At 44.5% G+C, this 144,179-nt stretch overlaps 2 protein-coding genes across 6 annotated transcripts; both read right to left on the bottom strand.

Moving 5' to 3' along the window:
* Nucleotides 1–42,065: 42,065 nt before the first annotated feature.
* Nucleotides 42,066–78,972, bottom strand: Tmem268 (transmembrane protein 268). Of its 5 annotated transcripts, none has more exons than XM_045142091.1 (10): nt 78,953–78,972; nt 77,142–77,245; nt 74,372–74,545; nt 69,319–69,428; nt 66,130–66,237; nt 65,046–65,195; nt 56,944–57,054; nt 55,091–55,171; nt 54,004–54,183; nt 42,066–43,178 (listed from the first exon to the last, which is right to left on the bottom strand). In XM_045142091.1, exons 3-10 carry the CDS (start codon nt 74,478–74,480, stop codon nt 42,999–43,001), a joined length of 1,029 nt encoding a protein of 342 aa, XP_044998026.1. In that variant the 5' UTR covers nt 74,481–74,545; nt 77,142–77,245; nt 78,953–78,972; the 3' UTR covers nt 42,066–42,998. The 5 variants fall into 5 exon arrangements, with proteins under 5 accessions (XP_044998026.1, XP_044998024.1, XP_044998025.1 ...); XM_045142089.1 differs by lacking the exon at nt 78,953–78,972 and adding an exon at nt 78,616–78,660; XM_045142090.1 differs by lacking the exon at nt 78,953–78,972 and adding an exon at nt 78,095–78,440.
* A 7,179-nt stretch (nt 78,973–86,151) lies between these two features.
* Nucleotides 86,152–91,955, bottom strand: Atp6v1g1 (ATPase H+ transporting V1 subunit G1). The gene is made up of 3 exons (XM_004662735.2): nt 91,799–91,955; nt 87,528–87,628; nt 86,152–86,919 (listed from the first exon to the last, which is right to left on the bottom strand). The coding sequence occupies exons 1-3, from the start codon at nt 91,878–91,880 to the stop codon at nt 86,746–86,748; spliced, it is 357 nt and encodes a 118-aa protein (XP_004662792.1). The 5' UTR covers nt 91,881–91,955; the 3' UTR covers nt 86,152–86,745.
* Between the last annotated feature and the right edge of the window lie 52,224 nt (nt 91,956–144,179).

Raw genomic sequence — 144,179 nt, forward strand, 5'->3', positions numbered from 1 at the left:
ATGGGTCCTGCCTAATTAATCTAACTAACTACTCTGGCACCGCCTCCCTCCCCCCACAGAAGTAGAGGAGTAAGAGCTGATCTGTGACCCTGAAGAGGATGAGAATACCCCCCCACCACCCTGTGCAGCAGGGAGGGACAGAGTAGACTGCATGGAGACAAAGTCTCCAAACCTTGCAACAGTGCCTGCAGCTGGTACTATAAGTTTTGGGAGTGACCAAGACCATGCAAACCACTCTGAGGCAAAGATGAAAGCTGTTATTCAAGAAAAGCAGGAGCTGCCAGGGCTGACTCAAGAGAGATGCACAGCCAACCTGAGTTTTCAGGTAGTGGGCTTTACAGGGCTTTTTTAGTTGGGGGGAAAGTGAGGAAGGAAAAATAACTCATTTGTTAAGTCGAATAGAAAAGTTTCTTTCTCATTACATTAGCCATTTAAAATAGCTAGGGTGTAACACAAGAACAGGGACCAGGTGACTTATGAGATAAAAGAGGGCAAGAAACTATGACCTGGGGGCATTGTTAAGCAAGGAAGGGATAATGACTGTGTGGTTTCATGAGGAATGTGGGTAATCCACTTCCTTATGCCTCTGTCACCATCCTGCTGACCATGGTGACTCCATCTTAGGAGCCCGTCCAGACCTAACAGGTACAATATTGGTTTTATGTCCCATAGAACAACCACACACTTCCAGTGAGTACAGAAGTAAGGTATGGGATGGGGATAGGAAGAAGGATGCTCTGGAAATGCCTAGAGGAGGTAGAAAAATCATGTATGATAAAGCAAAGAGAACAATCTTTCCCCCTGAGAGGCAACATCTAAAGCTGATTCCAAAAGAAAGCTCTACTATCAGGAGGTTAATAGGCTTTGCCCTCAGTAGAGCCTTTGAAATTGTCAAAGAATTGGGAGAGAGAGGCATTGGTTATGGAAATAGAGGCAGTCCCCTGGGCAGATAATGTCTGTTTTCATTCCAATGTGCTGTTAGGAGCTCAACTCATGAGCAGTGGGGAGACACAGATTCAGATTAAAAGTCGCTTTTCCAAAGCTCAACCTGTCTTCCTCACTTCTATGTGGTGGAGTAGAATAGAAATTATACTTGTGCGTGGGTCACATTATAATTATAAAGAATGTTCTCATCTAATCTCAGAAACTAAGCAGAGTCAGACCTGATTAGTACTTGGATGGGAGAAAGCATGCCCTTCTCCCAAAACAAGACTGGAGAAATGTGGGATTTTTGTTTGGGGTTCACCCACTGGCTGACACCACTTTAACTACTAACTCTCTTCAACTTTCCAAGAGTCCTGCCAAAGAGGCACTTAGGATCTCTGCAGCTTTCCAAATGGAGAAACTAGGACCTAGAGATCTTAGCACTTTGCTCAGACTCACTCATTTGGTTAGACACAGAAGCAGGGTTTGATCCCAGCTCTGTCCCGCCTCTGTACTCTCTCCCTCAGTGCTTTCTGTCATAGGTAAGCCAGAGGAGTTTACATGAGAGCAGGAAAGATGGAGGGCACTGTGATTCCAAAGTCCACTGGGATCAGGCTTAATCCTTCCATTAATTTTAATCCTCCTCCAGGAAAGGAAACCTCTTTTCTATGGCAGAACTGAGGTTGAGTTTATATAAAACCAGATGTAAGGAACTCATTTAAGCAGGAAGAAATAAAGAGAAGCCCCATAAATCCTCCTCTAACCTCTAGCAAAGGGGAAACAAGGGCAGGCTCAAGGATATTCCTGTTCTTACTTTGGGGGAGGACATTACCCCTAAACTACCTCAAGGGGAGAGACCATGCCACATGACCTGCAACACTAGCCTAAGTGACTGGAAAAAAAGGAGAGGAGTGGGGTGGTCTAATCATGGATGTGTAGAGGGAGTGAGCAGAAAACAACATCGCAGACCCATTGGGCACTAGATTCATACTTACATGTCCATGAGTGATACAATCTGCACTCCTGTCCCCACCCCTTCTAGTAAAGTAATCTATGTGAGGATTTTATTTTTGCCTGACTTTTGTTAAATTTTGAGGAACTGAAAGAAAAGGTCACTTGGGAGACAGGATGAGTAGCTTAGTGCACACAGGCAAGGTCTAATGGAACAAACTGAGCTCAAGGAGTTCAGGGCAGAGGGAGTGGGTACACAGGAGTCTCACCCTACTGCAGTCATCTTCCAGGTACCAACCACTTCTCACCAGCTGAACTCCTATTTGGAGCCTTAAACTGTCTAGCCTTGTTCAAGATACTGTGTTAAAGACACTTCTCTTATAACTTAGAACTGAAGAAGGAATAGGAGAAAGCTAGCTTCTTTCAGGAAGTTAATTAGAAGGAGAAGCCCAAAGAGGGAATAAGGAGATACCTTCTGTCCATCTTGACAAAACTGAAACTTGGGTCTGATCCTGTCTCAGCAAGATCCCCAAGTCCACCAGGAATTTCTTGCTGCTGCTTCAGCTCAGCCTCCCTGAATCAGCCCTCTTGAGTCCATAAACCAATCGGATCTTGTCTTCTCCCCTTGAGTCCAAACCAATCAGGTCTCTGCCTACATGCCTGAGCCCAAGGACAAGGCTCATCCTGATGGGATGTCTGAACCCTATAAAGAGGTTACCCACATAGCCCAGACATCTCTTCTCCCCTAGCTCACCAGCTCTCTTCTCTTCTTTTTGCCCTGTGACTTGGCCTGAATATCATGTGGGTCTGTTCCTCCTTCCCAGCCTAGCTGGAACCAGAATGGCCAGTACCATCCTGGCTGGGAAGGAGGGAATATTTACCTTGGCCTGAGTATTTTTCTTTTTGCCTTCTATCCATGTCATGCTTAGAGGCTCCCTTTCACCTTCATCATATGTAAGATTTATCTTTGATCTCAGAGTACTTCACTATTGCTTAACCTCTCTAGTCTGTTATTTGAAGGGACTTCTATGCTCAGTCTCCCATATGTTTGTGGAACTGCCCCAGCTTTTTCCTAGATACCAATTTCCCCTAAATAAACTTCACAAATTATGATTTCTCCCTAAATAATCTCAATAATTCATAGTTTAGACTTCTTGAGTGTTAATAATAGGACAAGAACTCAATATTGGGGTTCACAAGATTAGGGACCCCTCCTGAACCCCAAAATCCTGCATCAGAACCACAGTTCATATTGACAAGAATCTTCAAGATATTCTGAAATTTTCCTTCTCAATAAAAATCAACAGGGGCTGGACAGAAGGGTCAGTGGTTAAAGGAACTTGTTTGCAAAGCCTGACACCTTGAATTTGATTCCTCAGTTCCCACATAAAGCCAGATGCACAAAGTGGTTCATGTATCTGGAGGTTCAGATGCAGTGGCAGAAGACCCTGGTGTGCCCATAGTTTCTCCCTCTCTCTGCCACCCCCTCAAATAAATAAATAAAAACATTTAATTTTTTTAAAATAGCGCTAGAGAGATTGCTTTAACAGTTAAGGTGCTTGCCTGCAAAGCCTAGTGACCCAAGTTCAATTCTCACTACCCATAAAAAGCCAGATGCACAAAGTGGCACATACATCTGGAGTCCATTTGCAGCCACTGGAGACCCTCATGCACCCATTCTCTCTGTTTTTATCTCTGCTTGCAAATAAATGAATAAAAATATTGAAAAAAAATAAATATGACTGGTTCTATCACCTTCTCTCTTTGAATATATATTTCACCTTCAACTAGTAGACTACTAGAACCTTCTACCATGATGGAAATGTCTTCTTCTGCACTGACTCAATACAGAGCCACAAGTCACTTGAAATGCAGCCAGCCTGCCTGCACACTGAATTCTTTTCCATTTTCCTTTATTTTCAGTTCATCTAAATTTATATAGCTGCCTATGGCTAGAGGATATTGTTGCAGTCAGGTCCACATTAGAAAACACCCAAACAAGAACAGCTTGTGGGGGAAAATGGGCGGGGGAGTTATTTTGGCTTATAGACTCAAGGGTAAGCTCCAAATGGCAGGGGGAAATGATGGCATGAGCAGAGAGTAGACATCACATCCTGGCCAACATCAAATGGACAACAGCAACAGGAGAGTGTGCCAAGTACTAGCAAGAGGAAGCTGGTTATAACATCCATAAGTCTGCTGCCAACAATACACCACCTCCAGGAGGCTTTAATTTCCAAATTGCCATCAGCTGTGGACCTAGCATTCAGAACATCTAAGTTTATGGGGAAAACCTGAGTCAAGCCACCACAGACACCTTACTGGACAACCAGAGCTCAAGAATCATAGAATCTACAATGCTAGGATTGAACCATCTATCTCCAGACTCTGTTATAGGAGAAATCTCTAAATTTTTAAATCATCAGAAATCAAGTTTTCTGGTACCACAGCTAAATGTACAGCAACTGACACTATCAGTAAGTGAGACTGGGAGGTCGAGGTGAAAGAAAGGTGAGAATGGAGGCTTCCTTCTCCTCACATCCCCTCACACCAACTTCTTATATAGCCAAGGAATGTGATGTTTAATCTTGGCTGTCAATTTGACATGGAAAACAATCTTTGGGCATATCTGTAAGGGATTTTCTGGATTATGTTAATTGGAGTGGGAAATCCCACCCAAGATTTGGGCAGCTGAATTACATTGCCTGAGGTCCAAGACTGCTTCAAAGGCAGAAAGCAAACTGAATGGGAGCACTCATCACTCTGCTTCCTGACTGCAGATGCAGTGTGAACAGCCAAACACTTCTTGCTCCTGCTGCTTTGCCTTTCTCCGTGAGAGACTGTGTCTCCTGGAACTGTGAGCCAAAATAAACCCTTCCTCCTTAAATTGTTTGTGTTAGGTATTTTGCTGCAGAAACAAGAGAGATGAACTAATACAATGGGGAGGCTACAACCTAGAACCAAAGGGTGAAGTTCGAAGTGTCAGGCACTGCAGTGCCCTAACTGAGTCCTTTCCCTGCCTCACCACTATGGCTCCTTTCTAACTCAAATTCTCTTCATCTGCAAACAGCTCTGATTTCAGGACCTAGACCATTGGGACCCTAAAATCTCAGGCTACCACCACCTTCTCCAGCCAATAGTGGGAGGTAGTCATCACCACCTTGCCCAGATGAATACAAGATAAAGGATGTCAGGGCATTCCCACCCCTGGCCATTTGCAGCAGGTGGGACTGATACTGTTGCTTCTTTTTTTTTTTTCAATTATTTATTTATTTATTTATTTGAGAGCAACAGACACAGAGAGAAAGACAGAGGGAGAGAGAGAGAATGGGCGCGCCAGGGCTTCCAGCCTCTGCAAACGAACTCCAGATGCGTGCGCCCCCTTGTGCATCTGGCTAACGTGGGACCTGGGGAACCGAGCCTCGAACCGGGATCCTTAGGCTTCACAGGCAAGCGCTTAACCGCTAAGCCATCTCTCCAGCCCCTGTTGCTTCTTTTTAAAGAAGGCTGGGGGCTGGAGAAATGGCTTAGTAGGTAAAGTGCTTGCCACCTAAACATGAGGACCTAAATTTGGATCCCCAGAACCTGCATAAAAGCTGAGCACCATGGTACAAGCCTAAATTCCAAGCACTTAGGGAGGCAGTGACAGAAGGACAGGGACTTGTTGGCTAGCCAGTTTAGTGAATTGATGAATCTGACAGGTTCAGTGAGAGACCAATGGTTTATATTGATTGTCAACTTGAATTAGATATAAGGTATTATGCAGACTAGGTTAGCCTCTGAGTATATTTATGAGGGATTACTTTGATTAGGTTAATTGACATGAGAAGACTCACCTTAACTGTGGGCAGCATTATTCCATGGGCCAGGGTCCTAGACTATATAAAAAGAAGAGATAGCTGGAGAGAAGGCTTAGCAGTTAAGAAGCTTGCCATGTTCAACTCTCCTGATCCCCTGTAAGCAAGAATGAGGCAAGCACAATGTTGCACATGCCCAATAGGTAGTCCAAGCCTCTGGAGTTCGATTTCAGTGGCTGAGGCCCTGATGTGCCAATTCTCTCTGTCTCTCTCTAAAATAAAAAAAAGAAAAAGAAAAAGACAGATGGCTGAGCAGTAGCATTTAATACTCTGTTTCCTCACTGTGTACTGAATGTGAACAGCTACCTAAACTCCTGCCCCCATGCCTTCCCCGCCATGGTGGACTGCGATATGGAACGGTAAGATGAAATAAACCCTTCCTCCTCCCTTGAACTGATTTTGTCAGGTATTGTCCTAGCAATAAGTCAGTTATATATCCTGCTTCAAAAACTAATGTGGTAAGCAATTGTGGAAGACACCCATGTCAACCTCTGGCCTAGACACACATGTTCACCCACAGGAACATGCATACAAGTGTGCACACATCACACACAAAAGAAGGGCGGTAAGAATAAGAAGATGAGAAGGAAGAGAGGCTTCCCCTGCAATGGTTTCACCACAAAGCCAGAATCTCAAGCTTGGAATCCATCAACCCAACCACAGGCACTGTGTCTTCGGCAATGCAAACTGACAGGTCCAGAATCCCCTAAGCTGCTGCTTCCAAGATCCATCTAGATTCTGATGGAAAGAGATCCAATGTGCTCCCAGGAAGCCTTTCCATCTTAGAGCTGCCAGTACTTGGAGATGAGGCCTTCACGCCTCACCTACCTTGAATTCATCAAAGCATAAAATCATGGAGCATGCACAGGGAAAAGAGGACATTTCATTGATAAACCTCAGCATAAGCCATCAAGGAAGAGGGTCAAAGGATGGAGACACAATGAGATGGATCTGAATCTAGTTAGAAAACTTCTGGAAGTTAGGCTGGGTGTACTCAAGTGATAAGGAAATTAAATATCTAAGCCCTCTGGGCAGTATTTGAGATCATCTTTCTCCCTTATAAAAGAAGATATAGTAAGATGCTTTGAAGTAGTGCATCTAGGAAATGGCAGGTCATCATTGAAGGGAACATGATGTATGTATGATATATGGGGTGCAAGGAGGGGATCCTAATGCAGAAAGTGAGGACCCAGGGTTCGTAGTGGCCCCCTATAAGTAAGAATCTTGTAGGTAAGTCTCTTGTTTCTTCCAGAGCTTCAGCATTCTACAAATTTGTTGGAAGAGGTTGTTGAATAAAATTTTGTCTTCAAAAAAAAAAATTTTGTCTTCAAATACTCATGCTTTTACATATGGGGATTTAGTGAGATATATATATATATATATATATATATCTGGCTTGCTCTAAAACAGGAACAGAGACCCAGTTTAGCCCTCAGAAATGGGCCACTTTAGCCTTTTTCTGTGGTCCTGCAGATGTCCAGGAGTTAGATATAATTTGTGCTTGAATGCAAGCCAAATAAGTACAAAAAGCATAACTTGCTGCTAAGATTATGGAAAATTGCCAGTCACTTCCATTCTATCACACAAGGAAAGTGACTGAGTGAGTTGTGGAACCTAACACCACCAAAACAAATTGAGGTTGGATGAAAACTGGGTTACCTTTATTAGTCATCCTGTTACATTAAGTAGTATACAATTCTAAAACATCAGTTTTCACATGAACAATACTTTACTTTGATTTTTCACACGAGCCATTGTTTTGTGACTCATTTTCATGATGCCCATCATTGTGTGGCTTGTGTGACTATTTAAGCATTATTTTGAGGGTATTTGAACAACTAATGTTAAAACATCTTCAAAGCGTATAGCATAAAACTGAATTCTTAAATGTATTATCATGAGAAAAATCTTTATCTTCTTTAAAATATATATTATCAGGGCCAGGTATAGTGGTACACGCCTTCAATCCCAGCACTCGGGAGGCAGTGGTAGGAGGATTGCCATGAGTTCAAGGCCACCCTGAGACTACACAGTGAATTATAGGTCAGCCTGAGCTGAAGTAGACCCTACCTCAAAAAAACATTTCATAGATAGATAGATAGATAGATAGACAGACAGACAGACAGACAGACAGACAGACAGGGGCTGGAACTATAGCTCAATGGTATAGTGCTTACTCAGATGAGTGTGGCTCTGAGTTCAATCTTCAACATCACAAAGAAAGAATATTTCTTATATATATATAGCCACAAACAAGGTTCAATTACTAAGAAAGAAATCGAAGGTGGAGCCTGGGAAATAATTTTGAAGTTTCTACTGCAGGTGCAGGATCTATGTCACCACTGAACCCAGAATGAAACCCATGACTTTGGACAAATGCTTTCTTTGGGTTTCAGTGTTCCTATATGTACAATGGGAACACAGAGCGCATTGGTCTTCACTGTCTTCTAAGCCCCTTCTGGCTTTTTCTGGAAGTCACTGAGTAGAGACTTTGAAGGGATTGGCCTTCTGTCAGATGTCAGCAAAGTACCTATCTACACATGCAGGTGATAGTCCTTTCATCTGAACGCAAGTGTAAGGCTCCTAAGATGTCTGGCCACAAGGCCGAGGACCTTGTGATGATTGAAGAGCAAAGATTTACAGACTGCTTAGCTCCTGCATGGGACCCAATATAAAGAAGCTTTAAAACTTGGAAAATTTTGTGAAGGGAGTGTTCAGCTCTTCAAAGTCCAGCCAGGTGTTTAGGTGGCCCTATTTGAAGTGAGAACAGCCAAAATATACACCTTAATTTACCACCATCAAATTATACAGCCCATATGAGCACTTTATGGAGAAGGAAGAAACCTTTGCTCAGAGTCTAATTGCAGCCTTCAAAAGTGCTTTAAAACCTTCCAGCTCTGATGAAAGACATTGCCCACTCCCTTGTGAGCTGGAGTAGCATCCTACGGTTTCTCAGCCTAGCAGTGAAAGGCTCTGCCACCTAATATACATGAAAGCTTGAGTGCATCTTCCAGAGCATGCCCATGGCTCTCTCCTCACCCACTTAGCAACTGTAACTATTGACTATTTGTCATCATACTGGGAAGAGCTATGCAGCCTGTTGGGAGAGAAGAGTCATCAACAGTCTTAACCAGCAATGGACCATGCAAGCTTTACAGCTGGCCATCCAGGCCAAATGTGCCAACTGGTGCAATGAGGTGGCATGTTTGTCACAGGGGAAACCAACTGCTCTCTGGAATGTAGGCCCACTCCATGGGAAGGAATCTCTGCCTGGTCCTGAAAACCTAATCAAAAGCCTGGGGAGGTCATAGGCCCAAGAGCAAAAAAAGTACTATTTCCTGGCTAAATGGATATACAATGTCCACCAAACTACCCTGTAAATACTTTTCTTTATGCCCATATGTTAATACTACTCTCACTTTTGGTGAGAGAAGCTTCTCTTTTCAGATGGTGGTGACCATTGAGGAGACTCAAAACTCATTAAAGTTCAGAGAAGAAATGACAGTGGAGTGTTCAGCACTAAGGCATCTCTATCACACCCTCCAGGGCTCAGGGACCATTGCAGAAGAGGTGGTGGAAAGAATGTAAGAGACAAAGAATGGCAAAGAGTGCTTACAATACTGTCTTCCAGACACAAAGGTGTTGTAGCATTCATGACATTACAGTTGCTACGGCTACTTATACAAAACCTGCATAACAGAAGGGAATAAAAACAATTACAAAAGGGCTGGAGAGATGGTCCCATGATTAAGGCATTTGCCTTCAAGGCCTAATGACCCAGGTTTGATTCCTCAGTATCCATGTAAAACCAAATGCACAAAGTTGTGTATGCATCTGGAGTTCACTTGCAGTGGCTATAGGCCCTGGCATGCTCATTCTCCTCCTCCTCCTCCTCCTCCTCCTCCTCCTCCTCCTCCTTCTCTCTTTCTCTCTCTCTCTCTCTCTCCTCTCTTTGCTTGCAAATAAATAAATAATATTTTTAAAATAAATAAATAAACAATGGCATCAAAATAGAAAGAGCTGGAGAGTTGACTCAGCAGTTAAAGGCACTTCCTTGCAAAGCCTACAGGCCTGGGTTCTATTCCCTAGTACCAACATAAAGCCAGATGCACAAAGTGGCTCATATGTCTGGAGTTATTGTAGCCACAGGAGACCCTGGCATGTGCACATGCTCTCTCTCTCTCTCTCTCCTTCCCTCTCTCTCTCTCAAATAACTAAGCAAATATTAAAAAATAAATAAATAGAAGAGACTAGTTGAAAAGAAAAAGGAATTCACTGTAGTGGGTGCAGGTGGGAAGAGAAAAGGAAGGGAGCAGGAGGGGATTATGCTCATAGTATATTGTCTATATGCACAGAGGTTGTTAATAGAAGTTTAAAACAGAAATTGTAAATGTTGGGCTGAAGAGATGACTTAGCAGTTAAGGCACTTCCCTGTGTAGCCTAAGGACCCAGATTTAATTTCCCAGAACCCATGTAAGCCAAGTGCACATGGTGGCACATGCATCTGTAGTTTGGTTGCAATGGCTAAAGGCCCTGGTGTGCCCATTCTCTCACTCCTCTTACTCTCTCTCACTCTGTATATGTGTCCAAATAAATGAAAATTAAAACAAGAAACATTTACAAAAAGAAATTGAGGGCTGGAGAGATGGTTTAGTGGTTAAGCACTTGCCTGTGTAGCCTAAGGATCCCGTTTTGAGGATCAATTCCCCAGTACCCACATTAGCCAGATGCACAAGGGGGCACACGCATCTGGAGTTCGTTTGCAGTGGCTGGAGGACCTGGAGCGCCCATTCTCCCTCCCTCTCTCTCTCTTTCTCACTCTCTTTGTCTCTTTCTTTCTCTGTCTGTCACTCTCAAATAAATAAATAAAAATGAACAAAAATAATTTTAAAAAAGAAATTGAAACTGTTGAATTTGTGGTCAAAATTGCATTTTAATTTACCACTATCAATTATACAGCTTGTAGGTGCATCTCACAATGGGAGCAAACCTTGCTCAAAAACCAGTTAGGGTCTTTGAAATGTCTTATAAAGCCTTGCAATGTTATGTAGAAAATAACACCCACTTTATAAATTAGACTCATTTAATTTACATCATGGAAATCCAGCCTTTCAAATTCAAGTATGTATCTCTCCCCTTGAAAAATAAATCAAAGTGAAACTGAAACCCAAAACCAACAGGATGCTCCTTTACCCACAAATGTCATGATCCTAAGATTTTCATGAAATGCATGAATTATGAGAACAGAACAGCAACATTAAGTATTAGTATTTGTACCTATAACAAGGACTCCACAGTGCTGTTTTAAAAAAAATCAGTGGTGTTATGGGCTATGGTTCCATGGACAGACATGTACACTGAAGCTCAGAGAAGCTACGTGACTTGTCCACAGCCTCAGAGCCAACACATGACTCACCTAGATGTCATCCCAGGCAGATGTTTCCAGGACAAAGCATTTAGGACTATTACAATTGATGCTATATGTTATACTCTCCAGAAGATGATTCTTGTTCATATTTAGGCAAAGTCCAACACCATAACCCTCAGTGTCTAGCTGCCTTCCGCTGGAACAGCCCATAAGCTCACCTGTGACACACCCACCAAGCCAGAACTTTGTCTTATTTCATTACTGTTGCAGTCAGGTTCGCATTGCTTGCAGAAATCACCTGTCCAAGAGCAGCTTGTGTGCAGAAAAGGTTTACTTTGGCTTACAGTCTTGAGGAGAAGCTACATGATGGCAGGGGAACACAATGGCATGAACAGAGGGTGGACATCACCTCCTGGCCAACATCAGATGGACAACAGCAACAGGAGAGTGTGTCCAGCACTGGCAACGGAAGCTGGAGGTAATATCCATAAGCCTTCCCCCAACAATACACTTCTCCAGGAGGCTTTAATTCCCAAATTGCCATCTGCTGGATACTGAGCATTCGGGACACCTGAAGGTTTCACTGTAGTAAAGAAATGATGCAATCAGTGCTCAGAGAAACCAGCAAGTCTTGCAGACGTTCACAGCCACGTATGGATGGTGCCTGAACATCTTCCTGCTGCAGCCTTTGCTTTCAGTGTCAGATCTGAGTAATAAGTGACATTAAATGACTATTGACAGTATTCATCCTTCCTTCCTCTTGGCCCCATAACACTCAGAAGTCAGCCCATGTGAAAAAAGTTTCAGGACCAAAACCTTCAACCCAAACAGTGGCAGTTTTCTTCTTTCCATTTTCCCATAAGTCTCAGATTAATACTGGAAATGTCTTCAGTATAATCAAAAAAATATTTTTATTAATCAAAAACCCAGAAGTCAAGCCTCATTTTAGAATGGAGATTAAAGAAGTGTTTTTTTAAGAAAAAAATTTTTTAAAGGTTCTTAAGGGCTGGAGGGATGGCTTAGTGGTTAAGGTGTTTGCCTGCAAACCCACAGGATCGTGGTTCAACTTTCCTGAACCCACGTAAACCAGATACACAAGGGGGTGCAAGCTTCTGGAGTTCATTTGCAGTGGCTGGAGGCCCTGGCATGCCCCTTCTCTCTCTCTCTTTCTCTCTCTCTCAAATAAATAAATTGATTAATTATATTTTTTACAAGGTTCTTAAGTATCAATTAGTAATAGCCATGTCAGCAAAACTTACATTACTTTCCTGTGTGCTACATGTGTCCGCATCAGAATCAAGCATGCTATCTTAATGGAGGAGCAGAAAATCACTGTGAAGGTGTTCAGGACACAATCCCAAGCAGAAGCTAAATAAATATGAAGCTTTCTAAAATAAACTTTCAACAAAACAAAAACGTTGGGCCCAACCTCATACCATACAAAAAATTAATTCAAGGTTATCTATTGACCTATATGTCAGAGTTAAAACTACAAAACTCTTGGAAGAAAAGATGAGAGAAAATGTTTGCTGTACAGTTAGTAGGCAGTGCATCACACACTCGTGTGGACTCTGAAGCTGTGTATTAAGAAGAGAAGACCAGAAAGACCTGGTATCCACTGCACAGGAAGCAGTGTTCACACTTGCAAGTTTCCATTTCAGTACACAGCCTTTCACACTCGTGTGAACACACACAGCTTACCTGACCTACTCTGTCTGAGTCATGCAGTTGAAAAAGAAGATTAAAGACACCTTGACACCCACAAAATAAACATTTTCATCAAAACCTTTCAGTTTCAATCTGGATATTTACAAACACTGGTAGACGCTTCTGTAAGCATAGTTCCACTAAGATTTTTCACCTGCCTTACCAAGACTATTCTCAGTCAACTTTTTTAAGCTGCCGTATCTTAAATTATTAAAGATTTATTAATTGCTGAATAATAATTACTTTGGCTTGTATGTAACCAAAAATGGTTTAAGAGCCAACATTAGAGTATGACAATGGAGCTGAACAGTTTTGATGCGCAAGCGTTTTGTTCTTGTGTATGACTTGTAGCCTTAATTTACTGTGTAAAGATAGTTACATTATTTCCTCAGCTTTGTTTGTAGAATGCTTGTTAAGTACGTCAAAACATAATCTTATGTTATGAATTTTTATTAATGTATTATATGAGCTCTATTTTCCACTTGCCCAGAAAGACAGCTTGTGTAATGCCCTTGGAAGTTTCTGCTCTGTAACGTCTCTAGAGCTGGCAGTCTTAGGTTAGTTTTCTCTTCATGCTAAAGTGTCAGCTGGTGGTTTTGTGAACTGGTCAGAAATGCACAGGTCTTAAATGTTTGGGGGAGGTTTATACTGGACACTGCTTTGTCTAGCAAATAAAAGATGTTAATATATTCCTGAGATGTTATTAAAGGACACTATCATTTCCTGCTTTAAATAGAAATGTCTATTTATGAATTCTACTTGTAGTTTTTGCATAAGTAAAATAGTAATTTTTTAAAAAAGAAAATGCTCATGGTCTAGGTTAGGTAATTTTCTCATTATGCATGATATCATAGCACAAACAACAATAAAAATAGAAAATGTTTCAAATTAAAAGCTTTTGTACTTCAAGGAAAATGAAACTATAACCCATAGAATGTGAAAATATTTGCAGACCATATATATCATAAATCTCTAGTAATCTAATACTTAGAATGTAAAAGAACTCAACATTAGCTGGGGAGATAGCTCAGTTGGAAAAGTGCTTACCCCACAAACATGAGGACCTGAGTTTGATCCCCAGAACCCATGTAAAAACGTCAGACATTCGGTGTACACCTGTAAATGCCAGCTCTGGAGAAGCAGTGACAAGCAGATCCTGGAGCCAGCCTAGCCTAACCACTGAGCTCCAGACAAAGGAGAGACTGCATCTCAATAAAACAAAATGGTGTACAGTGTTACTAAGGAACAACACCCAAGGTAGTCCTGGCCTCTATATGCATGTGCACACATGAACACAAACCTGCACACACATGAATTTAAACACATGCCCACATAATAAAAAAACAACTCAGCATTAAGACAAATAACTTTAAAATCCGTGAAGGAGGGGCTGGAGAGATGGCTTAGCAGTTAAGTCGCTTGCCTGAGAAGCCTAAGGACCCATGTTTCATTCTCCAGATCCCACTTAAGCCATATACAAAAAAGGTGAGGCAAGTGCAAGGTCACATATGCCCACCAGGTGGCGCAAGAATCTGTAGTTCAATTACAGTGGCTGAGGCCTTGGTGCATCAATTCTCTCTCTCTCTCTTGCTCTCTCTCTCTCTCTCTCTCTCTCTAAAATAAGAAAATTTAATTTTTTAAATGAGGAAGTATTTAAATAAATATTTCTCTGAACATATGCAAATGGCCAACAAATTCAGAAAAAAAAGCTGCATAACATCTTACTCTTTAGGAAAATGAAAATCAAAGCAGTGAGTGAGGCCAGACATGCTGGTGCACACCTATATTCCCAGCACATGGGAGCTGAAGGCAAGAGGATGAGGAATTCAAAGCCATCCTCAGCTACATAGCAAGTGTGAGGAGCCAGTCAGTGTCTTTAAAAAACTAATGAGATTTCTCAGTGGTTAAAGGTGCTTGCTTGTAAATCCTGATAGTCCTCATTTGATTCCCCAGACCTACATAATGCAAGATACACAAAATGGCTCATGTGTCTGGTGTTTATTTGAAATGGCAGGAAACTCTGGCATTCCCATATTCAGTGTGTGTGTGTGTGTGTGTGTGTGTGTGTGTGTGTGTGTGTGTGTAAAATAAACCATTAAATAACAGGTGCCACTTCAAACATACAAAGATGGTGGGATGGGCTATATTGATTGTCAACTTGACAGGACCTAGAGTTACATGTGAGGGATTATATTGATTTGGTTAGCTGTTGTACCGGTCTGTGACAGATTCTTTTTTTAATGAATTTTTTAAACTTTTTATTGACAATTTTTATGTATATACACAGTGCATTTTAATCACAGTCCTTCCCTCTATCTGTCTTTTTCCCACCTGTCCCCATACTCCTTCTTCCATCCAACTAGTTCCTCTACTATTATTTTTGTTTGTTTGTTTGTTGATTTTTCGAGGTAAAGTTTCGCTCTAGTCCAGGCTAACTTGGAATTCACTTTGTATGTCTCAGGCTGGCCTCAAACTCACAGCGATCCTTCTACCTCTGCCTCCTGAGTGCTGGGATCAAAGGCATGTGCCACCATACCCAGCTTCTACATTATTTTTATTATGAATTTTATTATATGAACTTATCAAATGTTGGTCATATTCCCATGGGTTATACTCTTATATGGTCTCCCCCCACCAATCCACTGAGGGCCCTCCCTCCCTAATGGTTACTTGTGTTTCCTGTAGGTTCATGAATGCATCAATCAAGGGGTCTTTGTGGGGGAGGGGGGCAGTGCTTCAGGATACTCCTTTCCAACCCTGTACCTCTTACAATCTTTGTACCCCTCTTCCATAATGTACCCTGAGGCTTGGTGGGTGTGTTATAAGACTTACTTTAGTGTTAAGTTCTCTGAATTTCTTTTTTTGGTACTTTTATTTGAGAGCGACAGAGAAAGAGGTAGAGAGAGAGAGAGAATGGGCGCACCAGGGCCTCCAGCCACTGCAAACAAACTCCAGACACATGCGCCCCCTTGTGCATCTGGCTAACATGGGTCCTGGGGAATCGAGCCTCGAACCAGAGTCCTTAGGCTTCACACGCAAGTGATTAACTGCTAAGCCATCTCTCCAGCTCAAGTTCTCTGAATTTCTGATTTGAAGCATTCTAAATATCCTCAGGGTCTATTGTCATCTCCCTGGAGCTGGTTGTCAGGCTAACCATAAGAGTAGCATTCATGGTGACATCACCACAACCCTCTGTAATATCTCATGGACCCTGGCAGATGTGAAGGAGGTGGGTTGTCTCATGCTAGGCAGTTGGATATCTTTTCTTGTTATATTGATGGATCTTTGTTCTATTTTTTTGCTGTCATCAGGAAAAGAAAAATAAAAATGAATGTAGATTCTCTAACCAAGAGTGAAAGCAGCATGGGTTAAAGGGGATAAAGTTATTTAAGAGACTTTTAGGTGGTTTTGTGCATCTTTTTAGCCAAAGACCAGTGGGAGCTTCTTCCTGGAGTCTATGACTTTTCCACCCATAGGAGTCTGATTTGGTTCTCAGTGCCAAGTATGTGTTCTCTCCCACTGAGAAGGCCTCAAATCCAATCAGAAGTTACCCACATAGGCTGTGTGCATCTCAATTAGGTTAATTAAGGCAGGAAGAATCATCTGGACTGTAAGCCCCACCCTTCTATGAGCTAGGATTCCCGACTATACACAAAGGAGAGCCAGATAAGCAGCAGCATTCATCCCTGTCTGCTTCCTCTCTGGTACACTGAATGCGACCACCTCCTGCCTGCATGCCTTCCCTGCCATGAGGGAATGGCACCTGGAGCTGTGAACTGAACCCCAGGCTTGAATCCGTCTGCCTGACATTGCTGGCCAGCCGCGTAAGTAGAGAGACCCTGGTCCTGGCCTTCAACGCTTAGTGACGCACTCCCCTTTCTAGCCTGCTTCCTCAGCTAGCATTCCGGAGCCCAGATGGAGCAAAAATGGTGCCGATCCAGGCATTGTGGACAAACGAACGGACCATTTGAGAGAGGGTCAATATATGGCTTCCCCCTCCATGCCCTGTGGTGGTTTAGTCCAGAACTCCTATCGCAGAATTCCCTAGGACCCCGCTCTGTGACATCAGCCTGGCTCTGGTCCACTCTGCCAGCAAGCAGCAGGTGAGTGAAGCTCGCGGGGGAGGAGGGGAGACCGGATAATGTTCTTTGAGCAGTGAAAGGATGACAGTCTCCACACTCCTGGAGCCTACTCACTTGTAATGAGCAGCGAGCACCACCCCCTCCCTAGCCACCACCCACCGTTTCTCTCTAGGTCTCCATATCCCCACTTGGGCTGGATGACCCCAAAGGGTGTCCCAGTTCCGGAAACTACCTGCTTGACCTCATTGGCTTTGCTTAATCTGTGTACTGTGGGGGTGACTGTAGACCTGAAGCCAAGGGACCCTTCTTGGGCCCCTGTCTCCCTCTAGAGGAGGGCGCTGGGAGTGCATGAAACTCCCCACTCTCGGCATCTTCAACATCAGCATCATTGTACACTTACTAAGGCTTAAGGGTGTGCCCAAAAGCCAACCTAAGCACTTTCCATCATGAGTTCATCTTCCCAAGACCCTCTACTCTAGATTCTATTTTTCTCCCATTCTTCAGATCAGGAAACCGAAGCTCAAGGCGGTTATAGAGTCTTTCAGATTATTTTAAGTAGATCTTCAATTACATCCAAAGACGGGCAGGTACCACTGCTCTCCCTAAGAGAATTTCTGCTTCTGAGGAGGACTCAAACACCAGCCCTGAGAGAGGAAAGCAGCTCTGCTCCCCTCTCTCCCCTATGGAATTGCCTGATAACGATGCAGAGGGTACAGCAGCCTGGATTCAGACTTGCCTCCGTTTTAACTCTCTGCCCCTTAGCCAAATCACCATGGTCTTCAAGGTTACTTATAACTGGAAACATCTGGCAAAGTGCTTGCCTTGCAAGCATGAGGACCTGAGTTTGATCCTAAGACGCCATGTGACAAAGCACTAGGTAGGAGTGGTGATGGTACCTTGAAGCTCACTGGCAAGCTTGGTTAGGGACAGACCCAATCTCAAAGAAAGGACAGTGCTCCCGAAAACGACATCTGGGTTTCTCCTCGGACCACACACCACACACACATAGGTACGTACACATGCAGGTATACATATAGTGTGTGTGGTAACCTACATTTAAAAAAAAATTGTTTATTTCTTTGAAAGAGACAGACAGAGAGAGAAAGAGGCAGAGAGAGAGAATGGGCGCGCCAGGGCTTCCAGCCACTGCAAACAAACTCCAGACACGTGCACCCCCTTGTGCATCTGGCTAACGTGGGTGCTGGGGAATCGAGCCTCGAACTGGGGTCCTTAGGCTTCACAGGGAAGCGCTTAACCACTAAGCCATCTCTCCAGCCTGGTAACCTATATTTGTGTTGAAGAGAGGAGGAAGCTGAGTCCTTGTGTTTTCTTAGATGTACATAAGCTACTTTGGAGGAAGCGGTATCCATTCAATATAGAAAACAAAAATGGAGTTTAGTTCTGGTTAGTTGAAGAGCCATGCTTGTGAGGTAGTCTAAACAAAGCTAAGGACCAATGTACGAGGGGCTAGGAGAGACATAGGGTCACAGACTGGAGGGATTACAGAGGCAGGAGTGCCTGGGCATCCTGGACCTTCCACTGTGAGGTCTGACACTGGCATGTACCGCCCTTGCAGAAAATTGGCTGGTTGAACGTTAATGAATAGACTATTCCATGTAAGGCAGGCTCTGGAGATCACCGGTCACCATGGCCACAAGGTGGTCTTTGCCTAGAATTAGAGGTGCTCCGCGTTCCTCTTCATCTCTACCTCTTGGCTCACTCTCCCCCATAACTGCAGGATAATCCTCCAAGTTTATACATATCTTTGCTGCTGTCACCAGTCTTCTTTGAAGGCCCAGTTCCATCTTTCCGTTCACAAGATCAGGTTTACCAGGAGAGTAGCAGGCAGCCTGCTTCCTTCTTGTACTTATCTCCAGTCATTTGTTGTAGCATGTATTGAACCAGAGGTGCCTAAACAGCAGTGTGGTAGTTTGAGCAGATGCCCCTCAATATATTCAGTGTCATATTAGGTTGTACTTTGGATCTTCAACCACCTGTATGGAAGAGGTATGGTGGTGGGTTTTAAATCCCATTCTAGAGATATGCAAAGTGCCTAGTTCCACGTGGAGTTCCTGAAGTGTGCTGTGTGGCTTGTGGCTTTTGGGCTTGTGGTTTTCTCTCCGCTTGGGCCTGTGAAGGCAGGCCAGCTTCTCCTGCCATTCTGGAACTTCCCCTGGATCTGTAAGCATCAATAAATCCCTTCCTCCATAACTGTGCCTGGTCTGGAAGTTCATCTCCATGAACCTGAAGCTGCCTGCTACAAACTTATGCTGGGTGACAGGAAACTAGCCATGATAATTTAAACACCTTTAGAAGGACCTGAGAACTGGGCATGGTGGCACACATTTGGAATCCCAGCACTCAGGAGGCTGAGGCAGGAGGATAGAGAATTGCAGACTACTCTAGGCCATGTAGTGAAATCCCACCTCAAGAAAGGAGGACTGGGGGCTGGATGGATAGCTCAGTGATTAGGTAATTGCCTGCAATGCCTAAGGACCTGGGTTCAATTCCCCAGTATCCAAGTAGGGCCAGATGCACAAAGTGGCACATGCATCTGGAGTTCATTTGTAGTGAATAGTGGCTCTGGTCTGCCCATTCTCTCCCTCTCTCTCTCCCTCTCCCTCTCTCTCTCTTTCTCTCTCTTTCTGTCAAATACGTAAATAATTTGTTTTTTAAAAAAAGGACTGGGGAGATGACTCAGTGGACAAAACACCATACAAACAGGAGAATTAGAGTTCAGATCTTCAGTACCATGAGTGCAGGACATGTGTGGAGGCTGCTGCAACCCCAGTCCCCAGGGGTGGAGACAGAGGAATCCCTCGGAAAGCTGGCTTATAGAGAGTGGCTGATTCGGTGAACTGTGGGTTCAAGTGAGAGATTCTGCCTCAGTAAAAATAAACTGAGCCAAGCATGGTGTCGCACACCTTTAATCCCAGCATTTGGGAGGCAGAGGAAGGAGGATCACTATGAGTTGGAGTCCACCCTGAGACTACATAGTGAATTCCAGGTCAGCCTGAGCTAGAGAGAGACCCTACCTCGAAAAACTATAAATAAAAATAAAAAAATAAACTGGAGAGTGGTCAAGGAAGAAACTTGATGTCAATCTCTAGTTTCCATGCACATGCATACATATGTGCATGTTCCCCTTGGGGCACACACAAGTGCAAATATCCATACACACATGCAGACAGTATATAGGCAATAAATAAATTGGCTTTGCAGAATGACCACTTGTTATTCCTCCAACACAGCTATCTACTCTCTAAGGCCAGGCTGCCTAGCCTTTGGGCCAAGAAATAGATTGACCTTACCCGGAGTACAAATGAAGACACACCGTGGAGTGTGTAAGCAATGACGCAGATGAAATGGGCACATCCAGCATGGTCACACAGGGCACATGCAAGCAATGACACATACCCTCTGACCAGCCAAATAAAATGCAAAGCAGCCTGTGACCCATCAGTGCCTGAGCTGAAGGTCCTAGGTTAGCCAGTTGTTCCCCTGGATACAGGCTGCACTCTTTTTTTTTTTTAATTTTTATTAACATTTTCCATGATTACAAAATATATCCCATGGTAATTCCCTCCCTCCCCACCCCCACACTTTCCCATTTGAAATTCCATTCTCCATCATATTACCTCCCCATTACAATCATTGTAATTACATATATACAATATCAACCTATTAAGTATCCTCCTCCCTTCCTTTCTCTTCCCTTTATGTCTCCTTTTCAACTTACTGGCCTCTGCTACTAAGTATTTTCACTCTCACACAGAAGCCCAATCATCGTAGACAGTCATTTTTAAAAATTTATTTATTTGAGTGAGAGAAAGAGAGAGAGATATAGAGAGATATAGAAAGAGATAGACAATGGGCATGCCAGGGCCTCTAGCCACTGCAAACAAACTCCTGATGCATGCACCACCATGTCCATCTGGCTTACATGGGTGCTGGGGAGTCAAACCTGAGTCTGCAGGTAAGTCAGGCTGCACTCTTGACTACACTGGCTGAGGTGAGGGAAAATGAGCTCCTTAATGGTCCAAGTTCCTATTCCTTCAGACTCAGGTAGGAAGGTGCAGCCTCTTGGAAGTGTTGGGAAGTCAGCCTCTTAGAATGGCCCAGGTATTAGTCCTATGTAACAATCAGTCCTTAGCTCCTGCTGGCATGGAAGAGACTGGTTTCCTCCTAAGAACAAACCTCATTGCAAGCAAGCATTTCTGGCATTCATGCTTCCCAACTTGGAAGCCTGAAGGACTAGGAAAGCATGGAATGACTGAGTGCCAATCTCTCCTCAGAGGAACACTACTGGGCACACATGGACAGCTGTCCTTCTGAAAGAGAGGATGGCTCTTCCCATATCCTTTTGCTCTCAGTAAATACAAGTGCCCTTGCACGCAGATTTGAAATCCCTTAAGGAACAGGGACGTCTAGTCCTGTGTTCATCTCAGGAGCCTACTGTTTTATCCAGGAGGTCGTAAGACCATCTTCATTTCCAATGAACATTTCAGGACTCTTTGAAAATGACCAGTTGTCTATGACAATGCCTCCCATCTGATTTGTTTTTCCTGAGTTCCCTACCTCACATTGGACTCCATTGCAAAAAAAAAAAAAAAGGAAAGAAAGAAAAGGCTTCCTTTACTTAAGCTCTTTGTCACCCCAGAACATTCTTTGAAAGTGTCCAGAAGACTATCAAGGATCCTATTGACTCATCTTCATTTTGTTTATGACTCTGAATCTTTGCCTCTGAGCGAAGCTTTCAAATAGTTTGCATGGAACAGATCCCATTTTTCTTACCTTCCCAACCTTGCATTTTATTTATTTATTTATTTATTTATTTGTATTTTTTATTTTTGGGGATTTTCAAGGTAGAGTCTCACTCTAGCCCAGGCTGACCTAGGATTCACTATGTAGTCTCAGGGCAGCTTCAAACTCACACAATCCACCTACCTCTGCTACACAAGTGCTGCGATTAAAGGCATGCACCGCCACGCCCAGCTTCAACCCTGCATTTTAAACAATATATTGGGTTAGTCAGATATTCTGCTGTCTCCCATCCTGTTAATTTTAAAAAAATATTTTATTTTCATTTATTTATTTCTTTGACAGAAAGAAGGGGTGGCCCAGGGCCTCTATCCACTGCACATGACTCCAGACGCATGCACCCCTTTGTGCATCTGGCGAATGTGGGGCCTGTGGAATCAAACCTAGATCCCTTGGCTTTGCAGCCAAATGCCGGAAAAACTAAGCAATCTCTGCAACCCCCATCCTTTTATTGTTAACAATCTCTCACATCATTGAAGATCATAAATTAAATGAAGTCTTTAGTATAAATGTGGTGGCACAAGACAATATGGTAGTGTGGGATAACATGGTACTGTAGGACCTGTGTGCTGTGGACAGCATGGTAGTGTGGTACAATATGATTGTGTGTGACAGTGTGGTGGTGTAAGACAATGTGTAGTGTAGGACACTGCGGTGGTGTGGACAGTATGCAGTGCAGGACAATATGATCCTGTGTGACAGTGTGGTGGTGTAAGACAGCGTGTAGTGTAGGACACTGTGGAGGTGTGGACAGGATGCAGTGCAGGACAATATGATCGTGTGTGACAGTGTGGTGGTGTAAGACAACGTGCAGTGTAGTACACTGTGGAGGTGTGGACAGGATGCAGTGCAGGACAATATGATCGTGTGTGACAGTGTGGCGGTGTAAGACAACGTGTAGTGTACGACACTGCGGTGGTGTGGACAGTATGCAGTGCAGGACAATATGATCGTGTGTGACAGTGTGGTGGTGTAAGGCAACATGTAGTGTAGGACAGTGCGGTGGTGTGGACAGTATGCAGTGCAGGACAATATTATCGTGTGTGACATAGTGGTGGTGGAAGACAACGTGTAGTGTAGGACAGTGCGGTGGTGTGGACAGTATGCAGTGCAGGACAATATGATCGTGTGTGACATGGTGGTGTAAGACAGCATGTAGTGTAGGACACTGTGGTGGTGTGGACAGTATGCAGTGCAGGACATTATGATCGTGTGACAGTGTGGTGGTGTAAGACAACGTGTAGTGTAGGACACTGCGGTGGTGTGGACAGTATGCAGTGCAGGACAATATGATCGTGTGTGACAGTGTGGTGGTGTAAGACAAGGTGTAGTGTAGGACACTGCGGTGGTGTGGACAGTATGCAGTGCAGGACAATATGATCGTGTGTCAGTGTGGTGGTGGAAGACAACGTGTAGTGTAGGACACTGCAGTGGTGTGGACAGTATGCAGTGCAGGACAATATGATCATGTGTGACAGTGTGGTGGTGTAAGACAATGTGTAGTGTAGGACACTGCGGTGGTGTGGACAGTATGCAGTGCAGGACAATATGATCGTGTGTGACAGTGTGGTGGTGTAAGACAATGTGTAGTGTAGGACAGTGCGGTGGTGTGGACAGTATGCAGTGCAGGACAATATGATCGTGTGTGACGGTGTGGTGTTGTAAGGCAATGTGCAGTGTAGGACACTGCGGTGGTGTGGACACTATGCAGTGCAGGACAATATGATCGTGTGTGACGGTGTGGTGTTGTAAGGCAATGTGCAGTGTAGGACACTGCAGTTGTGTGGACAGTATGCAGTGCAGGACAATATGATCGTGTGTCAATGTGGTGGTATAAGACAACGTGTAGTGTAGGATACTGTGGTGGTGTGTACAGGATGCAGTGCAGGACAATATGATCATGGGTGACAGTGAGGTGGTGTAAGACAACGTGCAGTGTAGGACACTGTGGTGGTGTGGACAGGATGCAGTGCAGGACAATATGATCATGTGTCAGTGTGGTGGTGTAAGACAGCGTGTAGTGTAGGACACTGTGGTGGTGTGGACAGTATGGCAGTGCAGGACAATATGATCATGGGTGACAGTGTGGTGGTGGAAGACAACGTGTAGTGTAGGACACTGCGGTGGTGTGGACAGTATGCAGTGCAGGACAATATGATCGTGTGCGACAGTGTGGTGGTGTAAGACAACGTGTAGTGTAGGACACTGTGTGCTGTCGACAGTATGGCGGTGCAGGACATTATGAACCTGTGTGACAGTGTGGTGGTGTAACACAACGTGCAGTGTAGGACACTGTGGTGGTGTGGACAGTATGGCAGTGCAGGACAATAAGCAGCCAGCCAAATTTTGAGTCATCACCTTTCTGACACTCTGAAGTTTAGAATATCCTATGTGTTGACACCCTACCTTGGGTCTAGATGCCACCTCTCTAGATCCACCTTGTATTGTAACCATTTTAAGGGACAGTGTGTGATATGATATGATTTTTCTTTTCTAGAACAAAGCCACAGAAGGAAGTATTTAGACAGCCTCAGGGAGCTATAAGAGGAGCCTTAGTGGGTGGTAGAGAAAAACTTGTGTAGAAAAAGAAAGAGGCAAGAAAGTAGGTTTCAGAAGGTGTGAGTGGGAATAAGAGCTTTCTTTCACCTCTCCTTCTCTTTCCCTCGTTTTTCTTTCTCTTTGAGGCCAGAACACGCCAATCAAAGAAGCTCTCTGTTGGGGTTTGTTTCAGGGTTTTCTCTCTCTTTTTCGTGACCCTCTCAAAACTCTTATTACTTCAAAAGGTCATTATAGTAGCCATGGTGATTCAAGGTGACCTGGTGAAATTTTTCCACGTATTACTAAGTACGCGAGAGTACATGTGGAGGAGGAGTGTTTCCAGGAAGCAGTGTCAACTTTAATGTAGGGTGGACCTTGACGAACAGGTGAGAGTATGCTGCAGTTGGTGAAGTCTGAGCCTGTGCAGTGTCCTCCTGAGTCACTTAGCCAAGCAGGACTTAAAGAAGCCATACAATCAGAACCTGTAAATCACTCAATGCAGGACACAGGCAAAGAGAGACATGAAGATTTCTGAGAACTCAAGTCAAAGTGTCAGTCATTTCTTTATATGACTAGATCACAAGCTAGCAGAACTGCCATGGTTTCTCAGGGATGACTTGCAGTCTAGGCTTCTCAGACCTGTGTCCATTCTTTTCTTAAGAAACACTTCTTGTGCAGCTCACACACACAAAGCAATCTACAACAAAGCAAGTGTTTTTGAGCAAGTGAATGAAGAAAATGGCAAGCAAAGCAACAAGCAGAGAATTAAGCAGATTAATGACAAGGACATTTGCTAAATGATGCATCCCCAAAGCAAAAGATCTAATTGCCTTTCATAAATGGCTATTTGTTTATGAATCTTGGGAAAAATAACCCATTAAAGAGAGCTCATTGAGCTACCTCAGAGCTCAGAGCATGTTGCAAAACTCCCCAGGCAGCAGATCCAAGAAAGACCATTGGAGATGGGGTGAAATGCACCACAAAGTATCCCTTCCTGGTCTAAGTATGGTGATGTCTTCCATGGTCTAAGATACCATGGAGACATCTCTGTGTGTCCATCCTGCTGGGTACATCTCTCCATCAGGAACAGCTTATGTGCAGGGAGCCAAATATTGCTTAGCAGAAGGAAGCTCTGTGAAGCAGTTAACCAATAGCCAAAGAAGACTCATGCTCTGTTCAACAAATATTTGTAAAGTTCTTACTCCATGCCCACCCCTGCATGGATGCAAGTGCTGAGGATCCAGAAGTTTTTAAAAATGCCAACCCTGCCATCCTGTGAGTAGGGCTGCCTGGCACAGAGCAGAACTATCCACATGGGAGGTGCTCAGTGAATAGAGAAAGACAGGATACTATCTAAATGGGCAACACTGAACAGTTATAATGCAATGTTTTCAGCAAGTAGTTACAGCACAGTGACTGTGAGTCAGGCAGCCTCTACAGAGTAGCAGCCTGTGGCACAGGAAACATAGGGTGAGCTGGAAAAGTATGTGAGCAAGGGGAAAGGCTCCTGACTCATCCCAGAAATAAGAGGCAGCTTCTTGTAACTCCTCAGCCAAGTCTTGAAAAAGTGTGAAATGGGCTGGAGAAATGGCTTAGTGGTTAAGGCACTTACCTGTGAAGCCAAAGAACCCAGGTTCAATTCCCCAGAACCCACGTAAGCCAGATGCACATGATGACGCATATGTCTGGAGTTTGTTTGCAGTGGCAAGAGCCCTGGTGTGCCTATATTCCCCACCCCATCCTTCATATAAATAAAAATAAAGTATAAAAGCAACATCTTCAGAGATGATGTTTATTTAAAAAGTGTGAAGTGAGACCAACTTAAGTTTGAGCAAACTGTATGAACTGAATCCCTTATAACAAAGGGTTCATTGGGGGAACTGTCCATCCAGCATCCACCATAAGGTAGTGAGCAAAACCAAGAGAAGTTTAGGCTGAGAAGACTTTAACAGTGTGATCACAAAAGGAGTTGGATCCACAGGCCCGGGGAGATCCTGAAAGATTTAGGGCAGGACTGATATGATAGGGTTTGCATTTTAGCCATGTTAACTCCAGCTTTAGGTGGAGGCCACAAGCCAACGAGAAAGTTTGGCCAGGTGACAAGTAACAGTTCCTATGGCTATGGTGAGGGAAATGACGATGGGTGGTGGTAGACAGCTTGAGAATATACTTGGAAAGGAAAGTCCAATAAGTGTGGGGAATGGTAGGAGACTGGAAGGTTTCCAGGTGAAAGAGGAACATTCTATAAAATGAGGACTATGGGAACAAGATAGATTTGGTCTACATTGAATAGGGAAAGAAGATAGTTCCCACCAGCAAACAGATAGCAGAACTAAGATAGACTCACAAAATCATGGGATTAAGGGCTGGAGGGATGGCTTAATGGTTAAGGTGCTTGCTTGCAAAGCCAAAGGACCCAGGTTCTAGTCCCCAGGACCCACATAAGCCAGATACACAAGGTGGCACATGCATCTGGAGTTTGTTTACAGCAGCTGGAGGCCCTGGCCCACCCATTCTCTCTCTCCCCCTCTTTCTCTCTGTCAAATAAAAATAAAATATTTTTTAAGGGAATGTACCACCATGCCGAGCAATTAAAAAAAAAAAATCACGGGATTGAGCTTAGCGCATGAGTGAGGGGAGCTGTCTCACAGGTCATGATGTTCATGATGCCTGAGCTTCAAGGTCTGCTTCGGGAGGAATCAAGATTCTGCTGCAATGGGTCCTCGATGGTGTGTAGACACAGAAAAAGGACTGGAATTTCTCAGCTGTGGTCTTATGTTCATCTAGGAAACAGTCCTGTCAAAAGAACTGGGCTCAAATTCAAGATCAGTAATTCCTCAAGTCATCCTTGCAGACAAAGCTGGCAGAGTGAAGCCTTCAACTTGTCTACATGGGTAAGAAAATGTTATATAAAACAAGAAGTTTAGGCAGCAGGGACTAGCCTAAACTTGCTGGCCATGGGAAGCCACAAAAAAAAAAAAAAAAACTTGATGGAAAGAAGTGTCATGCCTTGGGAGATGCTGATCCAATGCAACCCCAATATATGAAGTAAATTTCCAATGGACGTGGAATTGGAGCCCAGAACTCATGGCCCTCCCCCATCCCTTTATCTCCTACAGCAGCCCATCAAAGCCTGTTTTCAAAGATCTTCTGTTCATGCTGTCGGGGTTGTGAAACTTCTGATAATGATAAAACCCTAACAAACAAACAAATCCAACACAGTCTGTCACAGGCACCAGGTAAGTATATGACAAGAACACCCACTTTGTCTCATCCCCTTAGTTTGTTTATTTATTCCCCTCCCGCATAGAAAATCCTACATTTCCTTCACCTTTACAGTGATAATTCCAAACTGAAATGAGATGGAGGTGGGTGGCTAATTACCCAAGTGTATCAGTAGTTTGCTTATTGCTCTGAACAAACACCTGACCAGAAGCAGCTCAGGGACTTGTGCTTCAAGGGGATCTAGTCCACCGTGGCAGAGTAGACTTGGCAGAAAGCAGAGCTGGTCACACTGCAGCACAGGAAGCAGAAAATAAACAGGAAGCAAGGCCAGGTTTTAAAACCTTAAGGCTAATGTGGGTGGCCTTTCAGGTTTTATAGCCCTGATCCTGTTTGTCCAACAAGGCTGCACCTCCTAAAGGTTCTACAACCTTCCAAAATAGCACCACCAACAAGGGGCCAAATGTTCAAACACATGACAATCTACATTCAGACCATAATACCAAGCCAAATTTATAGCTTAGTCAGGGCTATGTGAACCATGGACTTGCAATACTGTCATCACCTCTGAGCTTGCTAGGATTCATTTTCAGCCCTTGCTCCAGATCTGTTAAAATTTCATTTTAGCATGATCACTAGGGGATTTGAATGTACATTATATTTTAAGGAACATAGACAAAGACTATAAAGATGGTGGTTAAGCTCCCTGCCTTTGGATTTGAATCTTAGCTCTGCCACATAATTTGGGCAAATCACTTAATCTCTCTGTGCCTCGCCTATCCTGACCTGTAAAATACAAAGATTTCATAATATATTGTCACTTCTCAGTATCATTGAGAGAATACAATGAGGCAATCGCCATAACTCCCTGGTACAAAATAGGCTATCAAGAAAGAGAAACTATGGAGTGGGGAGATGACTCAATGAGTAAAAATGCTCATCACCTAAGTATGAGAACCTGAGCTCAGAATCCAGAACCCACGTAAAATGTTGGGCATGGTGGCATACACCTGTAATTCCAGAACTAGGTAGGTCGAGACAGGCAGACCCCTAAATCCTACTGGATAGCTCTAGTTTCAGTGAGAGACAATATCTCAAAAAATAATGTGGAGGGCTGCAGAGATGTCTTGGCAGTTAAAGCACTTGCCTGTGAAGCCTAAGGACCCATGTTTGATGCTCCAGATCCCATGTAAGACAGATGCACAAGGTATTGTAAGCACAAGGTTGCATACGCCTACTAGGTGATGCACATGTCTGGAGTTCAACTGCAGTGGCTGGAGGCCCCAGTATGCCAATTCTCTCTCTCTCTCTTTCTCTCACACACTGAACTCTTCTCTCTCTCTCCCTCGTTAAATAAAAAATAAGGTGGAGGGGACATCTAACATCAACCTCTGGCCTCCACATATACATGTACATGCACACACATGCACATATATTCTTACACGCAAGAATACCCACACATATATAAAATGCAAACACACAAAAGAAAAAGAAATGGAGACTATAGAGGTTCCATGAGATTAGGATACACTGTACTGTATTATTTTGCTCATCAAGTTTGAGGACACATCAGTTGTTGCTCTTCCATCTTTAGCTATCTGGAACATGAGGCTTCCTTGATACCTTATCAGGGAAGAGAAAGACAAAAAAGGCACCAGGCCTCCAGCTTGTGTCACAACCTTCTTGGTGGCCCAGGGACAAGAGGATAGTACATAGAAGATAGCAGTCAAAGTCAGCACTTTCAGACAGGGGGGGGGGGGGGAAGTACTATCATCAGGATCAGGCAAAGCTAAGATACACAGAAACCTGATAGGACAGGATGCTGGGGAGAATATGTCACAATCTATTGAGAAATGGAACTGTACAAGGCACGGGGAAATATCCATGGTATAATTTTCTTCTGGAAATTCATTAGAGCTCTTTTAAAAACTTCTTTCAAGCCAGGCGTGGTAGCACATGCCTTTAATCCCAGCACTAGGGAGGCAGAGGTAGGAGGATCACTGTGAGTTCAAGGCCACTCTGAGACTCCATAGTGACTTTCAGGTCAGCCTGAGTGAGACCCTACCTCAAAAAAAAAAAAACAAAAAAAAAAAAACCTTCTTTCAGAAACAGTTTCACAATAAGTATCAAAAACCTTAAAAATGGGGCCAGGAAGATGGCTTAGCAGTTAAAGTACTTGCCTGCAAAGCCTGAGAACCCAGGTTCAATTCCCCAGTACCCACATAAACCAGATGCACAGGCTAACACATGCATCTGGAGTTTGTAGTTTGTTTACAGTGGCTGGAGGCTGGGGTACGCCCATTTTATATTAAAATTTTTTTTAACCTTAAAAATAGGGTCAGGGAAAATGGCTCAATGGATAAAGCACTTGCCCAGCATGAAGACCTGAGTTCAAATGTCCAATACCCATGTAAAGCCAGGCACCATAGCACAAGTGTCTATAATCCCAGGGCATACAGACAGTGAGATGGAAGGTGAGATGAGAGAATCCCCTAGTTTATAAACAAGCTAGCCAGGCAAATGCAGTGATGATGAACAATGAGAAAGACCCTGCCTTAAACAAGGTTGGATGTGAGAATTCATACTCAAGGTTTTCCTCCGACCTCCATATGTGGATATCTGTGCACCACAGTGTGCACACACATCCACACTCACACACAACCATGCACCCACGGAGAAATTTTAAAATGCCAACACCTTTTCCCAACATAATGCTAGTAGCAATTGCCACTTGTGAAGGTCTGCCTTGGCTCTAGGGACCTAGCCCCCATGGGATGATACCCCTACTGTGTCAGAGTCTACATGGCAGGTTGGAGAGATGGCTTAGCAGTTAAGCACTTGCCTGTGAAGCTTAAGGACCCCAATTCAAGGCTCGACTCCCCAGGATCTATGTTAGCCAGATGCACAAGAGGGTGCACGTGTCTGTAGTTCCTTTGCAGTGGTTAGAAGCCCTGGCATGCCCATTCTCTCTCTCTCTCTGTCTTTCTCTGCCTCTTTCTCTCTCTATCGCTCTCAAATAAATAAATAAATAAACAACAGAGTCTACATGGCACTGGGAAAAGGATATTAATCTGTGCAGTACCTCTCAGAGGTGGGCATCATTACCCAAGATGAACACATCGTTCTGCAGGTATGTTCAGAAGTAGAGATTCATTCAGGCTATGCAGCTGTAAATGGCCAGGCTGTCTCCCTGTTGCACAGTCCAATCTGTTCCCAAAATCCTTTGTTATGCATCTTAGAAATACACAAAGGCAGAGCTTAAGATAAAATTGTTCACCATAGCGATCTTAAAAGTGGAAAATTAGGGGGGAAAAGTTTAAACATACAATAAGACATGGGCTCAATACATCCTGAATTATCCACAAAGGAGAGTATTTTACAATGTTTATGATATAATGTATGTGTAAAAAAGCACATACATGAGATATACAATATGATGAACTATGTAAAAATATGTATAGGGCAGGCTGGAGAGATGGTTCAGCCATTAAGGCACTCACTCGCCTACAAAGCCTAGTGACTCAGGTTCGATTCCCTAGTACCCATGTAAAGCCAGATGCACAAAGTGACACATGCATTTGGAGTTTGTTTGCAGTGGCAGGAGGCCCCAGTGTACCTATATTCATCTCTCTCTCTCTCTCTCTATCTCTCTCTCTCTCCTTCCCTGAAAATAAATAAGAATTAAGAATATATATGCATAGGGGAAGACAATATCTCACTTGAGGTGTTCAGGCAGTTTTCCCTGCCTCATATTATTTAATGTTTCTTGTTTTAATAATGGCTATGCATTATATTTAACAAAGAAGGGGAAAGTTCATGTTTTAAAAAGAATATATATTTTGAATTCAACCCCTGCTAACAGAGGGTAATCCAGACACCCTCCACCCCATAATATCCACCACTGACCCGTGTGGCTTCAGTTAACAAACAGCTTCACCTCCGTGGTTGGCGGAGCTTGCCCGTGTGCCATGGAGTTCTTATCGGCAGGTTCACAGCCTCAAAAGAATGAAGTCCTCAAAATTACAAGCACACTCATACCCATCCCGTACTCCTTTCAAAGAAATATTCTTACAACAGCAGCAAGTTTGAGGGTGAATCCCAAACTAGAATCCTGACAATGGCTTCCAGGCAAGGGGTCCTGGTCCTGATAGGAGACCCAGTGAGTTTGTGGGCTAGCTACGGTCACATTCCAGGTGACGCTGAAGACACCATAGAACTCTGAGGCCAAATTACCTGATTATTTTTAAGCTCAGCTCACTTACTCCTCCTCAGTCTTCTGACAAGGCTGAAGTCCACAGAAAGGAAGAGACTTGCCATCAACCCCTCAAGGAATGACATCAGTGTCCAAGCCAAGTTGGGCCCACGTCTCCTACTTCCTTTGTCTTGCACTTGGCAAGACACTGCATCCTCCCCAACTCCACCATGCAGAACAATACCAGGCCCACCCACTAGGACGGGGTTAGCCGGACCTCCCAAGAGATTCAGGAGTCTAAGAATCTGTCTGGGAGGGATACAAACAACCATCTATCCAAGCCCAGCTCGAAGGCCTTCACCCAGTACCATGCTTTCTTTCCTTCTTTCAGAGCTGACTGCATACCATTTGCTGACTGGAAAATGTCCTGAGGGAAGTCTAGAACGCTTCCGCATGCAGTGGTTGATGCAGCCTTACCTCCGAGAGAGGCCCTGAACCTTCTCTGTGCTGCACAGCTGCTAGAGAGTGTCCGTGAGGAAGAAGGTAGTGGTGGCCAGGAATCATGAAGACTGATTTGGAAACTCTCTTGCAGGAGGAAAAGAGGTCTGAGCCATCTGGCTGCCTCCTGAAATAGCCAGGGTTAGGGAGCTGCCTGTAAGTAAAGTCTTTGGTTGTATCACAGGATATGTGTTCCCTTTATGTCTCTTCTCTTACTAGATACAGCATGTCTCTTACAAATGATATCTTACTTGTTCCAATACAACACCTAACTAACCTACAAAACAAATTTAACTTTTTTAAAAAAATTTTATTTTTATTTATTTGAGAGTGACAGAGAAAAAGGCAGTTAGAGAGAGAGAAAAAAAAATGGGTATGCAGGCCCCTAGCCACTACAAATGAACCCCAGATGCATGCACCCCCTCATGCATCTGGCTGACATGGGTCCTGAGGAATCAAGCCTTGAACTGGGGTCCGTAGGCCTCACAGGCAAGCACTTAACTGCTAAGCCATCTCTCCAGCCCACAAATTTAACTTTCTGAATAGCTTTTGGAATAACTACAGTGAAGTTGCCTGAATGCACAAAAAACTCCTGTTTATCTTTACCCAGATGCCATAATTGTTTATATTTTCCCCCATTTGCTTTATCATTTTTCTCTCTCCCCCCTCTTTCCTGAATGACATGTGAGTCTTCATGTCCTTTCCCCTAAATCCTTCCATGGGTATTTTCTAAAAATGTTGGTCACCTCTTACATAATGACAGTACTTATCAAAAACAATACAATCCAGGGATGGAGCGATGGCTTAGCACTTGAGGCACTTGCTGCCAAAGTCTAAGGACCTAGGTTCAACTCCCCAAAACCCACATAAGACAGATACACATGGTGGCACATGTGTCCGGAGTACATTTGCAGTGGCTAGAAGACCTGGCATGCTCATTGTCTCTCTCAAATAAATAAATAACATAAAAATTTAAAAGTTTTTTTTTTTAATTTTAGCAATGCTGGGGATCAAATTCAGGGTCCTTTACATTAGGCAAGTAATTCATCCCTGAGCTACCCACCAAACTCAACCAATCGTTGCCCATAATCGCCCTGCCTGTGTGTCATGCGCCTCCTGATCCCTTGTGCTAAGGAGGGCACAGCATCACACTCCTGGGCTATTGTTGCTCCAAATGAGATGCTTGAATCTGATCAAAAGCAAAAACATCAGATAAATTCAAATTGAGGGACAACTGTGCCTGTGTTCTTTAGAAATGTGAAGTTCACCAAAGACAAAGTGGCGAAAGAAATGTGACAACCACAATGTTGTGAGAACTCTGAAACAGATGTTCTGGGCCCACACCTTTGTTGGTATAGAAGAATGGGTTTTATTGTGGCTCAGAGGGGCACAGTTTAAGAGGGGAAGGGAAGGTCAGGGAGAGTGGAAGAGGGAGCCCCAATGCCTGTGTGGTGGGTGCTTGCATCTGACAAGATTGCTGGTGTTAGCAAAAACCTGAGGCACATTAGGGGAAGACAGGCGGGGCAGAGCTGGCTTTGAGCTGAAGAGGGGAGAGCGAGACACGTACACACACACACAGAGAGACAGAGAGAAGAGAAGGGTAAGGTGCATGTTGAGTGAAAGGTGAGAGGCCAAGACAAAGATGAGACACACACACACACCTTCAAGAAAGAGGGTCAAAGTGAGAGCAAGAATGGCATCTGGGAGTCTTTTATGCCCATGTTTTTGGGGGAGTGGTGACTGTTCAGTGAAGGGAGGAACCTTGGCTAGCCACTGCAAACGAACTCCAGACACATGTGCCACCATGTGCATCTGTCTTATGTGGGTTCTGGGGAACTGAACCTAGGTCCTCAGGCTTTTGCAGCAAGCACTTTAACAGTTAAGCTGTCTCTCCAGCCCCCCAAAACAATTTTACTTGATGTAGTGCCTGTTATCTGGTTTCTCCACTTTACTATTTTGTTAATTTTTTTCAAAAGATTTGCTAATTCCATTGGTTTGGTTTGGTTTGTTATTTTGATATTCTGATAATTTCTATGTTTAACTTGACTCATACTTTTGATTACTTTGTTCCTTTTTTTCCGGTTTTTCAAGGTAGGGTCTCACTTTAACCCAGGCTGACCTGGAATTCACTGCGTAGTCTCAGGGTGGGCTCAAGCTCATGATGATCCTCCTAGCTCTGCCTCCCAAGTGCTGGGGTTAAAGGTGTGTGCCAGCAATTACTTTGTTCATTTTCTTGATTTTTAAATTGTCTCCTAAGGTCAATGCTTAAAGTCTGGTAAGCAGAATATTGTCCCTTCACCCAAGGATGCTGTGGTCATTTGATTCAGGTGTTCCCCATAAACTTAGGTGTTCTGAATGCCACGTCCACAGCTGATGTCAATTCCGGAATAAAAGCCTCCTGGAGGCAGTGTACTGTTGGGGGTGGGTTTATGGGTGTTACAACCAGCTTCCTCTTGCCAGTGTTTGGCACACTCTCCTTGGCTATTGTCCATCTGATGTTGCCTAGGAGATGATGTACACCCTCTGCTCATGCCATTATTTTCCCCTGCCATCATGGAGCTTCCCCTCAAGTCTGTAAACCAAAATAAGCCCTTTCCACCAAAAGCTGCTCCTGGTCAGATGATTTCTGCCAGCAATGTGAACCTGACTACAATAGATGCCTTCTCTTCCCTGAAATCTGAAGGCATGTTATTTCACATTGTACAGGGAATTGTGCTTAAGGCTGCTCCTTAGTGATTTTGACCTAGATATAATCCATTATCTCTGAGGGCCCAGTCATGGGCACAATCTTCCACCCAGCTCTGAGCACTCCTGCCTCCAGAGCCAGAAGCCAAGACAGAAGAGGAAAGGCTGCAGTACCAGGTGATACCCCAACATTCACCCTGTTGGGGCAGGAACAATTGGTACAACTTCCTTGTGACATAATTTGACAGCACAAGAATCTTTAAGGTTTTGGGGATGGGGCATAGTTGTCGGTACAAAGCTCATCACGCAAGCTTGAGGACCTCCATTTGGATCCCTGGTATTCACGTAGAAGCGGGGCACAGAGGCACATGCCTGTTAGGGGGAGGAGATGGGATTCCTAAAGCTTGCTCTCTACTTAGTCTTGCAGCATTGGTAAGCTCTATGTTCCATGGGAGATCATCTCCAAAAATGAGATAGAATGCAACTGAGGAAGACAGCGGACACTGACCTCTCCTCTACGCATGCATGCATGTGCGCTCACACATCACACAAAAAAAAGCATTTAAAAAAAATGTCTTAGCCTCTTATTCTCTGTGCCAAAGTTTCCTCACGTGTAAAGTAAGTATAGCAATGGTATCTAGCTGAGCATAAGGAAATTTGGCTCCTGAATCCCATGCCCTTCTTTACCAAATCTTCTTGGGAGCAGTGTTTTTCTCCACCTTGGGTCTGTCATGACTGGCTCTGCCAATAGAAACTTGAAGGACTGATGAATGTATTTTCACAGAATCTTTCTCTGCCTTAATACCTCCTAGCTAGTCTCTAACCCAGGAAGGGCAGGGCAGGGGGACACCTGGGAGCACCCCACCAACAATCCGGTAGACATGGTGGACAGAGGAGGAGACCACTGCAGAAAGAGTCAGAAGACATGTCCCTCCTCCCCATCGTGTGGTCCAGTCCAGAGACCCTGTCCCCAACATTCCCTGGGTCCCAGTTCTATGACATCACAGGCAGCCTCTTGTCCACTGTGCCAGCAGCAGGTGTGTGAGGCCCCATGGGTGAGATTTAAGAGCAGGCAAGGGATACTGCCTTTCTAGGCTGAAAAAAAGTGACAAGGGTGCCACATTCCTAGACGGCCAGTATTCATTTGTAACAGGCAGCAGATGCCACCCTTCCTTGGCTGCCATTCATGGTTTTTCTCTGGGTCCCCATCTCCCCACTTGCACTGGATGACCTCAAAGGGTGCCATAGTTCTAGAAACCTGACTTCTTGACTTCGGGTGACTTTGTTTAATCTGGGCAGCGTGCTGTGAGATCACTAGAGACCTGAAGCTCACAGCCCACTGGTGATATCCAAGGGTGCCTTCCTGGGCTCCTGTCTCCCACTAGAGGGGATTGCTGGTAGTTCATGAAACAATTCCCATCACCCTTTGGTGATGTAAGGAAGCATTTACTAAATGAAAGACATGGTACTAAGGACTGTACACCTCTGTTACCCAGTCCTTACAACATGTGACAGCGGGTTTTACCACCCCACTGTACAAAGAGGTAAAGTGAGCTTCAAAGGTGTATCTGTTCCAAATTACACAGTGAGGTACAGTGGAAATTAGTACCTCAAATCCAAATATGTAAGAAACGTGTGCTTTTAACAGTGACAGCAGTCTGTCAATCCTTGGAGAGATCCTTGAGATATAAACTCCACAATCTCTCAGAGAACACTTCTGATCATGCCCTTCAGGAAGTGCCTGCAGAGTGAGGCCACAGCAGCAGAGGCCCTGGCTTCACGCACAGCACTAGCAGGGCTCAGGTACAGAGAGCTCTGTGCCAGTGCACTTGCCTAGCATGGGCAAGGGGCCGTGGATTCCATGTCCAGCACTGATAAAACAAAGACTGTTCTTAGCTGTGACACCTGGGAAAGTCAGACTGAGGAAAGAATACGGGGCAGAGGAAGGTGGAACCCCTCAGGCAACCCCTACACTGAAGAACGGGACTGAACCAGGAGAGGGAGTGAGGTCCACACAAGATAAACAGGCATTAGCAGGCTTGGAGCTTGGAGGCCATTGAGGCTGGACCCCTCCCTCATAATCCATTTCTCAGGAAACGGGACGATGAAGTTATCAGAGCTTTGTTGAGGGAAAACTACTTCCTCCTGGTCAAAAGAACAGAATCAGGGCTGGAGAGATGGCTTAGCGGTTAAGGTGTTTGCCTGCAAAGCCAAAGGATCCCAGTTCAATTCTCCAGAACCCACATTAGCCAGATGCACAAGGGGGTGCATGCATCTGGAGTTCCTTTGCAGTGGCTGGAGGCCGTGGCACGCCCACTCTCTCTCTCTCCCTCATTCTCTCTCAAATAAATATATTTTAAAAATAATAGAATTGGAGAGCTGGAGAGATGGCTCAGCAGTTAAGGCACTTACCTGCAAAGCCTAACAACCTGAGTTCAATCCCAGTGCCCACATAAAGCCAGATATACAAGATGGTGCATGCATCTGGAGTTCATTTACAGTGGCTAGAAGCCCTGATGTGCCCATTATTCATTCATTCATTCTCTCTCCCTCTCCCTCTTCCTCTCCCTGCCTGCCTCCCTCTCTCTCTCTCTCTCTCTCTCTCTCTCTCTCTCTCTCTCTCTCTCTCCTTTCTCTGCTTGCAAATAAATAATTTAAAGAACAAAAAAATAGAATTTGAGTTTTATCTCTGGCTGGAGGTTTTCTAATGGGGGGGGGTGGCAAGAGGACAGTAAATGACCAGAGGGAAGTTCTAGGCTGGGCCAGAGTCAGATAGGACTGTAGAAGGGCACTTAGAGAGAAATAAATAGGGTAAAGAACCCAGAAAGGTCCCAATAGATAAAGTAGCCTGTGAGCAATGACTTGAAGTGGGAGCAGAGGAGCGAGGGCCACCCCATGGACATCTAAGGAAGTGCACCCCAGACAGAAGGTGGAGCAGAAGGCCAAGTTGAGCACACAACTGGAATGGGGAGAGAGGAAAGGAAGAAGGACACAGCACTGGTAGGTGGTAGGTGGCAGAGAGTTGAAGATTAGCTTATGCACTTCTCCAGGGGAGATACAGGGAAGAAAGCAATTTTATTCTGTATGGCATGGGAGGCCACTGGTAGGTTCCAGGCAGAGGTGTTATGATCTGATTTACACACTGGCTTAGTCATGGTTCTCTAGAGGAACAAAACCAATAAAATAAGTATATTATGAAGGTGGACTTATTAGACTGGCTTATAGGACACAGGCCTGGATTCCAACAATGGCTGTATGCATGCTGGAGAGTCTGAGAACACTGTAGCTGTTCCGTCCTTGAAGCTGCATACCACTCTGGCACATAAGGCCTGGAGGATTCCGGGAGAGCTTCTGATCTTCACAGTGGAAGACTGAGAAGCTGCCTTCTCAGATCACAAAGGACGGCAGCAGCAGGGTAGATACACTCACCAGGAAGTTAGTTGCCAGGGCTCTCAGGCAATAAGGCACTGCTTTTTCCTAGAACCTCTGTATAAGCAGACTGCCACCAGAAGGGAGGCTCTCTCTGGAGGAAGGTCTTCCTCCCTCAGTTAATTCTCTCTGGAAACAACCCCAGACCAGCCCAACATTCTTGTTGCCTGAACTGATCAAGCTGACAAGAGAAATTAACCATCATACAGATAAGATCAGGTGAAAGAAACAAGAACATAGCTATGGCTGATGCAACAATCCAGGGTAGAGCAAGGGATGCTGGAGAAGACTCTGGGGAAATGGGTGGTAAACCGGAATCCAAAGACGAGGCCAGGGAGTGGACCTCATGTGCTATAACTGACACTCAACCACCATGATTAAAACTTTCCAGGGTAGAGCACAAAGGGGAAGGAGACCAACACAGAGAAAAATCAACTCCTACCAAATCAGAGAGCCAGAGCCTCAGAGGCCCCCAACACCGCAGCACTGAAGCAGACCAAAAATGAACCCAACATGGCTCAGGGAAATTTTGCGGAAGAGGGGGCAGAAAGAATGTCAGAGTCACATGTTGGGTCATGATATGCAGAGACATTTATCGTACCAACAACTGTGGGCTAACTCTACAATGCACGACCCATTTACATCAACAAGGAGGGTCCATTGGGAGGGGGTAGATCATGGATGAGCCTAAACAATTGTACCAAACTGCCTGTATTTGCTGAAAAGAAAACTAATCAATCAAATAAAAAAAAAAAAACTTTCCAGGGTAGGACTTTGGCTATAGGGAAAAAGGATCAAGAGCAATATATATGAGAGAGAAAGGAAGCTGGAAACAAGACACATTTACCTCCTTGGGTCATCAGAGCCATTGTGGAAATCAATATGGAGGTTCCTGAGACAGCTAAAAATAGATTTACCATATGCCCCAGCTATACCACTCCTAGACATATATTCTAAGGATTCTTCACACTACCTTAGAGATACTTGCACATCCATGTTCATTACCATTCTATTCACAATAGCCAGGAAATGGAACTAGCCTAGATATTCAACTGATGAGTGGAAAATGAAGATGTGGCACATTTATACAATGGAGTTCTATTCAGCAATAAAGGAAAATGAAATGTGCAGGGAAATGGATGAACCTGGAAAGGATTATGCCAGACCACTGAAGGATGAAAGAAACCTGAGGGTGGCCCATGTTGTGGCTGGGCCTGAGGTCCAAAGCCCTCTTCCTCCAGCAGTTCTCACACTGAATACCCTGGACCCATCATTGACCAATAATAGAGAGGCATTCCACACCAGCTCCCATGTCAAGGTCACTCTCTCTTCCTTCAATCCACTGATGAGGACAAAGACCCAATGGCAGAAAGGAAGCTGAATCTGAGTGGCAGAATTTGGCTTTAAATCATCGGGACTCTATAATCCAAGGGTTGAGGGCAGCCTGTGCTCTCACCTGCATGGCGTCTGTCTCTGACAGGCAGGCCTTAACACTAAGAGTGTCTGAACTTCACAGCAACCTTGTTATAGGGCTTAACAAACAAGGAAACTGAGGCACACAGGCAGAGAAAGTGCACCATTGGTTCACATCACATGCCTCACCCACCAAGTGAGACCAGAGGGAAGTTCTAGAGAGGAAAAGGTAGAAAGAACACACACCTCCAGAAGCAGACCTGAAAACTGAAGACCTGCTCACTCCTTTACTAAACATGTTTTTATTTTCTCTTATGATTACATACTCATGTTTGGGAGTGGATGACGAACATGGGCTTCCCTTCACCATATTCACATTGGTGTTTCCTGTAAGAGATGAGAAAGCACTCCCTATCGTGAATAATTCCAGGGAGGAGTGCTGCCATGGGACATACTTAGAGACACCCACCACAGACATTCCCAGCTGCTATGTACATATGTCTGTGTCTCAGGCCCAGGGAAAGCAAAGGGCAGGGTGTCTCCTACATGGCAAGTTAGTTACCTGCAGTAAGATGTTTCAATCCACCAGATCACTTCATAAAGGACTAAACTGGCATCGAGTGGGAGTGGATTTAGCCATGGTCATGTAACCTGGAAGGAGCAGATCTGGTATGAGAATCCAGGTCTCCTACTAGCCAGACCCATGATCTTTCCAAGTATATTATCACCCAGGACATCTCAGCTTAGGAGAAGGCATACTTAGCGCATGGAGGTAAAGGAATACCAGCAGAATAAACTAGAAATCACTAGAACTTTGGTCTTTAAGAATCATCCAATCTGACCATGCTGCTGGGAAGAAGTGACAGAGGAGCGCTCAGCACTGCAATATCTGTATCACACCTTCCAAGGCTCAGGGTCCATTGCAGAAGAGGTGACAGAAAGAATGTAAGAGCCAGAGGAAGGGTAGGACTCCTTACAACATGCTCCTCCAGACACAAAATGGCCTGGATATCCCTGACCTCAGAGTGCTATACTACCTACACAAGACCACCATAATAGGAGGAAACGATCATGACATCAAAATAAAAGAGAGACTGACTGAGAGGGGGAAGGGATATGACGGAGAGTGGAGTTTCAAAGAGGAAAGTGGGAAGCGGGAAGGAATTACCAAGGGAAGTTGTTTATAATCATGGAAGTTGTCAATAAAAAAATAAAAATTAGGCACTTGTTTGCAAAGCCTACCAACCCAGGTTCGATCCTTCCAGCGCCCACATAAAGCCAAGTGCATGTGCAGTGTGGCCCATGCAGCTATACTGGTGTTTGTTCGCAGCAGTAAGAGACTGCTGTGAAGAGGGTTGAGGATAAGCAGACACCTCAGGGTTGTCCTGTGACCTTCACACCTTACCATGGCATGCACATGCCTCCCCCTATATACACAAGCAATTTTTTTTTAATTTAAATGTAGGGAATCTTATGAATGATGGCTGGGCAGGGTATGTAATGCTCTTTTTAACTTGGTTGATTAAAATTGCAATTGGAAACTTTCTTACTTTGGGGTTGGAGTGGAATCATGGCAAGTGAGCCTGTGTGTGTATCTGGCTACATTCTCTTAGATACTTCATACTGCTCGCAATGACCAAAGCGATGGCAGCACCGTAGGTCTGCTTCTGACTGAGACGCACTCTGCTTCCGTTTCTGTTGTAGAAGATGGAATTCTAGTCACATGCTTCAGTTCTCTTTTTGATACTTATAAAAATGTTTAGATTTTACTGTATTGTGCTTATCAAAGCCATAACACTAAAGAAACTTGTTTTGCATATTGTTTGCTAATACTTTATTTTAATAAACCTCAAAATCTGTTAAAAAAAATAAAAATAAAAAATAAAAAAAATAAAAATTAAAAAGAATCGTCCATTCCAGCCATCATATAGATAGGCAAATGGAGGATAAGCCAGAGAAAGTAATGCGCCAAAAGTTGCATCTCTAGAAGTCCAGGACTAGAACCCAGGTCCCTCACATCCTAGGTCCCATCATTCAACCATGTCTGCAGAATAATTTCCAAAGCTGATGGAGATGGTAAACTAATTAGGTCACAGGACTTTTTTCAAAGCAAGTGTAATTCATGTATAAAAAGATTAAAAGTGGAGTCTTTGACCTTGAGGGGTTTACAGTCTAGCTAGAAAAACTGGTGTGTGCATAGGAAAATGAAATTAGAATCAGAAAGCATCAGAGTAGGTAGCAGTTGTACCCCAAGCTCCAATAAGATGGAGGCCAGCAGGGCTGGCTGTGCGGAGGACTTCCTGAAGGAGAGACAAGAGAACTGGACTTGGAAGCAGGAATGAGAGACCAGCAGACAGAAAGGAATGTCCATTCAGGAAAAGAGTTTCAACTTTTAATGTGGTGTTTTGGGGGAGATAAAACCAAAATCGCAGATGAGAGCTGGGCTGGGAGCCTCACAACACTGGGCCAGGGCTTTTGGCTGTGGCCTCTGGAGCAGTCTTCGGGGAGTGGAGCACGTGGCGTCTCTGAGCTCTTCTCTGGGTTGTAGCAGTCTTCGGGGAGTGGAGCACGTGGCGTCTCTGAGCTCTTCTCTGAGGTGCAGGAGTGGCCAGCCTCGCAGCACTGCACCACTGACCCTCCTGACCCTGTGGGCTGAGAGCACAGCCCAAGCCAGTGCTTTGAACAGAAACACCATCAAGTCAGAGCCTTGTGTCCCAAGTCCACAGCTAACGGTCAGCTGCCCTTGCCTCTATCTGTCTTCTGTAGGCCAGATGCTGCTGTCCTTCATAAAACACGGGAAGAAAAGCCTAAGAACAGAGGACATTCTGAGACTCTCTTCTCTTCTTCAGGTGGGCTTATAACTTCGGAGGTCAGAGGTAATACAGAAACAGCAGTGCCCTCCTTGAGCCTCAGTTTCCCCATCTGACATGAAGGGACTGGAGTGGAAGTACCATTTGAGTCTAAGCTTCAACAGGGATTTTCCCTGTGCAGTTGTCTGCAGTGCTGTGGGGCTCTTGGGAAAAGGAAGGAAAGAGAGATCAGTTCTTCCATCCAGGCCACAGGCCCAAGCAGCCCAGAGAGGAGTGAGCTGAGACCAGCTCAGTTACCACTGACTCAGTGAAGCTAGGAGAAACATAGCATGCCAGAAAGGTGTTTCTGTGCAGGGTACTGGCATGCACGTGAGGTTCCTGTGACCAACCCTGATGTGTCCTCAAATGGTGATCTTGTCTCAACTCACAGTGGTGGTCAAGAACTCCTCAAGCTTCTCCAACTTTCAGTATCAGAGGAAGGTGAACGCCTATGTCCCTAGGTCACCTGGCCAGGAACAGGCAGCACCCTGTGCCCAGGAAGTGGGCTTCTATAAGCTGACAGGGGCATGGAACCCTCGGAGAGTCTGTGTGTCGTGTCCCTGCTGCCTGAGGGAGCTGGGAGGTCACCAGGAGCCGGGTGTAATAGCCACCAAACACCGCCAGCAGCTGCCGAGCCATTTCCTGCAAAAGGCAGGGAAGCAGAGTGAGGAACACAGAACATACCTGGAGAGTCACAGGCCTAAGCACCAGGGGAAAATCAAGCCTTCCTGGGCCCCTAGGGCTCTTGGAAGATATAGGCTGCTCTAGAACCCCAGATGCGTAACTCACTGGCTAGGGGCTGCTGTGATCTCAGCTGCCTCATCCCCACACAGGGGCATCACTGCCATAATAGTATAAGCTATACAGGGGCTGGGGTGTAGTTCAGGAAAACCAAGAATGATATTCCCAGAAGAGATCTGCAAGCACAGAGCATTCCAGAAATCACTACCCTTAGCCCCCTCTCCCTACCCCCAATACGCACATGCACACACATTCTCTCTCTCTCCCTGTCTCGCACACACGTGCGCACTCTCTAATACACACTGTACTTTCTAAAATCCATGAGTCTGTGAAGTCTGTGAGGTCAGGCTGACTCACTTGAAGAAAATCACTGAATGGGAGCTGGATAGGGGATATTCTCCTGCTGGCAGATCCTTTAGTCCACATAAGGTACCTGGTCAACTTCTTTATACAAATATGCCTAGCACATGCAGAGTTTGCTTATAAAAGCTGGATTTACCATAAAAGAACAAATGTATGATAAGGAGAATGGTAATTCCAGAGGTCAAGGGAGAAAGACTAAGGAACGAACAGGAAGTTAGTGTTTAGTCGGCCTGAGCTTCCGCAAGGAAAGGGGCAGTGTTCTGGAGGAGGATGGTGGGGATAGTAGTGCACCGTCAATGTGCTTGATGCTACTGAAGTGTACACCTAAAAATGCTTAAGACGAGAAGTTTCATACTGTGCATATTTTACTTAAGTAAAAAAACTAGAAAGTAAAGAAAGCCCTTAAAACTTGGATTTAGGGACTAAGAGATAGCTCAATGCAGCAAAGTACGTACGTGCCTTGTAAGCATGAAGACCTGAAATTAAAGATAAAAAAAAAAGCTTAGCTGGGCATGGTGGCACATGCCTTCAATCCCAGCCCTTGGGAGGCAGAGGTAGGAGGATCACTGTGAGTTCAAGGCCACACTGAGACTACATAGTGAATTGGAAGTAGCCTGAGCTAGAGTGAGACCCTACCTCATGGGGGGGAAATAAATCTTGCCTTCAATGCTGCAGAAGCCTGAGGACCCAGGTTCGATTCCCTAGTACCCACATAAATTGGATACACAAGGTGGCACATGCATCTGGAGTTTGTTTGCAGTGGCTATAGGCCCTAGAATGCCATTTCTTTCTCTCTCTCTCTCTAATAGACAAATAAATAAATATAAAAAAAGAACAAGCTTTCACTTCAAGAAGGTCATGAGGTAACAGCATGGCTGGAAGCCAGGAGAGTCAGTCCCCAGGCAGTCAGCATGTCTAGTGCCAGAAGGTGCTACATGGGAGACTAGGGGAAAATGACCAATATCTGTCCAAGCAACTCATGGTCTAACCTAATTAACAGCAAATAACCTGTTATGATGCCCACACAAGTGCAATAGTGGCACACAGCCATGGTGGGGAACCAAGTGCTCTTGATTTGGCTAACTGATCCCCTCAGTGGTACAAGACCCATAGCTGGAGCTGGGAAACAAGTCAGAACCATATCCAAACATAAGCCCACTCTCCAATATCAAGCTACCATCAATCATGGGGTACAAGAGGGCCTACACCTATTAAACTCTCTATAAAAAAAGTAAGGGTTATCTCATTTATCCTGGTGCTAACTTACTCTCCGTTGGAGAATCTGCTTCTCTTTTTCAGACAGATGCAGATCCTAAGGAGAGAGCCACCCCATCATATCTCAAAAGGGCCCCAGCTGAAACTAAGGAAAATTGGTGAAACAAGCAAGGGTGCTGTTTTCCTGATGAACCGGATACCAGCACAAGGGGGAAGGAGACCAACACAGAGAAAAATCAACTCCTACCAAATCAGAGAGCCAGAGCCTCAGAGGCCCCCAACACCTCATCACTGAAGCAGACCAAAAATGAACCCAGCATGGCTCAGGGAAATTTTGCAGAAGAGGGGGCGGAAAGAATGTCAGAGCCACATGTTGGGTCCTGATATGCAGAGATATTGATCGTACCAATAACTGTGGGCTAACTCCACAATGCATGACCCATGTACCTCAACAAGGAGGGGCCAATGAAGAGGGGGTAGGACATGGATGAGCCTAATAATGGTACCAAACTGCCGGTATTTGCTGAATACAAAACTAATTTAAAAAAAAAAAGGTCATGAGGTAATGCCTCCTACCCATAACTGAAGGCCAATCCCACAATGCATGACCCATATAGCCCAACAAGGAAGGGCCACAGGGAGGGGGAGGACAGGGAGGAGGCTAACAATGGTACCAACTTGACTGTATTCACTGAGTACAAACTAATTTAAAAAAGAAATACTGAAAACTTTAAATCACCAGCCTGTCGCTAGCGGGCGGGTCTTCTCACCACTGTAGTCTGAGATGTGGAGCAGAAAAAGCAAGAGCCCGCCACAGAACGCTGACAACTAAGATCAGCAGTGCTCCTGGCCTGGTCTCAGCCCCCTCCCCCTGTTCTGGGAGCCGGATCAAGGTCATGGACATCTGGGCCCTCCTTTACCCATCAAGGAAGGGAAAGTCATCCAGACCTCAGAGGGCATGCTACAGAATTCTATTCAGGATTAAATTCTGTGACAATCTGAGAGGTTGTTCTAACTCCATGTCTGTCTGTCATAGGCTTGGGGATCATAGGGACACAGGATGGTCTACCCACACTGAGGCTTGAACAAAGGCTGTACTTCTTTCAAAACACATGCATGCACACATTTGATACTCATGACAGGAAACTGTATTACTATGGGGTTGAATGAATTTGAAAGCCCTTATTTAATGGACTATGGCACATCAACCCAGACAGACATGTAGATCTCAATAAAGCATGTGTCCTTCTCAGTCTCCTGTTCTTTAGGAAAAAGTCCAAGATGATGCCAGGGAAGAAAGTGATATAGTCATTTTCTCTCTCAAGTAACCATAATTGGAGGACCCCCAGTCCAACCATTGTAAAAGAGATATGCACCCACCCAGCCCCATTCCCAGTTGGCCAAGCTCAGATCCACAATTAGACCATCTGCACACACTGGCCCTGAGCAATGCAGAGTACTCAAGGCCCCAGTGAGCAGTGCCACAGGCTCACTCCTATGCCCAACTCAGATGCAACTGTACACTGCCCACCCAAGCCTAACTTAAGCATGGAGCCCAGAGGACTAAGTCAGTCAGCTCGCAGGTGAACGCTCACTATTGCCCAAACCAGTTATGCATGTAGACCACTTGCCCTCCCAGTTTTCTGCCACTGCCCACCTATACCTGTCCAGAATAGGGAAGACTAGGCCCACTCAGCCCAAGTCCCAGCCCACTGTGAGCCCAGCCCAGATCCAGGTAGACCACCTGCCCATGCCCTGTCTGAGTAAGGCAGACTAGGCTACTCAGGTCTCTTGCAAACAGCTTCATAGGCTCACCAACACATCCAGCAGACTTGCCTGCAGACCACCTGCCCTCACGCACTGGGAACAAGAAGGGCCAGACCAACCAACATGAGCCCCAGTGGAACTGCTATTGCCACAGTCCTGGCAAGACAAAGGGATTATTATCTCAAGATGGGCAAAACTCATTGCAAAACAAATGACACAAGAAGCTATGGCAAGATATCCCTGCCAAGAATGCCTAGTCCCACAGTGAAAGCCTCCAATGAGAACTACCTAAAGGAAACCCCACACAAATATTCCAAAGCACAGTTATGATGAGCATAGATAACAAAGTGAAGATATAAACAGATAAATAAAATACAAGAGGATCAACTAAAAGAACTTAATATGACAACTGAATGAATTCAAATACAACATAAACAAACACCTAAATGAATTCAACTAAATGCAATGAAAAAGTCAAACCAAGAAAGGAATACAGAACACAATAAAGAAACTGTGGTAGGGCTTATAAAAGTCCATGATGTTTAGTTATCAATAAGCATGCATCACCATGCCTGCATAAAACTCTGTAATTTTAAGATGGTTCTTGTCTTATTCATGCTGGTTTTGCTAGATGATAATCACTGAGGTTATCATCTAAGTCTTATAAAAAGTGACTTATTGTGATTTTGTTCTTAGAAAAACTATAAAAGCTCCCATGTCTTATAAAAATCCACTTTATATAAACAACAACAACAAAAAAGAAACTGTGGTAGTTTGATTCAGGTGTCCACCATAAACTTAGGTGTTCTGAGAACTAGTTTCCTCAGATGATGGCAATTGGAAATTGAAGCCTCCTGGAGGGAATGCATTGTTGGGGGCAGACTTATGGTTATTATAGCCAGCTTCCCCTTGCCAGTGCACACTCTCCTGTTGCTAAGGTCCACCTTATGTTGGCCAGGGAGTGACATCCACCCTCCACTCATGCCACCACTCTCCCCTGCCATCATGGAGCTTCCCCTCATGTCTGTAAGTCAAGATAAACCTTTTTTTTTCCCCAAAAGCTGCTCTTGGTCAGATAATTTCTGCCAGGAATACAAACCTGACTTCAACAGAGACCAACACTGAAGAAAACCCTAATGGAAACCAAAACTGAAATAACTCAATTAAAAAGCTCTCAAGAAAGTCTCACCAACAGAATAGTGGAGAAGAAATACCAGAACTTGAGAACAGGGCAGTGGAAATAGATCAGGAGGCCAAAATCAGGACAAGTTCACAAAAAAAAAAAAAAAAAACAGTATGACTAGAATAAGAAAAATGTGTGACATCTTAAAAACAGCAAACATTTGAATTATAAGCATACAAGGAGGAGAATAACATGCCAAAGGCACAGAAAAAAGTCTTCAATACAATTAAGGAAGAAAATTTTCCAAACCTTATGAAAGAGAGGCCCATAGTTGTCAAGAGGCATACAGAATGCCAAATAGATAGGGACAGAGAAGAAATTCCCCACATCACATTATAGTCAGAACACTATACACAGAAACAAGGTAAGAGTACCAAAAGCTGCAAGAGGAAAACAGCTCATCATTTACAAAGGTAAGCTCATCAGGATAATATTTTATAATATCTGAAACTCAAAAAGCTAAAAGGGCTTGGAATAGAGCATCTCAAATATTGAAAGACCACAGCTGCCAACCCAAACTACTATACCAATTAAAATCATATCTCTTAAAAGAATGTGAAAGGAAAACTTTCCACAATAAAAGCTGGCTATAAATATATGAACACCAAGCCAGCCCTTCAGAGAATACTAGAGGGAATACTTTGCACTAAAGAGAAAAATAAAATCTCAGGAGGCTTTAGGAGGAAAAAACAGTTATGAAAGCACATGAAGATCAAGAAAACACCAAATTCCAACATGGTAGGGATTAACTCCGATCTTTCAATTATAATTCTGAATATAAAAAGGCACAACTCCATAGTCCAAAAAAAAAAAATGCAGTTTAACAGGCTGGATTAGAAAATTGTATCCATCCATTTGCTGTCTTCAAGAAACCCACAATACCATTAAAGACGGATATCACCTCAGGGTAAAAGAATGGAACCAGTTATTCCAAACAAATGGACACAGCAAATAAGCATATGTGGCTATAATACCTGACAAAATAGACTTTAAATCAAAAGTAATTTAAAAAGATAAAGAAGGCTACTTTATACTCGAGGAAAATGCTCACCAAAAAGTGATTACTATCCTACACATATATGCACCAAACACAAGTACACCAAATTTTATAAAGCATAACCTACTAGATATTAAATCAGACATGAACCCCAACACAGTAACAGTGGAGGACTTTAATCCTCACTATCATCAACAGACAGGTCATCTAAACAGAAAATAGAGAAAATATGAAACATGAAATATATGAAAACATGCCTTTAATTCCAGCACTCGGGAAACAGAGGTAGGAGGATTGTTATGAGTTCAAAGCCACCCTGGGACTAAATAGTGAATTCCAGGTCAGCCTGACCTCAAGTGAAATCCTACTTTGAAAACCAAAAAAATAAAAATAAAGAAGAAATGGAGCTAAACACCACCATACATCAAATGGACTTAAAAGACATCTACAGAACATTCCAACCAAAACCTATAAAATACGCATTCCTTTCAGCAGTTCATGACACTGTCTCTAAAACAGATCACACATCAGTTCACAAATTGAATCTCCACAAATGTTTAGGAAAATTGACAGAACTCCTTGTATTATATCTTACCAAAATTCAATAAAGCAAATAAATAAATTTAAAAAATCAGTAGCCTTGGTATAGGCCAAGGACAAACATACTGAAAAAGAAATCATGGAAGCAGTCCCATTTACAGTAGTCACGAAAAAAGGAAAAAAGCTCACTATCTTAGGATGCCCCTAACCAAGGATGTGAAAGATGTCTACAATGAAAAAATTAAAATACTAAAGAAAGAAATTGAGGAAGATACAAAAGAAGACAGAAAGACCTCCCAAAGCTTATGGATTAGAAGAATTAATATCATGAAATGACCATCCTTCCAAAAGCAATATACAGATTCAATGTAATTCCAATCAAAATCCTAGAACCATTCTTCACAGAAACAGAACAAAATAACCTCAAAATTCATATGGAAGCAAAAAAGACCTTGGATACCAAAAAAAAAAAAAAAAAAAAAAAAAAAAAAAAAAAAAAGAAAGAAAGAAAATGTTCTCAGCAAAATAAATAAATAAATAAAATAACTGCTGGTGGCATCATCATACCTGATTTCAAGATATACTACAAACCCATACAGTATGTCGCTGGTACAAAAGCAGACACATATAAGGGTTAACAGAATAGAACAGAATATTTAGGTATGACTTCTAGTAACTACAGCTACCTGATTTTTGACAAAGAGGGCAAAAACACACACTGGAGAAAAGATAGCATTTTCAACAAATGGTGCTGGAGAAACTGGATAACCACATGTGAAAGACTAAATCTAGACCCTCTTCTCTCACCATGCACAAAAAAAAAAAAAAAAAAAAATCAACTTCAAATGGATCAAGGACCTCCTTATAACACCTGAAACTGTAAAATGACTAAAGGAAAAAGTAGGGAGAACACTCCAATATATAGGCATAGGGAAAGACTTTCTGAATAAGACTCCTAATAAAACTAATAAGGAATTAGTCAAGCACTCAATCATTAAAATCTCATGAAACTAAAAACTACTGGACAGATAAGCAAACCACCAATAGAATCAATAGACAATCTACAGAATGCAAGAAAATCTTCACCACCTATACACTAACAAAGGTTTAATATCTAGAATATAGAAAGAACCATAAAATAAGCAAATAGGGCTGGCAAGATGGCTCAGTAAAGGCACTTGCTTGAAAAACCTGATGACCTGGGTTTGATTCCCCAGTACCCACATAAAGCTACATGCAAAAAGTGGTGCTTGTGTCTGGAGTTAAGTTTGCAATGGCAAGAGACCCTGGTGCACCCATACTTTCTCTGACTCTCTCTCTCTATGTATTTGACAAGTAAATAAATAAATAAAAATATTTTTTTAATAATTTTATTTATTTATTTATTTGAGAGTGACAGACACAGAGAGAAAGACAGATAGAGGGAGAGAGAGAGAATGGGCGCGCCAGGGCTTCCAGCCTCTGCAAACGAACTCCAGACGCGTGCGCCCCCTTGTGCATCTGGCTAACGTGGGACCTGGGGAACCGAGCCTCGAACCGGGCTCCTTAGGCTTCACAGGCAAGCGCTTAACTGCTAAGCCATCTCTCCAGCCCAATAAAAATATTTTTTAACTAAGCAATAAAAAAATCAACCCACTGAACAATCCACTCAAAAAGTGGGGCAGAGAACTGTATAGAGGATTCTCAAAGGAAGAAATACAAATGACTAATACTTAAGAAAATGGGGCTGGAGAGATGGTTTAGCGGTTAAGTGCTTGCCTGTGAAGCCTAAGGACCCCAGTTCGAGGCTCGGTTCCTCAGGTCCCACGTTAGCCAGATGCACAAGGGGGCGCACGCGTCTGGAGTTTGTTTTCAGAGGCTGGAAGCCCTGGCGCGCCCATTCTCTCTTCCTCTATCTGTCTTTCTCTCTGTGTCTGTCACTCTCAAATAAATAAATTAAAAAAAATAAAATATTTAAAAAAAAGAAAATGTTCAAGGGCTGGAGAAATGGCTTAGTGGTTAAGGCATTTGCCTGCAAAGCCAAAGGATCCAGGTTCAATTCCCCAGGACCCATGTAAACCACATGTACAAGGGGGCGCATGTATCTGGAGTTCATTTGCAGAGGCTAGAGGCCCTGGGGAACCCATTCTCTCTTTCTCTCCCTGCCTATTTCTCTCTCTCTCTTTCTCTCAAATAAATAAAGAAAAAAAAGAAAAGAAAATGTTCAACATCCATAACCATTGGGGAAATGCCAATCAAAACAACTATGAGATTCCACCTTACTCCAGTGAGGATAGCAATCATTAAATCAACCAACAATAAATGTTAGTGAGGATATGGAGCAAAAGGAACCCTCATTCACTGCTGGTGGGAATGCAAACTTGGACAACCACTATGGAAATCAATATGAAGACTCCTGAAAAGGATTAAAATAGAGCTACCAACTGACCCAGCCATTCCTCTACTGGGCATCTACCCTAAAGCCTCCACCCTTTGCTGCAGAGAAATTTGCTAACCATGTTCACAGCTGCTCAATTCATAATACTTAAGAACTGGAATCAACCCAGATGCCCATTGTTTGATGAATAGATAATGAAGATGTCATACATGTACACAGTGGAATTCTACTCAGCAGTATAATTTGTAGGAAAATTAACAGACTTGGAATAGATTATACAAGCACAGAAAGGTAAACATCACCTGTTCTCCCTCATCTATGGTTCCTAACCTGAAACAGCTTGAGTTGTAGGCATACCTGACAGGCAACTCAAGGGACAGAAAATAGGGATGGAAGAGCTTGGGAAAGGGGAAGGAAGGTTAAGGGAACATACACACAAAACTAAATCCAAAGTAAATATATAATCCTCAATAGGAGTATGGGGCGGGGACCATCTGCTAAGAAGGGCCCTGGAGAGGGTGGGATGAATCCTAACCCTAAAAATTTGGCTCTGGTTTATAACCCCCAGTACCAGAAATCTGTTAAAATCCACAATAGCATGAGCAGAGGATAGACATCACCTCCTAGCCAACATCAGATGGACAACAGCAACAGGAGAGTGTACCAAACACTGGCAAGGGAAAAATGGCTATAATACCCGTAAGCCAGCCTCCAACAATACACCACCTCCAGTCTCCATCAGCTGGGAACCTAGCATTCAGAACCCCTAAGTTTGTGAGGGACACCTTAATCAAACCACCACAACAACTGAGAAGGGCCCTCGGTGGAATGGGGGTGGGGAGGAGGGAAATGATGGTCCCAACACATGATGTGTCCATACAAAGTGTGTTCTTAATGGGGAAAAAAACAGAGAGAAAAATGCCTGGGCTGTGCTGGGCTGGAGCTTGATTTCCCAAATTCTAGACTAAAGAGAAAAAACAAGTAACCTCCTGAAGTTCCAAGTGTCACCTTGAGTGGGTCTGTCCTTGTAGTTTGGAAAGGCAGCTCAAGCTCAGACTGTCAGAGCACAGGTCAGCAAGCCATGAGCCAGACCAGACACACAGCCTAGGAGTGGGCCCCAACAGGGCTCTGGGGCTGGAGTACAGGATGCCAAGGTTGTAGCAGATCCAAAGATTAACTATAATTTAATTAGATGGGTATGATGGACAGGCGGGTGGATGAAAGAGTATATTATAGATTGATTTAGACAGGGTCTGACTGTATATCTCATGCTGGCCTCAAACCTGCAGTCTTCCTGCCCTTGCTGAATGCTGATATTATAGACATTACACATGTCCAATGGTACACTATAATCCACCCACATTTAACTATCCTTCTAATGCAGCTATTAAAAGGACTACCAAGCCAGGTGTGGTGGCACACACCTTTAATCCCAGCACTTAGGAGGCAAAGGTAGGAGGACTGCTGTGTGTTCAAAGCCACCCTGAGACTACATAGTGAATTTCAGGTCAGCCTGCCTGGGCTAGAGTGAGACCCTACCTTGATAAACCAAAAGAAAAAAAAAAAAAGCTGCCAAGATACTAAAAAATGCAACAAAAATTCCCAGTAAATACAAAATTGATTCCCATAATATATATGTACATATACATATACATATTGGTTTCACTCTAGTCCAAGCTGACCTGGAATTCACTATGTAGTCTCAGGATGGCCTTGAACTCACAGCGATCATCCTACCTCTGCCTCCCAAGTGCTGGGATTAAAGGCATGTGCCACTACACTTGGCCCATAAACTATTTTTTTAATTTTTTATTATTTATTTGAGAGAGATAGGCAGATAGCGAATGGGTGTGCCAGGGCCTTCAGCCACTGCAAACGAACTCCATCTGCACCTGGCTTATATAGGTCCTAGGGAATCGAACCTGGGTCCTTTGGCTTTGCAGGCAAGCACCTTAACTGCTAAGCCATCTCTCCAGGCCCCAAAAATGTATTTTTAAAATAATGGGTAAAGCTGAGTGTGGTAGCATAGTCTCAAATATCAGCACCTGGGAGGCAGAGGCAGGAGGATCATAAGTCTCAGGACAGCCTGAGCTACATAGCAATATCTGGTCTCGAAACAAAAATGGAATGAACAAAACCATAGTGAAAAATTGATTTAATCTGTAAGGTTTATATGGCTCTAGCATCTCAGAAAAGCCATGCCCTAGAACTTAAGCCACCACACAGACCACCCACACACACTCATGGGCAGGTGAACCACACTGACTGCCATAGCACCCGTTACCTCTGGCTCAGCCTCGGGGATGAGCTGTTGGATCTCTGTCTGTGTGACAGGGCTCTCCTGAGGACCAGGAGTTCTGGGCAGCAGAGGCGCATCCTCCAAGTCCCCAGGGCCCTCTTCCACAGGGTTCACCCCTGTCTCCATGACAACACACAGCTGGTTCAATCTGGTTCTCAGCATAGACTACAAAGGAAGCAGAGGGGGCAATTTCTAAGCCTGGAAGGACCTGGCAGGTTGGCAACTCCCTAAGCTGCAGACCCAGCAGAGGGTCATAGGACCAGACAGAGAGTCAGATGCTGACCACAGCAGGCCACACCCATGAGGTCACATCACTGCCCACAAGAGCATGGTCTTCTGAGTTGCTGAAGGACTTGCCTTTGATGCTTTCATTTGCTCCCAGCCCAGCCTGGGCTATGGATCTCTGTCCACACGTGATGTAAGAGCAAACTGGGACTCAGGGCTTGGCCCAAGACCACATAGGAGCTGGGAAGCCAGGAGCAGGTGCTACTATAGTCCTGTCTTCAGGACCAACTACAGGCTGTCAAAGGCCCAGGAAAAGGCTGAGCTTAGGGAAGGAGCCTGGACATCACCAGCCAGTTCTGTGACCATGACCTTAGACAGGACACAGGTCAGAGCCTATTTCCTCTATGGTAGAACCAACATGACCTGGACTTCTGAGTGAATGGCAGAAAGGCACTTTGAACAGGTGAGTGTCATCTAAATACATGATAGCTTTGGATCTGCCAGGATAGTATTAATATGACTATTACTGTAGAGAAATCTCTGATAACTATACAAAAAAGTACAGTCAGTTAAAAAGCAGCTGCTGTGCCCTGGGTAAAAGCCATCACAGAATCACCATGGGTTCCAGGCAACTTTTGCTTGCTGGGTATCTCCAACCTGTGGCCATGAGCCTCATGCACCCCAGGATAGCTACGAATGCAAACCAAGGCATTCGTGACAATCTCATGTCGCAATGTCAAGAGGTTGGACAGCCCTAGTCTGAGAGCTTCCCAACAGTGGCATTGTGTAATCCATACAACTGGGTCTCCTGGTTGCTCCCCCCCTCCCCCCCCTCAAGGCACCTCACCTCTTGGCTCCTCTTCATTTCCCGGACATGGTCAGACAAAAACTGCACACAGTTCTCCAGGTCAAAGTAGATGAACCAGAGCTGTAGAAAGAAGCAGCAGCATCCCAACCTTAAACTCCCAACCCAAGGCATCCTCCATTCCGAGGCTTACCCTTCTGAGGACCACCTGACGCATCCTGCTCTTGGGTGGGAACATAATGACCACATCTCATTTGTATGACTATAAGGTAGAACTAGAGATCAAACCCAGGGACCTGTGCATGATAACAAGCACTCTACCAGTAAGCCACATACCCAGAAAATTAGCTTTGGGAGAAAATGTAGGGCATATCTAACCCTAACCCCATCTCCCACAGGCCATGGGCGTTGGGGACAGGTAGTACTTTCATCCTCCCTCTGTGGTCTGGGCACCTGTCTGGAACCCAAGCATGCAAATGGGGAAAGCCCTCTGGTATGATACCGCCACTGCCCAGGGCCAGATCCGAGGTCAATGCAAGTGGTATTAGAAGGAGAGAGCACAGAGTCAAGATGTTCTAGCTCCAACCTTACCTCTCCTTCTGCTTCAGCCTCACCAGCCCCCAGGAGGCCAGGTTATCTTTACCAAGCTAAAATCCTCAATGTTCATATACTGTGCCACCTTGTGGGTGCCACGCACATCATAATCAAAGTTCTTCCCACTATTCTCCTCCTAGTAACTAACCTCTAAGACCCAAGGCCATCTCCCTCTCACCAGTTAGTCTCTCCTACCACCTCATGCCCAAAGGGAGATGGGTCCTGTGACTTGTTAAAAGCTTTCTACTGTGAAAATCTTCTTGGCCACCCTTGTTCATCTCTATCTTACTCTTTGCCCATGACAGCACCCCAGGGGATTCTGAAAGACCTCTGAAACCCGACCAAATCTCCAAGTCTCCTCATCCCAAGGTACTACCATGAAAATGAAAATGGCCAGTGTCTGAAAAGATGTGTCTATTCATCAGTCACTCAGCCACCCAATGATTCAACTAATGCTCAAAGTCCAACTGATAAAGTAGATTCAGAAATCAATGAGACTAAGCAGGACCTGTAGACTCCACAGTGCTCAGCCTACAATGTCGCTTTGAATTGCCAGGGGTCTGTGACACCATCTATTTCATATATAAAGATGGTTTCGAGCTTCACAGAGACCTGTGTGTTCTCTGCTGCAGCCTTCAGAATACAGCCTGGTACATGGTGGCTCTCAGTGGACACCAATGTACAAGGGGTTTCTTCCAGGTCCCCTCTGTGTGTAACTCCAGGTTCCCCTGGAGCAAAGGGCATGGCCAGTGAGATGTGTGTGTACCAAGGAGATTTTTACAAATGCCCTGGGTGTAGGTGGCCAGGATCAGGAGATTAAGCCTTAGCTGTCCCAACTCAACATGTGACTTCCCACTTATCATATGAAGATCTCATCACTGCCTCATCGCTCAGGGACAATTCCAACAAATACATCAGAACTTAGCCTCTGACCTACCTCTCCAGTCTGATCTTAACTACTGTGTCTCTGTTCTGTGGCTTTGGGCCACTATGAGCCCTTAATCCAGTGATGTCCCTGTCCCTCAAAACCACCCTGTTTTCCTTGCCAGGGCAACCTCTGTGCTATAGGACTGTGTGCCTATCATCTTCACAGACCTTTCAATTCACCCCAGGCAAGGACCCTGTAGGACCTTTGAAACCTTCAGTGACCCATAGAAGGCTCAGCACAGAGCCACTGCCACTGGGGTGGGGAGGAAGAAAAGCCCCACAGCCATCATCAGCGGATGCCCAACATCTGGTGCAGGTGGACAAAGCATGAGACCACCTGTCTTAAGAGCCCCACCCACAGCAAAATACCATACCTGGATCACACTCTGGCATCCTTCCACTGTGTCTGTCACCCCCAGGAGCACCCGATGTCTCAGGAGGGCTTCATTGGTTGCTGTTAGCCTTAGGTCTGTGTTAGTGTTGACCTGAAAGATAAGCACCAGGCCAAAGGCTATGAGGCCAAGAAGCTCCTGGCCTGTTGGGCAGCACATGTTTTTCCTCTAGATGTCACACAGCCATCCCCTCACCTGCAAGATGCCTCCATTTCCTCCCCAACAGTGTCAAGCAGCCTGAGCCAAAGTCTGGCTTTGCTACTTCCTGGCTCTGTGGCTCATGCCTCCTCCTTAAGTCTTGTCTTCACTTTTAAAATATGAATAAAGAGCAGCCCTGCCTCTAGCCACTGCAAATGAACTCCAGACACATGCACCACCATGTGTATCTGGTAGGTACTAGGGAATCAAACCTGGGTCCTTAGGCTTTGCAGGCAGGTACCCTGACCACTAACTAACTCATCTCTCCAGCCCTACAGTATCTTTGTATAATAAATAATAAATAAATTCACTGGAAAACAATTCCTTAGTATACATATAATTTTACCTTTTATTAAAGACAAAGGAAAATGCACTTAGTGAGATTAATGTGCTTATTTATTTTACATAAAGAACCAAATTTTGCCAGGCATGGTGGCACATACTTTTAATCCCAGTTCTCAGAAGGCAGAGGTAAGAGGATCTCTGTGAGTTTGAGGCCACCCTGAGACTACATAGTGAATTCCAGGTTATCCTGGACTAGAGTGAAACCAAAAAAAAAAAAAAAAGAAAGAAAGAGTTAAATTTTGAATGAATATTGATACAACAGGACCAAAAGCTTTTCCGATATTTTTCACAATTGATTGACACTTTGATTTTAAAATCATCAGTGCTGAACCACTTTTCATAAATATACTGAACAAAATGGCAGAAGTATGTTTAGGGACATTTCAGAAATTTTTGGAAATTCTGTCCTAATCCCAAACTCAATTTTGTTGTAATATTTGATTTTTTATGCACCTCCAGTCAGCAAATCAAAGATATTTTTAAAATATTTTTGTTCATTTTAAGAGTGACAGAGAAGAAAGAGGCAGATAAAGAGAATGGGCACACCAGGGCCTCCAGCCACTGCAAACGAACTCCAGATGCGTGCGCCCCCTTGTGCATCTGGTTAACGTGGGTCCTGGGGAATCGAGCCTTGAACCAGGGTCCTTAGGCTTCACAGGCAAGCGCTTAACCGCTAAGCCATCTCTCCAGCCCCAAATCAAAGATTTTTAAAATCAAACACAATACAATCCAAAAATATACTCATTTGATTACTTTCATGCCAAAGAAAGGCTGTAGGAAATAGCAAGTCTTTGTTTTTCAAAATTAAGCCATTATGCTTTTATTAGAGCAACAACATTATACATGCAATAAAACTGCTACAATTCATAATTATGAAAGAAGAAAACAAGCTATACTCTGTGGCGGATGCTGGCAGACTCTTGCCTCCACAGACCTTCTGACCTTGAGAAAGGGTAAATAATGGCTGGAGAGATGGCTTAGCGGTTAAGCACTTGCCTGTGAAGCCTAAGGACCCTGGTTCTAGGCTCAATTCCCCAGACCCACGTTAGCCAGATGTACAAGGGGCACACACATCTGGAGTTCCTTTTCAGTGGCTGGAGGCCCTAGCATGCCCATTCTCTCTCTATCTGCCTCTTTCTCTCTCTCTCTGTAACTTTCAAATAAATAAATAAAAATAACAAAAATATTTTAAAAAAAAAAAAGAAAGGCTAAATAAGGAAAGAAGAATAAGGAATTCTGGTGCTCTTATGGATGCCATACGATACAGGTAAAATACTAATACTGCAAATGCTATAGTTAGGAAGAAGAGATCTGCAGAGTCCTAATAAGAATCCCAGGAGCAGGGCTGGGGAGATGGCTCAGTAGGTTAATGCAAGCATGAAGAATGAGTTTGAGCCCCCAAAATCCACATTAGAAGAAGAGCTGGAGAAATGGCTTAGTAGTTAAGGCGCTTGTCTGTGAAGCCTAAGGGCTCATGTTCAACTCTCCAGATCCCACATAAGCCAGATACACAAAGAAGAATCAAGTGCAAGGTCACACATGCCCACTAGGTGGCACAGCATCTGGAGTTCAATGGCAGTGGGTTAGGCCCTGATGGGCCAATTCTCTCTCTCACTTTCTCTAAAGTAAAATAAATTTTTAAAAATGTGTTTAAAAGAAGAAGCAAGGCATGATGGAATGTGCCTGCAATCCCAACACCAGGGAGCTGGAGACAAGAGGACCCCTAGCGCTTGCTGGCTAGCTAGTGTAGCTGAATCAGAGAGCTCCAGGTTCAGTGAAAGACCTTGTCTCAAATAAGGTGGAGCTAGCATGGTGGCACATGCCTTTAATCCCAGCACTTAGGACTCTGAGGGTAGGAGGATTAACATGAGTACAAGGCCAGTCTGAGATTACATAGTGAATTCCAGGCCAGACTGGACTAGAGTGAGACCCTACCTCAAAAAAATAAAATAAAATAACAAATAAATAAATAAAAGTAAGGAGGAGAGTGATTAAGGAAGACCCATAATATTGGCCTTTAGCTTCCATACATGTACACACATGTGTACACACAAATAACAATCAAAGGAAGAAAATCCAGGGACCAGAGGATCATAAGATAATACCCAAAGAAAAGCTATGGGGCCAAAATTAGTTACTGAACCTCTCTGATCTTTGAGCCTGTTATTGGCAAACAAAGCCAATAAACCATTTATGTGGGGGCTAAGAGGATAGTTCTGTAAGCAAATGCACTTGCTTGCAAAGCCTGCCAGCACCCACATAAATCCAGATGTAAAGTGGCACCTGCATGTGATTCCAGTGTGCCTACAACAGTGGAGGTGGGGCCGAGAGAATCTGAAGCTCATGCCTGATGCTCCTTTGCAACCTGATAGTTTGTCCGCAGAGCAAGAGACCATGTCTGAAAAACGGTAGAGCACACACATCTCAAGGTGGGTCTTTTACCTCTACATGTGTGCCATGGTATGCATGCCCATATATAAACTTAAGTAATTTTAAAAAAGAAAACAGTGGAGTGGAGAGATGGCTTAGATGTTAAGGCATTTGCCTGCAAAGCCAAAGGACCCAGGTTCAATATCCCAGGACCCATGTAAGCCAGATGCACAAGGTGGTACATGCGTCTGGAGTTCGTTTGCAGTAGCTAGAGGTCCTGGCATGCCCATTCTCTCCCTCTCCCACTCCCTTCCCCCCTCCCTCCCTCCCTTCCTCCCTCTCTCTTTCTCTCTCTCTCCTTGCAAATAAATAAATAAGAAAATACTGGGCTAGAGAGATATGTGCTGGCAAAGCCTAATGATCCAGATTCAATTCCTCAGTACCTACATAAGCCAGATGTACAAGGTGGCACATGCACATGGAGTTCATTTGCAGTGGCTAGCCATGGCACACCCATCCTCTCTATCTACCTCTGTCTCTCTATGTTTCTTCCTCTCTCTCAAATAAATGAATACTTTTAAAAGAAAAGAAAATATTTATGTTACACTATTGAAAGGTCCATGTTCTACCAAGTATTTTAAGTATTTTTATATATCAAGTCATTTAAATTCTCATGATGACCCATGACAAAGCCGGAGTTATTATGCCACTTTACAGATGAGGAAACTAAGGCCCTAAGAGGTCCTACAATAACTTGCCCCAGGCTGTAGAGTTAACAAATGGCAAAGGGAGCCTGTGTTCTCATAGCATTACTCTTGGGCTCAGACAGACATCAGGCCCTAAGAATGGAGGACACAGTAGACACTCAAATTACAATGGCCATTATGGGGAAGGAAAGGACTCTGGTGGGTTTCCAAAGTGCACCCACACTAATAAGAGTGCTGCCAAGTACGTCCAGCTGTGCCTGGGAGTAGACAGCGGGTCTGCTCATCTCTATGGCCTGCCTCTAGCACCTTGTCTTGCACTTTAGGGGCTTCACAAGTACAGAAGCGTAAAAGCAGGAGGGGTGAGGAAGCAGAGCACCCAACAGATAGCACGAACCACACGAGTTACATCCACATCTCGAAGTTCCAACCAGCTACCTAATTTGTAGCTTGTTTCTTCTAGCTAAGGCTTACTTTCTCCTCTCTCCAAGAGTAGCTCCTTGCTGCAAGAGTGGTTGGCTCAATTTATTTTTAGAGGCCACGTGCAAGAAGTATGGACACCTCAACAGAGACCAAGGGCAGCAATATGTTGTCAGATTAATGGAAAAGCCCAACAAATATCCTTTCAGAATGATTAAGCCATAAATACAGGCACCAAGTGGAACACCCCTAAAACCTGACTGCATTTCCCAACATTCAGCCATACCCTCCCTCTGAGCCAAGCAGGAATGGAGTATTTCCAAGGATATTAGAGCACAGCCCTGTGCCTGGGGCTGTAGGATGGAAAGACATAAGCATGCCACAGTGCCAGAAGACAGCATCCTGTGCTAGGCATACTGGCCCCCAAAAAACATAGAAATCCCCTCCCCAGAACCTGTGAACACAGCTAATCTTAAAGCAGAGAGATGATGTCAGCTGGCACTCTGTAACTGCAAGGGTCCTTTAAAAGTGGGAGGATCAGGATGGAGGGATGGCTTAGTGGTAAGACACTGGCCTGCAAAGCCAAGGGACCCAGTTTGATTCCCCAGTACCCACATAAGCCAGGTGCCCAAGGTGGCACATATATCTGGAGCTTGTTTGCGGTGGCTGGAGGCCCTGGTGCGCCCATATTCTCATTTCTCATTCTCTTTCTCTCTCTCTCCTTCTCTCCCTCCCTCTTTCTCTCTCTTCTTCCCTCTTTCTCTCTGTCAAATAAATAAACATTTTGTGCATATATATATATATATATATATATATATATAGATATAGATATAGATATATATATATGCACACACATACACACACACACACACATACATATATATATATATATTTTTTTTTTTTTTTAAGTGGACAAATCCATAGAGGAAGGTATGGAAAAAGCCAGGGTGGTAGTTTGAGTCACATGTTCCCCACATGGGCTGGAGATGGCTCCGCAGTTAAAGATATCCCCCATAAACTCCTATATTTTGAATGCTGATGGTAACTCAGGAGGTGGAGCCTTACTGGAGGAGGAGCCAGTTCTCCCTTGCAGAACTCACTCTCCTGCTGCTATTTTCCACCTACTGTGGCAGAGGGGATGCCCAGCCTCTGCTTATGACATGCTTTCCCCTGCCATCATAAAGCTTCCTCTACAAACTATTAGCCAAAATAAATCCTTTCCTCCCATCAGCTGCTTTTAGTGTTTAGTCCAGCAATAAGATGGTAACTGCAACAGCCAGCCAGATACTCTAGCTTTGAAGATGGTTAGCGGCCATGAGCCAAAGAACACAGATGGCCTCTTGCCACTGGAAAAGGCCAGGAGGGAGAGCTGCCCCAACATACCTCAAAAGGGGCCCAACTGAAACTAAGGACAACTGGCGAAATAAGCAAGGGTGATGTTTTCCTGTGAACCGGATACCAGCACAAAGGGGAAGGAGACCAACGCAGAGAAAAAGCAACTCCTACCTAATCAGAGAGCCAGAGCCTCAGAGGCCCCCAACACCTCAGCACTGAAGCAGACCAAAAATGAACCCAACATGGCTCAGGGAAATCTTGCGGAAGAGGGGGAGGAAAGAATGTCAGAGTTACATGTTGGGTCATGATTTGCAGAGACATTTATACTAATAACTGGGGGCTAACTCCACAATGCACGACCCATTTTCATTAACAAGGAGGGTCTAATGGGAGGCGGTAGATCACAGATGAGCCTAAATAATGGTACCAATCTGCCTGTATTCACTGAAATGAAAACTAATAAATTAAATTAAAAAAATTTAAAAAAAAGGCCAGGAGGTAGGTCCATAACCCCGGGAGCCTGTACAGGACACAGCCCTGGAGACACCATGATTCTCGCCTAGTGACACCCATACTGGATTCATGACTACAAGACTCTAAGAAAATAAATTTGTGCCTTTTTAAAGTACTGAGCCTCTGGTGATTTGTTACAGCAGCTCTGGAGTACCACACACTAGGGTCTGATTAAGAGCACAATGGATGCTAAAAATCATACTAGGTGCTGAGTAAACACATTGGGTACAGACTAAGAGCACAGTTTTGAATCTGAAAAGCCAGGCCTTCAATTTCACCCTTGCCACTAAGCAGCCTCAAAAAGCCTGGGGCTATTCCTAGGGCCTTTCCGCACTTTGGCTTCCTGTCTGTAAACTGAATGTACCAGCTCTGCCCACAGAGCCACAGAGGGAGTTACTATGAAAAACTTCTCATACACAACAGGCAGGTACTGAAGAAACTAAGCTAATGAGCCATGCAGTGACCTGGGAGGCAGTGACCTCCTCTCTGAAGGTGATCATGGATCAGATGCTCAGCTCAGATCACCAGCTTTCCACTTATAGTGGGATCCAGAGCAAGTTACCTACACTTTCTGACTCCAAGCTTTTCCTCACAGGTCGCTGCCTGGATTAAGTGAGGCTTGCAGTCAGTGGAGTGCCAGGTAGCAAGCATTCACCCATCCCAGGAGGAAAGAATGACATCACCTCCCCCAGCTCTCAATTTAAGGCCTCTCCACTTGCAGGCTATCATGTGTATCCAGGGAGGAGAGGGATGTGAGCGAGCTCAGCTAACTAGTGTTGCAGTAATACCTTCTTTCCTCCCACACTCTCAGACAGCTTCTTCCCAAAACAATCAACAGAGAGAGAGTAAGAAAAATAAAGGAGGAGGGACAAGAGAGAACAAAGAGCTCTTTTCTCCCTGGTCAAGAGGCAAGCAGCTTTGCTCACCACAGGCTGCTGCCCTCATTAGTGACCTCTTTACAGCTCAGAGCCAGCCTGAAACCTCCAACTGTGAGCCAAAGTAACCTCTCCTCTTCATAAGGCTATCGAGAAGAAAGAAAAAGAAAGGGAAGGGAAGAGGAGAAGGCGAGAAGGTAAGGGAGGGGGAGGGCAAGGGAAGAAAGGAGGAGGGAGGAGAAAGGGGAAAGGGGAAGGGAGAAAGGGGGAAGGGAAAAGAAGGGGTGAGAAAAGGAAAAGGGAGAGGGAATGGAAGAGGAGGGGAAAGGAGGGCGAAAAGAAGAATGCGTTAGTACAGGTCTGTAAAACCAGCCCTCCAGAAGAGGAGCATGCTTTTGAGGCCAGCCCAGAGTAGATGACAAGACCCTATCTAAAAAAATAAAGGAAGGGCTGGAGAGATGGCGTAGTGGTTAAGCGCTTGCCTGTGAAGCCTAAGGACCCCGGTTCGAGGCTCGGTTCCCCAGGTCCCACGTTAGCCAGATGCACAAGGGGGCGCACGCATCTGGAGTTCGTTTGCAGAGGCTGGAAGCCCTGGCGCGCCCATTCTTTCTCTCTCCCTCTATCTGTCTTTCTCTCTGTGTCTGTCTCTCTCAAATAAATAAAAAAAAAAAAAGGAAAAAAATGAAAAGGACGATTTAACTTTGTGTAGGTGTAATCCGATCTTTCTTCTTTTAAAAAAAAATTTATTTGAAAGAGAGAGAGATGGGCTGGAGAGATGGCTTAGTGGTTAAGCATTTGCCTGTGAAGCCTAAGGACCCCGGTTCGAGGCTCGATTCCCCAGGACCCACGTTAGCCAGATGCACAAGGGGGCGCACGCGTCTGGAGTTCGTTTGCAGTGGCTGGAGGCCCTGGCGCGCCCATTCTCTCTCTCTCTCTCTCTCTCTCTCTCTCTCTCTCTCTCTGTCTGCCTTTCTCTCTGTGTCTGTCGCTTTCAAATAAATAAATAAAAAGTGAACAAAAAAATTTAAAAAAAAAAGAAAGAGAGAGAGGACCTGTTGCCACTGCAAACAATCTCCAAACACATGTGCCACTTTGTGCATCTGGGTTTATGTGGTTATTAGGGAGTTGAACTCAGGCTGGCAGAGTAAAAGTAAGCACCATTAACAGCTGAGCCATCTCCCCACTGCCCAGATTTCTTTAGTCACCAGTGCATGGCACATATGGGAATTCTTGTGGTTGGAGGAACTGCCTGAGGCAGGCCAAAACACCCCAGCATAGGGTATCAGGCTCCCTCGGAGGGAGCACAGCGTGTTAGGCCCCTTACCTTCCTCTGCTGCCTCTCAAAGACCAGCACGAGGGTCAGGGTCAGGCTCACAGCAGCCAAGGTCACCAGCAGCACACCTGCCCACTGGCTGCCCAGGGAAAACATCTGGCTGGTAGAGTAGATGTTGGCCCACAAGACCATGTAGAACACCTGTAGAAGCCAGGAAAAGGCAGGGTGTAGTCAAGAACACCAGTTCCACTCACAGAGACCTCTGTAGCACCCCTGCCACCCCTTCGAGGTCAAATAGCTCCAGAGGGACAAAAGCTCTGTTTGGCCCTGAGAGGAAGTTCCATGGCCCCTGCTTATAAGTGCATCTCAAGAATGGGTCAGTATCACTCCCAAGCCAACTCACCCTGATTCTAAATAAAACAGGAAAGTGCAGGGGGCTCTGGATAGACATCTACATCCAAATCCTACACAAGGAATCTCTCCCTTGCCTTGTGACATGGTAAAGGTTGTAACGCTTCTCTGAGCCTCACTTTCCCCACATTTTAACTGGGAATGGTCATGTCTACTCCACAGGGCTCTTTCAAGATGACAGGGTAGGGTGATGTGCCATGGCCCAGCACCTGTTAGGGAGTTGTTAAAATGCCAGTGCTACTCTTCCCCTGGGGGGTCAGCTGGGCTGCTTGACCATGGATGCCTTATGGAGAAGAGGAAGTCACAGTGGTAAGGACAGAGGTATAGGAGCCAGACCACTGCTTGGCCATATGCATGTTTCTGTGTCCTGATGTGTAGATGCAACTGTATGTTTAGAGGGATATGCATACATACATGTATGTCTACATATATATGAAATAGACCTATCTAAACAGAAGGGGAAACCAAGTCCCAGAGAAAAGAAAAGTCTTGGTCAAGGACAGACACAGAGTCCAGAGCCTGGTGGTCTGCAATTCCCAGCCCCAAGCTCTGACACCATAATCCCCAACACCCAGCCCCCATAGACTTCTTCCATACTAAATCCACATCTGTGGTACTGCACTGGCCAAGACAGCCAGCCCCTTCCCAGACCCAAGACTCAACACTGCATTTGATGTGCCACCGGGCCACAGAAGGGGGCAGCACAGGCTCACCCCCTCCTTACCACAGCCAAGGCCAGCCTCACAGGCCTGGAGTTGTAGATGATGTACCTCCTCACTTGAGGCTCCAAGAGGGCACTCTCGGCCAGGCTCCTGTACTGCTCGGCAGGGACCTGTGTCATCACCCAAGGGAAAGAGGTCATCAGTCACAAGAGGGTCATTCACTCCCTCCTTTCTAGCAGCACGTTGTTCCCAGTTCACAGTACCATACTACATAAAGGGAGTTAACACACACAGAGTGCCCATAGGGCAGGATGAGGGGCTTGGAGCACTGAGTGGAATCCCAAGATGCACCTCCAGGAGAGGTGACCACCTGAGAGCCAGGAGGCCATCCTGCAGAGGGCCTCTGCATCCTGAGACTCAGTTTCTCGCAGCAGTCACAAGGCAGCACGCCAGTCAAGACACAGGCCATGGGCCAAACACTAGCTGTGCCACTCACATGCTGAGCAACTGAAGCAAGTGAACACCCTTCTCTGAGCCTCAGCGTCTAATGAGGGGTGCCCACTGTTGTAGTCAGTTCTACATTACTGAGTCAAACATCCATGCAGACACAGCTTACGGTAGGAAAGGGGTTTATACAGGCTTACAGAGTCTGGGGCAACACCAGCACTGGAGGAAGAAGCTGGCTCCCTTGCATAGATCCAAGCAGAAAGACACAGCCACAGCAAGCAAACACAGACACCAGCAAGCACAGGCATTGCTCCACTGCCTGGAACACACCTCTGAGCTGTAAATCTGATCCATCCCCACACACACCTTAGGGCTGGACTCCAAGATCTGCCCCAAGTGACACCTCTTCCCCACTAGGGTTTTGCCGAATGGACACTCACAATTCAAACCTGAGTCTATGGGGGCATATATTCAAACTACCATGCCCACCTTGTAGGACTGGTAATGTCAGTGAGGTAGTACATGGCTGTGCCTTGCAAGTGTAGCTTGCTGCTATCAGTTCTGCTACAACATCCATTCACACCATACCAAGCCCAAGGTCTTCTCACCCAAACCAAAGTGACCACAGAGCATTCAGCCCTTACAGAAGCACGGCAGGAGACAGAAATGGCCACTTAAGAATTATATGGGGGCTGGGGGGTACTGGCTCAGTGATTAAAAGCACTTGCTGAGCAAACCTAATGAGGCAGTTATCTTCTTATCACTGAGACAAGATACCCAACGAGAAGCAGTTCATGGAAGGAAAGGGTTTATTTGAGCTTACAGTTTCTAGGGGACAGTTAATCATGGCAGGGAAAGCATGACAGGCCTGAGCAGGAAGCCTAGGTCACATCTCCATAGCAATAGGAAGGAAGTAGTCTGAGTGAGCTAGCTCTGAACACCCAGCAGGCTGGGCTAATAAAACTCCAGGTCAACCTCCAGTGATGTACTTCCTCCATTGAGGCATCAACTCCCAAGGCCCTACAAATTCCCCAGTGGCCACCAGTTGGGGACCAAGTATTCAAAACACATGATCCAATGGTGGACCACACCTGATGACCACAGTTCAGATTCCTAGAACCCACATAAAGCCAGATGCAAGTAGCACAAATGTCTGTAATCCCAAAACACATAGTGACAAGAGAATCCTGAAGCTTACAGCCAGCTAGTCTGTGGCTGAGAGTGGCAAAGAGAGAGAGAGAAAGAGACCTGGTCTCAAACAAGATGGAACATGAAGGTTAATACTCCAAGGTTGTCCCCTGACCTCCATGTGTGCACTGTAGCACACATGTGCCCATACATACAACCCCCCCCACACACACACAAATACATCTAGGAACATGCTAGAACAACCTATAGGCATATTTATCACTCAATATTAAGATACCATTTAAGGAACTGGCCCTCCACAAAGGTGGAGAGGAAATGTGGAGAATGAGCAGAGGGGTTGGTGCTATTGGCTAGAATGCCTTCCATCAACGGGTTATTCTAAACCAACATACAATTCCATTTATAAGAATTAAATCCTGAAAGGTTCTGGCTATAAAGAGCTAGCACATGTCCGTACCTGTGATTAGTCACTCCTGGCCAGCACTGGAAGGCCCATCCCCAGGGACTCTGGGGAAGAGAACCATACCCACTGCCTTTTATACCAACAGCAAGAACTACGACTTAACCTTTATCACATGCCAGAGATAGTGTAAGTGTCCCTCGGCATTATTCCTTTACTTCTAACAGAAGTCCTAGAGAACAGGTAATATCAGCGTCCTTATTTACAGTTAACGAAAGTGAGGCTCAAAGAGATGAAGTCATTTGCCTGAAGCCACACAAACAATGAGCAGCAAAACTGGACCTGGGGGCTCAGCAGTTAAGGCGCTTGCCTGCAAAATCTAAGGACATGAGTTCAGTTCCCCAGTCCCCACATAAAGCCAAATGCACAGTCACAAATGTATCTGGAGTCCAGTTGCAATGGATGGAGCCCCTGGCAAGCCAATTCTCCCAATCTCTCTTCTATCTCTCTCTACTTACAAATAAATAAAATAAAAATAAGTTTTAAAAATGAGAACTGGGTGTGGTGGTGCACGTCTTTAATCCCAGCACTCAGGAGGCAGAGGTAGGAGGATTGCTGTGAGTTCAAGGCCATCCTGAGACTACATAGTGAATTCCAGGTCAGCCTGGACCAGAATGGATCCCTACCTCAAGACACCAAAAAAAAAGGATCTGCATGCAGACATGGGCCTGGATTTGCTGTATTTGAAGACAGTTTATCATTATGCAGTGAGTTCTGTGAACTGCCCTTCACAAAAGCAGTTCTTACAGTACACTGCCTTCCTCCTGCCCTCCCAGCATACCCTGGTATACCCCTCATCATCCCTCGTGATGGTCTGCTTTGTGAGTGAAGCTTCCGTAACCCTCCCCTTCTTCCCCATCCCCTGACACAGGGACATTCATCACTCTCTCTTGTGAATGTCTTCAGCACCTGGTACACTGCTCCTCTACTGTGGCATTCATGTCCTGGATTAAACCCAACATATGTCTGTCTCCCCACTGGGAGCTTAGGGCTGGGCACCCCAAATACACAAACACACCTGCACTGAGTGAACTAACCAGGAAGATGGGACACATCTAATACATCTTCCTCACATACCCAACCACAGTCAGCACAGGGAAATTTTAGAAGATGTTTGTGAGTAGATGAACAGGTAGACAGGTGGCTGGATGGACAGAGGGAAGACTAGCAGGGGCCCAATACAGACAGCACTCACCTGAATGCCCCAGGTCTGTAGTTGCTCCTCTGCAGCTCCAAGATCGAAGGACATGGGTGCACAGGTATTGTCAATCCGGAGGACTGTGAGGACTTGGCCATTGTGCATCTCTGCAAAGAGACCAGAGCTTTAGTCAGCTGAGTGAGAGCCCTGTAGATGGGGCCCAGAACTGAAGGCACCTCACCCTAAGTGATCTTTCTCATGACAAGGTAGGAAGTGGGGGATATCCTAAATCCGTAAGGTCTTGCCTTGATGAGGAAGCCCCCAGGAGGCAGAACTGTAACCATGGTGAGGAGCCAGTCTCCTGGGGTACAAAGAAGAAATTCCCAAGACTGAAAGTTGCCCCAGTAAGAATGAGTGGTAGTGAGTTCCCCAACACAGGGCACTCAGGCAGACACTCCGCAACTAAGGGATCAGCCTCAGTAGCCCTGAAAAGGAAGCCCAACTGAATAATACAATCTCTAGAAGTGTCTGAATCTAAGATGTAACTGGTGGTGGTGGACAACCCTCCAATGTCTACACCCCATACCCATGACTACGCTTCCTGCCAGAACAAAGGGAATGAGGGCTGAACACAGAGTGAAGGGCAGCTGACCTTACACAGGGACAGCAATCAGCATTATGAGGGAGGGGCTCAGACAGAACCACAAAGGACCTTAAAAGTGGAGGAAAAGTGATCAGAGACACATGTCTGGAGAAACAGGGCACGAAGAAATACAGTCGCTGGCCTCGACCATGGAGGAAGGAGCCACAAACTAACGATTGTGGGTGGCCTCCAGCAGCTGAGAAACAAAGGACCCAGAGCCTCCTCTGGAGCCCCCAGACAGGAGCACAGACGTCAGCTCAGGGAGACCAGCATCCAGCAGGAGGGTCCCACTGAGGTTTGCCACAATGTTAAATGTCCCACATCCCTTGCATCCCAGCACATGGACCCCTTCCCCAGGGGACCTCCCTCACATTCCAAATACTAACCTTGCCCCATGACCACCTACTTAACATTAAGATGGACACACGTATGTGCAACTGCAATGTCACTCCATTGAGGTCTATCTTCCTTCCACCCAGTACAAATTGCCATTACCAGATCCTCTGAGCTGGCTTAGTACATAGCATTCACGTATGATATATAAATGAATTAATGAGGATTGGGAAGATATCTCAGTTGGTACAATGCCTGCTTTGTGAGCATGAGGACCTGAGCTTGATCCCCAAAGCCCAGGTAAGCACTTGCCTATGAAGCCTAAGGGCTGGAGAACTCGCTCAGTGGTCCAAGGTGCTTGCCTATAAAGCCTAATGACCTGGATTTGATTCCCCAGTACTCACATAAAACTAGATGCACAAAGTGCTACATGCCTCTGAAGTTCATATGCAGTAGCTGGAGGCCCTGGTGCACCCATTCTCTCTTTCTCTCCTAGCTCGCTCTCTCTCTCTCTCTCTCTCTCTCTTTCTCCTCCTCCCTCTGCTTGCAAATACATAAATTAAGAATAAAAAAAAAACTTTTAAGCTGGATGTGGTAGCACATGCCTTTAATCCCAACACTTGGAAGTCTGAGGTAGGACACTCACTATGAGTTCCAGGCCAGCCTAGAGCTATATAGTAAGATCCACATCAGCCTGGGCTAGAGTGAGACCCTACCTAAAAGAGAAAAAAGATGAAAGGTAAGCTGAAGAGATTGCTCAGTGATTAAGGCTCCTGTTTGCAAGGCCTCATCGTCCAAGATCAATTCATCACTACCCACCTAAAGACAGATACACAAAGTGGTGTCTGTGTTTGGAGTCTGTGAGCAGTGGCAAGAAGCCCTGGTACATCCATATTCAATCTCATTCTCTCTCTCTTCCTCTTTCTCTCTCTCTACCTCTCCTCCTTCCCCTCTTTTGCAAATAAATAAGTATTTTAAAAAGAAAAAGAAAGGCATGGAAATAGAGAGGAACTAAATGAAGACAGGAAGGGGTTCAGTGGAAGGAGTATGGGGAGGAGAGACAAGAGAGAGTAATGGGAAGGAACTCTGATCAAAATACATTATAGGGGCTACAGAGATACCTTAGCAGTTAAGGCACTTGGCCTGCAAAGTCTAAGGTCCCAGGTTAATTCCCCTGTACCCATATAACCTAGATGCACATGGTGGCACATGCATCTGGTGTTTGTTTGCAGTGGCTAGAGGCCCTGGTGCATTCATTCTCCCCCATCGCCACTCTCTCTCAAATAAATAAGTACAAATAAAAATATGTTAAAAAATAAAGCTATAAAATAATCCCCCCAAATGACTTAGTATAAGACTCTAACTCTTAAGCTGACATGATTATTTTATTATACACCAGGTGTAAGAAGGAGATGATCACTTACAATCTTAAGAAATCCATCAAATTCCAAATTCTAAGTCCTGTCCAAAAGAATTTTCTATATTACCCTCTCTTCTCTTTCTGAAAGGAGTGAGGGATACAGGGAAAACACAAGATAGATCATTTGGGATTCAAACTACAACTCAGTTAACACAGTAAACTTCATAGGAACAACTAAAGCCCCTGGCCTATTTCCTCACCTGGAGGGTGGACACAGCCACCACAGAGGACTTCACAAACCTTTCTGATGGCACCCTGGCATGCTTGACAGAAAATATGTACTGAATTACTGGATCCCACTGTTGTGTAATTTAAAAGCAAGCTTGTGAAAACATAAAAGTTCCAATGTGACCACAAGGGTATATCTGTTTACCATGCCCACACCTTGCTTCAGAAAGAATCTCAACTAGCTTCATAAAAATGAAAGGTAAAGCTGGGTGTGGTGGCTCATGCCTGCAATCTCAGAAATGGGGAGGCTAAGACAGGAGACTACTGCAAGTTCCAGGCCACTATGGAATACAGGGGGAGAACTTGTTTTAAAAAAATTAAATGACTGATTGTCTGATTGATGTGAAAATAAAATGTAATAGGCTGAAGAGATGGCTTAGCAATTAAGGTGCTTGTCTGCAAAGCCAAAGAACCCAGATTCGATTCCCCAGGACTCACATAAGCCAGATGGATAAGGGGGTGCATACGTCTAGAGTTCGTTTGCAGCAGCTGGAGGCCCCAGCATGACCATTTGTGTGTGTGTGTGTGTGTGTGTGTGTCCCTCTTTCTCTCAAATAAATAAAAATTTAAAAAATAAATAAAAGGTAAAATTACAAAATTAAACCAAAGCATATGCAAATGACAAAAAAGAGACAGAAAGAAAATGAAGGCAGCTTATAAGACCTGGTTTGGGCTATGGAGCCCTTCCTATGCCCCAGGCCTGGGCTGAGGCTTCAGTCACAAATTCATTGACCTCCAAGAACCCTCACAGGTGAAAAACAGAACCTAAGCCTTTGAAAAGCCAAGACACTTGTCCAGTTGACAGGGAGAAATAAATGAGAAAGAGAAACAAAGAGAGGTGATAGTACCCAAAAGGCAGCTGGGGTTTCCACTGGCACTCCTCTACAGCACAGAGCTGGACACCAGCATTCTCCTAGCTGGGCCTAGGCTCAGTGTGTTCAGGAGCAAGGCAAAGACCTTGTCGCTGTGTCTGTTTGCCTTTCCAACCCAGAGCTCCCGGGTTCTTGGCAGTGCTATCTATCATCTGTTCCTTAATGTGTGACAAGCAAGTCCTCCTCTTAGAAATACTTGTTTTTACACCTAGGCTAAGAAAAGCTGCCAAAGAAAAGACAGAGAGAGAGAGAAGAGAGAGGAAGGGAGGGAGAGAGATGTGGGGGGAAACAAATGAGTTAGAAGCAGCACATTTCTATTAGCAGGACAGAGCAATTTCCTACAAAGAACAAGAGCTGGCTTGCCAGAAATCAGCAGAGCAATGTCTTTAAAGTCCTACAGGAATTATTTATCCCATGCCATTCTACAGCTTCATGAACAGGTACATAAATTGTTTCCTTAATAACATAGCAATTTAAAAAAACAAAACCCAGCTGGGCGTGGTAACGAATGCCTTTATTCCCAGCACTGGGAAGACAGAAGTAGGAAGATCACCATGAGTTCGAGGCCACCCTGAGACTACAGAGTGAATTCCAGGTCAGCCTGAGCTAGAGTAAGACCCTACCTCATAAAAACAAAACAAACAACAACAACAAAAAAATAAATAAATAAATAAATAAAAACATCAACCCTGTCTTTGAGCAGTTAAGTTCAAACCCTCCATGTGAGCTGTGCATTGCCCATAATTCAGAGTGCTGGGTTTGCCCACTGCACTCAGCCACAGGTCCGTCCATCCCATCAGCAGAATACTTGGCCACATGATCATCTCCTGTGGCCCAGACCACATGCAGGCTCTGCAGACCCAGAGAGGTAAGACACCTCAGAGCTCACGTTCTAGAGGGGAGGCTGGGCACTCAGCATTTATAAAGCAGCTCATGGTTATAGACTAGGACAAGTGCAGGAAGGAGGAACTGAAATCCATCAGACTCCCAACTCTGGCTGAGCCACGGGAAGATGGATCATGGAAGGGACACTGGAACACCGTTCTGAAGGGTGACTGGAAGCGAAGCAGGGAAAAGCAGGCAGAGACAAAGACCAGCAGGCAAAGGACAGGAACAAGCAGCGATTAAGGCTAGCCTGGTGAACAACAGCTCTTCAGGCCAAGCCCACTGGGGGACACTGAAGCACAAAGCAGTATGGCAGGGTGTGAATGGGAAGAAGTCACACCGCCAGGCGTGATGGTGCACACCTTTAATCTCACACTCAGGAGACTAAGGTAGGAGAATCACTGTGAGTTTGAAGCCAGCCTAGGACAACAAATGAATTCCAAATCAGCCTGGACTACAATGAAACCCTACCTAAAAAAAAAAAAAAAAAGTCACACTGGCTGCCAAGTAGAGGAAGGACAAATGAAGGAAGGAGAAGAGATTAGGTGAAAAGCCGTGGTCAAGCAGTGATGGCAAGGGGTGGTGATGGTGAGAAAGCAGTCTAGAACTGTATTCCAAAGTCTCCCACCTTATCTAGAATACGCTCCGTACTCCTCCCCTGCTCCCAGGCAAGCATGTCCATGAAGCATGGGACTCAGAAACAGCAGGAGATGCAGGTTATTGCCTTACCTTGCCTCCAGCCAGGAGGGGTCGCCTGAGGCAGGGTGCTCCAGCCTGGGGAGGAGATGGGCAGTGGGCCAGCCACCCCACCAGCATCCATCTGAGGCTCAGAGGCCATAGCAGAAAGCCAGCCACCTCTACTTCCTGGCAGTATAACTCAAGTAGCCACTCCTCTTCACATGCCTTCAAGAAAGAGCACAAGAAGGAACTTCAGGCCTGGATGTGCTGGCAGTCTCTGGGGCCGAAGCCTGGAGGCCACAGAGAGCCACCAGGAGTCTTTCTGCTGACTTTGGTCTTTCTGATCATGCTGAGGAAATTTCTCAGAGGGAGACAGAGGAACTAAATCCTTCCCAAAACTCAGCAGAAAACTCTCCTTCTAAGCCTTGAGTGTTCTCCTGCTTAACCATGCCAGGCCCCACTCATTCCTTTCTAAGAATGCTATAGGTACTCAGGCATGAGGCAGAAATACTCATTACGGGGAACCCTGTTTAAACACAGCTTCCCACTAGATGTTGCATGACACTAAAAATTGAGGAATAGGAAATACAGATTGCAAACAAATAAAAACATGGACAACTTCAAAATATCCAGTCAGGATATACTCAAAAGAGAGCAGAGATTCAAGTTAAGGAATATAAACTTCAGGCTCAAGCAAACTGGGTGAGACACTTCCTGTCCACCATCTCATAATTATACAAACCTGGACACATGGTTGAACCTCAAAGGTTCAGAACAAATCCAAGGACCTTCCCTCATAGGGCATCTGGAAGGAATCAGCAACATGAAGGACAGAGGTCACACTCCATGAATATTATTAGTTCTTTATAAAGTCACTCTTAACCTGGCTTGGTGGCATATGCTGATAGTCACAGCACTCAGAAGGCAGAGGCAGGAGAATAGAAAGTTCAAGGGCAGCCTGGCTACACAGTGAAGTCCTATCTCAAGAGAGATGTTCTTATTGCCTATCTTGAGTCCTATCTCAAGAGAATGTTCTTATTGCCAAAAGAAGAATTTCATCTTTTGAGCTGCCAGGTGGCAAAAGCCAACACAGAAACATTGGCAGTTTAATATGTATCCAAAAAGAGAAAAAAGAAAAAATGGTAAGGAAAGTCTTTAGCTCTAAAATTCCTTGGAGATACCTCCAAAGCCTCCAGAGCCAGGTCACCAAGAGGATGAGCACTACCCTTACCCATTTTCATCAGCAAAAGAAGGGATACTCCTTGGGTGATGGGGGGAAGAACTGGTTTCTCCGGGCTACCTGTTCTGACACTGGTACTTCACAACTATCATGTGTCCACCGGAATGTGAGAATTGCTCCTAACCAAGAAAAATCATGCCTGAGTCCCTAAGGACAATACCCCAGCCCTGCTAAGTGTTTGGGTGGACAGTCCTCTACAACCTTCATTTGCTACCACAGAAAGGGACACTGGGGAAGACATTAAGTATCTGGCTGACATATATCTATTTGATCCCAAGCTGGCTATGGGGTCTACTGCCACTCATCAGGACCTCTACAAAGGGGAAACTGACCCCCATATCCTCAAGGCTTTCTGTGCCTCTTCATGTTTTAGACAGGACCAGCTGTGTAACATACAAACATGAAAATGTGGGGACAATTGTTTAAGTGAAGACTCAAGATGATGGGAACACAGCATCAACCAAATGGAGGGAGGTTCTCTAAGCGGGGGCCCTGAGCAACCAGTGTTTCATGTGCCTGAAGGTGGCCTCAGAAGGACCCCTTGGGATTCTCTTCTCTCAACAAAGAATATATAAAAGATGGGCTGTTAACACAGCTGCCCTGCACCAGGACCTACAGAAAGCAGCAAAATGTTATGAAAAGACTGGGGGCTTTGGAGTGGGAAAGCCTGGGCTTGAATCCCTGCTCAGCTATTCATGCGCTCTGTGAAATTCACCACCCAAGACCCCAGGATGAACTTCTCTGTGTACAGCTGGCAAATGGAGGTAGGCAGGCCTGTCTCACTCAACCGCTATGCGGACATAACAGCAGATGCAATAATGACATTTCGAACTCTGCCTAAAAACCCCAGGTCTCTTTCCTTGACATGGTTTTCCTAGTCTATCGGTGAGAAAACAGGGTCACAGGTGTGACACGCCCTGACCAAAGTCAAGTGAGGAGCCAGAGAAAGGTACTAGCATGTGGCTCTGGAGTCCAAGCCCATGGTTCCCATGCACTCAGTCCTCTGCATCCTGATCAGGCTGCACGGAGCACATTCCTAAAACCATCTGTGAAAAGAGTAGATTGGAAGAGCCTGCGTTTTCCAGGTACAGCCTAGGAACATATTCCAGTCAGCCTGCCATGATCCCATGAGGGGGTAGCACCTCCTCCCTACTCAGACCAAGGCTGGCCCATGGCAGCACACTCAATCTTACCACACTTTCCTTCTTTCTTACCTTGTGCTCACAAGAGGTGTAAAAGTAAAAAACATAGCCATAGGGATGTACCCTCACTGACGACCCCCTTCTCTGCTCCATCTGCCCAACTCTAGGCCATGAAGTAGACACAATCCTCACACCCTATGCTCCAGGGGGAGAACTGAGGGGTCACAGTTAGAGATGTGCAGCCAGAGACACTGTGCTAAAAAGTCAAATAGGCCTGGGGGACCACACACAGGCTGAGGGTTCCCTGTAGCTTGCAGTGGAAGGTTCCGTGGTTGCAAAATCCCACAATGAGGCATTGTTTGGGGGCAGAAATCACAGCACCCACATTGGTCCCCTCAGCTGCCCACAGAGACCCACTCAACAGACTTCAGTCACTCACCTGAGGCTGTTATTCTTGATGGATGAAGTAACCTGCCCAGGCGTACAGCTTCCCACTTAGGTGACCTTGAGTAAATTTATTGAACTACTGTCTGCCTCCATTTCCTGGAAGAGAAGTGGGGATAAAAAGTGTAACTTTGGATTATCCGGAGGTTTCATTTTCATAGGAAGTTCACTGGGATCAGACTGGTCATCATCTTACTTCACAGACATTCCCTAGAACCTTCTATGACTATAACACCAGAGAAGAAATCTGAGGTGGCTGCCCAGTCCGCCCAGCAGGGATCACCATATATTGGGAGAGACACACTCAGAGAGAGAAGTGCCTAACAGAAAATTAGCCGGGCGTGGTAGCGCACGCCTTTAATCCCAGCACTCGGGAGGCAGAGGTAGGATTGCCGTGAGTTCGAGGCCACCCTGAGACTCCATAGTGAATTCCAGGTCAGCCTGGGCTAGACTGAGACCCTACCTCGAAAAACCAAAAAAAAAAAAGAAAGAAAGAGAGAGAGAGAGAGAAAATGACCAGACCAGGCAGTACACTGGGCTTGGGGAAGGGCTCCTTGGCCTGTGGGGAAACCTTGGCCAAAGCCTAGGTGAGTGGTGCCAAGGAGAAACAGGTCCACATCAGAGGCCAGGTCAGGCCCATTGGGCAATTCCTGTGCTCCCCTCGTCTCTTATGCCAAGAGGCTACAGTGGACAGATGGGGTGCAGGTGGGACCCTAAGGAAAGACACCGACAGGAAGCCATCCCTTTACAGCCCTGATCCAGTCTTGGGCTTCGCAGGGGGACAGCCCAAATTCCAGGGGGGCGGCACACAGACAGAGGGAAGGGAGGAGCACAGAGCCTCCTGCTCCACGCCTGCTCCACGTTGGGACAGACCGTCCAGTCGAACTGCGCCCAGGGTCAACCCCACTGGGGTCTCCACCTCCGAGTCTGAGGCAGTGGCTCACCTACCACCTCTGCCGGCCTGCCTTCCGGGGATGCCCCTCACGGACCAGGCGAGCAACTTTTCTCCTTCAGGGGCCGCTCGGCCAGTTACACTGGAAGTCCAGCAAGAGACCAGAGGAGGTTTGGAGTCCCAGAAGTTTGGAGTGGACCAGCCTGGAGAGCCAGGGAGCCCCAGCTCCGCATTTCACGGACGTGGACACGAAAGCCCCAGAGGAGGACGTGAACGATCCGGGACCAAGGAGCGTGGCCCCGAGGAAGCCAGAAACGAAAGCGGGCTCCCGGGGCCCCGGATCTACCCCGCACCTGGCCCGAGCCCGGGGCAGCGGTCGCCCGGCCTCCGCCCTCTCCTCTCACCCGGGCGAGGGGAGCCCCTTCTTCCTCCGCGGGAGCCTCCCGCCCCGCCCCGGCAGCGCCCCCCGCCACCCCACGCCGGGACCGCGGCCCCCGGAACCCCGAGCAGCGGCCCGCGGCCCAGCCCACACCGCGCCGACCGCGGGCGGGCGCGCGCACGGCCCGCGCACACTCACCGCCGCCCGGGGCCGCGGAAGGTCGGGGCCGCCGAGCCCCTCCGCGCCGGGCCGCCCGCCCGCCCGCCCGCCCGCCTCCCGCGCGCGGCGCCGCCCACCCCCGCCCCGCCGCCCCGCCGCCCCGCCGGGAAGGACCGCCCTCCCTCCGGGCCCGCCGCGGGCCTGACTGGAGCGCTCCCCCGCCACCCCGGCCGCGGCCCAGCCGAGCCGAGCCGAACGGAGCCGAGCCGGGCTCCCGCGGGGCTTCCGGGAGGCTCGGCCACGCGCAGGGGCTCCGGGCCCGGCGGTTCCCGCGGGGAGGGAGCGGAGGAGCGGTGAGGCCCCCGTCCCCGGCGACCTGTAATCACGGGACGCTGGGCGGGCGAGGCTGTCCCTGGGGCGGTCTGGGTTTCAATGAAAAGCGGAGGCGAGGCGCTGTGTTGAGATCCCTGGCTTGGGGGTCGGACGAGCTGGGCTCCGGGTCTCTGCGCTTACATCATGTTCGGTGGATTATTTTAACTTGGTCTTGCTTTGTTTTGTTTTTGTTTTTCGAGGTAGGGTCTCACTAGCCCAGGCTGACCTGGAATTCGCTGTGTAGTCTCAGGGTGGCCTCGAACTCACGGTGATCCTCCTACCTCTGCCTCCCAGGTGCTTGGTCTTTCTTTTCTTTAAAAACCATAAATTATAACCATGCTATAGGGTCGTATGAAGATCAACTGGATAATCTGTGAGGTATTCGAAAGTACAAGATGCTGTACTCCATTGCCATGCACATGACACCATGATGGAAAGTACGGCCTTTTCTCCTGGTCTCCCTTCGCCGGTTTTAGTTTTAGGGGTCCTGCTATCTGGCCTGCAGCTTGCTGAGTACCCGAGGCTGGCCCACAACCTTCCTGTCTCAACTTCCCAACTGCTGGCATTACAGGAGTGTACTACATACACCACCTGCTAACCTCATGAATTTTTTTCCTTAGAGCACATGTGTGTACACCTGTGTTTATACAAAAAAAAGTGCCAATTCTATTCTAGTGAGTTGTTCTAGTTCCTCCAACAAATACCTGGGTATTTGGCTCCTGCAGAACACAGTGCTCTGCTTCATTTCCTTTTAGGACATTCATAAACTGTATATTGTAGAAGGGGCCCTTCCTTGCCTGGACCCTCCACCTTAATGGGTGCCTAAATGGTTCCCACTCCTGCTTACAGCAAACTCAAGCACAATGTTGACACACTGGACCAGAAAACACACAAGGTGGGCTCCCTGGGAGCTGGCCCACTAGGATGCATGTACAGTGGCCTCTGAGATATGATGGCTCGCTGGATTTCCATCCTCTAGGGTAGGAAAAGGGGAAAAGTAATACCTGCTAAGGTGGGATATTGCAAGAACAAGAGTGAGAGCTTTGTAGAAAGCACAGGAAAGTGAGGAGCACCCTTGACAGCAAGGCACCGTGTGTCTGCCCATGGCCAATCCTGGCACTACACCAGGGGGGCAAAGGAGCAATAAGATACAGTGAAAAGTGAGCAAATCTAACTGAGTCCATTGGAAAGCTGACAAGTAGTGACTGTTTAATGGCCTCTCTCTGGTGTCTGGGGTGACATCAAGCTGCAAGCTGCACCTCACCCCTAGCCTTTTTTTTTTTTTTTTTTTTTTTTTGGTTTTTCGAAGCAGGGTCTCACACTAACCCAGGCTATTGTCCTGGAATTCATTATGTAGTCTCAGGCTGGCCTCGAACTCACAGCAATCCTCCTACCACTGCCTTTTGAGTGCTGAGATGAAAGCCATATGCCACTGTGTCTGGCCCTTACTGGTACCTTTATTTAACCCATATCCATACTTGTCACACTACCACGGTCATTGTCCAGTTCTCCAACCCCAGAGGACAACCTGTTGGGGCATATAGTCATTTTGTCCCATGCTCAGCTGCCCAGTACCCTACCCTTGGCATTGACTGGTTAAATACATCTGTTGCAACTAAACAGACAGGGAGGGCTTTAGCCATAGGAAAAACCATCCAACCACCAACCCCAGCCAAGGCCACCCTTACTTGCTGCTGCTCCATCTGTCTTGCCATGTTTGTAAGGGTTACAGACCCAAGTCTGAGGGCCAGCTGCCAACACATTTGGCACCACCTGAAGTAAGAGAACTTCTTTGCAGCCTGACAGAACTTCAGTGTTGCAACAGATGGTAGAGGCAGGAACCTCAGAACCACTGGAGAGTAAGTGAAAAGGCAAAGAACAAAAATGAGATCTTGAATCTTGGAAATGATCTACCACTTACACTCACCGACAGCCTCAACTTTAGAAACAGAGCCTGAAACATAGGCATGGCCTGAACAAACTGAACTGAATCACACAGCAATTTAGGCTGAAAAATTGAGCAAATTCAAATCCAGCCTTTGCTGTCTTTGAATCTGATGTCTCTGAGCCTGTCTCCCACTTTATAGAACAGTAGTAATACTATTGCAGAGATGGTAAAAGACACTATGCACATAAGCACTTTGTCACTGATGTTAATCAATGTGAACTAGGACTGGGGAGATAGCTCAGTGGGTAAAGTGCTTGTCACACAAATGTAAGAACCTGAGTTCAAATCCTAAGCAGCTACATAAAAGCTTGGTATGGCAATGTACACTCTTAATCCCATACTGGGGATATGAGGACAGGATGATCCAAGGCAATGGCTGGTTAGCTAGTAAAGCCCCAGTCAGTGAGCTTTCATTCAGTAACCCTGTCTCAAACACAAAGGTAGAACTGGGTACAGACCTTTAATCCCAGCACTTGAGGGGTAGAGTTAAGATGAAATGTGTGAGTCTGAGGACAGCAAGACTACATAGCAAATTCTAGGTCAGCCTGAGCTAGAGCAAGACCCTACCCCCGCCACACACAAAAAAGGAGGAGAGTGACTGAGAAGGGCCAATGTTGACTTCTGGCCTCCACACACATGTACATGTACTCACATACATGTGCACCCACCCACACAAATGTGAACTATTTGAAAAATTATTTGCGAGCAGGTGTCTTACGGCAGGTATGACTGCTAGTGGCTCAGTGATACCCACCTCACATGCCAGATAAGCTCCACTACATGACAGCAGGTGAGAGTGCAGCATTCAACAAACAGCCGTCCTTGTCAGGAGCTATGCTGGGGGTAACACAGACCACACACTCTTCATAAGAAAACTGGGTCAAGACCAGAAGGTTGAAGTTAAGGAACTTGCCTGCAAAGCCAAAGCACCCAGGCTGAACTCCCCAGGACCCACATAAACCAGATTCACAAGGTGGCACATGTGTCTGTAGTTCATTTACAGTGGCTAGAGACCCTAGTGCACCCATTCTCTCTCCCTCTCTCTCTTAATAAATAAGAGAGAGAGAGAGAGAGAAAAGAAAGGAAGAGAGAGAGAGAAAGCCAACCAACCTATAAGGTTCCTGTCAGGAAAGCCAGCAATCCACAATAGCAAGTACCACAAAGAGGAGAAATGGAGTGGGGCCACATATGGAAAGCTCTTGTCTAACTGGACAGAGGGAAGAACAGTTGAAGGGAATTGGGTTTCAACTAAAGCTTGGTGGTGCATCTTTTCATCCTTATAACAAGTTAAGAGAAGGCAGCCCCCTCACCTGAATCATGGCCCAACTCCTCTCCTGACCTTATCTGGAGCCACTGCCATCTGTTCTGGAATGCTGCCACTCTGCCCTTCTTACGTAATTGTCAAGTAGACAAGCTAGGAGAAGGGGGGTAGGGCTGTCTGTCCCTTCACTTGCCAAACCTACCCTTTAGCATCAGGCCACACTCTCCACACACAGTAACCTATGGCCTCGCCAGCGTCATTGGACAATTTTTAGTAGCCAGAAATGATAAATACTCACACAATGTTCTAGTGGACCAAATCTTTCAATAAAGACTGTGCCTGGCCTGTTGGCACAGGAAGAAAAAGAGCAAGGCTACAACTGCCTGGTGGCATCCAAGCTTTCCTAGTAACTTCAGAGCCACTGAAGTGAGGGGAGATGAACTGATAAGGGAAACATAACTCTTGACATCTGCCAGATTGTCCCTGAAGGACAGGGACAAAAAGGGTAAAAGAACAAGGGCAACTCATCAAAGCAGGCTTTCCACGGAAAGCTCTGACTTCAGGTACCATCAACCTTGGATGGAAAAAGCCAAACAGGAGTCAAGTTCCCAGACCCAGAAACTTTGAGTTAAGAGGTTCAAGGCCCACCCACTGGTATGCAAAACAAGCCTTAATGGAGGGTGGGCAAGACATGGCAGTCTTCTGCTAGCATACACACAGGGCTGCCCTGAATTGACTCAAACTGTCACTTCCTTGCTCTGTGACCTTGAACATGGTATCAGCCTCTGGGCCTCTCATCTCTGAAGGTGATATTACAATGCATAACTGAAAGGCTCTAAAGAGCCCAGAACAGAATGAGCCTTCCTCACTAGACACCTACAGAGACTGGATGTGTGGCCTATCAGTTACCAGAATCCATAAAGTGGAAGTGGCCATTTGGGAACTATGTAAGATTACCCACAAGGTTGCACAATGCTTTACTGTAAATGGCTACACTTTTCAATCAGAGACCTTGAGTAGATCTGAGCTATGACACCAAGCAGAATGGTGCTTCTATGCTTCTGAGAGGCAATACTAGTGCATCCTCCTAAGCGGCCCAGAAGAATCCAGGAGCAATAGTTTAGACAGAAGGGGAAGTAAAGGGATGTCACATGGGTGCAATATATAAAGGGTAGATGGCTGGAGTAGCCAGGCTTGGTGGCACACACCTTTAATCCCATACTCGGAAGGCAGCAGTAGTAGGAGGATCTCTGAGTTTTGAGGACAGCCTGGGTTTCAGAGTGAATTCCAGGTCAGCCTCTGCTAGTTTAACCCTGCCTGTAAAAAAGAAAGAAAAAGAAAGAGGAAGGAAGGGAGGGAGAGGAGAGGAGAAAGGGAAGGAAGGAAAAGGGGGCTGGAGATGACTTAGCAGTTAAGGTACTTGCCTGCAAAGCCAAAGGACACAGGTTCAATTCCCCAGGACCCATGTAAGCCAGATGCACAAGATGGCTCATGCATCTGGAGTTTGCAGCAGCTGGAGGCCCTGACATACCCATTCTCATTCTCTGTCAAATAAATGTTTGTTTGTTTTTTTTTTTAAAAAAGGCATCTGGGAAGCTCAGCACAGACTGCATAGCACTTAAGAACACCAAGGTTCCAAGACACTACATATGCTCCAGATGGGTGCCTCCAACCTCACTGCCTCAAATCCAGTAAAAAGACTAAACTGGCTCATATAAATGCAAAAGTTCTTTAAAGCCCTGGCTGGTGTGTAGAAAACTTGCAAATTGTAGTAGAAACATTTCTTTACTCTCCATGGCTCCCTTACTTCTCAGTCTTCTTTGCCACTAGTTTGGGTCCATGGTAAGAGTAGTGACATGTGTCATCCTAGAACACAGGCACACAGAACTGGAGCTTTTACAGAAGTGGAGCTTTGTCAATTTTACCTTCCTACCTCTAGAGTGATAGCAACTGTGTGCTGAGACATCGGAACCACTAAGTAACAGACTGAATCACCCACTCACCACATGTAGAACAACTACAAATTCCATTGGGCGGTGATGCAAGTAGGTCTCTGTTGTAGTTAAGAACAGGAAACATTCACTGAGCACCTAGAATGTTCTAGGCACGATATGTAGAGCTTTGGGATATTTTTAATTATTTTCTTGGTGTCTGAAGAACAGCTGTTCTAATCTGGAGATAATTATGGTACCCAGAAGATATCTACAAGGTCTGGTGACATTTTGGATTGTCACGCTGAAGGGGTCCTACTATCATCTAGTGGGTAGAGGAGAGATACTCCTGAACAGCCCTGTAATGACTGAAATGCTATCCCATCCTATGAAGGTCAGACTCTGTCCCTTCTCCAAATCATTATCACATTTCTCCTGCTATTTCATCCTTTCCTTTTATACTCGAATGGGGCAAAACCAACAACTACTGTTACGCTCATTCTGGATCTGCACCCACACACCTGCCCTCTCTGGTAAATGCTAATTTCCTGAAGGAAGCCCTTTCCCCTTTAATCCCCAAAGAACCTTTCCAGAAACCCTAGTTTGATTCAACAGGCCTAGGAGGGGCTTATGCATCCTCAAGTAGCCTGGGAACATGACTTTAGAGGGAATCCTCCTACCTGTGTGATTTGTGGATTTCATGGCCTCCAGACCCTTCCCATGGTGTTTCTTCCCACACCTGTTCACCTTACTCTAGTCTTGTCCCCACTTAGACATGTCAACTTCCTCTAACCATGTGCTCTATCAGCCATGACTCTTCTTTCTCTACAATGGTCTTCCCATTCACTTTACGTCCACTCCTGCAACCATTTACATTCCTCTCCCAAGTCATTAAATCCTTTGCTTTTCAATCAAATTTGCTGTCTCAACAGACCCTTGACCACACCTCCCTCTGGCAGTTTCTGTGACTGTCAACCAGAGCTGCTTGTGCAATCTTATTAATACAGGATATGCACACCAAGTGGGACAGCAATGTTAAAAATAACAGGACCGAGGATATACCTCAGTGATAGGGTGCCTGCCTGGTGCTCCATAGTACCTGCCTCTCCCCAAACACACAGGTGTGAATACAAGCACTGCTGTACCTGTTTGGGAAATCATACTGATAGCAGGTATGTGTTGGGACAAGTTTAGAGGAGAGATGTCTACATGTCCAAGTCAAAATACCAAACAAGCAATTTGATTAGCTTAGAAGAGGTGGGCTGGAGGTATAAACTTGCTCTTTAATATGAAGGGTATTTAAGGCTAGGAAACGGTGGTGTTCTAATCAGATATGCAGGAACAAAACCTTGGGAGAACACTGAGAAGCATGAAGCACAACATCTCATACTGTAACGAAGTGGTCCAAGGAAGGAATGGCCAATGGTTTCAAACATGGCATGGCTTTCTCAACCTGGACACCACTGCGAGCCCTGACAAGCAGTTCCACTCAAGTGGCACACCTGCAGTGTTTTACACGGCGAAATGGAAAAGCTAAGGCAGTAAAACCTTGTGAGGCTTCAACTATTCTGAAAAAAGGAACAGAGAACAGGAACAGTAACTTGAGACAGAAGTGGCTAAGATAGTTTCATCTGAGGCACAAAATATGGAACTTTTAAAAATTACTGTCTGCTTCTCTCATACTGTTTCAGAACAATCAAGGAAAGCCCCTGATGCTCTCTTTTAACTGTCTCTACCCACCAGAAGTTATTTTGCAATCAAAGAGACTCAGCCTATAGAGGGCCACAGACATTTCACTTACAAGCCAATTTTACAAGGCAGTGTTAAGTTACCCTGGCAAATCACTGTCCACCAGGAAGGGCACATGCTCTGGAGAAAAGAAGAGCTACAAGTTCTTTAGGTGTTTGCTGTTTTTAAAAACAGAGTGAAATCCCAAACAATTTCCTTCCTGGTAAAATATACAGCTAAGCATTTTTTAATTAGGTATGCAAACTGATACATGTGTTGATCTAAGTAAAATATGTCAAAGTACGCTGCACTATCAAAAAGGACAAGCCAGAGTGTGAAAATGCATGACAAAGTCTTTACTTTTAAATGATTACCAGTACACCAAGTAACATGTAACAAGTTCTTGAGTCCTATTATCTAGCAATTTTGAGTAAGATAGATTAGCAGCAGCCCAAACAAGTATATTACTAATTACTGCTTTGACCTTTAGCTGGAATAGATTACTTTAAGGCTGGCTGCTGCTTCATACAAGTTACAATTGACTATTTACTACTTTTTCATAGATAAAGCCCCTGACCTTTAAGAAAGTATGAGGGAAAAGTTAATCCCTTTCTTTCTTCAAAGAATTGATTTTTTTTTTTCCTACTAGACTAAGAAAGAAAAATTCAACAGTGATACATGTTGCCTAAGCAAAAACACACAGGGAAACAGACAACATATACTCATTAAATTTCTAAGACACACTAGATGAATTCTTTGGATAAGTACTAAGTCTGTACAAAGAGCTAGATTTGCTACTCTACAAAAAGTGGAGGGATGGACTACAGTGGAGAACAATAATGTATGCCTTTCATAAGGACTCCAGCTTTGCAAGGCTCCATGAGGGCGTCTTCAGTGGCAGCCCGTGGAATAGGCGCTTTTCTCTTCTCTTATCCATTTATGCGGTAGTTTTCATGGATTTCTGGCCGGATGTCACACACAAAGGCCAAGAGGTTATCCAGGACTTCATTCCTGTTCCGCTGGAAGTAGGTCTGGAGGATGGTCATCTTCTCCTGGGTCTCCTTCTCCACCTCAGTGCTGCAGCTGCCATGGGACCCCAGTGCCTAGAGTGGAGGAATGAGGACACAGGTAGTATCAAGAAAATTCTCTGATTGAAACATTAAGCAAGCAGCTTGCTGGCTTGTGGAGAAGCCCTGGCTCATTAATGAGTACAACACATCGGTACTAGGTAATGTAACCTGTACTTAAGAGCATGGAGAGAAAAGCATGGGGGAGCCATAGCTCTCCAAAGGTAAACTACAACTGCTGGGGTCACAGGCATGTGCAGCTCTACTAGGCTGCATAACGGCAGAGACTACATGCACAGCTAATCTCAAGCATCTAGCATAGTACCCAGCACATGGCAGGTTAACAGACTGCTAAATAATAAATGAAGGCTAGATTGTGATATTACTAAGTAAGTAAAAGTGAACGTCCCAGGAGACAGCTTGTGCACCCAACAAGCCACTCAATAACTAGGAATGGGGACAGGAGGTACAGCTCAGTGATAAGAGAATTTGCCAGGAAGCCTGGGATTTGACCCCCAGCACCACAGAAACATAGTTAATAACCATATTTTCAAAACTGCACCAGAATCGCTTGAGCTTTGCTGGATATTTTTTCAGATTTGCTCAGGAAACTCAAGCAATTAATAATAACAAAAAGAACCCACCGCAGCTTCCTTGGCCTTGAACTCTTTTTCCCTCTGCAGTCGGTACTGTTCAATCTCAGCCTGGGCTTCTTCTTTGGCCTGCTTCAGCCTTCGATTCTTTCCTGTTTTAAAAGACAACTACATCAGGAAGTGGGTAAAAAACAAGCAAAAAAGTAGATACTTAGTAAAATTTAATACACTTAACACATAGAAAAAAAATTAAGATACAGTCCCAAGAGTTATGCACAGGTACAAGGAAATAGGTTTCTGATTCCCACAGGCTATAAGTAGACAGAGAAGAGAACCCACAGATAGAACACATGTCCACATCAAGCCCTCAATGGAATCCCCAGCACTGCTCACTCTCAAAAAGAAAAGCAGTCCATAAAAAGGATGGAAACACTATGGAAGTAGTAAAAATATTCTTTCAATCTCAACTGTTAAAAACCAACATAAGATGGCTCTCAGCCATCTGGGGAACTTTTCCTTATACCAAGAAGTAAATACCCAGTTGTGGTGAAGACAGGTGGAGCTCTGTGCTTCCCAAGAGACATAAATATAACTAAGGAAACAGATGATGTAATACTGGAAACTGAACCTCAGGACTATAGCAAGAAGTGAAGACTGAAGAGTTCTAAATGAAGTACAAGACAGCACTGCAGCTGAGAAGTGAAGAAAAACAGGGATTCTGATCCCTAGAAGAGTTTAACAGACAGTAACAAGTTTCCAGGTTGTCAGAGCCCATATGAAAACAGACAAGTCCAGCCAACGGTATTTCCCTTATATTTCTGCTCACCAAATTCTTGGACAGCAAAGGGAATGAAGAGGGAAAACTAGATCTCTCTTGCCATGGATTTAACTCATAGCAAAAGACAGCTTGCATCTAAAACTAAGCTTGTTAAATGTGGGTATCAACTGTCCACAGCCCACTCCGCCCACGTAAATGAAAGAAATTCATTTTCCACTCCCTAATTAAGAACAGAACTTTGGACCTATAAAGACTCTGTGACAGCAAGACTCTCTCTTGAGAGGGTTCATAACCAGTCTCTCCCGAAACACTTCTCCAAGTCTACACTTACCACAGTGTTTATTCTGGGGCTTACTGTCACTGACTTCAGTACCCCTTTACCCTAATCCTTCACATGTTATCCTATCAGCCATATGGGCCATGTCTACAAGCCAAACATCTTTCCAAACCAACAATCTACAACCAATATTCTTGGCCCAAACAGTATGCAGGAAACCACACAGTTCCATAAAGCACCGTTCCCAACTCCCGAATTAATCACTTAAGACAATACCACCTCTGCTTTTCAACAAAGCATCTTCAGAGCTCACTTTTTAAAAATATTTTTATTTTTATGTATTTATTTGAGAGAGAAAGACTCGGAGAGAGGGGCAGATAAAGAATGGGCACACCAGGGCCTCCAGCCACTGCAAACGAACTCCAGGCTTGTGCACCATCATGTGCATCTGTCTTAGTGTATACTAGAATATCAAACCTGGGTCCTTAGGCTTCACAGCCAAGTGCCTTAACTGCCAAGCCATCTTTCTCCTGTCTGTGAGTTCAATTTTTTAAAGTACTTTTTATTTATCTGCAAGCAAAGAAAGAGAACAGAGACAGAGAGAATGGGTGTACCAGGGCCTCCAGATGCTGTAAATGAACTCCAGATGCATGTGTCCCTTTGTAAATCTGGCCTTATGTGAATACTAGGGAATCGAAGCCAGATCATTACACTTTGCAGGCAAGTGCCTTAATGGCTCAGTCATCTCTCCAGCCTGAGAGTTCAATTTTTTTTTTTACACGTGTATGTATGCAGTGTGTATGTGAAAACTCTGAAGCCAGAGATGACCTCTAGTGTCTTCCCTCCACTTTGTTTACTGAGGCAAGATCTCTCTTGAGCCCAGGGCTCCCTGATTTGGCCATTCCAGCTGGCGAACAAGCTGGACCCAGGGATCCCATCTCCACCTCCTTAAGTGCTGATAAGATTATAGGCAGGCCAACACATCCACTCAGTATTTCCATGAGTGTTGGGAGCGCTGAACCCCAACCCTTACATTTGCACAGTAAGTGTGAGCTTTACCCAATAAGCTATCTCCTCGGCTCATTTTTAAAAGGCTTTTCTGAAAACGGAAAATACTGGAACAGCAAACCCCATACACATAAGCATTGCATACCCCAGTGCTAGGACTGCACCTGCTGGACGAGCACTCTGTCAATGAATTACACCCTCAGCCCCATGTCTTTTTTCTCTTCTTTTGGGTTTTTTTTAAGACAGGGTCTGACTGTATAACCCAGATTAGCCACCAACTCAGGATCCTCCTGCCTTAGCCTCCCAAATATTGATGATGCAGGTATGTACCACCATATCCAGCCCCACAGGCTTTTTTGTTTTTCCAAATCTTGCTCTCCTTACAAATGAGAGCCAGTGTTTGTGTTTCACACCAATGAAATAAACCATGAAACACTTTTATTTTCAATTGTAAGGTCTGAAGTCATGATTTCTCAAGAAATTTTGGCTAACATTTTACATCATACAGGGTCTCCTCTTAATTCTGAACTAGACAAGTTTAATTACAGATCAAGGAAGGGAATACATTTTTCAAATTATGGCTCTTGAATACTTCTCGTTTATTCTGAAATATGTATTTACAGTAAACTAAACCCTATAAAACAAAGTTAGCAAGTAACAGCTATCTAAGATATACACGAGAAAGTACCCAACTTGATGGCTTCTAGGCTTAAACACACGACCATCTATCTCCAAAAAAACTCAGTTATTCTCACCACAGTCCAAGTATTTGTGCCCACACTGCCTTCAAATGGTCTCACATTCTCCCCACTGAACAACTTATGTGACTGTTGAGTCATCAGTGAACAAACTGAGAAGTCATTCTGGAAATTCTGGATCAAGACATGACTGGGAATCTACAAAAAACACAAACCTTCTAGTCACCAGAGCAGGAAAAAATAAGGCTTCTCCCCATCCCCAGCACTTTCAAAATAACCTTTTTCTAGGAATAAATAATACCCCCACCACTACCACAACAGCCTTTGAAATCTACCTGGATGTAGCATGAGCGTCTTATACTAGGGAAACACCCCTGCATTGGCGAGAAGGCCTCTAAACACAACTAGAATGCTTCCCACGGTCTGGTCAAATCATTTCTCTAAGCCTCATTTTTCACACCTGCAAAATAAAAGTAGCAATGCCTTTCTCATCAGCTGGGAAAATGGTTAAAGTTAAATGAGAAAGACTGATTCCCAGAGGTGTGTATGTGTGTGTGTAATGTATGTATGTATAGACAGACAGACAGACATAGTAACTGGGACGTAACAACACATCCCTTCAATACTGTGACAGAAATAAGCACTGGAAGAGGCTTTCAACCTTGTCTGAGGGGAGGAGAATGCATAAGAATCGCTGGAAGACATCGAAGTCCAAAGGAAGACTAAGCATTAGGGTAGCAAGAGGTGAAAAAAGAGGAAAGGTTCTTCCAATCATAGGAAACTGTGTACAAGGGCTTGAAGCGGAAATAAATGGCTTGAGGAAGGAAAACAATTCGATACAGCTGGCAGACACTTTAAAGTGACTTTAGGTAAGAACTCATCCGAAAGGGCTTCCTCCAACCACGGAGGAATAGGAGCTCCATTTTGTGAACAGTAAACGCGTGCTGGCCGCAAGGGGTGCAGTCATGCAGATGGCTGGCCTCAGGGACAGCGGGTTCCGGAATAGAACTGCTTTCTTTCACTCCTCGGTCTAGGTTACACACCCATCTACATATTCAAGTTCTTTGGCAAACTTGTATCTCTCAACATTGGCCTGCCACTCACCTACGATTACCCCATCCGATTATCTGCTCCCTCCACTGGGACACGAAATACAACTGCACGACGGCTCTTAAAATCGTGGTTTTTTTGTTTGTTTGTTTTCTTTTTTGGTTTTTTTGGTGGGAGATCAACGCGTGAGGCTGTCAGAGGAACGCACAGCTGCTGTCGTTGGACTAAGGTGATGGAGGGTGAGATGGGGGAACTGGACACAGCCTCAGTGACCGGCTCAACGAGGACGATTCTCAGGTTTACAGCCTCGGCGACTCCGCATGGTGGAGGCAAAGGCGGCTCTGTGCGGGTGGCGGGTTCACGGCCCGCAGCCCGAGATCGATCACCACGGTCTCCGCTCCCGGCCACCGCCCCACCTGCCGGCTTCCGGGCTGCGGGGAGCCGCCTCGGTGAGCCCTCCTCGGCTTTCCGGCCTCGCGCCCGCCCGCCCGCCCGCCCGCCCGTGACTCACGCTTGCGGGCCTCGGACACCTTCTCGGCCGCCCGCTTCTCGGCCTGCAGCAGCTGCTGGATGCCCTGCGACTGACTCGCCATGGCTGCAGGGATTCCCAGGCCCCAGCCAACCGCCTAAAGCAGCCCGGCCGCCCGTCGGGTCAGGTGACCCTTCACTACATCTGCGCCTGCGCCGCACAGCGACGCCCCGCCCCCTGGATGTCACATGATCTGCGCAGGCGCCTCGGCAGACCGTTGAGAAGTCTCGTGACTCCCCATGGCAAGGGGCAGGCCCAGGGGGAGCGGAGTGCGCCTGCGCGTGTGCCTGTGCTGGCTGGACAGTCACTGGCTGGCTAGAATCCATGTGCCACGTGGTTATTACCCAGATCTTTCACTTTTCAGTGTGCTTACATTGAGGTCCAGAAAAAGAGAGCCAAAAGAGGTATTTATCTCTACACAAGGCTCTGTTTTCTAGAACTCTCGTGAACTTAAAACCTATGGTGGGGCATGCCTGTAATCCTAGCACATCCAGTACTCAGGAGGTTGAGGCAAAAGCAATACAAGTTCAAGGCCAAGCTGTACTGACTGCATAATGAGACCCTATCTCAAAAGAGAAAAGAAGGGGCGCTAGAGAAACAGCTTAGTGGTTAAGTCACTTGCCTGTTAAAGCCAAAGGACCCAGGCTCAATTGCTCAGGACCCATGTAAGCCAGATGCACAGGTGGCACTTGCATCATTTGCAGCGGCTGGAGGCCCTGGTGTGCCCATTCTCCCTCCCTCCCTCTATCTCTCTCTCTACCTCTTCTATCTCATAAATAAAAATAATTTTAACAAAAAAAAAAAGAGAAAACACGATTAAGGAGGGGTTTGGAGGATGAAGTCTGGGTTAGAAGTAGTGAGGTTGAGCTCAGTGATAGACTGCTTTCCTATCATGTCTGAAACTCTGTGGTTAAGCCCCAGCAACTCACACACATACACACACACAGGATCAAGTCAACTGTTAATTTGCTGTGACTGCACCAAGTTCAGGAATGGATTGTGATTTTTCCACAAATGATTGATGAATGACCTGTCCCTTTATACTAAGCAAATAAAGTCCCTAGTGGAGCTGGGAGTTATGGACAAAGGAAATTAAAACCAATACACAATTATAAAGTGTTTTAAATTAATGAAGGAAACATACTTAAGAAGTGCATGTTTAATAAAGAGTAAGGTTGTAAGGGAGTGAAAGTTCCCAAGGGTGGCATTTGAAAGAAATCTTAGGGGGGCTGGAGAAATTGATCAGCAGTTAAGGTACTTGATGGTAAAGCCAAACTACCCAAGTTCAATTTCCCTATACCAGTGTAAACCCAGATGCACCAAGTGGCACGTGCATCTGGAGTTTGCACTGGTGGAGGCCCTGATGCACCTTTTCTTTTTATCTTTCTACAACCCCCCCTCCCCTGTGCATGGTGGCACACACCTTTAATCCCAACACTTGGGAAGCATAGGTAGGACAATTGCTGTGAGTTCATGACCTCCCTGAGACATAGTGAATTCCAGGTCAGCCTAGGCTACAGGAAGACCCTATCTCAGAAAAAATATTGAGAGAGAGAGATAGAAATAGATATCGATCTTAGGGCTGAGGATGCGGCTCAGGGTTAATCAGAATGATTTCCTATTATACACCTGAAACATAACTCTTACTCCAAAGAGAAGAAGAGGAAGTTTATTCTGGGCCAAATATGGGTGACCATGGCCCAGGAACATGATTGTAGGTTACTCTAAATGACATGTTCCACTATGAAAGAGGTTGCATGTGATTTTATAGTCCATAACAACAACAACTACAAAAGGTTGTAAATCAGTGCATTTACCCAAAACATTGGTGGGTACACCAGATAGTCTACCACAGAATTGGGAAATATCTTGTACAGGTTTCATATACTATCTAACAACAACCTTAGCCTCAAGTTTGGTGAAACTAATAGTCTGTTAAGTTTAACAATACATTCCCTGGAAGTTTTGCCTAGTAATCACAGAGATGTGAGGTAAGTTACAGAGGTTGGGAGTAAGTGCCTATGAATGGGACTAAGCATAGCTCAAGATGATTTTGGCTCTGAGTCTGCACCATGCCATCTCTCCACAATTATGAAACTCTGGTCAGTTGCTCCGTCTGCAGGATTGTAGACATAAATGAGACTTCTTCAGAGAACTTCAGTCCATACTGGCCTGAGCCAAACCTCCAGTCAGCGGTTTCATTTACAGTATTAAAAGAAAAAACTCTCTTATACACTGAACTTACTCCTCCCAGCAAGTTCAGAAATGCTGTGGGACAACATAATATTACAGTGACCAAACTAAGCTCTTGTAAGTAACTTGTCCAAGGTCACAGCCCTACTCATAGTCAGATGGGGACAGAATGTGTGAGTTTGATCAGAAATACAGACTAACATCTCTGGCCAAATGCACCTTTCTGTGGGACTCTTGTGGACTGTGGCAGGAATAGATGACTTCATTCAGCAGGGATATCCAACCTGGCTTCTCCAGGTCACATTAGATGAAGAAAAATTGTTTTGGGCCACACATTAAATCCATTGCACTTTACCAAGTGCTGAGAACATAAAATAATACCCGGATTTTTCTTACCAGAAATATCTCTGCCTTCAAAGACAAGGGTAGATTTGTGGTTCAGAATGTTTTCATTTGCTTCTGGTCTCTGGAACTTTTAAATCCAGTCAATGATTTCTTGTGAAGATTTGTAAAGATTAGTGTCTTTACTAAAAACACAATTCACTCAGCCAACTAATGGAGGACAATTGTAGAGTCAGGAGGAAGATTAAAAATGGAGTCAAAAAATGAAATATGGGAAGGTTGGGCCTGGTGGCTCATGACTTTAATCCCAGTCCTCAGGAGGCAGAGGTAGAAGGATTGCCATTAGTTCAAGGCCAGCCTGAGAATATACAGTGAATTCCAGGTCAGCCTGGGCTAGAGTGAGAGTCTACCTCAAAAAAATAAAAAAGAGAGAGAGAGAGAGAGAGAGAGGGAGAGAATGTAAGAGCCAAAGGAAGAGTAAGATTCCTTACAACATGCTCCTGAAGACACAAAATGACCTGGATATCCATGACCTCATAGAGACTGACACTACCTACACAAGACCATCATAATAGGAGGAAAAGATGATAACATCAAAATAAAAGAGGGACTGATTGAGGGGAAGGGACTTGATGGAGAGTGGAGTTGCAAAGGGGAAAGTGGGGGAGAGAGGGAATTACCATGGGTTATTGTCTATAATTATGGAAGTTGTCAGTAAAAAGATATTTTAAATATTTTTTTTTGGTTTTTATTTTATTTATTTATTTGAGAGTGACAGACAAAGAACGAGGCAGAAAGAGAGAGAGAGAATGGGCGCGCCAGGGCTTCCAGCCACTGCAGACGAACTCCAGATGCATGCGCCCCCTTGTGCATCTGGCTAACGTGGTTCCTGGGGAATCGAGCCTCGAACTGGGGTCCTTGGAACTGGGGTCCTTAGGCTTCACAGGCAAGCACTTAACTGCTAAGCCATCTCTCCAGCCCCTAAAAAAATATTTTAAATGGAACAAGGCACTGGAGAGATGGCTCAGCAGTTAAAGGTACTTGCTTATGAAGCCTGCCAGCCTTTTTTCAATTCCACAGCCATCCACAAAAGCTGGACAGATGTTCATTTGTAGCAGTAAGAGACCCTAGTATGCACGTGCATACACACACACACTAAATAAATAAATAAATAAATAAATAAATAATTCTTTAAAATACTGGGTGTGGTGGTGCATGCCTTTAATCCCAGCACTCAGGAGGTAGAGATAAAAGAATTGCTGTGAGTTTGAGGCTAGGCTAAGACTACATAGTGAATTCCAGGTCAGCCTGGACTAGAGTGAGACTCTACCTCAAAATAATAATAATAATAATAATTTTTTAATGGAGTAACCCAAGTGTCCATATACTGATAGGGGGACAAATAAAGTGTAGCATATCATTCAAAAGGAAAGTATTCTGTCATAAAAAAATAAAGTAGCTACTTCATAGGTGAGCATTGGTGACATTATACCAAGTGAAAGAAGCCAGGCATGAAAGGCCGTGTCCTGCACAGTCCCTTGACGTGGCCTGTCCAAGCCTGGCGTGCTGGCATGCGCTTGTACTCTAGCACCTCTGGAGGCTGAGGTGGAAGGTCAGTCACTGGAGCCCACAAGTGTCAAAACAACTGAGATGGTTAATTGCTATTGTTAACTTGATCCGTTCAGGAATCAAGTAAAAGACAGGCTTCTCCGGGAAGGTCTGTGAGGGCCTTTCCGGGCAGGGTTAACTGAGGGAGGGAGAGCTGCCCCACAGTGAGCAGCCCTCTGGTGGCAGTTTACATATGCATCCGGAAGTTCCAGGAAAAGGCAGTGCTTCATCTGCCTCCCAGCATGGAAAGAAGGAAGACCAGCAGCTCTCCAGGAATCCTCCAGGTCTTCAGCACTAGATTGGGACTGCAGAAGCTTACAAACTCAGGGACTATTACCTCAGACTCTCCAGCCTGCAGACCACTATTACTGGACTGAAAGCCAATCTAACAAATCCCTTTATAAAATGCATGTATCAGAATGGAGAGATGGTTTAGTGGTTAAGGCGCTTGCCTGTGAAGCCTAAGGAACAAGGTTCAATTCCCCAGTACCCATGTAAACCATATATACAAAGTGGTGCATATATCCGGAGTTTGTTTGCAGTGGCTGGAGGCTCTGATGTGCTCGTTCTTATAATCTCTCTCTCTCTCAAATAAGTAACTTTTTTAAAAAAAATTTTAAAACGCATGTATCTTTTGGGCTGGAGAGATGGCTTAGCAGTTAAGTGCTTGTCTGTGAAGCCTGAGGACCCCAGTTTGAGGCTTGATTCCCCAAGACCCATGTTAGCCAGATGCACAAGGAGGCGCACATGTCTGGAGTTCATTTGCAGTGGCTGGAGGCCCTGGTGCGCCCATTCTCTTTCTCTCTCTCTTTCTTTCTCTCTCTCCGTCTTTCTCTCTCTGTCCATCACTCTCAAATAAATAAATAAAAATAAACAAAAGGAATTTTAAAAAATAATCTTTATAAAATGCATGTATCTTTTGTTCCGTCCCTCCAGAGAACCCCAATACAAGAACATGGGCAACATTGCAAAACCATGCCTCAAAACATACATATGCATGGATGTTCATCTATTCATATATATTTGAAGTATGTTTATTAAGTAAGTCTATAGAAATAGAAAATAAATAAAGCAGGGCTGAGGAGAAAACAGCATGGGAAATGACAGCTCACTGGTATGGAATTGTTTTTTAGGGTGAAAGAAATGTTCCAGGATTAGCTAATGGTGGTGATGTCACATCCTCATGAATGTACAAAAAAGCACTGAGTTGTACACTGTGAAAAAATGAACAGTATGGGGCTGGAGAGATGGCTTAGTGGCTAGGCACTTGCCTGTGAAGCCTAAGGAGCCCGGTTTGAGGCTCAATTCCCCAGGACCCACATAAGCCAGATTCACAAGGAGGCGCATGCATCTGGAGTTCATTTGCAGTGGCTGGATTGCTCATTCTCTCTCTATCTGCTCTTTGTCTGTCACTCTCAAATAAATAAATAAAAGTAAACAAAATTTTTTTAATGAACAATATGGTTTGTTAGTTATATCTCAATAATGTTTATTTGTTTCATTTTAGTTTTGGTTTTGCTCAAGGTAGGGTCTAGAGCCCAGGCTAACCTGGAATTCACTATGTAGTCTCAGGTTAGACTTGAACTCACAGTGATCCTCCCTGTAATACATGGTAAAAAAACTGAACTTGTTGCTGTAGGCTAGGGGAGGGAGAATCACTTGATTCACAAATCTGGTCCAAAACTTAACAAAAAGCCCTCTCATTAGGATTCTTCTAACAGCTCAGTTCCTCTGATCATCTAAATATCTGTTTCCAATAGACTAATGTGCTTGATCACCTATCCCCAATTGTTTGAGAAAACTATAGAACCTTTAGAAGGTGGAGTCCTGCTGGAGGGGCCAGGCCTTGCAGTGTTACAGCTGAGGTGGTGGCTGACCTTTCTCTCTCTCTTCTCTCTGCTTCCTGGGCTACATTGTGACAGTGGCCTCCTGCTCCTGCCGCAATGGACCCCACCCTCTGGAACTGTAAGACTTGAACCATTTTCCTTACATAACTTGCTTCTGGTAAGGCATTTTTGTCCCAGCAATGAGAAAGTAACTGGTACACCAGGAAGATAGAAGAATAAGTGAAGAAAATTAATTTTAAGAAGATGTGAGGATTTCTAACTTTCAATTAAACTATGAGAACATCTGACCTGTCAGTCATCAGAGAAATGGATATTTAAACCTCAAGCAGACATAAAGCAGACAAGCAAGCATTAAAAAGCCTCACAGTGGGCTGGAGAGATGGCTTAGCAGTTAAGTGCTTGCCTGTGAAGCCTAATGACCCCAGTTCAAGGCTCGATTCCCCAGGACCCATGTTAGCCAGATGCACAAGGGGGTGCATGTGTCTGGAGTTCGTTTGCAGTGGCTGGAGGCCCTGGTGTACCCATTCTCTCTCTCTCTCTCTCTCTCTCTCTCTCTCTCCTCTCGCTCTCTCTCTCTCTCTCTCTCTCTCTCTCTCTCTCTCTCTCTCTCTCTGTGTGTGTGTGTGTGTGTGTGTGTGTGTGTGTGTGTGTCTTTCTCTGTCACTCTCAAATAAATAAATAAATAAATAAAAATAAATTTTTAAATAAAGCAGAAGCCTCACAGTTCTCGGTTAATGGGGACACTGACTGGAATGAGTGTGGTAGAGCCCCTCAAAGAACTCTCATGGTCAGCTTCCACTGAAGAAAACACACAGAAGATCTGATAATATGATTAGGATGTTAACTAGTTGTGAGTTTTTTCATATTGATTGTCAACTTGAAAGAACATAGAATCACCTATGAGGGCTATGTAGGTTATGTGAGCCTCTGTGCACATCTTCTTGGGATTCTCTTAACTAGGTTAATTAAGGTAGGAAGACCCACATCAACTATGGACAGCACCATTCCAGGGGCTGGAGTCCTGAACTGTATAAAAACGAGAGATCTGGGGCTGGAGGGATGGCTTAGAGGTTAAGGCATTTGCCTGCAAAGCCAAAAGACTCGGGTTCACTACCCCAGGACCCACGTAAGCCAGATGCACAAGGTGGCACATGTATCTGGAGTTCGTTTGCAGTGGCTGGAGGCCTTGGCATGCCCATTGTCTCTCTCTCTCTCAAATAAATAAAAGAAAATATTTTAAAAAAGAGGAGAGATCTGGGGGCTGAAGAGATGGCTTAGTGGTTAAGGCACTTGCCTGCAAAGCCAAAGGACCCAGGTTCAATTTTCCAGGACCCATGTTAGCCAGATACACAAGGTAGCACATGCATTTGGAGTTTGTTTACAGTGGCTAGAGCCCCTGGCATGCCTATTCTCTCTATATATCTCCCTCTGTCTTGCTCTCTTATATAAATAAATAATTTTTAAAAGGAAAGATCTGGCTGAGCAGCAGCATTTATCACTCTGCTCTGCTTTCTCAGTTAGACAGAGTTAGACAGAATGTGACCAACTCCTAATACTATACTTTCCCTGTCAGTATGAACTATAACCGGAAATTATAAAATAAAAACCTTTCCTCCCTTAAACTGATTTTTTGTCATGTCGTCCGCCCAGCAACAAGAAGTTGCTATTATACTGTCATAGATGAAATGTGACAGAAAAACCAGACCCAGATGCACTAAAGCCCCTTTAGCCCCAGTCTATATCATGTTTTACAGCTTCTATAGTTCAAGCCTTTACCAGGGGATAGCATGACCCTGAGTCTCCTCCCTGTCTACACAGCTACACCCTGCTTATTACATGTTTATTTGGTTAGTACAGCAATAGGCAAATTCCCCTGAACTTCTATAAATTTTCTCTTATAGTTCATAACCTTGTAGCTCAAAATTCTCACCCATCAGAGCAGAAAGATTGTTAGAGCCACAAGCTGGGTCATTATGCACAGAGACGTTGCCTCTTAACTGATGGCCAACCTCACAATGCACGACCCATATTCCCCAATGAAGAGGGTCCCTGTGGGGGGCGGGGAAGGATAGGGAAGAGGCTAACGATGGTACCAACATGACTGTATACACATTGGGTACATAACTAATAAAAATAGTCCAAAATCTCATCTACTACCTATACAAGACCATCATAATAGGAAAGGATGATGACATAAAAATAAAAGAGAGACTTATTGGGGGGGAAGGGTATGATGGAGAGTGGAGTAGCAAAGGGGAAAGTGGGGGAGTGAGGGAATTACCATGGGTTATTGTCTATAATTATGGAATTTGTCGATAAAAAAATAAGTTTAAGAAAATAAAGAGGTAGGGAAGGAAGGAATAAACAAAAGAAAGGGAGGCAGGAAAGGGGGAAGGGAAGGGAAGGGAAGGGAAGGGAAGGGAAGGGAAGGGAAGGGAAGGGAAGGGAAGGGAAGGGAAGGGAAGGGAAGGGAAGGGAAGGGAAGGGAAGGAAAGGAAAGGAAAGGAAAGGAAAGGAAAGGAAAGGAAAGGAAAGGAAAGGAAAGGAAAGGAAAGGAAAGGAAAGGAAAGGAAAGGAAAGGAAAGGAAAGGAAAGGAAAGGAAAGGAAGGGAAAGGAAGAATTATTTCCAGGTAGTTGAAATACAAAGCAGTGTTTTGACCAGAGGAAGAAAAAGGAAGCCACATCTGAGGAAGACAGACTCTTCTTACACAGCCTCCCTGTCATCACTCCTGCTTTTTCTCCTCCCTGTGAAAACCCTTGGTGTCTGAATTCTCCAAGATGGAATGTTGTGAATAATAGCTCCTCTATCATTCAGTGTGCTAACTCTTGAATAAACCTGTTTCCCAACAACTTTTAATTCCCAATATACAGATGGTAAGTCGAATGATGGTTTGCTAGGTCTAAACACAGAGAGAGAGAAATGGAAAATTATTACTTAGTATCAGTGTGTTTAAGGTGAAAAAGTTGTAGAAGTTACTGCTACAACCGGGTAAGTATACTTAATGCTGCTGAACTGTATGTTTCAAAATGTACCCTTTTGTTATCTATATTTTACCAGAGTTAAGCAAACAAACTTTGAAAATCAAGAACAACAAAATCATGGGCTGGGAAGATGGCTCAGTAAAGTGCTTGCCCATCACAGCACCACATAAATCCTAGGTGGGCATGGTAGCCCATCTGTAATCCCAGCACTTAGAAAACAAAGACAAGTCCTCCAGGGCAAGCTGGTTAGCTAGAGTAGGCAAACCTGGCACTTGTGGGTTCAATAAGTAAAGTGGAGAGTGATCAAGAAAGATACATGACATCAACCTCCCTGAATATACACATGTACACCTGCACTCACAGTACAAACATATGCATTCAAACACACACACACACACACACACACACACACACACACACACACATCAATTTCACCTTTCTTTTTCTTTTCTTTTCTTTTTTTGGAGGTAGGGTTTAACTCTAGCCCAGGCTGACATGGAATTCACTATGTAGTCTCTGGGTGGCATTGAACTCACAGCAATCCTCCTACCTCTGCCTGCCGAGTGCTAGGATTAAAGGCATGTGCCACCACACCCCACTCACCTTTTCACTTATTTATTCATTCATTTATTTATTTGGGTCTTTCAAGGTAGAGTCTTGGTCTAGCCCAGGCTGAGCTGGAATTCACTACGTAGTCTCAGGATGGCCTTGAATTCATGGCAATCCTCCTACCTCTGCCTCCTGAGTGCTGGGACCGTTAGGTCACCTTTTCTCTTCTACATTTTCAACTTGCCAATGGGTTACATATGTAGTTCACCTATTTCTGTTGCTGCTGTCTCAATGAAAAATGATGTTGATCTTTTAGGGATTTAAACAAAGGAAATTGATACAGATTAAAGAATGAAGAAATTTATGTAGGGACATGGTTTGGAGTCAGGAGGGGTGGCAAACCTTTTGAAGTAAAAAGGACAATTTGGGCAAGGGCCCTGAGACAAAAGAGAATATGGAATATTCCAGAAAGACCAATGACATTAGGGTCTCTGGTACTGTGTGCATGCATGTAGAGGCCAGAGGATGATGTTTTGTGTCCCCCCTTTTGCTCTTCTCCCCATTTCCCTGAAACACAAGCTCTCACTGAGCCTGGAACTCACCATTTTTTCAGCTAGATTGACTTACCAGTGAGCCCACAAGTTCTTTCTATCTTCGCCCCATGCCCCCAGCTAACTGAGAATGGTAGAGGGCTCAGAGATAAGGCTATAGAAACAGCTAGCAGGGGCCAGCTCAGATGGGGTGTAGAGGCCTTGCAGAGGACTTTGATCCTAACTTGAAAGCAGCGGGACAGTAGAGCATGACAAGGATGCATTTGAAAAGATCTTTGGCTGCATGCTGCATCTACAATGGAGGTAGTGGGAGGGAAGAGAAGAGAGACTGGTTTTAGTGAGATTCTATGTGCAATTAAATGTAGTCAAATTTTCATGTTTCTTCGAGAGAATAACATTGCTGAACTTGATTTGATCCCTGTGCTTCTAGAAAGAACAGTTAAACTCTAAAGGGAGGCCAGGCGTGGTGGCACACGCCTTTAATCTCAGCATTCGGGAGGCAGAGGTACGAGGATCTCCATGAGTTCGAGGCCATCCTGAGAGTACATAGTGAATTCCAGGTCAGCCTGAGCTAGAGTGAGACCCTACCTCAAAAAAGAAAAGAAAAAAAAAACTGAAGGGAGTGCTGCGGAGGTGGTTCGGTGGGTGGGTAAGGGCATGCACTGTATGAGCATAAATTTGCATATCTCCACAGCACCCACATAAAAAGCTCGATATGGCCACACATGGAGCTGGGGGCATGGGAGAAGACAGGAAGAACTCCTGGGTTCACTGGTAGGTCAATCTAGCTGAAGAATGGTGAGCTCCAGGCTCAGTGGGAGCCTGTGCTTCAGAGAAATGGGGCAGAAGAGTCAAAGAGGGGGGTGCAAAACATCCTCCTAGGGACTCCACATGCGTGCACACAGTACTATACCATGAATGTGTGCATGCACACACACACACACACACACACACACTAAAAAAAGAAGAGGGCTGGAGAAAAGGCTTAGCAGTTAAGGCGCTTGCCTGGGCCTAAGGATCCAGACTCTCCAGGTCCCACATATAAGCCAGATGCACCAGGTGACACCAGTGCACAAGGTCACACATGCACACATCTGAAGTTTGATTTCAGTGGCTGGAGGCCCAGGCAATGCCAATTCTCTCTTGTTTGCCCATTCTCTCATTTAAAAAAAATACAAAACAGTAAATACATAAAATAATAAGAAGAAACCCTGAAGGATTTTGCTTTCCAAACTCTCCCTATGCATTTGTGTTCCTGGAAATGGTTTATCTAAAAGAGTAAAGACTGCTTTGTCTCCTATGTTTATCTGTGATAGGGCCAACAGAGATATCCAATTTTCTGTCTTTTGTCTCATGAAATATTAATAAGCATTAGAATTATTTGTCTTTCTAAAGCCAGATAAATATTTCCTGTTCCACTGACTGCTATTTCCTCTGATTGCAAAACAGTTGCACTGTGTACTACCCCAACAGAGGCTCATCTACACCTCCCTGTGCCCACCTAGGGCAAAGCCACCTGGCTACAGCACTTTGGTTGCAATAACCTGAATAGAGTCTTCTCCTTAATTATCCCTCACATTTTCTCTTTGAAAAAGAAAACTTTCAGATAAATGAATTTGTGGATGAGAACATCTTGGCTTGGAAAATATAATCTTGACAATGTGCATGTTCACATGAGTGATTTCAATCCAGTGAAGTACATCATCAGTTGAGTATATTTGATGTGCCAAGTGCTTTGTTAGGCAATGAATTATGGGTGAAGGAACCCACCAGAAGCAATAAAATATTGGCTTCTAAGTAAATTATCATAAGTACAAAATTCATCGAGCATTACAACTCACTGCAAAAGATATTTCTGTGGATCATGTTATTATCATGGGAATATTCTGGAAGAACAATGTGTTCCTAAGGAAGGATATGCAATGGCCTGAATGTTTGAATTCTCCCCAAGTTCATATGTTAAAACTTAGTCATTTGGAGTAGACCAGAGCTCCCTGTTAGTTCCCCACCTTCTAGTTCCCTGGCCCCAGTACCCTTGCTGCTGGTTTGGGGGAGGTCTGGGCCCTGTGTGCATGCTACTGAAGTAAGCTTTTTGCTCTGGCTTCCTGATTGAATTGTCTCGGGGTCCCCAGCTCCCAGATCCCCTGTGCCTGATGGTATGGGTGAGAAGTGAGTAGGCCAGAGATCCCAGGTCTGTTCCTCACCTCCCAGCTCCCTAGCCCTGTGCTGGCTTGGAGCAGCCTGGACCTTGGGCCTCCTGTTCCCCTGAGCCAGAGGGGCCTCTGTGGGAGCTGACTGTTTGTTCCTGACTCCCCAGCTTCCCAGATCCTGGTTCCCAAACCCCTGGTTTCCAAAACCCCAGTTCCCCTGTGCTGAAGTGTACATGCAAGTAGAGTGAGAAGGCCTGAGCTCCCAGTTCCCTACCTTCCAGTTTCTCAGGTACCCTTGATAGGCTTGCAACCTCCACAATCTGCACATCTGTGGTTATAACCCCGTCCTACTCCAATCTGGTTCACATTTCAAACAGAGCACTCATTGACTATCATGCAAGGACAAATACTTGCTTTCTCCTTAATAAAATAAGACTTTTACCCTGAGATGGGTAGATCACAATGCAAAACAAAACAAAAAACAACAACGAAAGCCAGAAAACTGAGAGATCTCCACCTATGATGCCTAGCCCCACAATAGAAGCCTCCAATGAAAACAACAGAAATTGAATCCCAAAATGATAACACAAAAAGCTATGAGACCATGATAAAGGGAATTGCTGAACTGGAAGCAAATCATCAAAGCACCAACAAACACACAAATGAAATTGAGGAGAATTGTCTCTTAGAGCACACAGCTTTTGTGACAATGCTTAACTTAATTGAAGAAAACCACAGCAGCATCAAAAGACAGATAAATAAATTGAGGGTTAGTCAACAAATAGAGGATCTCAATAACCACCTGATTAAGCTTACTGAAGACATGATCAAATGCAAGAACGAATTTCTGGAAGCATCAAGAAAATTAGACCTTGACATGAAATCTTAACTCAAAAAAAAAAGAGATGGACATGATGCAAAAGAAAGTACAAAACAAAAATAAAAATCAAATAGCACTTTTAAAAACTTCTCTAGCCAGGCATGGTGGTGCATGCCTTTAATCTCTGCACTCAGGAGGCAGAGGTAGGAGGATCACTATGAGTTTGAGGCCACCCTGAGACTACATAGTGAACCTTGAAAAACCAAAAAAAAAGAAAGAGAGAGAGAGAGAGAGAATTTAAAACTTTTTTAGAACCTCTCACTAACAGAGTCACTCATGTTGAGAACAGAACCTCTGAGATGGAAGACAAGACTGAAAAAATTGATCAGAGTACAAAAACTTTGCTAAATTCAAGAAATTATGTGAACATTAATATAAGGGAATTGTGGGATACATGGGTATACCACATGGGGAAAAATCCAGGCCAGAGGCATAAAAAACTATTCAACAAATTTATTCAAGAAAAATTTCCCAATCTCACAAAAGAGAAGCCCATCCAGATACAAGAAGCTCACAGAACACCAAACAGATAGAACCAACAAAGAGACTCTCCAAGACATGTCATAGTTAAAACTCTTAACAATGAAAACAAAGAGAGACTGATAAAAGCAGCAAGAAAGAAACAATTTGCTACATAAAAAGGTAATCCCATCAGAATTAGCCAGATTTCTCAAAATTAAAAGGGCCTAGACTGGAGCACTTCAAAGCCTAAAAACTATGACTTCCAAACACAAACTACTGTACCCAGTGAAAGTATCCCTTATAATAGATGGTGAAAGGAAAACTTTCCAATAAAAAAGCCAGCTCTGTTTACATGAACAAAAAGCCAAAACTACAGAGGTCACTTCAGGGAATACTCCATACAGAAGAGTCAAACAACAAATCTCAAGAGCCTACAAGAAGATCACAATAACCAAAACATACCAGGCTCAAAAATGTATAAAGCCCAAGAAAGTACCAAACCCCATAAAGTACCCCATCATGACAGGGATTAAATTTAACCTCACAATAGTAACCTTGAATATTAATAGACTTAACTATCCATCAAAAGATGCAAGTTAACAGGGTGGATCAGAAAAATGGACCTTTCTATCTGCTGTCTTCAAGAAACCCACCTCAACACTAAAAACAGACAATTCCTCAAGATTAAAGGATGGAAAAGGATATTCCAAGCAAATGGAAATAAGAAACAAGCAGATGTTGCTATATTAATATCAGATAAAATAGGCTTCAAACCACAAGTAATAAAAAAGTAAAAAGAAGGCCCCTTACTACTCATCAAGGGTGTGATCCAACATGAGGACAACACAATCATAAATCTCTACACACCAAATAGGTGCACCACAGTCTATAAAACAAGACCTGCTTAACAACAAAACAAAAATAAACACCAACACCATCATAGTCAGACTTCAATACTCCACTATCATCAATAGACAGGTCATCCAAGCAAAAACAGTCACAGGGAAATAATAGAGCTAAACAACACCATAGATCAACTAGACCTAACAGACATCTACAGAACATACCACACCAATTCTACAGAATATATCTTCTTCTCAGCAGTCTATGGAACCTTCTCCAAAATAGATCATGCTATAAAGCATGCCTCCATAAATTCAGGAAAATTGAAGTAACTTCCTGTATCATATCATATCATAATGCTTCAAAGCTACAAATTAACAACAAGAGATACATCAGCAATTCCATCAGCTCCTGAGGACTGAAAAACACACTGTTAAATAATGAATATGTTGTGGAAGAAATCAAATAAGAAATTGTAAAATTTGTAGGATTGAATGATAATGAAAATACAACTTATCAAAACTTATGGGACACAATGAAGGCAGTCTTAAGGGGAAAATTTGTAGTGCTAAATACCTTCATAACAAAGATGGACAGGTCCAAATTAATAACCTAACCATTCACCTAAAGGCATCAGAAAAACATGAAGAATCCAACCCTAAGTGCTCCAGACAGAAAGAAATAATCAAGATCAGAGTAGAAACCAATGAATTTGAAATTAAGAAAACAAGAATATCAATGAAATGAAGAGCTACTTCTTTGAAAAGGTAAACAAGATTGAAAAACTCTTTGCCTATTTGATCAAATAAGAGAAAAAGAAAGGTATCAAATTAACAAAATCAGAAATGAAATAGTACAGGTCACAACAGACATCAATGAAATTGGAAGAATCATCACGACATACTTCCAAAACCTCTACTCCACAATATTGGATAATCTGGAAGAAATGGATAAGTTCCTAGATACCTACCACCTACCAAAACTAAACTCAGAGCAGATTAATCTCCTAAACAAACATTGTATCCAACAAGGTTGAAAAGGTAATAAAAGAAAAAAAAAAAAAAAAAAAAAACCTCCCCAAAAGAAAAGTCTAGGACAGAATGGCTTCTCAGCCAAATTCTAGCAAACCTTTATTGAAGAACTGAAACCGATTTTTCTCAAACTATTTCATGAAATTAGAGAACAAGGAATGCTCCCCTACTGCTTTTATGAAGCAAGCATCATCCTATACAAAAATCAGACAGAGATACAACAGGAAGAGAAAACCATAGGCCTATATCTCTAAACTTAGATATAAACATCCTGAACAAAATCCTCACAAACCCAATTCAACAATGCATCAAAAGCATTATCCAACCTGATCAAGCAGGATTCATCCAAGGGATGCAGGGGTGGTTCAACATACAGAAATCAGACAATGTAATATACAACATAAATGAACTTATTCACAAAAACCACATTATCGCTGGGTGTGGTGGCACACACCTTTAATTCCAGCACTCAGGAGGCAGAGGTAGGAGGATTGGCAAGAGTTCAAGGCCACCCTGAGACTACATAGTAAATTCCAGGTCAGTATGAGCTAGAGTGAGACCCTATCTCAAAAAACAAAAACAAAACAAACAAAAAAATTATCATTTAAATAAATGTAGAGAAGGCCTTCCTTTGACAAAATCACTTCAGCATCACTTCATAATCAAAATATTGGAGACAATAAGAATAGAGAATGTATATCTCAACATAATAAGAGCTATATATAAAGCACCTAAACCCTAAATAATACTTAGGGGGAAAGACTCTAGGAGTTCCCATTGAGATCAGAAACAAGAAAGAGGTGCCAACTCTCACCACTGCTCTTCAGTATAGTACCAGAAGTCCTAGCCCAAAAAATAAGACAGGAGAAAGAAATACAAGGAATAAAAATTGGACTGGAATAAGTAAAATTAGCTCTATTTTCAGATGACATGATCCTCTACAAAAGTGACCTGAAAGTATCCACATCAAAATTCCTTTAGCAATGTGGCATGAAACAAAATCAACACACAAAAATCAGTAGCCTTTCCATATTCAAAGGACAAATATGCAGAAACAGAAATCAGCAAGGCTGTCCCATTTTCAATAACCACCAAAAAAAAAATACCTTGGACTAACACTAACCAAGGATGTGAAAGACCTATATAATAAAAACATTTAAAAACTCAAGAAAGAAATTGAGGAGGACTTGAGAAAATGGAAAGACCTACTTTGCTCCTGGATAGGTAGAATTAATATTGTGAAAATGGCAATTCTACCAAAAGCAATATAGATTTGATGCAATACCAATAAAAATTCCAGAATAATTCTTCTCAGAGATAGAAAAAGTGATCTCAAAATTCATATGGAGAGCAAAGGGCACAAGTTCAATTTCCCCAAGAGCCACGTAAGCTAGATGCACAAGGTGGTATATGTGTCTGGAGTTCATTTGCAGTGGCTAGAGGGCCTGGTGTGCCTATTTTATCTCTCTTTCTCTATATCTTCTCACTCTCTCAGATAAATAAATAAATTATTTTTAAAATTTCATATAGAATGGCAACAGACCACAGATATTCAAACGTATCCTCAATAAAAGAAACACCGCTAGAGGTATCACCATACCCAATCTAAAGCTATGCTACAAAACCACGGTAACAAAAATATCATGGTGCTGGAATAAAAACAGACATATAGACCAATGGAACAGAATTAAAGACCTGACGCTTAGGTCAACTAAGTACAGCTACGTGTTCTTTGACAAAGGTGCTAATTATACAGACTGGAGAAAAGACAGCATCTTCAACAATGGTGCTAAACACATTGGATAACCACATGTAGATAAATGATACTAAAGCCACTCATCTCACCATACACAAAAATCAAGTCCAAGTGGATTAAAGACCTCAATATAAGACCTGAGACTCTTCAACTACTGGAAGAAAAGAATAAAATGAACTTCCATGGTATAGGAGTGGGGAAAGACTTCCTGGAGAATACCCCAGTAGCCCAGGAAATTAAACAAGCACTGAACCAATGGTATCTCATGAAAGTAAAAATCTTTTGTACAGACAAACATACAGTAAGCAGAGCCAATAGATTACACACAGAATGGAAGAAAGTTTTTTCCAAATATACCACTGACAGAGGGCTAATATCTAGAATTTACAAAGAACACAAAAAAACCCTAAACAATAAAAATTCAAACAACCCATTTAAAAATGTGGTAGAGAACTGAATAAGGGGTTCTCAGATGAAGAAATACAAATAGCTAATACACACTTAAGAAAATGCAAATTAAAATAACTATGAGAGCCAGTGTGGTGGCACACGCCTTTAATCCCACCACTCAGGAGGCAGAGGTAGGAGGATTTCTGTGAGTTTGAGGCCACCCTGAGACTACATTATGAATTTCAGGTCAGCTTGGGCTAGAGCAAGATCCTGCCTTGAAAAACCAAAAAATAAAAAATAAAAAAAATACTATGAGATTCTACCTTATTCCAGTAAGTATGGCAATCATTAAAAAATCAAATGACAACAAATGCTGATGAGCATGTGGGGAAAGAGGAACCCTTGTTCACTGTTAGTGCAAATGCAAACTTGTACAATCACTATGGAAATCAATATGGAGATTCCTAAAATAGATGAATATAGAACTACCAACAGACCCAGTTATTCCCTTACTGGGCATTTACCCTGAATGCTCCATGCTTACTACAGAGAGATTTGCTCAATTCATAATAGCTAAGAACTGGAATCAACCCAGGTGGCCATCATTGGATAAACGAGTAACGAAGGTATGATACTTTTACACAATGGGATTCTACTCAGCAGTAAGAAAAAAAAAAAAAGATACAATGAAATTTGTAGGAAAATGGATGGACAGATCACACTCAGTGAACACACACAATCACAGAAAGACAAACGCCACATGTTCTCACTCATCTGTGTTTCCTAATCTAGATCACCCTGAGTTGGCATACTATATTGGGAACTTGAGGCCCATACAACAGGGATGGAAGGGTTTGGGGAGAGGTTGGGGGAGATAAACACAAAACTAGACCCAAAATGAATGGATACCATAGAAATCTTACTCCTTAAAGTAGACTAAAAGATTTAACCCTAAACAGCTATCTTGGGGAAGCACCTGAAAAGAAGGACCCTGGAAAGGGTGGGATAAAGCCTAACCTTAAAAATAAGTTTTTTGGCTCTGACCTGTAACTTGCAATACCAGATACCTAAGGACCCAGGATCGATTCCGAGGAACCCATATAAGCCAGATGCGCATGGTGATACATGCATCTGGAATTTGTTTGCAATGACTAGAGGCCCTAGTTTGCCCATGCTCTATCTCGCTTTAAATAAATAAATAAATAAATATAACAAAAATTAAAAGCAGGTGGGTGTAAGGAGAGGACAAATAGCCCAAGGTTGTCCTCTGACCTCTATGTGTGCACAGTGGCATATACACATCACACACACACACACAAACACACACACACACACACACACAGACATTAATTCAAACAAATCTATTATCAAGGTGATATTAGCAGTTGGGGCATCAGAGAGGAGATTGTCATGAGGGTTGTGTCTTCATGAGTTGGAGTTGCATGTGTGCCCTCAAAGTGAGGTCCCTCAGAGCTGCTCTTTCCCTTCAGCCCTGTGAGGACACAGAAGGCCCCACCTAGGAAGCAGAGAGCCCACCACCACCACCTGACACCAAATCTGCTGCTGCCTTGAATAGAAACACGGCAGCCTCCAGAACTGATGCTTGCTATTTCTCATTTGCTGTCACATGAACCTTTCCCCCCAGGGAGAGGTGAATGCACATCTATTCACTCTAGGTAGAACAGAGACAACAGCCCAAAGCTCCACTGCACCAAAACCAGTTTGGATGAGCCAAGGAGTTTCTTGGGGTTACTTACAGAGCAGGGTGAGGTGCTGCCTACAGGAGCATGGATGACACAAAGGCCACCCCAGCATAGGTGACAATCCACGGAAGCTGCATCTCTGGAGCACGCTGCACAACCCACAGGCAGCTAGGCAGCTGGGTGAGTCTCCTATGCAAGCAGCTGTCCACACTTTATCCAACCTTAGGGAGGGACCTTTTAAGTTTTAGCTCTTCCAGGCTTGACCTCTTCAATCTCCTTAACCTCCCTTCTCACCTCAGGAGGGAATGTTTCCATTCAGAGAAAATTGCTACACAACACTGGTCAGAGTCTGCCCCCCAACAGTTCTGTACTCAGATAGCCCTGGGGAGTGATCCTGTGAACTTTTATGTTTCAGCTCTCCCAGACTCACTGAACTCTCTACGCCTTCCTCCAGGAGGGAATAGTTCTACTGGAAGAATTTGCTGTACACCATTTCCCTACTCTAAGGTAGGTGTTATGACATCCTGAACATACTGACAGAAAGTGAGAAGCCACTGTCTACATGACAAATGATAGGATATGTATATACTGATCCCTAGATAGAGGGATCTTAGTGATAGGAATCAGGAATAAAGTAGCCCCTATTTTTTAGGTAGCTAGTCATGGTTACAAGCACAAAAGAAATAAACAGAAATCTATGTATCCTGACGGAGCTGATGTACTCAGAGGCTTTAAGAAAACAGAATCTAGAAACTGAAATCCAAAAACTAAGATTCATGCTAGGTCACTAAGAGGTCAGTTGGTGGGTCATTTTCCAGGGACTGTCAAGAGCCCACATTTTCAAAGTAATTAATTCACTGTCTGATTCATCAGCCTATGAGAACTTCTCCCCTCTACATACATTTGAAGTAACTAATCCAATCTACCCAGACTTGCTACTGAATTTACATCTCCTAGTGTAGAAAGCCTCTGGTCCATGTTGCGAAGCAGTATCCCCCTCAGGAGCGCTCCAAGCATGGCAGCTTTCTGCTTTACTTTCACATCCTTTTCTAAGAAACTCGATTAACTTTGCCCATCTGCCATGTCTGCACTTGTCATTCTTTGCCAGCCACAAGACATCAAACTCAAGAGCCATTGGCTTGGGAAGTTTTAGTGACAGTTGAGTATCTGATATAACCCTTAAGCAAGTCCACCCAGAGTTGAGAAGGATTCTGTTGCTCTCAAAACTGACAATATTGGTAGCAGCATTTGTCTTAATATTTGATCTTGGACTTGGCTCCTGACATAACAGCATCTAAAGATCCTGAGAATCTCCAAAATGATGAAATTTGGTATGCTAATGAGATGACTAGTAGGGGAGACCCTGAGGTGTTTTTTTAGGGTGGACTTTGATCCCAAGAAAGACTACACCCAAGGTCTGGAAAGATAGCAGTGAAAGGTATTTGCTTGCAAATCGGCCAGCTCAGGTTCAATTCCCAAAGCCACCCAAAATAAGCCAGACACAAAAAGAGGCACAAGCATCTGGTGGTATTCATTTGCAGTGGCAAGAGTGCCCCCCTTTGCCCCTCCCCCGACCTGCCCCCCTCACACACATACATCACATGCTAACAAATAAGTAAATATATTGCTGAAAGATTAGAAGCTTGCAACTTTTGTGCCATCGTCCATTCTTGAGGGTGGTGAGCAGAGCTGGAGACTGACTTAGTAATAAAGAATGCCTACATGTAGAATCTGTCACACACACAAAAAAATCCCTCATGTAAGCTAGGGGAATGGCTCAATGAATTAATTGTTTGCCACACAAACATGAGAACCATGAGTTCAGATCAATCATGTAAAGTGCTGGCCATGGTGATGCATGCCTATGATCCCAGTGCTAGGGAGATTGGAGACAGAATCTCTGGGCTCACTGGCTAACTAGTCTACCAAATCAATGACATGTAGGTTCAATCAGAGGCTCAATCTCAAAGAATAAGGTGGTGGGTGAGGAAGATAACCAACATCAGCATCGGTCTCCATGTGTGTACACCCACACACATACTAACACATACACACGTATAACAAATGCAAAAGAAATCCCGCACATTTGCAGAGTTCTGAGTTGGTGGGCTCATTCACATGCAGCCAGCATGGCACATGCCAGATCCACAGGCACAGGACCTCCTACCCTCCAGGTGCTTCCCAACCTTGCTCAAGCGCCTTTTCTTTTGGCTGCTATTCATCTTAACCTTTCACCATATCCTTTATACCACACGGATGGATGAGCTCTGTGAACAATCACAGCAAATCTGAGGAGGAGGTCAAGGAACTCCAGTTTGTAACTAAATATTCAGCTTTTTGACATTATAATGAAATACCCAAAGCAATTAATTATAAAGAGAAAAGGTTTGGGTAGCTCAGTGGAAATTCCAGTCTAAGATCAGGATATCCTCTGTTTTTGGCCTCAGGCAAGGGTGACACATTATTGTGGGAGAATGACGGAGCAAACTGCTTAAGGTTCCAAGGGACATGTGGGAGGAAGAGGGGAAGAAACTGGTCTTACAATCTACTTTAAAGGTACACCCACCAGTGACCTAAGGACCTCCAATAAGGCCCAACAACACAAAGGTTCCACCACAACACCCAATAATACCACCTTGGAGACCAAGCTTTTAACACATGGTCCTTTGCAGGACATGGAACCAATTCATATCTGTAGCTGTGTCAAACAGGAATGGCAGTAACAAGGACTGTGGCTACTGTGGTGTGAGGGGCAGTCTTATTAGATAGAGCTCTTTTATTTGTGGGCCTTTAACCAGTGGGCACTGACCCAAGGGGGGAAAAAAGCAAGTGCTTTTAATCACTAAGCCATTGGTGCTAGTTTGAATGTGTTGGTTAAAAATGTATAGCCCCATAGAGTCAGGTGGTGTTTTATTCAAATTGAGTTTTCAGGGCTAGAGAGATGGCTAAGTGGTTAAGGTGCTTGCCTGCAAAGCCTAAGGACCCATGTTCAACTCCCCAGATCCCACCTAAGCTAGACACACAAGGTGTCACATGTGCAAGGTCACACAAGTGCACGTCTGAAGTTTAAAAACAGTGGCTGGCGACTATGGTGTGCCAACTCTCTTGCACTTGCTTTTGTTCGCTCTCATTTAAAAAGGCTAATCTGGCCAGGCATGGTGGCACACATATTTAATCCCAGTACTTGGGAGGCAGAGGTAGGAGAATCACCGTGAGTTCAAGACCACCCTGAAACTACATAGTGAATTCCAGGTCAGCCTGGGCTAGAGTGAGACCCTACCTTGAAAAAAAGCTGGGGGCCAATCTGTTGGGCTTGCCTCAAAAAAAAAATTGAATTTGCAGCTTTAGCACCTAGCAAGCAGATTCCTGCTATGGGGGTGTGGGGCATGGGGGATGTGTGACTGGAGATGCATCTGAATTCTAGCCAGAAGATGTAGAGAGAGCAGTTTGAGCTCTGGTGGATTTCTGGTTTGTTTGCTGCTTGTTGGAGTTTGCTTGTGGCAGTGTTTCTCTCTGCTTGGATCTATGGAAGGAAGAATTTTCTGGCCCCACTGAAGGAACTTCCCCCAGATATGTAAGCTGAAATAAACCTGTTCCTCCCATAAACTGTGTCTGGTTGGATGGCCACCCCCAGCAATGTGGAGCTTACTACAACACCATCTATCCAGCCCTATGGGCACTGACTTCAAACAGTGAGTTTCATCATTGAATAGCTGGACACACAGCTGGTATCCAAGACACTGCAGAATTAATACAAGGAAAAATTCCACATATGTTTGATATCAGAAATGAAAAATGACTAGAGGATCATACTGAGTTTGCCACTCCTTCAAGCCATGTACTTCTCAGACAGGTTACTAGCCTTTTGCTGATGGGAACTTGCTACCCTAAGGTAGCAGAAGTTGTCATTATCCTACATAATGTCTTGGAACCTTGTAGTGGGCTCAGCCTGTGAATGAGGGTCCACCAGGATCTGCATCCATCAGCCCTAGGCAGTAGGCAGCATGAAAGTTAGTGAAGCTACTAGCCCCAGAGAGCTGCCCTGAGCCAGTGCCACTGAAAAGTTGATACATAAGTACCCTCCTTCCTTCCATGATGGGGTGGGATAATTCTATGGCATGTGTTTTGTAGTGGCTTTCCCTCAGGAAATTAAACTCCAGTTCCCCAATATAGTAGCTGGCTGTATTAATGACATCCCTGACAAGAAGAAACTTGAGGAAGGGTAGGTTTATTCCTACTTACAGTTCAAGGAGGTAGTCCCTCACGGCTGGGAAGGCAGGAGGTCAGAAGCATGGAGCAACTGGTCATATTGTGTCTGTAGTCAAGAATAGACAGCCATTGTGCACCTCTCCTTTGTATCACAGTGTTTCTCCTACATCTCTGTCTGTACCTTTCAGATTGAAAAATTTTGCTCAGATCCTTGCTTTTGGTCTGCTTCAGAAAGAACCCATCTGTGGTAGTTTGATTCAGGTGTCCCCCAAAAACACATGTCGCAATTTGGAAATTGGAGCATCTTGGAGGTGGTGTGTTGCTGGGGGCAGACTTATGGGTGTTATGGTCAGCTTCCCATTGCCATTGTTTAGCACACCCTGCTGCTGCAGTTGTCCACCTGATGTTGGCAGGTTACCCCTGTTGTCCACCCTCTGCTCATGCCATCCATTACCCCTGCCATCATGGAGGGTCCTCTTGAGTCTTTAAGCCAAAATAAAACTTTCCTCCCACAAGCTGCTCTTGGTTGGGTGCTTTCTGCTAGAAATACAAAGCTAACTGCAACAGTAAATTGGTACCAGAGGAATGGTGCCAATGATGCTAGAAACCTGGCTTTTGTCATTTGAAACTGATTTGCAGGAGGAATGTGGAAGAATTAAAAACCTTGGCCTAAGAGATGCCTTGCAGTACTGTAAGTACAACTTGATGGACTATTCTGCTCAGAGTTGAAAGACCTGAATGCAGTAAGAACTATGGACTGTGAGGTTTGGCTTATGAGAGTGAGAAAGAGCTTTGTCAAGACAGGCCTATAAACAGTTTGTATGAGAGGCTTACTGCGCTCCGCCTGCCTATGTGCTGAGAACTTGTGTAAGGTTGCATTGTGTAGAAATGGAGAGGTGTGAGCAGAGGAACATGGCACAGAAAAAAAAAGAAAGAAAGAAATTAAATGAAATCTTTGGGCCCAAAGTGCTGCCCATTCAGCTGCAATTCTTTCTGGGATTACAATTATTGAGATTAGGCCAGCTGATCTTCACTGGGACAACAGGAAGAATGCAGACTCTTTTGAAGGGGCCTGCGTGCTCAAGGAGTGTCCTGCTCTTCAAAGTCTGCTTTATTCCCCCTAGGATTAACAAATTGGCAGCCCACCTGGTATTATGGGGTGCAACAAATGCAGGAAAGAGGATCACTGGATTTGTAACACAGTTTTGTATTTTGGAAATGGCCATGGGCAGTGTGAACCAGGCTTGTTGGATTACTTGCATGAAGGCCCAGTGGAGCCATAAGGATGAACTGTGGCTTGCAGTGGAGACCCAATGGAAATGCCAGGATTATGGAATGGGTACCAAGGAAAACTGATAGCACCAGATGAAGTTTTCCTAGACTGTGACTACCCTAGCTGGAGACTCATCACTGGCTAGAATTGTTGGATTTGGAGACTTGTCACTGGCTAGAGTTGTTGAACTTGGAACTAGAGTTTGATGCTTGCCCTGTTTGTTTTAAATCTTATATTGGTTGAATATTTCTTTGCTATGCCCAGTGCCATTCTTTGTAGTGTGAATGGTTATTCTGTGACATTATGGGTGTTTGTTTGTTTGTTTTGGCACTATAGCATAGTTAAAAGAACTTTGACTGTGGAAATGTTTGAACATCACTGTGATTGATAAAAACTTTGGGGACTTTTAAAGTTGAACTGAATGCATTGCATTTTATGTCATGTATGGTTATCAGTTTATAGGGTCCAGGGGCAAAATGTGGTGGATTGATTCAGGTGTCCCCCATAAACTTAGGTGTTCTGAATGCCATGTCCCCAGCTGATGGCAATTTGGGAATTAAACCCTCCTGGAGGCAGTGTATTGTTGGGGGTAGGCTTCCTCTTGTCAGTGTTTGGCACACTTTCCTGTTGCTGTTGTCCATCTGATGTTGGCCAAGAGGTGATGTCTACCCTCTGCTCATGCCATTATTTTCCCTTGCCATCATGAAGCTTCCCCTCAAGTCTGTAAACCAAAATAGACCCTTTCCTTCCAGAAACCGCTCTTTATTGAGTGGTTTGTGCCAAGAGCACTAAAATCTGACTGTAACACCATCCTAACCACCAGACTCAGTTGACAGGACAAGGAATGACTCCTTGACCCAAAATAGCTAACTGTAGTTGGCCAGAACTTCTCTGTGTATATGGCAATGGTTAGGGCCCAGGTAAGCTGGGTGCCAGAAGTGGCAATACACTAAGGGGGCCGTACTTCCCTGGGGAGGTCCAAGTGTCCACCCAGGTTTCCAATATTCCTGCCACTTGGATCAGCCTATGCTTTCTCACCATCATAAAAAGTTCAACTTGCTGGGTGTGGTGGTGCATGCCTTTAGTCCTGGTGATGCAAAATTTGGGGGTTTAGGAGGCCTCTCCCAAATTTATGAACCACAAGTTTGTATTCTGTCATACCTTTGACAAAGAATTGATGAATATAGACTCAAGAAAGTTAAATTATGAATTATTAAGTTTATTTAGGAAGAAATCACAAACTGTGGGGTTTATTTTAAGGGTGATTAGGATCTAGGAAGGAAGGCTGGAGCACTCATAAACATGTGGGAAGTAGGAAACATGCTCTCACGTGGAAAGCACTGCATAGTTTGTAAGGTTCCTTTTAAGGATTGAGGTTTTAGGGGAAGACTGGAGTAGAGCTGCAAGCATGTGGAGGACAGAACTTAGGAGCTTGTGTAGGAGATTTAAAAGGGACACCCATGGCACCTGGTTAAAAGAGCAAATGGTAATGACTTAAAGAAGAATAGCAGAGAGAAAATATCAAAGCAGACACCAAGGAATTCGGATGAGAAATGAGGAATGAGGAGAGTAACACTTGCTTACCCCAAGTTTAGAGAAATCACACAGGCAGCAGGCCTGGAGTTAGAGAGAGCATCAACGTGGCAGATCTAGAGCACAAGAGAATACACCTGTGGGAGGTTCAGAGGCCAGAGAAAAAACATGCATGGAACCCAAGTGAGAAGTCATCCCAAGGCCAGCAACGAGTTCGTCCAGAACAAGAAACAGTGTTGTGCTCTCCCCACCCTCACCTAACCGGGCTGTCTGGGTGAAGAGGAAGCCAGACCACGTGCATTCAAGCAGAGATGAGAGGGAATCCAGAGAGAGCTCTGCAAAGAGGAAACAGGCAAGAGAGAAAGATGAGAAACTTTATATGCAAGGGGAAGACCCAGTTAGTTTGTAGATTTGGAGGGGGGACCCCAGAGCCAGCCCACCTGGGCTGTCTGTCTAAGTAGCATGCTAGACTGTGGGCTGCAGGGGGCGCTGTAGGTTGGGCATGAGTTCTATTTCTGCAAACAGTTCCCTTCTCAAACTGAGCATGGTGGCACACACCTTTCCAGCACTTGGGAGGCAGAGGTAGGAGGATCACCATGAGTTAAGGCCACCCTGAGACTACATAGTGAATTCCAGGTCAGCCTGGGTTAAAGCAAGACCTTACCTTGAAAAACCAGAAACAAAACCAAAGAAAAAAAGTGCTCTGCTCTTGTGCCAAGGCATGGCAGCATGTGAAGTGGCATCTCCTAGTTCTCTCTCGGCCTCAATCTCTGACTGAAACTACTAAGAGAACTATCCTCCATCACTAGCACTCAGGAGGATCACTGTAAGTCCAAGGCCAACCTGGGACTATATAGTGAATTCCATGTTAGCCTGGGCTACAGCAAGACCCTACCTTGAAAAACAAACAAATAGGGCTGGAGAGATAGCTTATCAGTTAAGGCATTTGCCTGCAAAGCCTAAACCCAGGTTCAATTCCCCAGTACCCACATAAGCCAGATGCACAAAGGGGTACATGCGTCTGGAGTTCATTTGCAGTGGCTAGAGGCCTGGCACACCCATTCTCTCTATCTGTCTCTTTCTCTCTCTCTCAAAATAAGTAAGTAAATATTTATAAAAAAGAAAGAAAAGAAAAACATCTAAACAAAAATTTCAACTTGTGGGACTGGAGAGACAGCTCAGCCAGTACAATACTTGCCTTTCGGGCACAAAGACCCATGTTTAGATCACTAGCATCTGTGTAAAAGCCAGGTGTGGTGGCACATGCTTACAATCCTATGCTGGAGAGGCAGAGATGGCAGAATCCCTGCCTAGTCTGGACAAATTGGTGAGCACTAGGTTCAGTGGGAACCCCTTCTCAAATAATAAGACAGCGACTCAATAGTAGGGAGCAAGTAAAGAAGACACCCGAAGTCAACCTGTGGCCTCACACGCACACGCATTCAGCACATATACACATATGCATATGCACCAAAGGCTCATACAGAAGCAAAAAGCAAACAAAAGTCCAATTCATGGAAACTTCAGTCACACTGTCCTGATTCCAAATCAGTTTTGGGTGGCTTTTGATAAGTGGCTTAGCACTTCAGCCCTTTTCCTCAGCTCTCAACAGCAGAATACTAGCTGCTCCTGGGTGTTTATATTAAGTGACATGAGGTAAGCAACCTGGTTGTCAGCACACCTCGCTCTACCCCTTGCCTGAAATTTTCTACAGGTACAGCATCTACAAATAGTTCCTGTCTGTTGGTCCCCATGGCAACCTTAAGCAAGCTATAAATTTCCCTTAATGAAGCTGAGATATTTTCACTTTTCCCTGCTGTGTCTGTCTGGGGTTTGAATAGATGAAAAATTCCCTGAGGAGACATGTTTTAGAGTATGGAGTCTGGATGTTTATAATCCATATCACTGACTATGGCATAGGTAAAAATAATCAAGTAAGAGAAGCAGAGTCAGCCTTCCCAGGACATTGTGTAGGGTGGGACAATGAGAATTGTTGGTCTGCTTTAGGGCTGTTTATTTGTTTGTTGTGATGTGTAAAGCCACTGAGTGGCTCTACAAAGAGTAGACTTTGGTCAGTTGGTGCCGTTCATGAGGTCACCTTGCTGCCTTTTGTGCCCCTTCCCTTTGGGCTTGGAATTTATTCTGAGTCCACAGCAGGCATGCACTGACTACCTGGGTGTCTCAGGTCTGGAAGGTCCAGGCTTTGAATCTGGCTCAGCATCTGCCCCCAGGAGCTCAGGGTCAGCAGCAAGGCTTTGGTTCTTTGTGGCATGAGGGTGTGGGATTAAGCGGTTTTTAAATCCTTCCACACCTTGAGAGTCTCTCTCTCTCTCTCTCTCTCTCTCTGTGTGTGTGTGTGTGTGTGTGTGTGTGTGTGTGTGTGTGTGTTCTAACTGTGGAGCCGATTCTTAGTGGAAGCTGTGTGAAAAACAGCTTTATTCAAAGGTATAGATGAAGATGGAAATGATCTAAATGTCACTGATGTCCACAGATGTTATCAAAATCCCTGCCATCTCACTTTCCTATGTAGCTGTGAAGGGACCAGCACACCTGCAATCGCAGCACTCAGGAAACTAAGGCAGGGGAATCCTGATTTTAAGGCCAATCTGGTCAGTATACCTAGTTCCAAGCCAGCCTGGATGACTTAGTGAGACCCTGTGTCAAATAAACACAAACAAAAAAACTCTCCCAGATAATTGAAATACAGCAAGCGAATGAGTCAAATCCGCCTCTGAAGTCCAGAGTGTCTGGGTTGAACATCTACACTGTGTTCTAACAGTTGTTCTGAAAATTCAACTTTGTTCTAATACTTCCCTTTGGCCAGACTGGTGCTAGAAACTCTCACCAAAGGAATTGCCAGGGCTAGCTTAGATACATGAAGGCTCGAGCCTGGGGCCAAGAGAGGGAACTGGCCTCTTCATGCCCGGGTTGGAGGGGTGTTTACTAGCCACTGGGCTTGGGAGTCGACTTCAACCCTCTGTCTCCCTTTGCTGGTTGTATTTTCAACACATCTACATCTCTGATGCCCAAGCACTATTTGCAGAAACCCCAAAAGAAGACTCCTCCTTTCTCTCTTCAAGGAGCTTTTTCCATAAGAACTGCATAACACCTAATAAATGACTCATGAATAAATGAACACAATGACAAAGGAGCACTGGTTTTGGGGGTGGGGAGTGCTGAATTTGGGGAAAAAAATGTATTTGATGGATTAATTAAACAAATAGTACCCCTGGATCAGAAGTTATATTTTTTTAATTAGCCACTGCATACGAACTCCAGACGCATGCACCACCTTGTGCATCTGGCTTACGTGGGTACCAGGGAATTGAACCTGAGTCCTTAGACTTTGCAGTGCCTTAACTGCTAAGCCATCTCTCCCACCCCAGAAGATTTTTAAAAAATTTTTATGCATGTGTATGTGTGTATGTTTCTGTGTGTGTGTTATATCTGTGTGCATGAACATGTATCTGCATGTGGAGGCCAAAGGAAAAGCTCAGGTACTCTCAGGAATCCAATCAACCTTTGTTTGTGACAAGACCTCTCACTGGCCTAGAATTCACCAATCAGGCAAACTGGTTAGTTAGCAATCCCCAGAAATCCACCTGTCTCTGCTTCCCTGGTACTAGGATTACAAATGTGCATCACCACACTTGACTTTTTTCATTTGGATTCTGTGGACCAAAGTTGGATTCTCATGCTTGAAAGGCAAGCAATTTACCAACTGAGCCCTGTGCCAGCCCCTCAATCAGAAATTTCTTGTTAGGATCCCATGATTGGATGTCAGGGGTTTCATGAACTCCTAAAACTAAATGGAACATTTTTCATCAATGTGTATATAAAAAATTTGATAGATTATATCCTTAGCACATATCATATCCTGAAAAGTTCTCTTTCCCCCAAGACCTGTACACCCACCACAAATGGCCTAGGATGACACACTCTCCAGTGACAGATGTGCAAAGTGGAGCCAGTGTCCTAGAATGAATTGTAGCCCAGCCAGACTGGTCACCTGATTGTCAGGGCTCCTCCTCCCAAAGCCACAGACTCCACTGGTTCTATTTTTAAGAGACAAGTCCAAAGGTTGTTATTATTCTCTGTCTGCCAGCACAGGCTGGCACAGAGTGCCCAGACTGGGGAAGGAGCCTCTCAAAGTGACTCACCCACATCCTCCCCTGAGTAATGGTCTGCAGGCACCATCACTCACTCTTGCCAACACACTGGACAGGGCATAGCAGGGCCTGAGTCAATGGCTGAGTGAATATAGGAAACCTTGTGGTGAGAAGGGTAAATGGTAAATGCTGAGGGAATAGCAGGTGCCCAAGATCCATATTCATGTCACCCAAGGGGAGGGAAAGAGAGTCTATGTATAAGTGGCTGGAGCCGATGAGCTACCCAGTCAACGTTAAAATTCCCAGCAGCCCCTGCACAGTTGAAAGGATGAAGGTGCTGGTAAGGAGATAGGGAGATGCTCCTGCCTATCCAGATGGAGAGAAGGCTGCTAACAGGAGCTGCACCAGCAGTGGCAGGAGACTGCATGAGCTGGTTGTAGGATATCTCTCACACCTGTAACTCAGAGGCTGTGAGGCCAAGCCCAGGAAAGCCTCCCAAGCTTACCTCCTGGTCACTAAGCTCTGCACTCACCATGGGATCTTGGGAAAACCATTTGGTTCCCTTGGTCCTCAGATGATTTCCCCAGTGGAAAATCACAAGGTTGCACTAGACAGGGAGTTTCATTTATGCTTCCCAACGTAGGTGACACCACACAAGCCACGGAAGGAGGGGGTGTAAGTGGGCAGCCTTGGAGGTTGGGAGTAGAGGTACTGTGGCGAACAAAGGGAAAAGGGGGCTGGAGAGATGGCTTAACAATTAAGGTGCTTGCCTGCAAAGAGAAAGGACCCAGGTTCGATGTCCCAGGACCCGCGTAAAGATGCACAAGGTGGCATATGCATCTGGAGTTCCTTTGCAGCAGCTGGGGGCCCTAACATACCCATTCTCTCCCTCCCTCCCTCCCTCCTTCCCTCCCTCCCTCCTTCCCTCTCTCCCTCCTTCCCTCTCTCCCTCCCTCCCTCTCTCTCTCTCTCTCTCTCTCTCTCTCTCTCTCTCCTTCTTTCTTTCCTTCTCTCTCTCTCAAATAAATAAATATAAATATAAACATATATTTTTTTAATTTATTTATTTGAGAGCAACAGACACAGAGAGAAAGACAGATAGAGGGAGAGAGAGAATGGGCGCGCCAGGGCTTCCAGCCTCTGCAAACGAACTCCAGACGCGTGCGCCCCCTTGTGCATCTGGCTAACGTGGGACCTGGGGAACCGAGCCTCGAACCGGGGTCCTTAGGCTTCACAGGCAAGCGCTTAACCGCTAAGCCATCTCTCCAGCCCGAAATATAAATATTTTTTAAAAGGGAAGATAAAGAAGGACATTTCATGCCAATGACCCAACGATATGGCTTCCCTTCAGAACTGGACAGCTTTCCCCAGGTTGACTGACTTGGAATCTCACAAGCTACTGAGACTGGAATTGCAAGCAGCCTGTCCCACCTGTCACACAGGCAAGAGACCAGAACTTGAATCTTTAAGCCATGCTTCATGATTTATAATCTGAGAAGACAGCAGATTAACATCCCAGAGACCTGGTTGCTGTTAGATTCTGTAGGGAGCCAAAGTAAAAGCAACATTCCAAGATCAGTGTTGAACTTGGTGGCTTGGAAATGGTTCCCATGCTTCAGGGTCTCGTTTGTCTCTACAGTTCAGTGCTGGTGTTTTCTTCCTTAAATCATCTCTGTTTCCCTTTTGTAGCAAGAGAGGAGTTTGCTTTCCCTCACAGTTTTCCATCCTCCCAAGCCACTGGGTCCTGCTTTCCTCTTGAGCTTCTGTTTAAATGACATCTAAATATTAACTCAGAACAAACAAACCATTAGCAATGTGTATGTGCTGAGCTGCTTCCAAGTTATACGTGCCTAATTCCTCCCTACAAAATTAAGTATAGATGTACTCTTGTAATATAGAATATAAAATGTTAGAATATGAAGTGCCTCTTACATTATGTCCTTACCAGAACCTGGCCTTCCCAGAAAGCTCTCTGGGAAATACTAAAAGAAGCAAGTATTGGAGATCCAATCTGAACCAGCCCAGTATGCCCCTTCTTCCTCAGCCACCTCTGGTCATATGGAAATGGCAAGTCTAGAGACAGCCCTAAATTCAAAAGGAAAAAATAAATAGCTTCCCAGAACTAGAAGTCTCTGGAAACTCGCCATCCAGCCTCTAGCAGGCCCTCCAAGGGCAACAGCTCTCCTACTTCCAGATGTTCTGTGTGTACGTGGCTTATAACATCTGTGACCAGCCTCCTCCGAGAGGCATCATTTCCACAGCCACAAGCCTATCAAGATCCTGAGTGACAATATCACCATCAGTAAGCTGATGACAGACACAGTACCAGGAGCACTGTACTTATTATCATGAAGAGAAACAATGAATGGGGGTTTGGATAAGTGCAGAATAGCTCATTATCAGACTTGGCTGGCTCCACTCAGATGTGCCCTTGGCACTATTGGTTCTGAAATTTGCATTCCTAGATGGAGGAGACAGATGTTGTCGGCAGGCAGAAAGAAAGTGAGGGAGGCAAGGGTTCAGAAAAGGGTGGGGTGACTGTTGCTTGGGAAAACAAAACATATTGGGCTGGTATTGTCTAGTTATAATGAGAGCCCAACTCTAGAAGGTTAAAGGCAAAAGGAAATTGACTGGAGTCATGAAGGAGCCCAGATTTATATCTAGCTCAGTGTCATATAACCTCTCTAGCTCTTGGTCCTGCTTGTTTATACAAGGGCCTCAGTCTTGGCTAGGCCTCTTAACAGTGACCACCAATGACTTGTAAAACAGGCAATGGGGCTGGAGAGAAGCCTTAGCGGTTAAGGCACTTTCCTGTGAAGCCTAGGGACCCATGTTCAACTCTTGAGATCCCATGTAAACCAGACGCAAAGGTGAGGCAAGTATAATGTTGCCCACTAGGTGGCACAAGTGTCTGAAGTTCAATTGTAATAGCTGAGGCCCTGGCATTCTGTCTCTCTCTCTCTCTCTCTCTCTCTAAAATAAATAAATATATATATACATACATAAATACATAAATAAAAAACAGGCAATGGCCCAAATTTGACCATCTAGCCATGGTTTGCCTCTACCAGATGACTGTCCTTCATTAGTGCTGTATGAAAGCCTGATGGCCCACCAGCCTCGCTACTCCAGGGACAGAATCACCCCTTGTCCTACAAGGTCAGCAGGCTAGAGTCACCTGGGCATCACTGGACATTGACAGTAGCCAGAGCTGGCGGGAGGGGCAGTGGCAAAGTTGGCCTCACTCCAGCCATCAAAATGATGTGATGGATATGGCCATATTTGGGGGGATCTAGGCCCAGTTGTGGGAGGTAGTGGTGGGAGATGTTGGGAAGGCACGCTGAGCTCTGCCCACAGCTGCAGCAGGGATGACAGGTGCTCGCTCTGCTCTCTCACGTCCAGTTTCAGTGACAGGTCTTTCTACGTGTTTCTTTGCCTGCCTGCCTTTCTTGCTGGTGATGTGCCCTCAGTGAACATCTGAAACCTCTGTCATCTCTCAACTTGTAGGTGAAAGCGTACTACACAGGGCCTCTCATTGGCTAGAGAGACCTCTGGAGCTCGTCAAGCAGGCTAGACTGACTACTGGCCAGCAAGCTCTAGAGACCTGGCTGTCTGCCTCCCCAGTGCTGGAATTACAAGTGCCACTGCCAGCTTTCTTACATGATTTCAGGAATGGAACTCAGGTCCTCATGCTTTCAAGGCAAGTGCACTACCAACTGTTATCTCTCCAGTTCTGTGTCATACGTGTGTGTGTGTGTGTGTGTGTGTGTGTGTGTGCGCGCGCGCGCTTTCAAGGGGAGAGAGAGAGGAAGAGGAAGAGGAGGAGGAGAATATACTGTAGACAAATTCCAGATGCATATACAACTTCGTGAATCTGGCTTTAACATGAGTACTTGGGAACTTAACCCAAGCCATCAGGCTTTGTAAACAAGTGCCTTTAACAATTGAGCCATCTCTCCAGCTCCCTTGTGTATAGTTTGATCAAGCATATTTTCTTCTTTGAGCCTCTTTCTAATACTGGAGAGGACTCTCCAAAGGTTGGACCAGTCTTTTAAGCCTTGTGAGCCCTAAGGTCACTGTCATGAATACGCAACTCTCATCATTGCAGCGCAAAAGCAGCAGCAACTGCATGAAAACGTGGGCATTGCTGTTTTCTGATAAGACATTATTTATAAAACAGGTGATGGCCCAAATTTGAACATTCAGCCTTAACAATCAGGCCTCTGCAAGATGAATGTCCCTTTGTTACTATGTAATAGGCCACATCATGTCAAGGCTCAAAAATCTTAAGATTTCAGAGTCTTTGAGACTCCAGAATTTTAGATTAGGGATGTTCAACCTCTGTGCGCATCTGTAGATGTTACTGGTTTTTGTTAATATCTGGTCCTCACTAGATTAAGACTTCTCGGATGTCAGTGCCTGGCATAGAACCTGGCTTATGTTTGGCAATGAGGAAATGTTTATTGGATGAACAAATGGTTCCTTGTAACCTTTTTGTTGGTGTTTTTGAGTGACTCATGAAGCCCAGACTGTCGTAAACTCACTGTGTATCCCAGTCTGGCCTTGAACTCACGGCAAACCCATACTTTAGTTTCCTGAGTAGAGGGTTTCTAGGCATGAGCCACCCTCTCCCAGTACTTGTGACTTTTTAGACAATTCTGAAAAACAGAAAAATGTAAAGCTCAAATGTCAGGCCAACAAAGACCCCAAACACTTACTCTCTACATGTAACCCAGAGATAATACACTTTCACACTATGGAGATCTTTTTTAAAGCCATACATGAAAGCTTAACATCTATAGAATAATAGGCTCAATACAAAAAAGCGCAGATTCAAATTGCCAATAAATATATGAAAAAAATAGCCAACAAAACATGGAAAATTTGACATTATATAATTTCAGACTTCATTATAGCAATATTAAAGAAAAATGGCTATAGTAGGTTTTTATGAGGGGAGGGACACTTGCTGGCAAAAGGGACATTGGCACACTGTTGTTGGCCTGTTCCTAAGCTGCATAGCACAGCATGTTCTAAGAGCCTTTAAAATATGTGGATTCTGAGAGTAGTCACTCTCATTTTAGAATTTTTATTTCAAAGAGTTAATCAGTAACACACACACATCTACACATACAGCACTCATTAATAACAGGGTTTTTTTGTTTTGTTTTTGTTTTTGTTTTTTTGTTTTTTTTTTTTTGGTTTTTAGAGGTAATGTTTCACTCTAGTCCAGGCTAACCTAAAATTCACTACATAGTCTCAGGCTGGCCTTGAACTCATGGTGATCCTCTTATCTCTGCCTCCCAAGTGCTGGGATTAAAGGTGTGCGCCACCACGCCCGGCTACTAGCACAGTATTTTTTTGAATGATCTCTTGATCTCTAAGAATAGACTTGCATCTTGGGCACAGGGGCTGACAGCATCTCACCACCCACTGCTTAAGGACAAGAACAAAAGACTCTCTGGTTTGATGGTGGTTTGACTGTTGGCCACCAGCCTATAGAAGCACCACTGGTGAGTAGAAGTGTCCATGATTTATGTAGTCTCCAAGGCCATCATCGGTTGTCCCACCTGGAAAAGACCCAGCAATTACTTGAAAGATCAGCTTGGAAGGTGAATTTTGGCCTGCCAACTAGGAAGAGAAATATTTATTGAGCGTTTTCTATGTGCCAAGAAGTTACTTACAAGATCTCATTCTCTCGCGCGCTGGGCAGCCATGGTTATTCGTATTGTACTGATGGAAACACTAAGATTTAATGACAGGACTCGATGTGGAACATGAGTAGGTCTGCCTCAGGGCGGTGACCCCCAGAGCACCCCCTGCAGCACATAGCAAGTTCTTCACCACTTAGCCCTTGGACATGCCCTTGGTTGTTTAAGCAATGAGATTAAACACTGCTGATCCAGTTGCTCTTCATTAAATGGCTTTGAGTGAAAGATTGTGTGACTCCCACATTTAGTAGGCTCAAATCTTTCCTCAGTAGCATAATAATAGCCCATCATTCAAAGGAGGAAGGAAAATCTTCCTCCAAACAAAACAGCAGAACAGGTTACCGAATACTCCAGCTTAGGGCGATTGTCTTTGAGCAGGTTCCGTCAGGGAGGCAGGACATGTTGCAATGATTGGGGACAGACTGCCCCAAATGATTCCTTCTTGCACATCATGTGAAATAAAAACACAAGCCTCATTGCCTGTGTGTTTATTTTGCAGCATCCAAGGCAGTGTGGGGCATCACAGAGCAAGAGACAGGGAGCGCATATATATCTCTTCTGGGCTCTTTTACTCTATTTTCCTCTTTTGCTTACCTGTTTGTGTTTTGTCGTTTTTAATATTCTAATTTATTTATTCTAGAGAGTGTATGAGCACGCCAGGGCCTCTTGCTACTGCAAATAAACTCCAGATGTATGAGCCACTTTGTGCATATGGTTTTATGTGGGCACTGGAGAATTAAACCCAGGTTGGCAAGCTTTGCATGCAAGTTTCTTTAACCACTGAGCCATCTACCCAGCCCTGGATTTTTCTTGTTACTATGTTTTGTTTTGAGACAGTATCACTATGTAGTCCAGACTGGCCTTGAACTTTCTATGGCAGCCCAAGCTGATCTTGAACCCTCAAACCTCCTACGTCAGCCCCTGAGTGCGGGTGTACACCACCATCCCCAGATATCACCCCTTTCTCTCTCTTTTTTTTCTTTCCTACTTTCTTTGGTGTGTATGCACATGTACATGTGTGTGTGAGCACACACAGATGTGTGTGCCCCATGCACACACCAGGAAGATATGAAATGTCCGCCTCTATCACTCTTCCATCTTGTTTCCTTGAGAAAAAAAATCTCTCAGTGAACACGTAACTCCTTGGATTTGTTGTTAGACTGCGTCTATCCCCTTCAGTGCGTGGCTGCCTTTCCCTCTTCTTGTACAGCCAGCAGGTCAATCAGGAGGGCCCACTCTGATGACTTTGTCCAATGCTAATCACTTCCCAGTAACACCATCTCTAAATGGTACCGTCAGATTAAACTTCTACCTTCCTAATGTCTTTCAGTGGGGACTGAATTTCAACCCAGAAAGCCTTGGGGATCATACTAAAAGCACAACACCCTCCCACCCAAGGAAGGTGGATGCTTCAAATTAGGGGCTGAAAAGGCATTGGCATGGTGCACAGTCGTGTTAGAAAAACGGGGACTTGGAGACAGCAACATCAAGATGAATATACTAAGGGCAGTGATGGCAATGAGAACGCTGGACCCCTTCCCAGTGCTGTCTACATGCAGCGATTGAACAAGCCTGAGAAAAAGCTCATGCTACACAAATGCGAGCCAGGCCGATGCTATGTAAATGACCTATAAAGGGCCTGAAGTTGCCAGCTCAGTAGGGAGTGTCTTTTTCTTTTCTTTCTTTCTTTCTTTCTTTCTTTCTTTCTTTCTTTCTCCTTCTCCTTCTCCTCCTCCTCTTCCTCCTTCTTTTTTTCTTCTTCAAGGTAAGGTCTTGCATTAGCCCAGGCTGACCTAGAATTAATCATCTCAGGCTGGCCTCAAACTCACAATGATTCTTTTACCTCAGCCTCTTGAATGCTGATTAAAGACATACACCACCATGCACAGCAAAATATTTTATTTTTATTTGCTTATTTATTTGAGAGAGAGAGAGAATAGACACACCAGGGCCTCTAGCCAGTGCAAATGCCCTCCAGACACTTGTGGCACCATGTACATCTGGCTTATATGGGTACTGGGGAACCAAACCTGGGTCCTTAAACTTTGTAGGTAAGTGACATAACCACTGAGCCATCTCCCCAGCCCACCTTTCTCTTTCTTTCTTAAATTTATTTATTTAAGCTGGGCGTGGTGGTGCACGCCTTTAATCCCAGCACTTGGGAGGCAGAGGTAGGAGGATCACTGAGAGTTCGAGGCCACCCTGAGACTACAGAGTTAATTCCAGGTCAGCCTGAACCAGAGTGAGACCCTACCTCGAAAAACAAAAACAAAAACAAAAAAATTAATATTTTTATTTTATTTTATTCATTTATTTAATTTATTTTAATCTTTTTATTGACAACTTCCATAATTATAAACAATATCCCAGGGTAATTCCCTCCCTTTCCCACTTTCCCCTTTGAAACCCCACTCTCCATCATATCCCCTCCCCCTCTCAGTCTCTCTCTTATTTTGATGCCATAATTTTTTCCTCCTATTACAATGGTCTTGTGTAGGTAGTGTCAAGTACTGTGAGGCCATGGATATCCAGGCCATTTTGTGTCTGGAGGAGCATGTTGTAAGGAGTCCTACCCTTCCTTTGGTTCTACATTCTTTCACCCACCTCTTCTCCAATGGACCCTGAGCCTTGCAGGTGTGATAGAGATATTTCAGTGCTGAGCACTCGTCTATCACATCCTCTCAGCACCGTGGTGCCTTCTGAGTCATCCTAAGGTCATTGCCATCTGAAAAGAGAAGATTTTTCTAACCAAAAGTGAGAGTAGCATTAAGATATGGGTATAAACATTCAGAGAAGTGCTTACTGGGCAGTTTGGTGAGCATAGTATGTACATTTAGCCAGACAGCAGTAGACATTACACCCCTAGGGCTCATGACTACCCCTGTTATAGGTTTTCAGCTCAGCTCCAGCAGGATTTCCCAGTGATCTTGCAGCCCAAGTATGTGGAGTCTTCCGCAAAAGGGTCTTACCATCTATTCCTGGTGGAAAACCAAGAGCCTCACAATGGTCTGTAATGTTTTGAGGGCATCAGGGACCTCCCTGGCCAAAAACTCTCTAGAAGGTATCCCATCCTTGGCACTGAAAATTTTCTAGTAACAATCCATGGCTTCTGAGTGTTCCATTGTCTAAAAAAGTAGGTTCCCATATGACTTATTTATATCCTCTTAGATTTGATTAGCCCTCCCTCCATCTTTCCTTTACTCAATCTCTTCCCCTGACCTCACCTAGGTCTTTTCACCCCCTAATCAATCTGTTCTTCTACTTACATATATATAATCCCAGCCTATTAAGTGCCCCCTTTCTATTCCATTTATATCTCCTTTCTAGATTCCTGGCCTCTGCTACTGAGTTTTATTCCTACTCACATAGAAGTCCAATCATTTGTAGCTAGGGTCCTCATATGAGAGAGAACATATCACATTTGGCTTTGGGGGCCTTGGTTACCTCCTTAAGTATAATACTTTCCAGATCCATCCATCTTCCTGCAAATTTCATAACTTCATTTTTCTTTACCACTGAATAGAACTCCATTGTATAAATGTACCACATCTTTATTATCCACTCATCAGTTGAGGGACATCTAGGCTGGTTCCATTTCCCAGCTACTGTGAAGAGAGTGACAGTAAATGTGGTTGAGCAAGTATCTCTAAGATAGTGAGACGAGTCCTTAGGATATATGTCTAGGAGTGCTATAGCTGGGTCATATGGTAGATATATTTTTAACTGTCTTAGGAACCTCCATGTTGATTTCCACAGTGGCTGGACCAGATTGTATTCCTACCAACAGTGTAGAAGGATTTCTCTTTTTCTACATCCTCACCAGCCTTTCTCTTTCTTAGTAACAGACTCTACTGCTATTACCTTACTATGTGTCTTGAGTAATTCTGACACATGAGAATCTAGAAACTCTGGTGGACAAATGGAATGCCCTCTAAACCTGGCCCCTCCATTATCATAAGTCATTGCAGCTCCTTCCAACTTGGAAATTATTCTTTTCACAATTCATTTTCTTCAATTTAGGGAAATATAAATTATTTCAATTTTTCACACAAATGAACTTTTACTTAATATGCTTTATATGACAATATCTTAACTTACAAAATTCAGATTTATAAGCTGGGCATGGTGGTGCATGCCTTTAATCCTAGTACTCAGGAGGCAGAGGTAGAAGAATTGCTCTTAGTTTAAGGCCACTCTGAGACTACACAGTGAATTTCAGGTCAGCCTGGCCTAGAGTGAAATCCTACCTCAAAAAAAAAAAAAAAATCAGATGTATATAAACATGTTCTTGGAGTACAGGGAGAGACATGTTCATCCAACAAACAGACCAGCACCTACACAAGTGAAGAGTCCAAGTGATTGAAAACTGTTGAACTGGTGAGGACAGGCCTAGAGTCACTCCCTTTGACCCCTGGTCTTATATACAATATATATTTTTATGTGTTAAATGATAGATATATATGTGTGTTATAGATATCATATGTGTGTGTGTGTTGCAGTTACCTTCTTTTTAAAAATATTTTTATTTGGGCTGGAGAGATGGCTTAGCAGTTAAGCGCTTGCCTGTGAAGCCTAAGGACCCCGGTTCGAGGCTCGGTTCCCCAGGTCCCACGTTAGCCAGATGCACAAGGGGGCGCACGTGTCTGGAGTTCGTTTGCAGAGGCTGGAGGCCCTGGCGTGCCCATTCTCTCTCTCTCCCTCTATCTGTCTTTCTCTCTGTGTCTGTCACTCTCAAATATATAAATAAAAAATTTAAAAAAAAATAAAAAAAATTTTTATTTGTGTGTGTGTGTGTGTGTGTGTGTGTGTGTAAGAGAGAAAGAGGAGAGAATATGAGCATAGCAGGGACTCTCGCCACAGCAAACACCTCTAGATGCATTGTGCCACTTTGTGCGTCTGGCTTTATGTGGGTTCTGGAGAATGAAACATTGGCCAGCAGGCTTTGCAAGAAAGTACCTTTAAGTGGTGAGCTATCTCCCCAGCCCACAGTCACCTTCTCATTGCTAGGATAAAGCACCCAGCTAGAAGCAGCTCAAGGAAAGAAAGGGTTTGTTTCAGCTTACCTGTTTCGAGGGGAAGTTTCATCAGGGCAAGGAAGCATCTAGCATGAGCAAGACAACAGGGGAAGGAATAGTTCAAGTGAGCTAATAACCTCAAGGTCCACCCCCAGCAAGATCCTTCAAGGCTCCACCCCACAAATGACCGCCAGCCGAAGACCAAGCATTCACAACACATGAGCCTATGGGGCACATCTCATTCAAACCACCACATTGTATGTGTCACAACACACACACGTAACACATATTACATATATATTAAGATAGGGTTTTATTATGCAGCCCAGGAAGGCTGTGAACTTAAAATTGTGCCTCTTTGTCTCTTGAGTGCTGGGATAACAGGCATATTCCATCAGGCATAACTTCTTTTATATCTTTCTCTCTCTCTCTTTCCATATATGGGTGTGTTTTCTCGTCCTGGTTTTGAGACAGAATTTCACTTTATAGTCCAGACTAGCCTAGAAATCTTTATGTACCCCAGGCTGGTCTTCTCAAATTTGAATCGACATTCCTGTCTCTGCCTCTCAAATGCTGCTATCTCAGGCTTGTGCCACCACACCTGGCCAAGTAACTCGTGATCGCACTCATCAGGCTCCTGCTTGGGCTTCCCTCACCATACATACTAAGCTCCCTCCCGCTGCAGGAGCCCCAGGTGTTTTTGTTTATACTGAACACGGTGGTAAGACATGGACTCCCTGGGGACCTAAACAATGTGTAGATGTCAAAGCAACCTCCCACCCCTACAAAGAAGAGCATGAAGGCAGGCAGGGCTCCTTTGCGGTTTTCAAGCTCACAGCCAACAGGTTGCCTTATCTGATTAAAGAGAGGGTGAGAAGCCTGGGTTCACTAAATTGTAAAAAGGTGAGAGAGAAGGAAGGGCTTAATAGCCATGAAGTACTGTGTGTGCTGGTCTATTTGTCTTCAATTTGGAGTGCCTATTTCTTTAAAACAGGCACTGGCTGGGCTGCCTTCCACTGGCCCAGCAAGCCCTTGCTTTCACAAAGATGCCTTGGCAATCACTCAAGAGTCCTGTTTTCCAAGGCATTTACAAATTGATTTGTTCCCTGTTTGTCAGGTACAGAGGGAAAGCAGCTGAGTGGTGATACAGGGGTGGCAGCTGCATATCCAGGGTAGTCTTCAGTATGGAGGGAGAGGGAGGCCCAAGCAGGAGGGACGCAGAGCGCGCAGAAGAGAGGCCATGGAGCCCAGGTCCTCAGGCTTCAAAGTACACTGCCCAGACACAAAAACAGAGTGAGGCGCGGCTCGCTCTGCCCAGGGGTGTAATCCCAGCCCCACAGTTCCCCAGCGTGCAGCCTCGCACAGGTCCCTTCGGCCCTTTCGTTCTCACGCTTTCATCTACAGAATGGGAACAATAAAATCTACCTGGCGGTATACAGCAGCGCTCAGGTGGTTAGCATCTGGGGCTGCGCTGCTGTTTATTAGACACATGACTGAGGAAGCTGTTTTTCACTTGCCTGCCTTTATGCTCTCATTCATTAGTAATAGACTTATTGAGATATGGTTGACATACATTAAACCACTCACTTTGAAGTATATAAATTTATGCTTTTTAAAATATTTATTTATTTGAGAGTGGCAGAGAGAAAAAAATGGGCACACCAGGGCCTCCAGCCACTGCAAACGAACTCCACCTTGTGCATCGGGTTTATGTGGGTACTGGGGAATTGAGCCTCAAACTGGAGTCCTTATGCTTCACAGGCAAGCACTTAACTGCTAAGCCATCTCTTCAGCCCAATTTTATACTTCTGGACATGTGCAGAGACTAACGAATGTATCCATCGCCTCAGTAAGTTCAAAGGCATTGCTACCACCCCCTCTCGTTGTACTCACCCCCACTGCTCTCTGTTTCTCTCTCTCTCTCTGTGTCTCTTTCTCTATCAGCGCTTCAGATATTCCAAATGGCCTTAAACTGGCCAGGATGACCTTGAACTTCCAATCCTCCTGCATCTACCTCCCCAGTGCTGAGATTTCTGGTTTGAACCACCACACCGGTTTATCACTGATCTGCTTTCTGTCTCTGTAGACTGTTCTGCATTTTCAAGAAATTCATCTAAATGGCATTACACAATCTGTGCTTTTTAGGCTGTCTGCTTTCAGACAGCAGTACGCAGAAATAGCTTTCTGTTTATTCCTTAATTTCAAGGGCTTAGCCCACATGGGTGGGCCCTTTCTGAGCCAGTGTTCCTCCTGGGCCTACCTACCAATTTGGTTCCTCCCTCCACACCTTAGCCTGGTGATGAGGCTCATTCTAGTTGGATGTCTCCTTCATATAAATGGACCTGAGCCCCTTCCTCCAGAGGCTTCTGAGACTTCTAGTTCCCATGTGGAGGAAATTCTTCCCTGGAACTCCTCTTCCCTGCTTTTTTTTCAACCCTCTCCTTAATAAATTCCCATAACTTACCCTGCTCTGTATCTGTTTTTCAATTCTTTGATAACTTGGACAAGGACCTATAATTGGGGTTCATTAGACAGGGGGTCTCCTGCATCCTTACGGAGACTACCCTTGAAGAGCTCCAGTCCCACAAGAAATTCTCCTTTCTTCCTCACTGTGGGGGGATGTGACCAGCTGCCTCCACCTCCTGCTGCATGCATTCGCCACCATGATAGATTGTTAACCTCAAACCGTTAGCTGAAGCAAATCCTTCCTTCTCTAAGTTGCTATTTATTAGATATTTGGTGACAGCAATGAAATAATGGTGAATGCAGGTATTTTAAGGAAATTTAATATATTGTGTTGAAATTTAATGACATTTGCATTTCTTCTTTGATAAAGTAGTTGTTCAAATCATTTTCTCCAACTCTTTTTAAAAAAATTTAAAATATCTTTATTTATTTGCAAGCAGAGAGAAATTGAGAGAAAAGTGATACAGAGATAGAGAGAATGGACATGCCAAGGCCTCCAGCAGCTGCAAATGAACTCCAGATGTATGTGCCACTATGCATCTGGCTTTACATGGGTCCTGGGGAATTGAACTAACGTGGGTCATTAGGCTTTGCAGGCAAACTCTTTATCTGCTGAGCCATTCCTCCAGCCCTCTCCAAGTCTTTTATGGAACAGGGTTTCCTATGTTGCTCCAGCTGGGCTCAAATTCCTAGACTCAGAGGAGCCCTGCCCCATACAATGCACACCAGTAGCTGGGACAGGCACAAGTTACTGTGCTGGGCCATTTGTTCACTTTAAAAAAAAAATTTTTTTTTTTTTGCTTATTTTTATTTATTTGAAAGCAACAGACAGAGAGAGAAAGAGTGGGAGCGCCAGGACTTCCAGCCACTGCAAATGAACTCCAGACACATACGCCCCCTGTGCATCTGGCTAACGTGTGTCCTGGGAAATCGAGCCCTGAACCGGGGTCCTTAGGCTTCATAGGCAAGTGCTTAACTGCTAAGCCATCTCTCCAGCCCTATTTGTTCACTTTTTAGAAAGGGTGAGAAAAAATGGGTATGCCAGAGCCTCTAGCCACTGCAAAGGAACTCTAGATGCATGTGCCACCTTGTGCAGCTGGCTTATGTGGGGAAGTAGGGAATTGAACTTGGGTCCTTAGGCTTTGCAAGCAAGTACCTTAACTGCTAATCCATCATTCCAGCCCTCTTTGTTCACTTTTTTTTTGAGGTAGGGTCTCAGTTTAGCCCAGGCTGACCTGAAATTCATTCATTTGTAATCCCAGGCTGGCCTTGAATTTATAGTGATCCTCCTACCTTTGCCTCCTAAATGCTGGGATTAAAGGTATGCACCACCACACCCAGCTTTGTTCACTTTTTTTTCAGTTAGCAATAATCATGCCTTAGCTAAATCTCATTGGCTACGATGCTGACACTGCACAAAGCTTGTTTGCTTTTAATATTTTATTTTTATTTATTTGTTTGACAGAGAGAGAGAGAAAGAGAGAGATTGGGTGTGCCAGGGCCTCCAGCCACTGCAAACAAACTCCAGACACATGTGCCACCTTGTGTATCTGGTTAACATGGGTCCTGGAGAATCGAACCTGAGTCCTTTGGCATTCTCAGGCAAATGCCTTAACTGCTAGGCTTATTCACTTAAAATTTTTTTTTATCTTTTTATCTTCTTGTTGAGTTGTGAGAATTCTTTATAGATGCCAAACACATGTCGTTTATCAGATATGTGATTTGCAATTGTTTCTGCAACTAGTTTGTTATTTAGCTTTTCTTTCCCTTTTTAAAATCTGTGTGGGGTGTGCATGTGCATGTGTGTGTGGTCAGGAAACTACCTTGGTTGCCAACCCTTGCCTTCTACCTTGTTGGAGGCAGGATCTGTTGTCATTTGCCATTGCCCACACCAAGTTTGCTGGCCTGCAAGCTTCTGGCCATTCTCCTTGTCTCTGCCTTCCTTCTACTCACTGGGCTTAGAGATGCATTACTTCATGTGGCTTTCTGTGGGCTCTGGGCATCCAAATACAAGTACTCACATTCTACTCACTGAGCCATCTCCCCACCCTAGCCTTTCATTCTTTAAGAATTCCTTTCAAAGAAGAAAAACTAAATTTTCATACATTGCACATTTGACGTTGTAGCTGAGAAATCTTTCTCTAGCTCAAACTGTGTGAATTTCCTGGAGTTGCTGTAGCTAAGTACTATAAACTGTGTAGATTATAACAACAAAAACTTATCCTCTCATAGACCTGGAGGCTGTGAGGGGTACCCTGTTCTACAGCTTATTTCTGCCTTCTGGTGGCTATTGACAATCCTTGGCATTCCTTGACCTGCAGGGTCATCAATCAACCCATCTGTCTTCACATAGTGCTCTTGCTGTGTGTCTCTGTAGTTTTTCTTATCAGGACATCAACTATATTGGATTATAGGACCACCTATTTCAATATGACCTCATTCTTTTAATGTGATACTTGGAATAGAGCAAGTCTAAGACCTCCTGCATTGTAGGCAGGCACTTTACCACCGAACCACATTCCCAGTCCACTTTTATTATTTATTTATTTATTTTATTTTATTTATTTATTTTTATTTTTATTTTTTTGGTTTTTCAAGGTAGGGTCTCACTCTGGTCTAGGCTGACCTGGAATTAACTCTGTAGTCTCAGGGTGGCCTTGAACTCATGGCGATCCTCCTACCTCTGCCTCCCGAGTGCTGGGATTAAAGGCGTGAACCACCATGCCCAGCATCACTTTTCATTTTTTATTTTGAGACAGGATCTAACTAAGTTTTCCTGACAGGCCTTGAACATGTGATCCTTCTGCCTCAGCCACCCAAGCAGAGGGGTGTGTACCATTAGAGCTGGCTTGATTTTGGTTCAACAAAACAAGTTATAATGATAATGCTCTGTTTTCAGTTAAAGTCTGCTTCTAAGATTCTAGGGGAATGTTATTACTACATTAATGTTATTTTAGTTTACTGAGACAGAGCCTCACTGTGTCACCCAGGATGGTCTCCATCTTGCAGCCCTCCTGCTCCTGCCTCCTGTGTCTGGGAACTGTAGTGATGCACCACCACACCTTGTTAAGAATATGAGAGACTATCCAAACCAATACAGTAAGTCACAGTTTTTCTTCTTTTCTGGGAGAAATGTTGTAGTTTTGGATTCTATATATAGAGAGACCTATATTTCATTTTAGTTAGTTTTGGCATAGGGAGTGCAGTGTGGATTTGGAGTTCATGTCTTTATATATGTTTATGCAAATATATGCAATTACTTCAGGAGCATTTTATGAAAAAAATCTTTACTGAATTCTCACTGTGCATGTGTCAAAAAAAATAAATTATATGGGGAGGTCATTTTTGAACCTTCTTTCTCATGAATTTGTCCATCTTTCTGCCACTACTATACTATGCTGATCTGATTGCTATCACTCTACAACTACTTAAGTAAAGTAGTATAAGGTCTTTAATCCGACTCTTACTTTCAAAACTGTTTGCTATTTTAGGTCCTTTGCATTTCTCTATAAATTTTAAAATCAGCTTGTCAGTTGGTACCAAAAACAAATCTCTGGGATTTTGACTAGAAATGTATTGAATCTGTACACCAGTTTTTTTTTGGGAGGGGGGGACAAATTTCTTACCAATATTGAGGGGCAAGGGAAATGGCTCGGCAGGTAAGGGTACTTGCTGCTTTTATTACTTTCTCATTGCCGAGACAAATACCTGACCAGTAGGAATTTATGGAAGAAAAAGGGTTTAATTTGGATTACAGTCCCAAAGAGTAGAGTCCATCATGACAGGTGTGATGGTTAAAGTGTTGTCAACTTGATTATGTTTAGTAACACACAGACATTCCTTTTGAGTGGGTCTCTAAGGTTGCTTCCAGGAAGAATTAACTGGAGGAGGAAGTTCATTCACCAGGGTGAGCCTTTCCCCTAGAGTGGGTGGCCCCTCTCAGAGCAGGACGTTATATAAGGAAGCTCTGGGAGAAAAGAATCCCCCTTCCTTCCACTTGGCTGCCAGACCTGCTTGCTGCCATCCAGCATGGACTGAAGCCCAGCGGCTCCTCAGGAAACCTCCAGGCCTTCCATGCTGGATTGGGACTGCTGAGGCATCCAGCCACATGAACTTAGCAGCTACTGGGTTCCTTGATTCTCAGGCCTGCAACTGTATTCGACTGCCCTAAGATAATCCAATAAATTCCCATTTAATATGATTCATTCTATCGGTTCTGTTCCTCTAAAGAACCCTGACTAATACATCAGGGATGGCATGACAGGATTAGTTGTCAGCTTGTCACACTGTCATACTATCAGACAGGGAGCAAAAGAATAGCAGCAGCCAAACTATAACATTTCAAGGCTCAGCACCAGTGACACAGGTCCTCCAGCAAGGATCCACCTCCTAAATGTTCCACAACCTTCCCTGACAACTGACCACCAATTGTTCAAACACCTTAGCCTAAGGGATGAGGGGAGATTTTACAGTCAAACCACCATACTGAACAAGCATGAGCACCTGAGTTTGATTCCCCACACCTACATAAAATAACTGGGCATGGGGCTGGAGAGATGGCTTAGTGGTAAAGGCTCTTGCCTGTGGGGCTTAAGGACCCAGGTTTGATTCCCCAGTACTCACATAAGCCAGATGCACAAGGTAGCGCATGTGTCTGGAGTTCATTTGCAGTGGCTAGAGGTCCTGGTGTATCCATTCTGGTCTGTCTGTCTGTCTGTCTGTCTATCTCTCTTTCTGTCTCTCTGCTTACAAATAAATAATTAAATAATAATAATACAAAAAGCTGGGCATGGTCACACATGCCTGTGGCCCAGCACCAAGAAAATGGGGTAGCAAAGCCAGAAAGATCCCTGGGAGTAACTGGAAAACAGGGAGCCAGGTTCAGTGAGAGAGTCTGTCCTAGGGCAATAAGATAGAGAAGCAATGGAGGAGAGTAAATAGCTGATGTCTTTCTTGAGCCTCCACAGGGCATGTGGACACACACATGGGGAAAAAAAATACTGAATCATAAAACCATGCAGACGGTATGAAGTCTTATTTTTTTAGATCTTGGGTGTCTCTTGTAAACATACACCTGTCTGGCTATGTGAGTTGCCTGGGGAATTGAACCTGGGCTAGCAGGCTTTGCATTCATGTGCCTTTAACTGCTGAGCCATTTCCCCAGACCCACATATTGGTAATGATTAAGATTGAACTTTTCACTGTATATTGCTTATAAATAGCAATATCATTTGTTATTGTATATTGATCTTATATCCTACAACTTTTAAATTCATTAAATAATTTATACTAATTTTTAGATTGCATAGGATTTTCTACATAGATAATCATGATTATTACCAATAAAGACAGTCTAATTCTTTATTTTGACTGACTATGAATTTTTTGAATTTTGTTTATTTTTATTGATTTATTCCTTTGAGAGTTACAGAGAGAGAGAGAGAGAGAGAGAAAGAGAATTGGCTCACCAGGGCCTCTAGCCACCGCAAACAAACTCCAGATACATGCACCACCTTGTGGATCTGGCTTACATGGGTACTGGGGAATCAAGCCTCGAACTGTGATCCTTAGGCTTCACAGCAAGCATTTAACCACTAAACCATCTCTCCAGCCCAACTGCATATGAATTTTATCAGTAGCCTTATCGCACTAGCTAGAACAGCACTGAATAATACAGTGAGAATAGACTCCTTGCCTCATTTGTGACATTGGGAGGGAAAATGTATTACTGAACATAAGTTTCACTAAAGGTTTTTAATACATGCCGAATTCATTGAGTTTTTATCAGAAAGAGCTGTTAGATTTTGTGAAATACTTTGTCTATATCCGTTCAGATGATCAAGTTTTTATTTATAGTGTACTAATATGGTAAGTTCTATTGACTAATTTAAAAATATTAAAATAATCAAGCAATCTTGAGATAAGTATAACTTAGTCATGATGCATTTAGCCTTTTCATATATGGCTAAGTTCAATTTATTAAAATTTCATTGAGCATTTCTGCATCTAGCTTCCTGAGATATGCAACTTCCTTTCTTCCCTCCCTCCATTTATTCCTCCTTCACTTCCTTGTTTCCTTCCTCTTGGTGCCGAGGATCGAACCCAAGACCTTGTGCATATTAACACTACTCCTGAGCCAAACTCTCAGCCCTATAATCTTCTTTACTGGCAATGTTTTTGAGGCATTAAATTATTTTCTAATATAGGTACTTGCGGTAGTTTGAATATAAAGTCCCACAGACTCAAGCTTGAATTTTGGGTCTCCAGTGGGCATAGCCCTTCTGGGAAAGAGGTATCACTGGGGGCAGATCTTGGAGTCCAGCCCTAAAGCGTGTTTGGGGGCCTGATCTGAATTCCAGCCCAAAGTTGTGGAGAGAGCAGTTGGAGCTCTGGTGGTCTGTGCTTGGCTGCCATTGATGTTTGCTGGCTGTTGAATGCTGACTCTCTGGATCTGTGACAGCGAGCCAGCTTCTTCCACCATCGATGGAACTTCCCCTGGATGCTATCAGCCTAAACAAAGCCCTTTCCTCTCATAAGCCGTGTCTAGTTAGATGTTTGTCCCAGCAGTGGGAGCTGACTATGACAGTACTTAATGCTGTAAATTTCTCTTAGTATTTTTCTGTAGCAATATGTATGAAGTGTTCCCTCACTGCAGTTTTGGAATTACATATATATTTTATCATGTAAGCTTACACAGTCTCTGGTGCTCTGTTTCTGTAGAAAAGCATTCTGGTTTAGTTTTGAATCATTTACATTGTTGTCACTTGATGTTATGATGTTATGTCACCTGCCACTGAATCTTAGTGGTGTATTTTTATCTCTGACACTGCAGTTTTCATCTATCAAACTTCAGTTTGGCTGGGTGAGCAAACACCTTCCACGTATCTATTTTACATGCTCTGTCTTTCCTCACACTTCTAGAACATATGGATGAGGTACAATGACTAGCTACATATCTATCTACTGCTGTCATCTATGTCATTTTCTTCTCAAGGCTTGATTTTTCTCCTTAACTTCCTTTGACATGTCTAGACATTTTCTTATCAGATGTTAAATATTGTGGATTTTACCTTGTGTGCTAAACATTGTTGTATTCCAAAGGAAGAAAGACAGAGTGAAAGAAAACAGAAGAAATAAATTTGAATAGAGCTTATTTTAATGCTCTGGATGTATACGTGTCTCGAAAATTCATGTGTTGAAATCCTCACCCCAGGGTGACGGTCTTCATAGGAGGAGCTTTGGGAGATGATTAGGTCATGGAAGACAAACCATTATGAATGGCATTCATGACCTTATGAGAGGAGCTTCTTCCCCTTGGCTATGTACAGACACAGGAAGCAAGGCCTCACCAGACACTGGACTTGCTCATACCTTGGTCTGGGACTTCTCTACCCCCAGAGCTATGAGAAATGCATGTCTGTGTTTACAGTGTTTTATAGTAGCCTAAACAGACTTCTGTTCTGACTTTCATATCCATAACCAGAAATGAGAAAATATGTAGCTTTTTAACTTTTTATGCATTTATTTCATCCACATAAACATTTTGTCAATCAGGTCACATCATATGTCTACTATGTCTTTGAGCTATTTGGGAGGCAGTGTGGGTATGTGGTTAAGTTACATGGGAGCAGTTTGACCCTTTCAGGTCTAAGTTTTGAAAGGCATATATATATATATGTCTTTTTATTTGAGACAGAGTCTTACTATGCAGCATTGGCTGGCTTTGAGCTCATGATTCTCTTGGTTCAGCCTCTGGAGTGCTGGGATTATAGGCATGTGCCATAGTGCCCAGCTTCAAAGCAGCATTTAGTCTAGGGTTTTCCCCCATTAATGAAGTAATGCTTTCTTAATTCCCATTGATATCTCATTGTAGCAGACAGCTTTAGGTTCGCTGACATGAACTTTTAGACCTGGCACAGGTATGGAAGGTAGGGATTTATTGACGCTTATAGATCCAGGGGAAGTTCCATAATGGCAGAAGAAGCTGGCCTGCTTTCACAGGACCAAGCAGAGAAAAAACCACAAGCCAAAAGCCAAAAGCCACATAGCACACTTCAGGAACTCCAGATGGAACTGGGCTCTTTGCATATCTTTAGGTTGTCATTTCAAACCCACCACCACACCTTAAGATCGGCAGTGACACCTCCTCCAGCCAGGTGGCTGCGGACCCAAACTTCAAACTCATAAACCACTGAATATATTGAGGGCCATCTATTCAACTACCACACTCATCAGTTAGGAGACTTTTCCACTCTGACTGTTAAATAGGCACTTTTTCCCAGTCTTGTGTAACCCTTGCTCCATGTTTCCTCACTTTTTCAGGAGGGTCTTTCCCTGACCTTGGTGCTTTACACACACATGCGTGCGCACACACACACACACACACACACATGCATATGCATGCATGCACATGTACTGATTAGCAAGTGGAACACGTGATAATGAACTGATGTAAAGGCCCAGAGTTCTCTCCTGTGAAGCTCTTCTCTCCAGTGCTCCTTCCCACAGACTCCAGCCACCATCACCTCCACTTCTGATTCTCAACTCAAAAAGCATGCTGACCTCTACCCGGCCTCTCCTGTCTGCAGACAGATGGGAAACTCTGCAGGCAGTAAGCTGGTCAGTCACCAAGCTCAGCTCCCATGTCCCCTTTCTCACCAAGCTCATCTCCTACATCCCTGTCTCTCGCCAAGCTCACTTCCCACATGCCCCTCTCTCACCAAGCTCAGCTCCTTTGTCCCTCTCTCTCACCCAACTCA

Source organism: Jaculus jaculus, chromosome 1, assembly GCF_020740685.1.
Source record: "Jaculus jaculus isolate mJacJac1 chromosome 1, mJacJac1.mat.Y.cur, whole genome shotgun sequence".
NCBI classification, from domain to species: Eukaryota; Metazoa; Chordata; class Mammalia; order Rodentia; family Dipodidae; genus Jaculus; species Jaculus jaculus.

What these genes read in the sequence shown, in the direction of transcription:
- Atp6v1g1 (XM_004662735.2), bottom strand. Translation starts at nt 91,880, where the DNA reads ATGGCGAGTCAGTCGCAGGGCATCCAGCAGCTGCTGCAGGCCGAGAAG. An exon ending in GGTGTCCGAGGCCCGCAAGC is followed by an intron (nt 87,629 to 91,798) that starts GTGAGTCACGGG and finishes CTTTTAAAACAG; the next exon opens with GAAAGAATCGAAGGCTGAAG. An exon ending in TCAAGGCCAAGGAAGCTGCG is followed by an intron (nt 86,920 to 87,527) that starts GTGGGTTCTTTT and finishes CCTCCACTCTAG; the next exon opens with GCACTGGGGTCCCATGGCAG.
- Tmem268 (XM_045142091.1), bottom strand. Translation starts at nt 74,480, where the DNA reads ATGGCCTCTGAGCCTCAGATGGATGCTGGTGGGGTGGCTGGCCCACTG. An exon ending in CCCTCCTGGCTGGAGGCAAG is followed by an intron (nt 69,429 to 74,371) that starts GTAAGGCAATAA and finishes GTCTCTTTGCAG; the next exon opens with AGATGCACAATGGCCAAGTC. An exon ending in GATGCCAGAGTGTGATCCAG is followed by an intron (nt 55,172 to 56,943) that starts GTATGGTATTTT and finishes TTCTTTCTACAG; the next exon opens with CTCTGGTTCATCTACTTTGA.